At 38.3% G+C, this 144,179-nt stretch overlaps 1 protein-coding gene, 1 long non-coding RNA gene and 1 other non-coding gene across 8 annotated transcripts in view; 2 read left to right on the forward strand and 1 right to left on the reverse strand.

The window, feature by feature from the left end:
* The first annotated feature begins 19,542 nt into the window (after window positions 1-19,542).
* On the forward strand, window positions 19,543-19,705 carry LOC113613286 (U1 spliceosomal RNA). Its single transcript, XR_003430160.1, has one exon. It is a non-coding gene; the product is annotated as a U1 spliceosomal RNA (small nuclear RNA).
* Window positions 19,706-26,207: 6,502 nt separating this feature from the next.
* On the forward strand, window positions 26,208-110,446 carry MOXD1 (monooxygenase DBH like 1). Its single transcript, XM_027086218.1, has 12 exons — window positions 26,208-26,571; window positions 51,054-51,200; window positions 52,833-53,000; window positions 53,130-53,213; window positions 86,834-87,013; window positions 87,655-87,757; window positions 89,226-89,392; window positions 90,490-90,681; window positions 92,230-92,289; window positions 96,130-96,272; window positions 106,399-106,567; window positions 107,101-110,446. The coding sequence occupies exons 1-12, from the start codon at window positions 26,308-26,310 to the stop codon at window positions 107,260-107,262; spliced, it is 1,839 nt and encodes a 612-aa protein (XP_026942019.1). The 5' UTR covers window positions 26,208-26,307; the 3' UTR covers window positions 107,263-110,446.
* Window positions 110,447-143,305: 32,859 nt separating this feature from the next.
* LOC113609180 (uncharacterized) overlaps window positions 143,306-144,179 on the reverse strand; it is a 278,992-nt gene continuing 278,118 nt past the window's right edge. For all 6 annotated transcript variants that reach the window (XR_003428538.1, XR_003428536.1, XR_003428537.1 and 3 more), the window contains one exon: window positions 143,306-144,062. This is a non-coding gene — a long non-coding RNA (uncharacterized LOC113609180). The remainder of the gene's footprint in view (window positions 144,063-144,179) is intronic.

Consider the following 144,179-nt stretch of genomic DNA (forward strand, 5'->3'; position numbering starts at 1 on the left):
AAATACTGAAATTAAAATGACTTTTTCTAGATTTTCTTATTTTGAAATGCTGCATAAATTGATCACAGTTAAAATTTCTTAGTAATTTCTGGTTCATCTGCTTTGTTGGTATCTTAAGCACTTAACTTAGTCTGTTGGGTAATAATTCAGCATCAATTGCATTTTACATTATTAATTTTTCTGTAATTTTCAAAATACAGACGGAGGGGAAGAGTATTATTTCAGAGAGGGATTTGATCACTCACAGCCAACAGTATCCTTTGATTTGGGGGTAGTCTAGACAATTTTCCTGAATAGTTCTAATAAGGAAAAACCTTTAATCCCAAATATATTACACACTGACAAAGTAATATGGGTTTTAGAAAAACAAAGTAGGTCTTATTTTGGTACTATGCAATGTTTGGTTTAGATTAAACATGGTTGCAGGAGACACTTAGGTGTGTAAGGATCACTGGGATTCATGGGTCAGGCCTTTTGCCGACTTGCTTTTCTAAGACTTGGTAGTACTGTGCCTCAGAGAACTAGGGTGAGGTTAGCCAGTCATTTTTGACTAAACAAAGAAGACTGCTTAAAGGTCTACTTTTTTCTAATCCTCAAAGCTATTTATGATTTGTAAAGTAGTATGATTTAACCTTTTTAAAAAAATTGTATTAAGAGAAAACGAAAAGACCAAAGTCTCCCACCTAATGATTTCAATATGACATTTGTATTTTTTTTTTTTTTCCATCTAAAAACCCCCTCAAGCTCTATGGAACAGAGCAAAGAGAAATTGACTGCTTTTTGTTGGGTGAATAATTCACTGGAAAACATTTGTCATATCAAGATCTTAGAGCAAGAATAAATATTGCCCTCACTGAGGAAACCAAAAAACCTCAGTTACGTTATCCTTCAATACTTTTAATTTAACTTTTATTTCTCTGCTTATGACTATTTCCAAATTATCTAAATTTAATGATGTTTTTTAAGTTTAATGATGTTTTTTATATAATGACAGTACTATTTGGAAGACTGTTCTTTTTTATTGAAGCATAATTATTGAGGAGAAACAGAGATACACACAGGCAAGCACATACTACAGTGGCACAATTTTATCGGTTGAATAGCATTTAAATCACTGTTTAATATGTGGTGTTTTCCTTTGGGTCATCAATTATATACCAAGTTATCTCAGACTCTTAGCTTCTTTGCCCTTGTAATTCCTTTAAAACTATCGGGGGTACTGTTGGGAAAGCCGTTAACAGGGAGAGGGGAAAATGGCCTTTCTATCAATAGCATATTTTAAGGGGATAAAGCTAAGTAGTTGTTTTCATTTAAATCATAATATTGCAACTAGAGACTCTCAAAAAGAATGAGAACACTATAATTGAATCACAGTACTTCTTAGTTTACATCAACATTCTGTCACCTATTCTGTAGGTCTCTACCTTTTAACCAGCAAAGAGATAGTTGCCTTTTATTAAGACTCTCTTCAGTGGATAGTGACTTCAGTTCCACAGCCGAAACCACCAAAGGGAGAACCCATGCTCCTTTCTCCTTATGAAAGCTATCATAATGTAAGAAAACTGTACTGAGCAGATTAAACAGGCAAGGGAGAATTTATTAAATACTATTGTAATAGGAGAAAGATTGAACTTACCTCCACTGAAACAAAAGGTAAGAGAACTTTTAAGCACTGAAGTGAGGTGGTGAAAAGTATTGTTGGGCATTATTGGGGAGGTTAGTCAATGCCATTAGGCCATCTCTGTTTGCCAATTGGTGCTTATTGAGGTTAGTTCCCTACCTTTTCGCAGAGACTAGGAGATAAAGGTGCAGTCTTTCTAGATGATTATGTTTTAATGGGATGGCTCCCAGGTCCTTGAGAAAGACATTCTTGGTATTCAAAATATAACATTGGAAGGCAAGGTTGGTTTACATCTAAAAACAATTAATGTTACATACCATATTAATTGAATAAAGCAAAAAACCGACATGATCATCTTAGTATACTCAGAAAATTCATTTGACAAAATTCAATACTCATTCATGGTAAAACTCTCAACAAACTAGGAAGAGAAAGAAACTTCTTCAACCTGCTAAAGATATCTTCAAAAAAAGCTAACACCATCTAAAATGGTAAAAGATTAAATGCTTTGCCCCTGAGATTGAGAATAAGACAAAGATGCCTATACTCATCACTTCTATTTAATATTGTACTGGTGTTTATAGCCATTGCAATCAGGAAAAAAAAATTTTTTTAAAGGCATCTGGATGGGAAATGAAGCAGTGAAACTCATTACTTTCAGATGACGTGACCGTTTAGGTAGCAAGTTAAATGGAATCTAGAAAAAAGCTACTAGAACTACTAAGTGAGCTTTGCAAAGTTGGAAAATACAAGGTCAATGTACAAAATCAATTGTATTTCTATATACTACCAGTGAACATTCTACAAATTAAGAAAATAATTTCGTTTCACATTAGCATCAAAAAGAGTAAAATGCTTAGGAATTAATTTAACAAACGGTATACAAGACTTGTACACTGAAAGCTATAAAATATTGCTGAGAGAAATTAAAGATGTCTAAATAAATGGAGATACAGTTTGTGTTGACTGGTTGAAAGCTCAGTATTGCAAAACGGCAGTTATCTCCAAATGTATCAGTCAGCTGGGTGCGATCGCAGTCAAAATACCAAGTGGAGCTTTTGTAGAAATTGACAGGCTGATCCTAAAATTTATATGAAAATGCAAAAGTCATGGAGTAGCCAAAACATTTTGAAAAAGGAAAATAACATTGGTGGATTTCTGCCTGATTTCAAAGCTTACTACAAAGGCACAGTAATCAAGACAATGTGATACTGTCTCAAGAATGGACATATAGATCAGTGGAAGAGACTTGAGAGTCCTGATATAAATTATTACATTTGTGGTCAATTAATTAATTTAAACCTCGTCAAAATTAAAAACGCTTCTGTCTTCTGCATCTGTCCCTGCAGGGTCAGGCCTTGCTAAGTCACAGCCTGAATGGGAACCAGACAACAGCTTGTGTTGAACAGACTAGTGCCAGGTGGATAGGCCTTCTTTAAGAACGAGAACACAAAATTATGAATACAAAGATAAACTGTGAATTGTGAGTATTTAGAATGAGAAAATAAATCACAAAAAATTACCATATTTTAAAAAGAAAAATAGCACAACACAATAAGTGATGTTGATGATTTATGATGACAATAATCGGCCTAACACTTTTATAACTTTTTTTCCTGCATTTTCAGGCTGCATACACTTTTATCTCTTCATATGAACATTTTTTGTAATACTTTTTCTAGAAAGACTAGAAATATAGTTCATTCTTTCCTCTATCATGATTGATGGAAATTGAGTGATCAGAAAGCTTTCTTGCAATTTCTTCATTCGTTACCGGTAATGCCACATCTGAGTTTCTTTCTCAGGCATTGGTCAAGAAAATTATAAGAAAACTCCAATATCACTGGATATGGACCCTGATAACCCCTGCCACAGCAGATGGTTCACTTTTATTAGGTCTTTGCTGCTCCCTCTTTCCAGTGGGCAGTACCTGAAATAATGGGCAGAAAATATTCCTGAATTCTCGGTCATAGTTGCCCATAAGCAGGGAGACATCTCCTTGGGCTGAAAGATAGGGTCCGGAGGCCTGATGCTATATCTGGAGCCCCAGGATGATACAGTAGTATTCCTGGTAGCCGCTAGTACCAGTGCAGTCCCAGTACCACCATCAGGTTGTAGAGGGTGACCACCAGGCTGGGCAGTACTTCCTGCTTCCTGCTCATGGCTAGGGCCACTCCTTCTCTAGTCATCCAGAGAACACAGCAAGCCTTAGAACGGGTACAGTGAGAGGCCCTAAAGATTAAGATTCATTAACAACATAGTAAATCTACCTCTGACCACAGTTGACATCTTTCTGGAGGGTGTGTTTGTACATCGCCAAACAGATCCTCAAAGCTTCTCTGTCACGGAATATTAGAAGGCAATTAGCCACATGCTTTCATTTACATAACACCCCTACCAAAGACCTTAAAATTAGTTCAGAGTTTGGGTTTAGTCGAGTGGAGATATGCCAATGGACAGACGGAGTACGGTGAGGGGGATGGTGAGTGTAGAAGTGGAGACAGATGGCAGGAAAGCACAAGAGGAGCCTTTGGGGGAAAATATCCAGTAGTAAACTGTGTGGCAGTTAGACTCAGTAACAGTGCTTGACTGGTGTACTTTACAACGTGAGGCTGCCATAGGGACAAAAGAGAAGAACAGTATAAATTGCCACCGGGGCTATTTCTCGACTGTGAGAACTTCTCTTTGAAAGAGCTGGACACGGGGAGAGGACAGTGCTTTCCAAATGGCAGAGAGAAAGCGGTCAACACTGGGTATCAGGAGGCATATTGCAGAGAGCGAAGATCTCAGACAGGAGATGGCAGAAATGGGAGCATGAAATCTGTCCCAGGTTAGCAGAAGCCAGGTTCTGATTCACACAGCTGTGGGCATCCCTTAGCTGAGGCAGCCAGCACCACTGAAACTCCATGGACCAAGAGGCAGGAAAGAAGAACTCTGGCATCTGCAGGGGAAAGTGGGCCCCGAGAAGATCACACTGGAGTCAGTACCACCCCGTGTGTCTCCTAGCGTGGCTGTGGGGCAGATGCCTTTCCTGAAGGCAAAGCATTTACTGGTAGTAAATGACCAATGAGCTAGCTCTGACTGCACATAACACACTCCTTCTGTTTCCTGGAAAATTCCAGACAGACACAAGAAGGGAAGACCTGAGGCTTTGTCGCTTGGTAAACTGAGGCTCTTAATCCATTTATCAAATGTAAGGTTAAAAACAACCATGCATGAGATACCATTGATGGCCCTCAGGAGAACATTGGGTGACATATTCTGAGTGCCTTCACACTAAGAATTCTCCAGGAAGAACCGTCTTTACCAAGAGTCACCTGATTCCCTCCAGACCAAGAAATGACCAGCAATATGGTCCTTCCTCTGCAACTGACAGTCTCTAATGAAGAGATGCTGTTCTGCTCCCCACCAGAGTCTTCTAGAATGTGTGGCAGGGATGAAGGTTGCTTCATTGGTCCTGTTGGCCAGCCAGCAGAGAGAGTCAGAATGACAGTTTATACCTTCTAAACAACACCATCGGGACTTCCCTGGTGGCGCAGTGGATAAGACTCCGCACTCCCCATGCAGGCGGCCCGGGTGTGATCCCTGTTCAGGGAACTAGATCCCACATGCTTGCTGCAACTAAGGAGCTGATGAGCTGCATCTACGGAGCCTGCCTGCTGCAACTAAGACCTGGCACAACCAAATAAATAGTTAAAAAACACCAGCAGCTAAATTTTCACTATGTTATGATTTTAAACCAATACATAAAAATAATGATCATGAAAAATCTTTACTGATTTTCATGTTTATAAAGATAATTCATGCTTATTTTTAAACGATGTAACAATATAGAAGGTAAAAAACAATATCCCCCTTCCCAATAAAAAGTGTTTAACAGTTTGGTTTACACCCTTCCAGAATGTTTTCTAAATAAAATAGTTTGAGTCCCCATCCTAGGTCGTTTGGGGAATCTAGCATTTTCTTCAGCTGTTTCAGTGATTCCTGAGGAAGATGCTAATATAGTGGTTGCGTATTCCTCTTGCTCTGGATCCTATTCTGAATTCAATTGCTTATTGCTTTGTGTTGCCTCCTGTTTACACCTGCTGACTGCTCCAGCTTTTCTCTGGTTTTCTTGGCTCCAAAACTTCAAAACAGGAATTTCTTCTGTGGACCATGCTTTCCCCAATGTGTTCAGCAGAGAAAGGGATTGCTTCCTCCTAAGTTCAGTAAAGGACCTTTCAGGAAAAGAGGTGATTGTTTCAGTGGAAAGCTTCAGTGAGTAGAATGACTCATCTTTCAGTCCTAAGACCTGCCTGATGACATCAGTACAACAGCCTATGTGCCATGATGCCCGCCTTCATTTTAAATCCCTTTGAGCTATGCTTTTTGGCTCCTGTAGAAGTATGTGCCTATGGGTACGTTTGGCCATGCTTACAGAGATTCATTTAAATCTTAGCATTGGTAGATTAGAAAACCTGTTTTAAGTGGTTTATAATTTTCAGGATATTTGTTGGTATTATTGTTCTTAAATATATTTATGTTTAAAAAGCAAGCTTATATAGGATAAATGGAATAAGCTTGACACAGAACTAATATATATTTTAGTTTCACATGTAATAACATGCTTTTTCTCTAAAGCAGAACCCCAAACATTCAATGATGTGCTTATTTATTCCTAGTAAAAACACCCTCAGAATTATATCTTTTTTTAATTTTGTAGGCTACATTATTTGATATCTAATTTGATTCAGTTGATGATGTGTAAAGAAGAGATTTCACAGGAAAAAAAATCAGTTAACTAGTCCAAGAAATAATATATCTAAATATTGAAACGCATACTTTAAACCAATAAATGACAGAGTTGAGAGACGTTTAACCTTTAAAGAAAAATAGAAATAATAAGATATTTTCTGTTTGCAGCCTTAGATTTTGTTTAAAATAATATTGCACAGTGTTGATTACTACACCATTTGGCTCCGTTTGAAGAAAGAACATGATTGTAAGAGCAACTTTTGACATTTGAAAATCAACATTGTTTACATTTGAGAAAATCACTATAGGTTGTTTTTAATAAATTTAAAGAGATTTACAAACACTCATATAAACTTTATTCTATGTTCATATTACTTCAATTATGTTTTTCATAAAGTTTAATAACTGTAAACACTCTAAATGAAGCCATATGTCCAGAGCAGGCACTGATTATAATTCTTTTATATTATACTTGAGTTCAAGACATTTCCCCAGTTACAAATGATTTAAAAGCTAACAGGGCTTCCCTGGTGGCGCAGTGGTTAACAATCTGCCTGCCAATGCAGGGGACACGGGTTCATGCCCTGGTCTGGGAAGATCCCACATGCCGCGGAGCAACTAGGCCCGTGAGCCATGGCCGCTGAGCCTGCGCGTCTGGAGCCTGTGCTCCACAACAAGAGAGGCCGCTATAGTGAGAGGCCCGCGCACCGCGATTAAGAGTGGACCCCGCTCGCCGCAACTGGAGAAAGCCCTCGCACAGCAATAAAGACCCAACACAGCCAAAAATAAATAAATAAATAAATAAATTTAAAAGCTAACAAAAGGTGAAAGAGTTGGTAGGTTCATAATTGGAAAACAAGATATGAATAGAGAAACTAATGATTGTGAATTTGTATCCAGAACATACAAAAAAAAAGAAACAAAAGAAACACGAAAAAAATTTTACCCAGTTATCTGTTGGCTTTCTGATACAGAATATGGTATTAAATCCTATACGCAACAACATACATTATGGATATAGATGTTTTACCAGTCAAAAACATTTGGAATTTAAAAAATTCCAAACAGAATGAGTTTGTTCAGTTAGGGATTGAGTTTCATGTTTGTATTTTTATCCTTCACCCTTTACTCTTCATCCCCAAAACATTTATTGAGTGAGCAGTATGTAGTCAGTTGATACATATTTATCATTTTCAGGTCGAAGATAGCAGCTGAGTGAGTATAATTAGTGAAGGAGGGTTTTCAACGGGCACTCATGTTCTAGGACTCCCAGTTTAAAAGGGGAGACAGAGCTAGGAGAAAGATTTGTTGGACGCAAATATGAGTAGGAGTAAGGGACTCTACCCCTTGGATCAGGAAATTAACCCCTTTCTCTTGTGTGTCAAAAGATACTCTAAGAGGGCTTCCCTGGTGGCGCAGTGGTTGAGAGTCCGCCTGCCGATGCAGGGGACACGGGTTCGTGCCCCGGTCCGGGAAGATCCCACATGCTGTGGAGCGGCTAGGCCTGTGAGCCATGGCCGCTGAGCCTACGCGTCCGGAGCCTGTGCTCCGCAATGGAAGAGGCCACAACAGTGAGAGGCCCGCGTACGGCAAAAAAAAAAAAAAGATACCCTAAGAAAAAAACATCTTGCGATGCCCTCAGGCTTATGCTTGGTGGAGGCAGGAGCCCAGGGACCTAAGTGTTCAGATATCTCAGTAAAAGGGTTTACGGTCCTATTGTGTCCCTGGCCTTGTCTTATGACCTTTTTCCCTTTTCAGCTGCAATAATCCATTCCTTCAATAAAGAAATATAGAAAATAAAGAAAACCAACCCAAGTTCATCTTCCTCCTTCAAGTTTAGGGATTCTCTAAAGATCAACACAGACTTTCCCTCCTCAACTTCCACTGAGACCTGGAAGTCTCTGTCTTCTCAGTGGCTGTTGACCCTACTAGCCCGCAAAACATTGCTGATTGCTCTAGTTTCTGTATAAGTCTTACATTAGGTCATCTAAAATTAATTTAGTTCATATTTCCTGGAGGACAGTAGCCTGAAAACCTACTGGAATGACATCTGCAGGCACAGGTACCCTGGGGAGCTTTCCTCCAGGAAAATTACATGCACTTAGGTTTTGTACCAACTTAGTGAAAGCTCTTCCATGTGCTGAAAAGATACACGCATGACAGCTTGATCTCCGGGCTGCAGGTAGACGGAGGAATGAAAGGTGCGCTGATCTACTCTCCCTTCCTCCCGCTTCCCTCCATGTATGTTTACATACCTGTTTCCATTTGCCCCTGTGTGCACCTGAAAAATCTCTCTAGTGAACTGAAAGCAGTTTAAACTCATTTCAGAAGGGGTGAGTTGGTTTTAATAAAACAACGTATGACTATCTCCAGGAAAGGAGAATTTTGGATATTTTATATGTAATTATGAATTATATTAACTGTTCCACTGAAAATGACAATAACAATAATAGTATCCTCATCATTAGAATATACTGTGGGCAATGGGTTCATATTTTCTTTTTATATTTTCTGTATTATGAAAAAAAACCCTGGAGAACTAAAAATTTATTCTATTTTGGTAGGCATACTGTTGATTCTAAGTGACTTGATTCTCTGTTGTATCTCTCCACCACCCTGACAGCTGAATTAATCTAAAACCAGCAAACATTTTCTAGTGCAGTTGGCTTGGTGCATTTGTCATGTGGAGATCTGACTTTAGTCAGCCAAATAGCAGTCTCATGACATATTTAAAACATCCCTATGCTCCAGGGATAGAAATAACCTTCTTCTCCATACTCTGTTCAAGTAAATATTTCCTGGTAGCATTTCTCAGGGCAATATTGCTTACGTGAAAAACCAACTGTTCCTTGCATTCTTGTTAATACAATAAATGGACATGCTTTAATTGGTGTTCTCTGGCACAACAAAAATCTGTAAGACGAAAGCAAGGAATAAGTCTAATTAGGTCACATTCTTGCTTTTGGAAATGAGCATTCTTCACTTTAATACTTACAATAAAAAAACACAACTTTTTTTAAATGAAGAATAGCCAAATATAATCTTTTTGTGGAACTTTAACATTAAAAGACCATTTTGGCTAAATATGCAAGGAGGAATAAAAATTTTTAAAGCCTTGTATTTAGTTTTCTTTTTGGAGTTTTCTAATGTTACTAGGTGTAGGAGTCTGTATTTTCAAATTTAACTTTATAAGCAACAGGGTTTACAATGCCTAAGTTTAAAAATTAGGTGAGGTGATGGAGGAGATGCTGAGCCCAAATAAATGGGTGAAGTTGTGAAATTTATACCCCTTTTCTGGTTTCAGAGACCTGAAAAGTGTTAGTTCCAATATGGAGGATTTTTTTCTATCAAAATAAGATTTAAGAAGTAAATAAGAGATCAAACTTGGGCCAAAACAAACTATTTCTAGAAAAATGGGAAACTCAGGGAATTTCACTAGCCAAAAATTTTAATGATAAAGAGCTAGAATAGTGCTATAGACGTTAAGAAGGATAGAAATGAACTGGAGGGAGAGCATGGCACACTTCACCTCCAAATATGGAGAACTGAGGCTTCATACTACTGGGAATTACGAAAGCTTTGGGGAGATAGAGTGTAATAGAGGAAGATCTTATCAAGATAATGTGACTGAAACTCAGGCTAAAATTTCATCTATTCCGTTATGAATTCTACAAATATTTCTTGGACATTAAGTGTTTGCCAGGGCATGAACTGCTCTCTTTGGGTCACAGCAGTGAGCTAGTCAGAACAAATTCCTAGCTCTTAGTAGAATATATGTTCTAGTTGGAATATAGACAGTTTTTTAAACTGAGGGCTCCCCTGGTGGCGCAGTGATTGAGAGTCCGCCTGCCGATGCAGGGGACACGGGTTCGTGCCCCTGTCCGGGAGGATCCCACATGCCGTGGAGCGGCTGAGCCCGTGAGCCATGGCCGCTGAGCCTGCGCGTCCGGAGCCTGTGCTCCGCAACGGGAGAGACCACAACAGTGAGAGGCACGCGTACCGCAAAAAAAAAAAAAAAAAAAAATCCTCTCCCTAAAAGCAACCATAAACCTGGACAAAACACCATATGGTCATTTCAATAGTTACAGAAAAAATATTTGGCAAAATTAATACCATTTATGAAAAAAATATCTCAACAAATTAGAAATAGAAGGAAACTTCCTCAACTTGACAAGGGCATCTGTGAAAAACCTATAGCTAACATTGTACTTAATGATGAAAGACTGAATGTTCCTTCCTTGTGATCAGGAACAAGGCAAGGATATCCACTCTTATTACTTCTATTCAACATTGCATTGGAGGTTCTAGCAAGAAAATGAAAGGCATCCAGTTTGAAAAGAAAGAAGTAAACTTTTATTTATTCAGGTGACATGACTCTGTATTCAGAAAACCCAAGGATTCCATTAGAACTAATAAGCATGTTCAGCAATGTTGGATACAACATCAATACATAAAAATACTACCAACAATTTGCAAATAAAATTAACACAATTTCATTCATAATTTCATTAAAAAGAATTAAATACTTAGGAATAAACTTAACGAAAGAAGAGCAGGATAGGTAGAAGAAAAAATATAAAACTTGGCTGAGGAAATTTACAAAAGATCTAAATAAATGGAAAGACATTTCATGTTTATGGATTGAAAGACTTAATATTAAGATGGCAATTCTCTCCCAATTCTCCCTAGCAGAAGATTTGCAAAAATTGATGAACCAATCCTAAAATATATATGGAAATGCAAAAGACCAGGATAGCTAGAACAATTTAGAAAAAGAAAAGAAATTTGGAGAATTTAGAATTCTTGATTTCAAAAGGTAGTATCAGCCTGCAGTAATCAAGATAATGTAGTATCCTTTACACTTATGGTGAATTGATTTTCAACAAAGGTGCCAAGGCAATTCCTTGGGGAGAAAGGCTAGGCCTTTCAATAAACAATACTAGGACAATTGAATATCTGCATGCAAGAAGAGGAATTTTAGGACTTCCCTGGTGGTCCAGTGGTAAAGAATCTGCCTTCCAGTGCAGGGGACACAGTTTAGATCCCTGGTCGGGGAAATAAGATCCCGCATGCCTCAGGGCAACTAAGCCCACGCACCACAACTACTAAGCCCGGGCGCCTCAACTAGAGAGCCTGCGTGCCGCAAACCACAGAGCCCACTCTCTCTGGAGCCCGTGCGCCACAACAACATAAAGAAAAGATCCCACATGCCTCACAGATGATCCCGCGTGCTGCAACTAAGACCCAACACAGCCAAAACACTAAAAATAAAAAAATAAAAAAAAAAGAATTTAGATCCTTATCTCACACCATATACAAAAATTAATTCAGATCGATCACAGACCTAACTGTAAAAGCTAAAATTAACTTTCGCTTTATGTGTGTTATTCGTTTAGTTTTCTATGTATGTGGCACATATCTATCTTTAAACTCTAACTTAAAGTCTAAATTTTCTCTCAAAACCTCCAACACAACAGGTACCCCATCAGTTTCAGAGTTTTGGAAGTTCTCCTGGAGTGTTCTGTTCCATGCCCATGTGGACTGATTCCTTTCTATGACAGAGTCATCACCTCTGAATCTCTCCCCATCCAACTCTTGGAGGGCTCTCCCTTTGTCTCTCCCATATCTAAGACCCTGATTCATGGCTCTTGCTTTATTTCCTCCAGAATATTTTTGAGAAAAGATGTATAGGAGATAAGTTTTTGAGATTTTGCAAATCTGGAAATTCTTTATTGGTCACCTTATCCTTAATTGGTCATTTGGCTGGGTGTAAATTTTTTGGTTGGAAATAATTTTCCTTAAGAAATTTGATGGCTTTGCTCTAATGACTTCATGCCAGTGAGCTACTGGGAAATTTGACTCAATCCAATTCTCACTTTTTTTACACAATTTTTTTCCCTTCTCAGGCAATTTTCAGATTGTTTTCATCCCATGTTTTAGTGATTTCATGATGATCTTCTTTGGTATAATTTTATTTTCATCCTGGACCCAGGGGACCCATTTCTACAGTTCTGGGAGATTTTCTTGGATTATTTGATAACTCTCCCCTCCTCTCCAGTCAAGTTACTCTGCTTTCTTTTTCTGGAACTTCTGTTATTTGGATAGAAGCTTCTTTGTTAATTTGGTGTTATTAAAAATAGCTATTTTGCATCTTATTTTCATCTCTCTTTTTTTTGCTTTGCTTTCTTGTGTGTTTTTTGTTGTTTTTTGTTTTGGTTTTTTTTTTTAACATTATTCTCTATGCCTTCTTTTGAGCTTTTCATTTACTGTATTTTATTCTCAATCTCTCAGCTTCCTTTTATTATCTGATTGTTTTCTCTTATGGCATCTTGCCAGTTTTCACAGATGCTATATTATTTCTTAGCTCTCTGAGGATATTAAAGACAAAGTTTTATTTTATTTTGTTTTCTGAGGATAGCTTCCATTTCCTCAAGTTGCATTTTTTTGATGATTTGTTTTCTGTTTTTCTCCCTCTCTGACTTTCGTTTTAGAACAGTAGAGAATTTCCTCAAATACCTTGTGATCTTTTGCAGTTCATTCATACTGAAAGTTGGGGAGTGAATGGGAAGTTCTAGGGTCTAGTGGGACATGTATACTGTGGGGTGACCTGACTCGGCAGTTTTATTGGGAAGCGCCCAACATCAACATCCACATCCTTAGGCTGAGTAGATTCTCCAGTGAATGATCTTCTGTCTGGTGAGTTTAAGTCAGCTCTCAGGGTTCTAGAAGCTAGTGGAGACAAAACTGTAATCTGACAGTCTGTACTTTATGTATTCCCCATCTTCCCTTCCAGGGCTGTTGCCCTCAGTGCTGCCTGGTCCCCTCACCTCCTTCCCCGATTCGAGTTGCTCTGTTACCCTTTCTGGAGAATAAACCTTCAGTTTGGGGCTGGAACAGATGAGGGTCATTGACGCAGGTGAGTAGAAGAGAGGGAATTTTTTTATCCAACTACTTCCTAAATTTTCAGAATCTTGCTATTTTCACTGTACTCCCCAGCCCATCACCTTCACTTGCAGAGGTATATGGAATTCACTGGCTTGGTCATTTGGAGATGCTTAGATTCAAGTCACTTTTCTCCTTTCAATAGAGAAATACACTTTCTCTATTGCCAGGTTAGGATTTAGTTTTTTCAGATTTGCTAAGTTGGTTACCATCGATCCATATGCGTTATGGTTTCCAAAAGTACGCTGTTCTTTTCTCCCCTAACATTCTCTTTTTCTGTGCGTTTAAGGCTTTGAAAAACCATGTTAGTGCATTTCAGGAGAGAGAGAGGTCGGGCAAATCAAGTGTTCAGTTAACCATCTTTACTTAAATGTGTGTTATATTATTCTTTATGTCTTTTTGTGCCAGAAAGTTTTCATAATTTAAATTAATTAGAAGAATTTTCTGCTCTGAAATAGGTACATTCAGAATAAAGCTGGTGGTTGATTATAGCTAAGGGGATTGATCCCAAGAATGACAGGCACTGTATTGTCAGCAGAACCCTAAGGAACCAGCTTTCTCTACTACACAGAGAAATTACATTTCTCCTGACCTCAAAGGAAATTGCTATCCCTTTCTTGGTAAATGTAAATAAAAAAATACTTCTGGCTTGTTTCTTGCTACATATTGTACTTTTTTTTTTTTTAGCATAGATTTGAATAGTGATTTAGTAAATTGGAAATTAAGGAACAATAAAAAAATAACCCCCAAAACTCACATTTTAAATTTCCAGAATTAATGACTGGTTCAAAACGATTTCCTAGGCCCACAGATTTGTATTTTAACTTTCCTACAAATGAATAGCTATCTCAGAACACTTTCAGGCACTAGATCTTTCCATCAGGTCAGAGGGCAACATGACGCAGCTCATAGAAAGCGAGTGCTTGTGGGGTGATGTCAAAAGCCTCAGGGAGAGTCTGCAAGTCTGAGAGGGGCTTTATTCATCCCAGTCAAACTCAAGGGTCCCAAGCAGTCACCACTCAAGAGACAAGGGAATGCAAGGTCTAATTTCAGTGTGCTCCTTGATCTTCAAGAGTAACTGCCGGTAACTCCACTTAGAGGCTCATCTGCCAGATTTGGTGAAAATTTGCACTTACGGTCAAAGCTGCTGGTTTGGTTAGTCTGCTGGACGACGTTAAACCCAGCCTGTCCTGGGAGGTTGGGTGGGGCCCCTTCGCACTAGCTCATTGCCTTTGCCTTTGATGTGATTTGCCCTGGAGCTCTTCACCTCTGTATTTATGGTTAAGAGCAGACCACTTCTCTTGGAACTGTGTTTTTGGAGTCAGCCAAGGGCAACAGGACTCTTTGCATGCTTTTAATTATAGGCTGTTTTTAATGTTTTCTTCTGCACTCCTATATTTCACTGTTAGTCAGTTTTGCTATACTTTTCTCTCTTTCCCCTCTGCTGCTCTAAAGTCATTTAATTTCAGAAGGAATCCTGCCTTATATTAATGACCAGTGGAGTGAAAACAATAACTTCTGGAATTTTTATTTACAAATGTGAATTAAATGGACAAGAAGGAATCAATTTCAGTTGCTTGAAATAGAATATATTTGTTGGGCAAGGTTGGTGCGATGGAGGAGGTAAACAAAAACTGGGTGGCTTGACTAACTTTCCATAGTTTTCTTCTAGAGAAGTTATTTCTAAGTGAAGAGCAGTTTTGTCTTTAGGCTTATTCATTTATTTTATTTAACATGTACTTAAATAAGACCTCCTAGTGCCAAGCTTTAAGGAATTTATAAGTATGAGCTCATTTAATCCTAACAATCTTATGAGATATCTTTAATTTTATCCACATTTTATAAAGGATAAAAAATGAGGCACAGAGAAGTTAACTAACGTCCTTAAGGTTGCACAGCTGGCAAGTGGCAGGGCTGAGATTTAGCTCCAGGTGGTCCTCTGCTCCAAAGTCTGTGCTCTTCTTTTTCTAAAATACTGAAACCATACCTTGTTACCTACAGGTGTGTTCTGCTTGTAGAAATTAAACAAGGAAGGAAGAAAGGAAGGGAGAGAGGGGGAGACAAAAGGTGTGGAGAAGGAGGAAGGACAGAGTGAAAAAGAATCATAAATGACAATGATTAGTCACTTTCATCACTACATCACAAGCTGGGTTTATTTAATTCAGTACCATACATTTAGAGTACATGCCATTTGAAAATGCTTCCAAGGTAATCTTCTATATGCTGCGAAGCCAAGTGTACCTGTACTTGAAAACACTGAAATAGTGCATTCCAATCTGAATCTGCTTTAAATCAAACGTTTCAATTTTCTAAGTAGACAAGGATTGTAGGGGAATAAAGAGATTATTTCATCATACTTTTCAGAGTATTCAGAAGATTCACAATAACTGGCTAGGGAGAATATGGGTATCAAAAGGAAGATTTCAATTTCTACTGTGTTCCTAAAAATTGTATTTTCAAATGTAGATTCAATAACTGAGTTTTAACTTTTGCATAAATTGATTAGATAGATATTAGAAAGATGTATGTTTCTTGGGCAAATACAGCTCTCCCACAGCATACAGATATTCTTAAGCATGTGATTATGAAATATATGATGAAATTGGAGATGTATTTTAATCGCGCGCGCGTTTGTGTGTGTGTGTGTGTGTTGCAGGGGCAGAAGTCTAGAGGGTGATGTCAGGACACAGAGGAAATAAGACTTCAGAAGTGAGCTGAAAGAGTGGGATCCAAAGAGTGATTGTGTGTCAAGCAATCTGAGGAAATATAAGACAGGAGGAGATAAAAATATTTACATTACACAGTTAATGATTCAAAATGTCATACCTAAACATTCATTTGGTTGACTGAATTTGCTTCCTAGTAAATTAATTTGATGAGTTGAAACAGCTCTGCTTTGGAGCATCACATAATGAAATGCATTGGCCTTTCACCCTCTCTCTGCTCTAGTCCTGCTCAGAATGGCACATCTCCATTTGTTTCTTTAGAGCCTGGATGCATTATTTCTTTACGGTGGTTTAAACTTTGTGTCTTGCCTCCACTAAGAGTATCTTGATGCAGTTCTCTCTTATATAAATACTCTTCCCCCCCAATTTTTGCTTTGTTTTAGTTACTCTCCATGTTCCTATAATTCTTACCACATGGAGCAAAACATTTCAACACTATTTATTCAGAATGGAGGCCCTCATTTTGTTCTTTCTTTTGTTGGAGCTCAAAATAAGAAAGTGACAATATTTCAAAAATGGTTTTATATTAAAGAAAAATGTGTGCTGTATCCAGCTCAAAAGAGGAAATCTTGTCAGGTTTTTGACTAACTTAATTTGATTCTTCTTCTAATGCTCCCTGAGTTACTTAAATCACTAAAATGCAAGCTCCATGAGGGAATGGATTATTTTTTTTTTTAAATGGGGCTTTTTCAGCAATATCTCCAGCATCTAGAAGTGTAGGCACACAATAGGTTCTCAAAAGTATAATGAATAAATGAATAAAATAACATCCTGGAATGCAATCTAAATAAAAAATTCACAAATTTCAAATTAAAAAAATATTTAAAGGAATTAATCCCAACAAACTAAGGACATATTCTTTCATAGGGTTGTGTAACCATGATGATTTCTTAGAAAGGTTTTGTTTCACAATACATGTGAAAACTTTATGTGTGCTTGTTTAGACGTTCTCATGAACACCAGCTGCTCTGATAATTTTTAATCATTGCTAAAAATCCAGAAACTTGTAAATTCTAGTGACTATTGACAAAAGGCTGAGTAAAAAAAACCAAACTTCTCCATTAGAGAATGTATGCTGTGAACATTTCTTTCTATTAAATATTTGAGTAGCATTTCTTAATTTTAAAATGTTCCTTCCGTAAAAATCACAATATTCTTTTTTTTTTTTGCGGTCCGCGGACCTCTCACTGTTGTGGCCTCTCCCGTTACAGAGCACAGGCTCCGGACGCGCAGGCTCAGCGTCCATGGCTCACGGGCCTAGCCGCTCCGCGGCATGTTAGGTTCTTTTTTTTTTTTAAATCACAATATTCTTAAACTTTCTGATTTTTCTGGTGCTCCCCAACCTAAAATTTCTCCTATAGATGGAAATCTTTCTTCTAACCAAAACTTCATAGAAGACTCTTCACAAGTCTGATGTCATATATCATATATACCTTAAATTTTGTCTTCATCTTTAACTTTCCTTTTCAGGCCGGGTCTTTAAATAAACTCAACTCCTACAATCATCTCTTTGCACCAGCTCATGTTAGCTGGGCAGAGCTGTCTTGCATCATCTAGTTAAGTTTCTGTTTTCTGTTGGAACATTCCAAGCTTCGGCTCTCCTGGTTTAGAAGCTCTGTTGTGAAATACCGCCAACTAGCCAAGTCGGGGAAATGGCTCTAACTGATGGAGAGTCACCTTAAAATGGGTGATCCAACAGAGGTGGCGATCATGTGGGCTGAAGCCATGAGACTGATGTTGGCAGGACTCTGGTATGCCCCTTGTCACCCTTGTCCTTTTTTACACATTTCTCACTCTTCTGACTCACTCAGTGGGATTCGGTCTGTTGCTTTTTCTAATCTCTCTTTTTGCATTCTTGGCCACCAAAGAAACATACAGCATTCACACCACCTTAGACAAACACTTTTCAGGTAATTCCTTCATATAAAAGGTAATTCAGAATTGACAATAAATATGCTTTAAGAAGTGGCTACCGTATAGTTTAACAGTTTGCCTAACTTTGCCCCCCTCAGATAACATGCATTTTATCACATGGTGTTTGCTGTTGTTCACAGTGAATCAAATTAAAATTAATATTCTTTACTTGGGAGTACTTATTATTTCCTTGGGGGAATATATTATTACAGGAATATCTGCAAGACTGAATTAAAACATCATTTTTAAATAGGAATGGGGACTTCCCTGGTGGTCCAGTGGTTAAGACTTTGCCTTCCAATGCAGGGGGTGCGGGTTCGATCCCTGGTCCGGGAGTTAAGATCCCACATGCCTCATGGCCAAAAAACCAAAACATAAAACAGAAGCAGTATTGTGACAAATTCAATAAAAGCTTTAAAAATGGTCCACATCAAAAAAAAAAAACTTAAAAAAAAATAAAAGAGGAAGAGGAAGGAAAAATAGAGCAGGAGATGGTCTGTCTGGATGATATTTGGCCTCTTCTCTGTAGGAGGCGGATCAAATTGATCCCACAGGTCAGGTCAAACCCCTTTCCGGGAATATTTAGGCCTCCTAAATATTCTTCACACAAAAAAACCTACCTTACAAAGGAATATTTTAAAAAATATTTTCAAATCAAAACATTGGTTATGCTAGTCAAAAAAGATTTTTAACAATATTGGAGATATAGAAATGACACTTTGATTTCTCTGGTTTATATCCCAAATCATGATTTTTTTAAAAACTCCCTTAGGTTTTTTTCCCCTGACTTAACAGTCCTGCAGTATAAGTAGCAATAATAAAACATTATTTGTCAGTTCTTCCTTAAAAAGAAAATAAATTTTCTTTTTAAAATTAGGTTTTCAAACTATTTTACACCCACTAACTGGTTAATGTTTGTATCATGGTCTAAATTACCTAAAAGCCTTCACTCCCTAATGTCACTAGGGGTCATAGAATTAACCTACAATTTGAAAAACAAAATGTGATCATGGCAATTTTCTCTATAACTTTTTGCTGCTGTGAATTCTAAACACTGATTATATACTTGAGGAAGAGAGATTACTCATTTTTTTTCTAAGTTATTCCCTACAAGACACCAACTCTCATTTTATATCACATGAAGTTTAAATTTGCAACATGTTTAGTTTTTCTCTCCTAACACCTGAAAAGTGGAGGAAAAAAATGGATTGACAATTACCATTCTGCCTAACAAGATTAACTGAGTGACTTTAAGTTGTGTCTGAGTGTACGTGTGGAGAGAGAGAGAGGAGAGAGTATAAAAGAGAAATACTATTTTAAAAAGATGACTTACTTTCTTCAATTTCATTCAAAATTTCACTTCCCCTCTTCACCCTCACCATGAATTTTTAACATTAAATTTTTATATGTTCCATTGCCATTGAACCAATCTTAGTATATAGACACTCCTCAAGGAACTCAGTAACCACATACAGTTTTAGAAACTTGTGTCAAGAAAGCTCCAAATATTTGTAGCAAATTGATTACCTGTGAGTTTTTGTTTATTTTATTTATATTCAATAAAAATACTACCAGTAGAGTTGTTTGATAAGAGATGTAAAAAAAATACATACCTGGCAGGGGAGGTACCATGATCTCGAAGGTAGTTTTCCCAGGGGGAGGTTTATCCATTGCCCTTTGGATGTGCTGACCCGTGCGATTTCCCCAAGTGTGGGAAACTTGACTGCATAATTTGTAGCATTTGGGGGACTGTGTTTATGGTTTCCACAGAAAAACAAAGAGGTGTAAAGAAGTTTCTAAGACATGTAACAGTTTATGGTTATTAATAAATATTTAATATTATAAGAAATTTCTTCCTTTACAGTTGAGAGAAGATCCTGTTGTCTTTGCTTTTATAGAAGTTGAAAAACGTTTTTCCCCCAGTTTCCTTCAAATAAGGAGAAAAAAAACACTGACTTCATAAAGTTACTCTAAAGATTAAATGTGACAATTCATGTAACATGCCTGCATCACTTTAATAAACATATTGGTATTATTGTGATGATCGTTATGATTATTATGATTTTACTTCTAAGGCTATCAATACTTGGCTCTCCCCATATCCTCATTTTAAGTTATTCTTTATTCTTTTGGTGTGTCAAGCTCACTGTTGGCATTAGTTTTACCAAATATTAACTTCCATAAACACATGGGAAGGTGAAGAGTAGAGATGAAGAGGTCGTGAATACAGGGAAATTCTCCTCAAGTGTAGGGCTCCCTAGAAATTACCCTCTGGTCATGCTCCTGTGTTCTCATTAATATTAATGGTTTTACTCCTAAGGCTTTTGTGTAATGGCCTGGGGTTTTGATAGGCTCTTTTTGGGCAAACTCTGCTGTAAGTGAGGTGATTGACCAGCAGTTATCTAGTCAATTAACAGTGACAGTCAACCTGATTATTTGTTTTATTTGTTTAATTACCTAAAGAAAAAAAAGATGCCTTTTGAAGACCAAATTGTGTTTATGTAAGGCTAAGTCGATTAATCTTTAATTTCTAAGTTAATTAATCTTTAATTTCTTTAACTTCTAATTTGGGTATTTAAATGTGGAAATTTCCAAAGAACTGAGACTAGAGCTTAGATTTAAAAATGAAAAGAAATAAAATCTTGCAGCATAGGAAATAAACACACACATTTTTCCTTTTTTATTCAAGAATTGATTAGAGAGCTTCAAAACCTAGTTTAACACTCATTCCCAGACTATGTCTTATATTTGCCAGTTTCCACATGGAAAAATAATTGCTAATTATTCCAGTTTTGCGTTTAAGGGAACCTCTTTTCATTATTTATTATGCTTAGTAATGATTGTAATTACTTTCATTATTTTTTTATTTATTATGTTTTAGGCTGCTTTGGGTCTTATTTGCAGCACGCGGGGTCTTCATTGTGGCATGCAGGATCTTTCGTCGCGGTGGCACCCAGGCTTCTCTTTAGCTGTGGCTTGCGGGCTCCAGGGCGCCTGAGCTCAGTAGTTGTGGCGCGCGGGCTTGGGATCTTAGTTCCCCTACCAGGGATGGAACCCGAGTCCCCTGCATTGGAAGGTGGATTCTTTACCACTGGACCACCAGGGAAGTCCCCCATTATGTTTTTTAATAATTACATTTTTATATTTCTAGTCTTTATGTTTTTTCATTATAGTATAGATTTCTTTAATTTTTTTCCAAAACCTCATATGGAATTTTGGAATCAAGTAGTACTGAATCGTCTCATTCATATTCAGTTTTTGAACTTGATGCTGGTTGCTCATTTCGACTAAGTATGTAAACTTTTCTTGAAATTGATGGTTATAGAAGCATAAGCCCATAGAAGCACAAGCATTTAAAATACCAAATCTACTGTATAACCAGAAGGGTAATATCTAAGGAGAATATTACTGTACTCACAATGACTTCTTTCTCCCAACATGTTCACAGAGGTTAAAATTTGGTAAACCAATACCAGTGGTGGACATGAGACATCCAGAAGAATAACTGTTAAGAGGAGGATGTGGGAAGAGCCAAACATTGTTAATTTTGTCAGGCAACCACCTTTCCTACTTGTATCTATTAAAAAATTGTAACTTTGAATAACAATTCACTTCTCTCTAGGACTTACTAGCTTCAGCTGCAAGATGAGAGTATGGACTGCAGGGTCCTTGAGGTTCCTTTCAAGGCAAGTCCTAGGACTAACTCAGCACATTTTATCACCCCTCATTTCTCCTCCCATAATCACTGACAGCTTCAGTTGCTTCACTGCCATAGAAAGTAAATTTAGAGAACATGGTTATTTTTCTTCCTCTAAAGATCACTCTGATAAAGAGCACAATTCCGGGGTCTATTGCTTTCATCGACACCCAAACAACTTTTTAAAAAGGCTTTACAATGCTATAGGCTGAGTGCTGGTATAAATCAATTTCTTCCCTACCACGGTATTGATACACATCATAGTTACTTGTAAACAGAAATTCTAACTAGTGATAAAAAATAAAACAGTATTATTTTTTTCCTCTAAGAAAATTTTACTACTTTTTCTAGTTGAAACAGTTTGATTTCAGAGCGCGGTTTATAGATAATACCGAAGTGCAGGTTTTGCACAGAGAAAGTGGTTTGCTTGTTGTTATCTTCATATGGAGGGATTTTCAAGGCCAACTGGCACATATTTTCAAAGTAACCTCAAGAACTCAGTTAAGCCCATTTCAGTTTTTTAATAATAAAAATAAATGCACTTCTTCGTCCGTGCCACCATCATCATTGGTATCATCCGTTATTAAAATAAGGAGTATAATATTGGACTAATAGCGGATCACGGCATCTGGCTCGTGTGAAAATTAACAGCCCAGCTGAAAGTTTCATGATGATGATCTGGTAGCTTTAAAAATTACTTTTTTATTTTAGTGGATATGAGGTGAGAGCTAAGGAAAGTATGTAGTCAAAAAAAAAAAAAAAAGAAGAAAGAAACCAAAGTTCTATTTTTGGCTTTTCTGCCACTGACTCACAGTATTAACTTGAACCAGTGGCCAACTTTCGTCTACTAACTAAGCCTATCCACACAAGAGGCTTAGTTAACAGATGAAATGAGAAATGCTTCAGCTTCCCTATTTGAATGCTGGAGAACTGCTGAGATCACTTATATAAATATTTTTCTTTGAGCTCCCTAGAAGACAGGAACTTTATAAATATTTAGTTTTATTGTTGCACCTTAGGTACAAGTAGACCGGAAATTATACTCCCATACTTAAGTAAGAAATAACCTATTTCAGATAATCCTGGTTCATACCAAGGACTTTGCATTGGCTTGTTAGGGTCTCTTGAGCTTTCTTTTTTTCCATCCTCCTCCGCCCTTGCAGTTGACAAACGTGGAAATATAAATAAACCTTACACAGCAGCGAGGGTTCCAAGGTAAGGAAGCCCAGCATGGATGCAGACACGCTGGCTGATGGCAAGCTGTGTATCAGAATGGGTAAGGATTCAAAATACACATCACATTTAGAATTCCTGATTGAAAAGTGTGAAAAAATGATTCATTTTTTTAAGAATGAGTAATTTGGTTGAATGTTCTGAACTCAAGAAGGACCTCACTGAATCTCTAGTTTTGTATTTTGTTTCTTTTTTAGATACATGTGTAGAGAAGAAACCTAAAAAATGTGATTGTAACCAGCAGGTTTAGAGTCACTCTGTTTATTTCAAAAGGAGTTTTACAAAAGTAATTCACCTGTTACTTTGCAAATTCTTATTCAACAGGCTCTTCCTTCAAGGTTTTAATGGCACTAGGTTCTGGAATGATGTTCTCGGAATTCATACAAGTGTTATTTTTGGATGGTGGAATTTCAGGTGATTTTTTAAGTTTACTTTCTTATTCATATTTTTTGCATTTCCTGATCATTTGCTTTAAATAAGGAGCAACTATCATTTTTACAAAAACAATAGTTAAAAAAGTAAATTTGAAACCTCTTGCCACTGATTTCATTCTCTTCTCGGCTCTATACCCTGAGTTTTTAATGGACCTGTGATTTCTTCCTGCTTTCCTTACAGATTTAAGACAAGCAGTTGTACAGTAATTAATTTCCCAGCTGGGAAACTGCGACTTGATGCAACTGAGCGGGGAGATGGTATTGATCTAGGAAACTCAGGCAGCTTATAAAGCACACTTAGATAAAATTGTCTCTTTTGTCTTCATTTACTGGGGTGATTCAAGCCAAGGCAGAATGGGTCTCTTGAGGATGAATTATGCTAATGATGTTCTGTTTGTTGACCTAATCTCAATACGATTATATTAGTTTTAATAGTTCTTAAGCACTCAGGGTGTTTTGGATGCAATGCCAGTTACAGACAAGCAAAGGGCAATAACTTCACCCTCAACATGCTGACTTTATGAAAGAATAAAGACCATTTAAGACTTTCTCTTTTGTGTATTCATGTATGGTCTCCTTTTCTATTTTTGCCTCAATACCAGGGCAGAGCAGAACATTCAATCATATCTGGGGGCCAAGCTTTCCCTTCACAGCCCATCTTTGTTAAGAGGATGCTTCCGGGAGGATCTGAAAATGCATCTATTTATTCTTCCTACAAGTATTTATTAAGCACTATTGCATGTTCAGCCATATTCTAGGCAATGTGCTAGAACAAGGAACCAGAATCTGTTCCTGACTTAAAAGGCTCCTGGAGGAAAACAAGCATATGGACAGACACTGAAATGTTAGGGGCGCCATCATGAGGTCTGGACAGAACATTCTATGGGCATGGGTACCACTGTGGAGGGGTCAGTGCAATCTGACGGACACGTGGGAAGAAGGATCAGAAAATACTTCGAAGAATGGAGGGAAGAAAAGGCAAGTGTGGCAGAGTGTGAGCAATCTGAAAAGGCACAGTGATGGGAAACAGCAGGGCTCTCTTTTGAGGATTCTAGAGGCAGCTTTTATGTGTCCGGTTGGAAGTGGGTGAGTGACATGGCAGTGATGGAAGGTAAAGCTAGAACAGTAAACAGGGGTCAGATTCCAGATGTGAATTTGGGATTTATATAACAAACCCCAGGAAGCAGATGTAACCATGTATTCCAGGCTCCTCTATGCTAGGGATAAAAGTGGGGTCACAAAACAGGAAGTTTGCCTTTGATCACTCTGCAGTAATGTAACTCCCCTGAAATGCCTGTGCCTCACATGGTATTAAGACCCACTCTTCTTGGCCTCCATGTCCACCATTTTGTTCCCCTCTCTCCACATTCCCTTTCTCTTCCTGGCCAGAGCAACAGCAGTAGCCATGCCCCTGTGCTTGTATAAATGCAGTTCTAAGGATGCGATTCTTAGTTTGCTGAAGTTGATGTCTGCCCAGGGAGCCCTGTGGTGGCTGGTAGTTCATACTCTCAATGCCTCAGTTCTTTAAAGGCTTCACAGGCTCTTTTATTTCTTGCCTTATCCCAAGGTTTCAACATTGCTCTACTCTGATGGTGGTCTGTTGTCATTGACTAAACCTGTAGACTTCAGTCCCCTCTCTGCTTGGGATGAGTCCCTTCTCAAGCAACTCCCTGAACTCCCTGGTAAACAGATCCGGTGGAAGGTTGCTTTCCAGAATTAGTCAAATATGCCCGAATCTTTGGGAGAGCACAGTTTTGATGCATGGTGGCAACTCTGGAAAAGTTATGGGAAAAGGAATGGCAAGAGAAAATAGGAGCAGGAAAAAACAGGCTGAAACGTGACTCGAAGAGAGAGAATTAATATAAGCAGCTTGTGTGGAGCCTCCAAATCCAAAGGAAATAGTACATATTTGTAGTATTCTTCTTACCCATATTTTTTTAATCTGATATCCTCTTATTTTTATATTTTGTATTATTTGTATTTTATAAGCCACCTTAGAACTCTTTTGAAACATGGCAGAATATAAATAAATGAATAAATAAAGAAGGTAATTTGCAGTTGCCACACGGAATCATTAGCATTCTGAAGACAGGAGTGATGTGGGCAAAGGTAGAGACAAAAACACTTTTTGATAAACATGACTAGGGCCAGAACTTGAAAGAGCAGGAAACGAGGATATCAAATTAAAATCTAACTCCCAAATGATGCTTCAACCCTGACCTATTTGCTGATGGCAGAGTGGTTTGGCAGAATTTTGTCCCCTCAAGACCAAACCAAATCAAACAAAAACCAGGCAGAAGGAGGCAAGCCTGAAGGTGCTGACTCCTGCCGTCAGGAACCAGATCTCCCCAGACTCAATGAAAGGGTGAGAGAGATGCGCTAGACGAGGTGAACCGTGTTGCCGGCGGGGTAGAGGCATCGCTGTGTACAATGGTTTCGGAAAATCGACAGCAGCGAATACCGAAATATTAAGCGGTTAACCCTGGACGGGACTTTCTCTTACTTGCCCTCCAGCAAACCCAGCGTTATCCCTTTGATTACTCGGGTCCTCCCCTCCTCGGTTAAGCTAAACTTACCCTCTGTCGGCAATTCCTTATTCTTTCCCCTGGGATCCCCACCCCCTGGTCCCCAAGACGTGCTCACTCTCCCCGCTCCTTTTCCCTCTGCCCCCGACCCCCTTGCCTCGGCTTCCACCTCCTTCTTTCTCCTTCCAGGACGTCCGTCGCTCAGCTCCCCACTGAATCCCACCTCGGGGACCAAAGCAGGGGCGCGGGGTGGCAGATGGATGGTCGGCAAGGGCGGGACGCAGCTGGAATCGGCGGGACCCGGGCCGACGGGCTGGCGGGCCGCCCGGGCCTGGGAGGGAGAGCGGGACGGTCCGGCCCCTCCCGGCGGGCGGGACGGGGGGCGGTGCCCAGCCGCCAGCTCTCGGCCGCCGCTCGGCGTGCGCCCACCGCGTTCCAGGCGGCGGGAACCCAGGTGCCGCCAGGCGGGACGCGCCCGAGGATGTGCCGCTGGCCGCTGCTCCTGCTGTGCGGCCTGCTGCCCGGCGCGGCGGCGGGGGGCTCGGGCCGGCCCTTCCCGCACCGCACCCTCCTCGACTCGGAGGGCAAGTACTGGCTGAGCTGGGGCCCGCGGGGCAGCCGGCTAGCCTTCCGCCTCGAGGTGCGCACCGCCGGCTACGTGGGCTTCGGCTTCTCGCCCACCGGGACCATGGCCGCGGCCGACATCGTCGTGGGCGGCGTGCTCCGCGGGCGGCCCTACCTCCAGGTAAGCGCGTCCCCTCTCGGAGCCGCCCCGCCGCGCCCCGGCCGGTCCCGACCCCGGGCCACCCGGCTTTCCCTCCGTCCGAGACTGGACGCCGTCGCGCCCCGCCGCCCCGCCGCCCCGCCGCCCCTGCCCGGCACCCGTTTGCCTTCGCCGTCCGCTCCTGTAGCCTCCGGCGCCCAGGTTTCACCGCTGAGCACGGTGACCCCAGGCAGCTTTTCGTCTCTGAGCACTTTCCTGTCCCCAGCGCCCCATTTAATACATCCCCCAGGTACACACCTGCCACGCACCCCCCCTTCATCCCTCACAGGAAAGGAGAGGGACCCCGGCTTTGGGGGCCTAACGAGACAGCTCTCAGGGTTGAAGGGACCAGAGAGCCGTAGCATTTGCTGTCTTGCTATCGAGGGTCGGGGATCTCAGAACTTCCCACATCTCGGCTATTCTGAAGCCTCCTGGCTCGCGGGCTGGGTCAGCTACCTTACCCGAGAGATGAATGAAAGGTCCCCAAGAATCGCTAGGAGTTTGCTATTCTGAGAGCCGTTTAGGAAGCCGCAAAACCTCCAAAACCTGGAGTCCCCAGGCAAAACCCCCTATTAAGTGGCAAAACTTTTCACTTACTTTAATAGCAAACAAAATCAATTTGACAGCTACAGTTTTGCTTTGAAAGAGCCCGAGTAGAGTCGTTGCCTGTTCACAGATGTTTTTATGAATAGGAATTTTTTTTTTTTTTAAATTATGAGATGACCAGAATGATTAGGTAGGTAAGTTTTCTGGACATCTTTGTTCGATCTTGACCGACATTTGGACACTTCTCCACGACGACATAACATCGTGGTAAATATAGTGTTGCTTATCAAAGTTCATCCAAAAATGCTGACCATTGCCAAAAGTCTCTTGATGCAGATGAAAACTAGTTGCTCTGGCATTGTGTTAAGGTTTTGATGATGTTAAAATCGATGTGCACGATGGATTTCAAAGAGCATTTCTCAGTAATTTTATTTCTGACTTCTAAGTTTGATTTCCACAACATTCTGCAATTGATTTTGAACGCTAATTTTGGCATTGGCCTTTTAACTCCGGCTAGAAATTAAAAAAAAATGACAGCAATAAAAACTTTAAAACCATTCTGTTGTCTATATTTTCATAAATTAGTCCTTTCCTCCCCAAAATAAGGACAACTCCAAGAAAGTAAAGTTATATGAGGATTACACTCTGTTGAAGTCACTGATGTATAAATTTTCTCCTTCTGGAGCATCTCAGACATTAAATTTGTAAACCAAGAATTTGACCCCAAACACAGGCCTCACTAGCTGAATAACTTAGCTCTCTTCTGATATGAAGTAGACAATACCTTATTTAAACACCTGTTGAGTCACATCTTTTTGTTCGTTTGTCTGTTTGGTTTTTTAGGGTGGGGAGAGTCAAATGCCCCTTAACTATCCTTGCAAGTTTTGTTGAAGGGTGCAAGTCTTACTATAGTGATATCATAAAACAGAGCATGTATACTTTAAAAGATAACTTGATATTGATTTCCCCAGAAGAGTAGCAGTTCTAGAAAGCCCATCCAATTTGATATCAAATGAAAGACTAAGAGTAGAATTGTTTCAACATGCCATAATGGGCACACCACTAACACAGGGTTTGTTAACTACAGTATTTTCACACTGCTGGTGGTTCTTCATAAAGATCACATAAGAATTAATTAAGTGCTCTTTAGATGGGTTTTGAAACATAGAACTTTTCTTAAAGTGATTACTGAACACATATCACTATGAAATAAGCCTTGGAAATGGATCCTTTCCCAATATATTTAATGAGCACGAAGTAGGACTTTCCCCTGTTTTTATTCCTAAGGAGATGAAATCTTTATTTTCGTGTATGAAGGATCACCATTTTCATAGTTGACTGACATCCTTTACTATTCCATGTTTTTAAGCATCCCATTCATTTTAGGACATATAATATAAAATAAAAATTATGCTTATCAGTTAAGGAGAAAGAAAATTTATTAAAAACTTCTTCAATAAAATGAAAGACCCCAGACACTAAAAATAAAAAGAAATGTATCAGTTCCAGCTGGATCATCCAGGCTGGGTGATTCCATTTCCCAACTCTTGAAATTGTATCTTCCCCCTAGAAACTATTGATTTGAGATTCTTCATGCAATGGTGTGATAAGGGTATCCTCAGCAACTATACCAAAAAGTAAATAGGGTTGTTAAACATTGTGTATGTGATTCCACTAGTAGACTGAATTTTGTGTAATTTTACTCCCAATAAGAACAAATTTTGGGGCTTCCCTGGTGGCGCAGTGGTTGAGAGTCCGCCTGCCGATGCAGGGGACACGGGTTCGTGCCCCGGTCCGGGAAGATCCCGCATGCTGCAGAGCGGCTGGGCCCGTGAGCCATGGCCGCTGAGCCTGCGCGTCCGGAGCCTGTGCTCCGCAACGGGAGAGGCCACAACAGTGAGAGGCCCACATACCGCAAAAAAAAAAAAAAAAACAAATTTTGCATGAAACAATACAACAAAAAGCATTGGCTTCTGGGGCACAATGTAGGATGGCATCAGAGTGTATGATAACAACCTAAGTTGACATCCTAGTCACCTCCCCTTGTGGCTATTTTCTATATATTTTATTTCATCCTTTCTTATTTAATTAAAAAAAACTTGACCTTTACATATTTTTTATTCTTTTAGTATTATGACTTTTAATAATGATGATTATTAAACTCAGTTTATTATTAAACTGGTGACCTTAAACTCCTCTTTTCAATAGAATGTTAACTCCTGGATAACTATTTAAGAATAAATCCTAACCAGCCAGGCAGAGAATTGTCGTTGAAACAGATGTCATAAACCCAAACTCATGTAGAGGTCAAGCAGCAAATGTAAGAGTGACAAGTCTTGAGTGGAACAGGCAGGATTGTAATGCAGCAGAGTAGAGGGGAGAGAAGAAACCCAAGTTTTTGCATGTGAATTACTGTTATGTAGAAATGCAAATCGAGTACTGCCAGATCTTCCGTTTGTTTTTGTTTTTTTGAGAGAAGAAACTTTTTTAAAAAATTTATTTATTTAACTTATTTATTCTTGGCTGCGGTCTTCATTGCTGCGCGTGGACTTTCTCTAGTTGCGGTGAGCGCGGGCTGCTCTTCCTTGAGGTACGCAGGCTTCTTATTGTGGTGGCTTTTCTTGTTGCGCAACCCGGGCTCTAGGTGCGCGGGCTTCAGTAGTTGTAGCATGCAGACTCAGTTGTTGTGGCTCACGGGCTCTAGAGCGCAGGCTCAGTAGTTGTGGCGCACGGGCTTAGCTGCTCCGCGGCATGTGGGATCTTCCCGGACCACGGCTTGAACCTGTGCCCCCTGCATTGGCAGGCAGATTCTTAACCCCTGCACCACCAGGGAAGTCCCAAGAGAAGAAAGATTTTTAGTCTGTGTGTGTGTATAAGTAAAACCTTCTGATTGGTAAATAGCAGCCACAATTCAAAGTTGTACAAAGCACCCTGTAGTGCGCACGTACATACACAATTTCAGTTGAGATATATCCCATGGACAGCTTCATCTGGGACCAAGAGGAAAAGAAGCTAAAGTTAATAAAGAATCAACCCAAATTATGAAAATCCAGAAAAGGCAGAGACGCAGGTCCCATTTCTCTTCAGGCCAGATTTATTCTGTGTCAAGAAACGTCCAGCGGGGACCTTGCCCCTTCTTTTGGTTGTCTGTCATTGTGTAACGAAGCACCCCGTACCACAGTGGCTTATTTTGCTCACAAAGCTGCAATCTGAGCAGGACTTGGTGGTGACAGGTCTTCTTTGCTCCACGTGGTGTCAGCTCCAAGGTGAGTGCTTGAGTCACCTGGAGGCTCTCTCACTGGTTTGTCTGACAGGCAATGGATGCTGGCTGTTGGCTGGACCTCCGCCGGTACTGTGTCGGGAACGTGGCCTCTCCATGTAGCTGCCTGGCTTCCTCCCAGCAGAGTGGCTGGGTCCCAAGAGTGAACATCTGGAGAGGCCCAGGTGGAAACTGGATGGCCCTTTATAATTTAGCCATGGAATGACGGACTGTGTCTTCTGCTGTAGTCACAGCCCCACTGGATTGAAGAGAGAATGTAGATGCCACCTCAACCTCATGCTGGGAGGTCACATGGGAGGGGAAGATATTAGTGTGGCCATCTTCGGAAAGTCCACGCAGCCACACCCATCGTCACCAACTTGCCAGTTCCCTTCCACCACCGCTTCTGAGTACCTGTCACCATGTAGTCACCCTCTCTTGACACTGCTCGGTTTGGGAGGCAAGTGCTTACTTTTTCACCTCTTTCCTTACCCCCCCCTTCACACACACACACACACACACACACACACACACACGCGCGCGCGCGCGTGCGCCTGCACCTGCGTGACTCACAAGAAGTTAGTGAATGGTTAGCCTCCCAGTCCCCATTCCTCCCACCCCTCCCCCCAGAAAAAGAGTTCTAAACCTCCACAAACCCACATTTTTCAGTGGTTGCCCATCACTAATTCAGGGCTGGACCCAATGAGACTGTCTCCGGAGGGCAGCGCGACATTTGCTTGTAGAGTCGTGGAGTGAAAAATCAGATTTTGATTTCCTTGCCTCAAGGCAGTATACTGGCTTGGACATCCTTAAAACCACACCCAGAGATGAGGTATTGTGGAAATTTGCCCTGCCCGTTTTGTAACCCTCCGACCCCGTCTGGAGATATTTCTTCAAATGTTGTATAACCAGGTACCATCAAAATGGTAAAGAAAAGAGAGAAACGCAGTTGTGAAGTAGAGCCCGTGCCAGTGTGCCCTGTTGGGTAAGTTGCTCTGGATCGGGTTACACTTGGGGACACGTTACCCCTGGGATGCTGCTGAGGTCAGTTTCAGAGACAGTGTGTTTCACAGAACAGCCAGGGCTGGGGGTGGGAAGCGGTCTTTCCTCTTGCCTCGGCTTTGGAAAGCCTCACTATTTTGTCTCAATGAATTAACTCAACTCTCACTTCCCTGATGCACTCAGATTCGTGTCCTTTCCTTGTACTTTGCCCCTTTTTGACACAGAGTGATCCCACCCCGACCCAAGCCACTTAGCAACTGTGAGTCTCCATTTGGGGGAAGTAATCCGGGTTGATGAATGCCTAGCTTGTGTGAGTTGGAGAAGAGGGCAGCATTGTCAGATGTGCCTGTTGAATTTGCACAAAAATGGATTCACTCTTCCTTTGGGGGTGTAAATCGCTGGGGAATGGAGGCTGAAACCTATGTCATCATTTGTTACAGCCTTGCTGGTTGGCCCTTGCTAGGACTGAAACTTTTCTGTGATGAGAAGGAAGTCTTCAGCAGCGGGGTAATTGCTGCAGGGCTGCTCCCTGAGGAAATGTTCGGAAATTATGCTGTGATTTGAAATCACAGAGAACAGTGAGCATTCTTTGTGGTTAACGATGTGCTCCTTTTAAGTGCACCGGGGCCAACGGCAACAAAGAAATGTTTGGAAAGCAAATTGAAAAGCTGTAAGGGAAAGGCGAAGAGAGTGTGCAACCCTGACACAGCTCAGCTGGGGCTTTGTTAAGAGATATTTATAAATCTTCAAATTATGTCCTCTCCCCCCCCACCATCAATTTCCAGATGATGAAGGGACCTCTCCAAGCTTCATGCTTTGTGCATTAGTAATAAGTACACATGCACCAATGTAAGCTGGAACAGCAACACACCAGGATACTCTTCAGCTGTGTGGTTCTCCCTGGAAGAGCAGATGATTTCATAGCGCCAGCCTGAGGAAAGGGCAGAGTAAGAGCGAAGAGAACAGTGCACCTGAATTGACCATCAAGGTTTAAGACTTCAGGCAACCAACAGCCTATTTCTGGATTCTTGGAAGGAGAGGCAAGAATCCACTTCAAAGAAAGTGAATGGTGGTTTATTAATTCATCATTTGTAATAGAGCCTTATTAAAATAAAGTTGCTGGCAAAAGGAATGAATTCATTATATATCATGTTTCTGGAAATGTTTGATCCATATGTAAAAACAAAAAACAAAAAACACCTCTGTCTATGGATGCCTCACAATGCTGCTTATTGTAACTTTTTTTTCTTTATTTTATTTTATTTTATTTTATTTTGGCAGTACGCGGGCCTCTCCCGTTGCGGAGCACAGGCTCCGGACGCGTAAGCTCAGCGGCCATGGCTCACGGGCCCAGCCGCTCCGCGGCACGTGGGATCTTCCCGGACCGGGACACGAATCCGTGTCCCCTGCATCGGCAGGCGGACTCTCAACCAATGCGCCACAGGGGAAGCCCTGCTTATTGTAACTTTTAAAAAATAATTAGTACAGAACTTTTTTTTTTGTGGTAAATATTTTTTGTTTATTGAAGTATAGTTGATTTACAATATTGTGTTAGTTTCAGGTGTAAAGGGATGCAGTTATATATACATTCTTTTTTTATATTCTTTTCCATTATGGTTTATCACAGGATATTGAATATGGTTCCCTGTGCTCTACAGTAGGACCTTGTTGTTTATCCATCCTGTCTATAATGGTTTACACCTGCTGACCCCAGCCTCCCACTCCATCCCTCCCTGCAACCCCCCCACCTTGGCAACCATAAGTCTGTTCTCTGTGTCCATGAGTCTGTTTCTGTTTTGTAGGTAAGTTCGTTTGTGTCATATTTTAGATGCCACATAAAAGTGGTATCATAAGGTATTTGTCTTTGTCTGACTTACTTTACTTTGTATGATAATCTCTGGGTTCATCCATGTTGCTGCAGATGGCATTATTTCATTCATTTTTAAGGCCGAGTAATATTCCATTGTATCTGTATATACCACATTTTCTTTATCCATTCATCTGTCAATGGATATTTAGGTTGCTTCCATGTCTTGGCTATTGTAAATGGTGCTGCTATGAACACAGGGGCGCATGTATCTTTTCAAATTATAGTTTTGTCCGGGTATATGCTCAGGAGTGGGATTGCTGGATCATATGGTAGTTCTATTTTTAGTTGTTTAAGGATCCTCCGTACTGTTCTCCATAATGGCTGCACCAACTTACATCCCCACCAACAGTGTAGGAGGGTTCCCTTTTCTCCACACCCTCTCCAGCATGTTATTTGTAGACGTTTTAACGATGGCCATTCTGACGGGTGTGAGGTGGTAGCTCATTGTAGTTTTGATTTGCATTTCTCTAGGAATTAGTGACGTTGAGCATCTTTTCACGTGCCTGTTGGCCATCTGTATGTCTTCTTTGGAGAAATGTCTATTTAGGTCTTCTGCCCATTTTTTGATTGGGATGTTTGTTTTGTTGTTGGTGGCAGTATGATTAAAAATTGAGCTGTAACCCAAGTGAACTCTTTGGGGTCCTCAAAAAAATGTTCAGATTGTACAGGGGTCCCGAGATGGAAATGCTGGCATGTCACTGGTGTCTGTCAGTCAGGCAAGGGATGCGTGATGAGCCGAGTGGCTCATCCAGTGAAAGTGCCCCACGCACAGTTCAGTTCAACCTCTTTTTCCCCTATTGTTATTTTTTTCCTTTGTGTGGGTTCCCGGGAGTGGAGTTTCCAGATTAAGAAGCAAAAAGGCTTTGGAAGCTCCCCACTCCAACTTATAATTACATATTTAAACATTTTTAAATTTTATTTTAATTTTTTTCTGGCCATGCTGCAGAGCTTATGGGATCTTAGTTCACCAATCGGGGATTGAACCCGGGCCCTCAGCAGTGAAAGCACCGAGTCCTAACCACTGGACCGCCAGGGCATTCCCTAAACATTTTTTTTTAAACTGTGGTAAATTATATGTAACATAAAATTTACTGTCTTAACCATTTTTAATCGTATCTTCCCAAACTGAAACTCTGTCCCCATTAACCACTCAGCCCCCCATCCCCCTCCCCAGCCCCAGGCAACCACGAACCCATGCTCTGTGTCTGTGGATCTGCCAGTTCTGGACGTTTCCCATCAATGGGATCACACACTCTGTGTCTGGCTTCTCTCACTGAGCATCGTGTTCTCAGGGTCCATCCATGTGGTAGCAAGGGTCAGGGCTTCACCCTTTTCGTGGCTGAGGGACGTCCCCATGTGTGGAGGGACATGGTGTGTTTCTCCATCATCTGGTGATGGACACTAAGGCTGTTTCCACCTTCTGTGCTGCTGTGCACACACACGTACAGGTTCGCTTTGGAAGTTTGTAGGTTTGTGTTGCTAAGCCCCTTCCCCTGGCTGGTCCCCACTGGCATGCTCTTCAGCAAAACTGCCTCATTGATCCCAGGTCCCGAGGATGATCCTGTTGCTGAACGAGCGGGAAGGGCTGCATGTGTTTGGGTTCCTGTAGGTTCTTTCCCTTCTGCTCCCGCTGACCACTTACTCTTCCAGGGCCACGGCGGTGAAGACTAGGTCCTCTGCGGGTGCCCCCCGCACGTCTTCCAGGATCTGCTCCACCGTGGGGGGCGCCAGGTGGGTGGGCAGCACCACGCGCTTCTTGGCCTTGGGGCCCATCCCTGGCGGCAAGACTTCAGCCACAACCGCGGCCCAGTGGCCACTAGTACAGAACTTTTAAACACAGAATATTTCTCCAGGAAACCTCGTCCCAATCTATGTCTTTTTAACTTGTTAAATTTTAAAATAGACTGGGAAAAAAAAGCTTCACATTAGGACAACATACAGCACACACATAAGCAGAGAATTCTACAAAAATAAAAATAACTTCAAATATATCACTTTTTGTTAACTGTAAAAATGGGATTATATATGGGCGCTGTGCAAATAATGTATAGACCAAATTTAATTTCCTACTGAGGTCTTTTGTCGTCATTGAATGTAGCCAAAAATTATGAGAAAATCTTTAAACAATGTTTGCTTTTACAAGTTAAATGTTGATGTTTTGGGCATTTACTTGCTGCTCGTAAGAGCTCAGAGTTCAGTTGATTCCCCTTAAATTTCCTAAACCACCAATTTTACGGTTAAGAAACTAGGCCTTAGGTACCTATTAAACGACTTGTTGGAGGCCATACAGATCAGTAGCCTGGATTCATTTCCTCTCAGTCCTGGTTTGGTGGTCTTTCTTCTCCTACAAGCAACTGGTAGCTTACATAAAAACATATTAACAGTTTTCTTCCTCAATAGTGAAAAACATGTTAATAAAATGCATTTTTAAGAAGTGATAAAATCATAGTATCTCTCTCACTACTTTTGTTGTACTATGAATGTCATAGATATACATTTCTATGATGTGATTTTTCATTCATGGAGTTCTTGGGTTGTTTTTCGGCTGTGTAGGGTCTCAGTTGCGGCATGCGGAGTCTTCGTTGAGGTGTGTGGGATCTTTCGTTGTGGTAGCGGGCTTCTCTCTAGTTGTGACGTGGGTTTTCTCTTCTCTAGTTGTGGCGCACAGGCTCCAGGGTGCGTGGGCTCTGTAGTTGGTGGCACGTGGGCTCTAGTTGAGGTGCACGGGCTTAGTTGGCCCGCAGCGTGTGGGATATTAGTTCCCTGACCAGGGATGGAACCCTTGTCCCCTGCACTGGAAGGCGGATTCTTTACCACTGGACCACCAGGGAAGTCCCTCGTGGAGTTCTTAATATATGCCATACCTTATGATAAGTCCTTAAAGTGTGTTATCTCATGTAATTCTCACAATAGCCCTATAAGGTCAATATCTTATTTCTCCCATTTTGTAGATGTATAAGCCTGAGGCTCCAGGCCACACAGCATGAGAATCATTTGGGACTTGCATATGACTGTTTTAGTAAAGTACTCACTGATAGGCAGAGAATGTTAGAATGTTCATTCGTTCACTTGACCAATATTTATGGAAGGTTTATTGAACAGTTCTAGATGCTGGGGATATAGCATTTAGTGGGAGGAAATCAGTGGTATCAGGGGGTTCACATTTTGATGGGGGATAAACAAACAAGCAACAAAAATATCAGAAAGTGGTAACTGCTGTGCAGAGAATTAAAATAGGGTGACGTGATAAGGAACAACAGTGTGGCTGCTTTAGACTGGGATGCTTAGAATCAAAACACGAAGGAAAACAAATATCCCAAGTTTAAAGGTTGTCTTTCAAGATTAACCATAGTGTTTACAATTCAAAATATCATATACTATGAAGAAGATTATCTGGCATGGGCATCAAAGGACTCAGTAGACCTTGAATATAGGAGACTGCCTACCTGGAGGAAATATAATTAACGTGTCTGAACCGCATGAGCTCTCTTTTCCATTTCTGTGGCATTGTCACACAGATGTTTAGTAAGCTCAACTAGAGTCTTTCAGGCTTTGATCTAGAGACTCGGTGATTTTATTTTATTTTATTATTTTGTTTTGCGGTACGCGGGCCTCTCACTGCCGTGGCCTCTCCCGTTGCGGAGCACAGGCTCCGGACGCGCAGACTCAGCGGCCATGGCTCACGGGCCCAGCCGCTCCGCGGCATGTGGGATCTTCCCGGACCGGGGCACGAACCCGTGTCCCCTGCATCGGCAGGCGGACTCTCAACCACTGTGCCACCAGGGAAGCCCAGACTCAGTGATTTTATAGGAGTTTCTTTCTTAATACCAGGTATGAATGTTTTTCTCTTATACTCTGTGTTCTTTCTCGTCTTCAATAATACGAGAGAGCTAAAGGACTTTGAGAAGCTAGAGCAACAAAACCACACGCGTCTGGGGAAGATTTCCATCTTTCAGGCAATTTTTAGACTAAAACTTGGAAGTCTCAGTTTCTTAGATACAACTAAATTGCTACCATTTTTCCCCCTGCAAACTTCATGCACAGAAACCCACTCATACAAGGAAGTTCTTGGTAGATGAAACCATGTAGAAGCAAGGCCTCTGGTACTTTGGACATCCAGATCCCTTTGGGCAGGGCCAAGTTGGATCTGTGCTACGGTGGACTGGAATCCAGTGGTGAGCAGGCAGAGCTAATGGAAGACTGAGAACTGGGAAAGACACTTCCTTCATCAGAAATTCCCAAATTTGCGCATTAGAATCACCAGGGCATCTTTTAAAACTTTCACCATCCAGGCAACCCCCATCCCTCCTAATCTCTGTGGGGTGGTGGACACAGGCATTAATATATTTTAAAGTTTCTTAATTGACTCTGTGAAGGCAATTCTGAAATGTGCAGACGAGTTCGGGAACTACTGACCTTATGTGGTTAGGCTCTTTGATCAGAATCGGGTGACCCCTGTGTGGTCCACCTATAGAAGCTTGGAAGGTTCCAGGCACCGGGCATGGGGACGCATAGCAGGATTCTGGACAAAGCAATTCAGAGTGACCACTTGATGTTTGAAGCAAGGGCAAACATATGCTTAGATATTTAAGATGATTTTGTAAAGTAGAAAAATAAAGTGGGTTTTTCTAGAATTGAAACACTTCTGAAATGTTCAACAGATTTGGTGATACTTCTAAGTATTTTCTCGAAAGTACATGCTGAAACGAGAGCAGCAATGGAAGAACTGTGGGTAGTGGTGTATTTTAAAACATGCTGAGCCAGAAATCTCCCTCCTCCTCATAGCCCTCTACCATTCCTACACACCTGTTGTCAGTCGGTACTAGCTGCTGTATTTCTAAGCAACAGGAATATCTGCCCACACAGAGTCTAAAATTCATAAGTTATATATGGCCACAGGGCATTAAAGGAATATTAATAAATGAAAGTCTTAACTAATTTCTCAGCCTGTTCAAGAGGCGTGTTCTGCTCTAAAATCTTTTTTTAGAATTACCAGTGACAAAATGGACTCCCTTTGTATTTGGAAAAATTCTGAAGTGTCTTTCTAGTTATGTAAATAGATCTTCTTTTCCTTCCCTCCTTCATTTTCCAAGGTTGCTAATAAGAAGTGAAATGCCCTAAAGCTATAGTTGCAGTAGGGAGAGGAGGAAAAGAAGCAGGGGTGGTGGATGATTCGTGTTTTATTAGGGTGGGGATGCAACATTTACAGGTGGATGAGTATGGCCGTGCTGCCACAGTCTTCCTGAGGGACCAGGAAAGAGTCCATGTGCCTGGCGGGTCCTCAAGAAATACCTGCTGAGCAGCTAAAAGCAGGAAGCCCTGCTCTGAATCCCAGCACTGCTCGCTACTTACTCCTTGTGTGGCCCTTGGCAAACTCCTTAACGTCTCTAAAACGACAGTTCCCTTTATGAAGAAGGGAATTATATCTAACGCATGGGGCTTTTGTGAGGATTAAATGAAATAGGCATGTAAAGCTCTTAGCAGAGTATGTGGCACATTAAAAGTACTCAATAAATACAAGGTATTATTATAATGAGTCGCTCAGTGAAATATCAGAATTGTCAGATGATTACATGGAGAGAAACGTCCCAGATTTTCAACTTGGGGAAAAATATCTACTGAAGGAGTAGATGGGGGAGAGTCATGGTAATTTTTTTTTTTTTTTTGTGGTACACGGGCCTCTCACTGTTGTGGCCTCTCCCGTTGCGGAGCACAGGCTCCGGATGCGCAGGCTCAGCGGCCATGGCTCACGGGCCCAGCCGCTCCGTGGCATGTGGGATCTTCCCGGACAGGGGCACGAACCCGTGTCCCCTGCATCGGCAGGCGGACTGTCAACCACTGCGCCACCAGGGAAGCCCGATAATAATTTTTGAGGAAATTCAAGGACAAACTTTAAGCAACTGGTTTGTGAATGCTTGGCCCTAAGCAATTGGTTTGTGACTAGAGGTCAGCATGGTTTCAATAAACACAAGTTATACTCACAAGACTGCATTTGCTTTTGCATTTGATTTGCTGAACCAACCTGTAGTTGTGGTAAGAAATCAATGGTGTGTCTGAATGATTCTAAAGTAATTGGCAGGTCTCTTAGGATGTCACAACATGTTGATAACAGACTGCCTACATTAGTCCACAGAATAAGGACTCAAAAGATAGTGATATATGGGGAGGGGGAAGGGTGAGCTGTGACAGGGCGAGAGAGAGGCATGGACATATATATATACACTAACAAACGTAAGGTAGATAGCTAGTGGGAAGCAGCTGCATGACACAGGCTCGGTGCTTTGTGACCTCCTGGAGTGGTGGGATAGGGAGGGTGGGAGGGAGGGAGACGCAAGAGGGAAGAGATATGGGAACATATGTATATGTATAACTGATTCACTTTGTTATAAAGCAGAAACTAACACACCATTGTAAAGTAATTATACCCCAATAAAGATGTTAAAAAAATTAATTTAAAAATTCAACTACAAAAAAAAAAAAAAAGACAGACCTACTAGAGATTGGACTTGAGGATATGGGGAGGGGGAAGGGTAAGCTGTGACAAATCGAGAGAGGCATGGACATATATACACTACCAAACATAAGGTAGATAGCTAGTGGGCAGCAGCCGCATAGCACAGGGAGATCAGCTCCGTTCTTTGTGACCACCTGGAGGGGTGGGATAGGGAGGGTGGGAGGGTGGGAGGGAGGGAGACGCAAGAGGGAAGACATATGGGAACATATGTATATGTATAACTGATTCACTTTGTTATAATGCAGAAACTAACACACCATTGTAAAGCAATTATACTCCAATAAAGTTGTAAAAAAAAAAAAGGATAGTGGTATATTAAAATAACGGAAGGAAACTAAAAGTTAAAAATTCACTGAGAATACAAATAAAGTTAAACGCTTGGTTTAAAGATTAGTTGTGTATGTACAAAATGTGTAAAATTGGACTTAATTGGAATTCATATGAAAAAGGTCTAAATATTAGTTCTTCTTAAGCTCAAAAGCTGTGCTTGTTGAACACAAATATGCAATATTAGCCTATAAACTCTACGTTTACATCAAGGGAAGTAATACTGACATTGTAATCTGTACTAGGCTAACCGTAACAGAAGATACCTTCTTGAATAACTTCTTTAAAGGATGTGTGGGTGAACTGGATCATTCTAAAGGAGAATTCCAAGGATGATTGAAATCTCTGGAAATTGGGGTACTTGAGTAATGGGAGACCACTGGCAATGTTTGCTTGGAAAAAGAACAATTAGAAAAGACATGATCATTGCCCGTGAAATAGTGGACAGTCTTCCTCAAGAAATATGGATTAGATGCTACCTATTAAGTTCCAGAAGGAAGAAAAAAGACCCAATTAGTATACTCTATTTTAGGTTAGTGTAAGAAATACATTTCTGACCATCAGAGGTGTTAAAATTGAATGAGTTGCCTTGTGAGACTGTAAACTCATGAGCTTTGTCACTGGAGATATTGAATACTGTGTGATCCTCTCTTAAAAACATTTTTGAGAGAAATCCTCTCGATAGGAGCTAGGATTAGGTACCCTTCAGGCTGTCTTCCAACTTGAGTGTGATGCTGAAAAGAAATTTACTCCACAATCTTGCTTTTAGGTTATTCTAGAAATTAACAGAAGGGAAGACATTAGCAACTATGAAACTGTCTATGTTGTTTTTTAACCTGCCTCAAGAAGGTCTGCTGTCTTCTGTGGATAGCTATGCATTGAATCTTTACATTAGTTGTGAGAGTATTTCATTTCTTTCCCTACTATATATTTCAGTATATTTGAATTATATTAGTGAATATATGTTAATCATATATAGTGAATATGTATTAGTTTTGAAACCGAAAAAATGAATGTCTTATGACTTGTATATACTCAAAAGAATTTGGAGGGCTTCAGGAGCCTTTATATTCAAGGCTGAATAAAAGTTGGTAAGTTTCGGAAGCTTGGTTGATGCATTTTTTTGATCTAAGAGCAGTCTACATATTCTCTGCCTCCTGACCTTCTCACCTGGATGTCTAGGTAGCATCTTAAATCTGCTTCTTCCCCAGCCTTCCCCATCTCAGTAAACGGCGCCTCTGGGTACCTCCGGTCAAAAATTAGGGGTCATCCTTGTTTCTTCTCCTTCCTTCTTCCCACATATAAAACCCACCTCTTCAGATTCTATTGACTCTTCCTCCAAACTAAATCTAAAACATGCCCACATCCCTTCAGTTTTACTACTACCACTCAAGCTTGAACCCCTGGGACCATGTGTGACTCCTGTCTTCTGATCATGGCTCTTCTTTTTTCTTCTTTTCATTCTCCACACGGTAGCCACAGTAATACACACACACACACACACACACACACACACACACACACACACATGTATATATATATTTTCATATCAGCAGAATATGTCACTTTCTGCTTCAAGCTCAAATAACTTCTATATAAGTTTAGTATTAAATCTGAACTCCCTATACTGACCCATAAGGCGTTCACAGCATCTGGGGCCTCATGTGATCTCTGTTGACCTCATTTTTCTGTTCCGGGCACTACAGTTCAGTCACCCTGGTTTTTATTTGCTTCACCAAACTGGATAAACCTCGCCTTGCCCCCTTCTAGGTCCTTTGCAATAGCTGCCCTCTCTTCCTGGACCTACTTCCTCCTCACTTTCCATGGCTGGCTCCTAGCTGTAGTTTATTTCTCAAAGTAAGTTTGTGTCTCAGTGGTGACTTTTCTGATCCCTCAACCCAAAGCCTTTCGAATCTGTGTCTAGAATCTCTGTTTTATTTTCCTATAAGCACTTATCAAAATATTTTTGGTTATATTGTTATTTAAGTTTAAAAAATTGCTTATCCTGCAACTCCACTATCAGTTTGATTATAATAAGGACTTTGTCTTATACTGTCTGTACTGTACAATCGTGTGCTCTCAGCCCTACATCAGGAATGAGGAATAGTAATGCAATGAAATATGTGTTGGAAAAAGGAGAGGAAGAAGGAAGGGAGGAAGGGACAGAGGAGGGAAGGCAGGAAGGAAGGGGCCTTCTCTTCAAAATTTATTCCTTTCATAAACTGGTCATGGAAAATTAAGAGAGGTCATCTAATTTTTTTAAAAAATTAAAGTGATGGAATACGGTGAAAGTAAAGTAACATCTTATGTCAATGGTAAGATTTGGAATTGTTTTTTCCATTGAAGCCTATTGTTAGAGATCGAGTCAAAGTTTTCATTTTACACTTTATCTGATAATTCTGTAATTATAGCAAAGTCTTAAATGACCTATATGAAAACTAAAATGAGATGATTGGCTGTGGGAGAAAATTCAGGATGTGTATTTCCAGAAGGTGGCACTTAAAGGACGGATTGCTCAGGTGGGCCCCCCATGGAACGCAAGCCAATAGGGCGCACATTTAGGCGTTCTGGCAGCATTTAACAGATGCCTTCTTAGAGCTAGAGAGTTTCAGTTTTATCTGAAGTGGTTTCTGGAAGGCAAGCCCCTTCTGTTTTGACATTCCTCTCAAATTTCCAAGATTAGCGAAGAAATAACATTAAAATCAGCTTATACTGAAATCTGAAGATTATGTTTATATAGTTTGTTTATATGGTTTTATGGTTTTTTAGGATCAAGGATTCTCTTGAACACAAAAATATCTATTATTATACTATCGGTATTATTAAACTACCATAACACTTATTATAGAAATGGATATTACAAACAGGAATGTTGGAAGTAACAAGGCTTTTGTGATTTAGAAAAAGAAAAACTACAAGCACCTGTTGAAGAAAATGATGACGGATGGTAACATTTTTCTCAAGGGTCCCTCTGCAGCTGTGCTTACATTCAGTTCCCCAAGCTGAACCGGGGTTTATTCATATCTTTTATTACACCCATAAAGAGTTTTCACTTCATCCTGTTTAACACAGCACCGGTCAAAGCTCTTTTCTGTTAACAGAGATTTTATTCAAGAGAGGAAAAAAAAGACTGACAATGAGTGAGAACCAGTTTCACATCTGTGTAATCATGTTTTTTAACGAGAGGTCATAGCAATCTTGTGGATTATCAAAGCTAGTGTTTTTGGTTTGTTATCTTAGTTTGAAGGTGGCAGTCCGTACTCTGGCTACCATGCGAAATGCTAATGCCAACTTCTGCTGATACTGTCTTTACTATTGCCACACAGCGTTTTGAAACCTCAGTAATACACTTTATCATTTATTTCAAAGCATAACATGTTCAAAAGGAAAAATATCCTGTGAGAATATGCTTCAGAAGTAATATTTTATTTATTTTGAATTTTATTTAGTTATTTATTTATTTATACAGCAGGTTCTTATTAGTTATCCATTTTATACACATCAGTGTATACATGTCAATCCCAATCTCCTGGTTCATCCCACCACCACCACCACCCCAACTTTCCCCCTGGTGTCCATCATTTGTTCTCTACATCTGTGTCTCTATTTCTGCTTTGCAAACCGGTTCATCTAGAAGTAATATTTTTATGACACAACTGCAGGTTAATTTTATTACCAGAGTCTAATTATCAACTCAGTTTTCAAAGGTAAAAGCTAATATTTTATCTTTAAAAAGTATAAACAAGGTTAATACACGATTAATATAATAATCCGCAATAAAAACAAAAAATAATACCTCAGTGACAATTCATATTGAAGCTGATATTTATGCAGATATTTGAGTTAGAATATGATTGAAATCCACATAAAGCCATTTATCTAGGGAAATGTTACTTCACATTTCACTTCATAGAACATTAAAAATGAATAAGTACAAAGAAGAATGACTTCTGCATACCAGCTTTTATATTTACACAATTAAAACATCTACATATTTTTATTCTTAAATACTTACAAAATCTCTATAGGATCATGATTCTCTGAATCCTCCTCAACCCTCTTGCCCTCATAAAGTCAATTTTTAATGATACTTAATCGGAACCTACTTTTATTTATCAGCATTTTATGTTACATTTATAAATATATTTAATACATATACAATGAGATTTTTATAATGGCTGTTATTTTTATAATGAGACCATGACAGTGAGAGTACACTGTGATCAATATTTCTATTTTTATTATTTATTTTTTATTTTTTTTGCGGTACGCGGGCCTCTCACTGTTGTGGCCTCTCCCGTTGCGGAGCACATGCTCGGGACGCGCTCAGCGGCCATGGCTCACGGGCCCAGCCGCTCCGCGGCATGTGGGATCTTCCCGGACTGGGGCACGAACCCGCGTCCCCTGCATCGGCAGGCGGACTCTCAACCACTGTGCCACCAGGGAAGCCCTCTATTTTTATTTTATAAGTCCTGGAATATCAAACACTACAGCAAGGTGGCTGAGGAATGGCCTTCACCACGGATGTACAGTGAAGCTGCAGCTGGCCCCACTTGCTAAATGGGATGTGGAGTGGGAGAGAGGGGCACCATTTTGTTCGAATTCTAAAGGTGAAAATCTGATAGTAAAACTGATCTGGAAAATTTCCTTAAATAGCCCATAAGTACTATACTGTATGGTTTTGTGAATATAAATTTCTAGGTGATGTTATCAGTATTCAAATTCTTAATTGGTCAATGTTTTGCTGTTAATTTCATTCTCCTTTTTTTTTTTCCCCTAGAAGATGATAGTAACAAAATAAGTATTCCATTTAATTATCCCCTTGTATAACATTTATCTCTTTGTCAGACTGTCAGGAAACCCTTAAACTCGCTAAATATACTTTTTTTTGGTTTGGCCAATCTGCAGGATAAATTCTCAAGATTGTTCTCTGAGTGACTCGCTTTATTTTCCTCCTTCCTTCTTCCTTTTTTCCTCCCTCCCGTCTCTCCTTCCTCCCAGGGAGAATAATTGAATGATAAGAAATTTGAGACCCAGATTTTTTTTGCCTTTTTCTCTCCTCTTGCCTCATTTAATTGTGCTTTTAAGGTTTGCCAATATGCCATTTCTTACGGTATAATATTGACACCATCAGTCCTGTGTTTGATTATAGTTCATGTATCTTCTTAATACAGGCTGAAGGAAGAAAGTAGGTGCTACTGCGGGATATTTTGCTCCCACCAAGTTAAACTGTTCCTTTACCACAAAGATGTGAATATCGGAGGATAGGTTATGGGTCCTTATCTTTTAGTTTCAAGATTATCCCTGCATTTAGATTTAGCAAAAGGAAAGGCAGGATTCTTCTTTCAAAATTGCACATATTTAATGAGGCTCTGCAATATGCAAGTCCCTCCATTAGACACTGAGGATATAAATCAACATCAGAAAACATTCTAAAATAGGGTTTCCCTTTCTCAGATATGTTTTTTAAAAAAATTTCTTTAAAATAGGTAGGGAATACCATCCTAGTGTAAAAGGATTTCAAAGAGCTGTGGCATGTATAAACTCTTTTTCTAAATGTTGATGTCAGTTTCGTAAGATTCATGTCCATTTAGGGGCTAAAAGGTCATAACAGCATTCCCAAATTTCAGTGCCAGATGTGTCTGCATCACACGTCATGCAGACCCAAACTCATTCTAGCATCTGGTTAAACACCTTCCACACCAGGTCTTAACCATATGTAAATATAATTGAGAGCAAATGGGAAAATAATCTATTTTTCCCTTTTTTTGTTCCATTTACAATGTAAACAACTTTTCTAAAGGTATAAATTTATAACTGGATTAACAGGACTTGCTGTCTATTTCTAGGCAATTACCACTGGTTGAGAAGATAATGTTGTGTGTAGAATATATTGCATGCAACACGGGAATGGAAATAGAGGAATAAAAATTCAGAGAGGGAATGATCACTTCCAGTTGGAATGCTCAAAGAAAACTTCGTAGAGGAGAGAGAATCATGAGTCTTGGAGAGAAGGAAGCATTTCAGTGGAGTTGTTTCAGTGGGTGGAGGTAGTGGAGTGGATATCTCAGTGGGGTGAAGAGAGTGGGGAGATAAAGAGGAAGAATGAACAAAAGCAAAGGGCTTGAAAAAGATAGATTATTTGAGGGGAATAATAAATAGATAATAGAGATCATGTGGTGAGATTTTTTTTTAAGTCTTTATTGAATTTGTTACAATATATCTTCTGTTTTTGGTTTTTTGGCCACAAGGCATATGGGATCTTAGCTCCCCAACCAGGGATCGAACCTGCATCCCCTGCATTGGAAGGTGAGGTCTTAACCACTGGACCACCAGGGAAGTCCCATGTGATGAGATTAATGATAGACACTCTGGAAAACCAAGTTAGGCTAAATTCTAGAGAAACTTGAATCTAAATTATAGAACTTTTCACTCCATACTGTTGAATAAAATGTAATGACACGTTGAGAGTGATTTTCAAGGAAGACCTTGACAAAAGTATGAGGTGATAGAATCTGAACTGAGTAGGAGAAGCTGAATGGAGCAGAAGTAAAAGCTGGGTTATTTTTTTAAAGGAGGAACTGATAGGAGCAGGGATTATCTGTGGAGGTGTGAGTAGTAAAGGAAGAAGTTAATAAAACTGTGGTTTTGAATTTGGATGGTTGGGAGAATGGCAGTACTAGGAAATAAAAATCCTTATAGATAAAGGGTGAATACAATTTTGGATACATTGCATGTGAAAAGACGGTAAGACTTCCAAGTGAGGGTATCCAATGGACTTTTTGGGTATGTAATCCTGAATAAAGGTGATGATGGGAAACTCCTGGAGTAGATGAGATTCCCAAAGGATGAAAGATGAAGACAGTGTAGTATAATGTCAAGGACAGAAGTTCCATGACTGTAATTAGGGAATGGGAATAACAGACAAACTGTCACAGGCGGACAACCAACGGTGGAACCTTCTGGAAGTGGGGAGTAGGGCCATCCTTGCCTTATTTCCAGGACTTACTTGTTCCCAAACTTAGTGGGGAAGAATTCAGCCTTTCATTGTTAAGTGTAATATTAGCTATAGGTTTTTATAGATTCCTTTTATAAGGTTAAGGAAGTACCTTCTGTTGCTAGTTTACTGACAGATTTTGCCATGAATAAATGTTTTAAATGGATTTTCTACATTTTTGAGATGATTGTATGATTTTTTTCCTTTTTAGACTTTAGTATAATGAATTGCATTGATGGATTTTCTAATGTTAAATCAACTCTGCATGGTCATAATATCTTTATTTCTTTTTGTTTTTTTAACATTATTGGGTTCTATTTGCTACTACGTATTTTTAAGAAAATTTGCAGTTAGGCCCATGAGAGATATTGATCTTTTTTGTAGTGTCTTTGATTTTGGTATCAGATTAATGCTGGCATCAAAAAATGAGTTAGGAAGTATTCCCTCCTCTTTTATCTTCTGGAAGTTTGTGAAGAATTGATATTACCTCTTCCTTAAATATTTGGTGAAATTCCAAGTGAAAACACTTTGACTTAGAATTTTCTTTGTAGGAAGATTTTTACCCATAGGTAGACTATAGGGCTATTCAAAGTATCTGTTTCACTAAGTTTTGCTGGTTTGTGTCCTTCAGGTATTTTGCCCATTTCTCATCTAATTTATTCAAGCTTTTTACATCAAAGTGTGTATAAAATTGTTAACCTCTTAATGTTTGTAGGATCTGTTGTAATATTTCTTGTTCATTTCAACTACATCTATTTGTTTTCTGCTGGTCCCATTTACTCTTTGTTTTATATTTCTCTTTTCCTGCCTTATTTTTTTAATTTATTTTTTTAACATCTTTATTGGGGTATAATTGCTTTACAATGGTGTGTTAGTTTCTGCTTTATAACAAAGTGAATCAGTTATACATGTACATATGTTCCCATATCTCTTCCCTCTTGCATCTCCCTCCCTCACACCCTCCCTATCCCACCCCTCCAGGCAGTCACAAAGCACCGAGCTGATATCCCTGTGCTATGCGGCTGCTTCCCACTAGCTATCTACCTTACGTTTGGTAGTGTATATATGTCCATGCCTCTCTCTCGCCCTGTCACAGCTCACCCTTACCCCTCCCCATATCCTCAAGTCCGTTCTCTAGTAGGTCTGTGTCTTTATTCCTGTCTTACCCCTAGGTTCTTCATGACATTTTTTTTTTCTTAAATTCCATATATATGTGTTAGCATACGGTATTTGTCTTTCTCTTTCTGACTTACTTCACTCTGTATGACAGACTCTAGGTCTATCCACCTCATTACAAATAGCTCAATTTCATTTCATTTTATGGCTGAGTAATATTCCATTGTATATATGTGCCACATCTTCTTTATCCATTCATCCGATGATGGGCACTTAGGTTGTCTCCATCTCTGGGCTATCGTAAATAGAGCTGCAATGACCATTTTGGTACATGACTCTTTTTGAATTATTCCTGCCGTATTTTAGATTGATTTTTTAATGATTCCATTAAGTAATATTATTTATACTAGAAAGAAGGCAAGATGTGAGCTGTCATGTATCATAACTGAAATTCTCTCATGTATCAATTTTCTGAATATTGAAGACTCAGTGGTTTACATGAGGCAGATGAGCTCAAGGGATTTTCAGTAAGTCCTGAATGAAGTTTCTCCTGCTTTGTCATAGCTATGTTATCTGAAAAGCCAGAAAAAGGTGGAATAGCTGAAAGGAATTGGTTTTGGTGAGTGGAAATAAAACAAATGGAAAATTGGCAAGCCAGCTGGATATTTTGTGGGACTAAGGTTTTGGAAACATATTTGCAAGACTGGGATAATTATTCTACTCTTTGAACTGATTACATTTTGTACTGTATTCCTTCTGTTTGCAAAAACTGTGACTACTTGAATCATGTAATGAAATGTGAGCTTGGTGTAAAGGCACAGTCAGTTTATCTAAATCCCTTGTTGCCCACAGGCATTGTTATTTCATTTACATACTGAAATCTATGTGATCAAAAGTGGGAAAACCATAGTATCATAGGAATATTTCATTTGAATTGCTTCCACAATTACAGCTGGTTCTCAGGAAAAAATGTTGGACAAACCCTGACTTCAGCAGTAGAAGAAGTAACATTTTATGTGAAAAAAACTTGATAAGATGATTTTGTAGCCAGAAAGATAGAAACTAACCCGTCCTTTTCCAGCCGTGGCCACTATGATGTAGAACAGTAAAGAAGGATAACCTAGGATCTGACTGCCTCGGTTTCAATACCGGCTTTACCACTTACCAGCTGTGTGACCCTGGGCAAGATGCTAACCTCTTTGTGCTTCATTTTATCTCATACACTTGATCTGAAGATTAAATGAGTTAATACGTGTAACATGATTAAACTATAGAATGTACACAGTAAGTTGTAGTTGTTACCAGAGTGAAAGAGGTTAGTTAGGCTCTGTGCATTACTGATAATGTGGGGTCTGAACAGTATGTAGATCTGGTACCCTGGGTATCAAATTTACACACACTTGATAGCTAATTTAAAAAGGTGCTAGGAGGGAATTCTCTGGTGGTCCAGCGGTTAGGATTCTGCGCTTCCACTGCAGGGGGCACGGGTATGATCCCTGGTTGGGGAACTAAGATCCCACATGCCGCACGGCCAAAAACAAGAAAATAGATGCTAGGAATAGAAATGCCAAATACCATCCATTTGAGTATGACAGTTATAGACAATTTAAGGTTCTTCTCTTGTACACTGTATTTTCTCTGTCAAGCATGCAATCGTTTCTTCAAATGTTAATTTTAGTGTTAGAAAAACTAATTATAATTATGTTTCAACATGTTTATTCTACATCAAGTCTTTGTGATCATCAAAAATAAAACATCCTCATGTACTGAAAAACCAGTATAATCTTCTGTTAGTGATAAAAATTAACAACGTGATTTTTATAACTCTAAACATAGAAAGCTAATGGTAAAAAGCATGGAGAATATTTTCGGGAAAAACCAAACTCTAATTGCAGAAGAGGGAAGGAGACTGGCATTGAATGAGCTCTAACCATGGTTGGCAGTTTTTCCCTCATATACTATTTCACTTATTTATCTTTCAAAATCCACAAAATAAGTACATGTCATCTCAATTTTATTAATGTTAGAACAGAAGTTCAGAATTTGACTTCAACAATTCGTCAAGACATTTCAGAGTAGAGCTGTGGGTCAGATCCTAGTCGTTTGATCTCAAAGCCCACGCCCTCTCCATTGCATCTGTCTGCCTCCCAGAAGTGGTCTTACACCACTGAACAAGCTTAGTATGAAAATTATAGCTGAACCACCAAAACAAAACGTCCCTAGCTTTTCAATATCTTATAATTCAACTAGTGTCATTTCTTTCCATATTTTCCCATTGCATTTCATTTTAATAAACATATGCCATTGAAGCTCCTACTAAAACAACCTATAATCTCAGGATGGGTCTCCTAGCTTTTAGGAGTGCAGAAGGGAAGCACCACAAGGTGTAACAGTGGAAAAGTGCTGACCCTGGCCCTGGTCCTGGTGTTGCCATGAACTAGTTATTTCATTTGGAGCAAGCCATTTCACAGTGTTGAAGTTCTTTTCATTTGCAGAATGAGGAAAAAGTACTCAGCAATTGTGAATATTCATTCATTCCATCTCTTTCAATGCTCTGTGATACTATAAATCCATTACTGCCTTTTCCTGAAGGGCCAGAAGTTCAAAATATGGACCAGTTTCCTAGGGAACTGTCCCTAGTCCCAACTATGGAGTATCCCATACTCCAGCCCCTTGGAAATTCCCAGGACTTAAAAAATGACTATAAATACAGGGTTTGTAATAAGCAAACTGAGAATTAATGTTTTAAGGTGATATATGTATACTCTTAATCTAAATTATTTTCACCCTGAATTTAGGACATCCTAATTTTTCTTTTTCATATTTTCCACAGGATTATTTTACAAACGCAAATAGAGAATTGAAAAAAGATGTTCAGCAAGATTACCACCTAGAATATGCCATGGAAAATAGTACACACACAATAATTGAATTTACCAGAGAACTGCATACATGTGACATAAATGACAAGAGTATAACGGTAAGGAGTCTATCAGTGAATGCAGGCGTGAATAGAGTGTACATTTGCAATTGGGAAACACTTTACAGAATAAAAAGAAACAAATATTTTAAAATAACCGTTAACAAAGTCACATAGTCTTTGGAATATTTTTGAATTCTCTTTTAGAAGCCACCAAAAAATCTAAGGCTATAAATTTCAATGAAGGCAATTTTTGTGTGAATCTAAAATTTTGAAGAGCTGTTTAAAGTGTGTGAGATTTTTACCTATAAAAGGTTTTAGCTTCTTTATAAAGTTTTAAAATAGATAATAGATAAAGGTTGGAAAAATTGTATTACACAAGAGAGAATTATGATACTGAATATTAGGCTGTAATTCATCTGAATTGTAACTGATTCATTTTTGTAAATTTCTAAAGTCAAGATGAATAGTAGACTTGAAAATTGCCTGTCAACATATTATACAAGATTTCTTATTGTCAGACATCATGCAAAAATTAACATCTTTGTGCATATGCAAATTAGGTATTTAGAGGATCTAAAATTCATGTGGTACTTTGAAGGTTTCCATGAATTTCTTGAATCAATTTCACTTTGTACAGACCAACAAAATTATTGTTTTTATTTGCTGAGTCAAAGCTTTAAAAATGGGAATGTAAAAATCTGAAGCAAATTTGATTAACAGTCAGCATAAAGGGTAAAAGAGGAAGAAAAAAAACACATGCAAAGACATGGGCCACTTTTTTACGTAATATACAGTGCAATTATACTTTAATTGGAGTAACAATTATAGTTGTTTGACTTAAGAAAGAATATAGCTTTTAAAATAAATAGCTTTTGTTTTATTATTTATTTTCAGAGTTCTTATTACAAAGATCTGGCAAAGTCATCTTTATCTGTGGGGGCACTGAACTGTTTATACCCCAGCAAAGCCTCCCCACTGCCCCGCTGCCCTTTGGGCAATCTCTCATTTACTAAATGGAAACCGATTTCACTTGACAGTGCTTTCCCTAGTTGGGATACCCCAGTCCCTAGGAAATTCCCAGGATTCATAAAATGACCATAGATAGATTCTAGGATAATAAACAAACCTAAAATCAGAAGTTCCTGCTGTATTTCCACTTTCTGTAAATACATACATGTGAGTGGGCTAGTGTCTGGGAAAAATCTATTGTGAAAATAAAAATCCTGACCTGGGAAGTCATTTTAATTTTCATTTTATTTATTTGTTTTCCCTAAAATGTTCCATTGCATAAAAATAGGTTGTAATTTTCCCAAACCCCTGCTGCTTAACAAGAGTATTTGCTTGGTAACTACTAGTTTGATAGTTTGGAGGTTTAGCGTGACAATGACTTACCGTTGCCGTAAGCATGAAAGCGTAACTACTGAATCAGTTGTCCTTCATTCTGTTTTGGAACACATGATCTTGCATGGGGGAGATGATTTCTTCCAAAAAGGAACTCATCTACTTGGATTGTTAATGACTTAATCAGATTTACACAGTTCATGTGAGAGACCGTATTGATAACTCCAAATGTCATTATTCTCTTTTTTGAGCTTCTATATCCTGCTTTGAATAGAGTTCTTTGAACTCAATTCAGTGGTAAGGAAAGTGCTCTCATGAGACATAATCATGCCCCTGTCTGATCACCAGGAGAGCACGGTGAGGGTGATCTGGGCCTACCACCACGAAGATGTGGGAGAAGCGGGTCCTAAGTACCACGAATCCAGTCGTGGTACCAAGAGTCTGCGGTTATTGAATCCTGAGAAAACCAATGTGTTGTCTACAGCCGTACCATACTTTGACCTGGTAAATCAGGACGTAAGTATTTTTTCAGGTTTTTATGGTTCTAGGGGTGGGTTTATTGAAAATGTTTTATTGTTTTATTGTTTTTAATAGAATGTCAAGAGAATGTGACTTTTGTCCCCCTCTCCTTTTTTTTGAAGACAGGTCCCCATCCCAAACAAAGGTACAACATATTGGTGCCAAATGTTTAAGATTCCTGTGCTCCAGGAAAAGCATCATGTAGTAAAGGTATGTGACTCGCTCACAGGCTAAACTTAGTTTGTATGAACAGAGGAGAAATTGTTGTTCTTAAAACGAAAATAATATCAAATTTATAGAAGTGATTTTCAGTTATTTAAAAGTTACCTAGAGAACAAGGAACTGGCTTATCTGACCCACACACTGTCCTAAAAGTCACTGAATTTAGTGAGAAACTCGGATTGTAGCTAGTATTTTGTGTTTTGTCTCCTAATTCTATATGTTTAAAGGTTAAAGTTTGGGGATGCATTTGTACACCTCTGGTTATTTCGTAGGCAACAATCCAACATTTGGAATGATTAGAATTGCAATTTAAAATCATATATTTATGTATCAATAAATTCTATCTGGGAAGTTCACATTCCCCAATATTGTTTGAGAATATCTGCTTCATTGAAAATACTGGATATTGTCATAAAAATAACTGTTACAGTATATTTTTGAAAATAAGAAAATTGTAGTGAATTTCTACAGAATTGTAAAACACAGAATGGGGAATAAATAAAGCCTAATTTGCCGGTGGCATCTAATTCCCTCCCACCTCCTCTAGGGAGAGGTCTCCCAAAACTTTTGCATCTAGTTAGTGACTGAACAAGTATTTTTAAAAAGTTACAAGTCCTTGGCTCTGTGCTAGGAATTGTTTGGGCAGTTCCACGGAGGCTGAATATATGTTTCATGCTTTCAAAGAACCTACAGTGAGATTGTAGGAGACGTGACCAAGACACAAGAAAGAATAAGATAGAATTAAATAGTGCACACAAAATACTGCAGACATTCAGAAGGCCAGACATTGCCGACTTTTTGTCCTCCCCCAGACTATGTAATGAAGTAGTGTGGATGTGAGAAAGGGAGAAACTTCTAGATTCTGAAATCTAGAGGGAAATACGAGGGTTCAAATAGCAAGTTGGCTCTTTAACTATGTGGTCTCAGATAAGTCACTCTGGGGTAGCGCTGCAGGCCCCATTTCCTCATCTGTAAAAGAGGGTTATTCGTCCCACTTTTCCTACCAACCTCAAACCATTCTGGCAAAGATGGAAACACTGAGCACATTCTATAGAGTGATTTAAATTTGTTAATTTCTAATGTATTTCTCCAGTGGCACAGATCTGCCTTTTGTTTACAGAATGATTCATAACTACTTAGAGAGGAAATGTTTATTGAATTAATAAGTAGTCCTAAATATTTGTAGGTTATGTTTACAATCAGAAGACTTACCAACAGTGTGACTGTGGATGAGTCAATTCACCTCCATGCAATGTTAGTTTCTATTTCTTGAGTGTGAAAGGGGAATGCAAATTCTCTTCTTACATACTTAATATAGTGCCTGAGTCCTTCCCTTAAACCAATGAAAAGTCTTTCTCAGAAAAGAGAATGGTATATTTATACATACTGTGTGTCATACATTACTATGTGTCATTTGCAGTAAATTTAACTGGAACCTGGCTTAAGGGTCAAATGTAAAACTATAGGTTAAGCAAATGTTTCACAAACCAGGTCCTTGATTCATTTTTCAGTAGATGTTAATTGATAGGATGTAAAGTCCTTAACCACTTACATGAATGCATTTTTATTCTTGTTTTTATTAATGCTAATAATTAAGTTGAATGAAATAAAAACATTTGTCTACACTTAAGGGATGGCAGTATATGTTCTGACCCTCTATGTAGGGTATTTGCTTAGTACCTCATCCAAGAAGTCTTAGCTAGCTTTCCCGTCACAAGCATATCATAGTAAAACTCAGATATGTGTGCATCTATTATCTAAGGGTGTGCTTTGAATTAAGTACTTTCGGGTTCACATTGCTGTCTTCATAGGTATCAAGAGGGATCTCAGTGACTGGAAAGGCTTTGGAGCAGTTTTTTTTGTTTTGTTTTGCTTTGGGTTTTTTTGCAGTGGTTGGAGTTCTGTAAGATGACAAAAATTCTTTACCCTGAACAAGAGGGGATTTGAGGGAGGGGCGGCAGGTTGGAGAGCAAGGCTTATACAGACTTTCGTTGTTTCCGGGCAGAGGGTTGGTAGCTAAAATTTTAAACTCTTATTACTCATGAATACCGCTTATAGACCAGATTCCTGAGCTTGTTGGTAATCCCTAAAATATTTTAAGTCATTAAGTATTATGAAACATTTAAGTCGCAAATGAACTCAAATAGGATAATATACAAAAAACAACAAACACAAAAACAAGAGAGAGCTCTATTGGGAAAATAAATTGAAAATATTTAGGTTGTATAAATTTTGAGATAGTCTTTCAAAAATGGTTTTAATTTGCAGTTTACAACAAAATTTTAATAAATATTTAAAGTAGAATTCATAGATTTCTAATTTACCTTAAGAAGTTATCTAATTTCCATTCTCTTTTCCTTAGCAGAGATGATTTCTAATAATTTAAGAAAAGTGCATCTTCTTTTCATAGAACCAAAGACTCCTGTATTTCAAAAATCCATTGGCTAAGTGCTTCTCCTTATTCCTTATTTTATATCCCACACATTGGCTGCATGAAAAAGCCTCAGTCCTTCTCTGATACAAACAAAAAGTGCTTTCTCAGAAAAAAGAACATTGCTTTTATATTGTATTATGTTGTGTGTCATTTGCAATGAGTTTTAAGAACATATTGATTACACTAGTATTATGAGAAATCAGTTGTATTCTCTGGACTCTATTTTAAAGCAAATGTTTATAATTGAAGTTTAAACATTGATAGTATTGCCTAGTATACATTTAGTAGTTGTAATAACTATAAAACTAAGCAGGTAAATAAAATATATCAGTGATTTGATCAATGAATACATTTAATAGAAATGACTAAAATTCAAAATACTAATTACAGCTTAAATTTTAATCATATAATGATAAAAATGATTTACTACTAAAGTACAAAATAATAAAGTAAATAATTTCTAAAATTATAACAAAGATAAATAATTTTATCCATAGGAAAGGTGGGATTATGATATAAATTATTGGTCGTTCCAGTTTACTTGTGACTCCAGTTTATTGATTTGTATTTTGATGCTTGCAAAAAATGTCTAAAATTATGACCTGAAAATGTTGATGTTGTCAGATGACAGATATGGAGATTGTGAAAAAGAAAATTCTTGGTAAATTATATTAAAACCACACTTCTCACATGAGATCATCTCTGTGATCCCTCTTGAGACCCACCCTCCAGCCCATCTCCTCATATTTAAGCATGACCCTATTTGAGCTTTGCCAAATATGTGATATTACCCCAAATTTAAAATTTTTAGAGAAAGTGATTCTTTCCACTCTCTTTAGTCAATATACTATCATTATCCCAACTTACAGTAATGCTTGGATGTACTCTGCTAGAAGCTGGGGCTGTCAGTTGGTTTAACACACTTTTTATTTTTCTTGAGGCGCTTTCAGCGTCAGGGGATTTTCCCCACAGATGAACTAAACTTCTAATTCATCTGTTTAAATCGGATGTGTCTTAATCAGTTTAATAAATAGTTGTTGATGGCTTATTATGTTAAAGAGGAGGAAAAAGAAAAACAGCCAGGTTGACTCACCATCCTTAGTCATCTCCCCTTAAAAGGGATGACTCCCTAATAGGGAGGCAGTAGGGCGGGTTCTAGGCTTTGTTGGGCCAGGGTTGAATTCCTTCTTTCTACTAGTCACTGAATGGCGGGAAAGTTATTAATCACGTACAACTCAGTTTTACATGGGAATGATACTTTCCTGATGGGATTGTTTAGACTAAAGATTAAATAGCAGGTTTAAAAAAAAATTTTATTAGCACTTAGTACAGTATCTAACACAGAAGAGTCTTAATAAATTCAACTACTCTTATCAGTCCATTTATTTTCAGTTTTGCTCTCTGAATGACTTTTCACTGAAAACTACTATTTTGTGTGAAGGTCCAGAAAAGGACAAACATCATGCTAGAAGGTTGACTATTGCTGAGTTTTAAGAGAAGATTACTTTCACTCGTTGTGTGATCATGGGCAAAGAATTTACTGTCCTGTACTTCGGTTTCCTCATCTGGAAAAATGGGTATAATAGTTCTCACCTAATAGGGTTGTTATGACCATTAAATGAATCAAAAGCATTTAATATCTGTAATTTAGAACAGGACCTGGCACATAGTGTTTGTTAAATAAAGTAACTAAATAAAATTATGTTGATCACTAGTGATACACAGTTGCTAATCTGTTAAACATCTTGTTAGGCTTCTGGGTTTCTGAGGGATTCCAAAACAGCCAACCCTTTCTACACAGTCAGAGTTCCAAATAAAACAGAGATTGTTGCTCATTTCATTTAGGAAGGCCACCTTGAGAACTCTCTGCTCAGGAGAAACGTGAAGTTGAGTGGAAAAAACACTCAGCATTCTCCTCTTCAGCAATCTACACAAGAAATGAAATGCTGTGCTTTATACTTGTGGACAGAACATCTTTCTTGACATGAAATTAGATGCCGCTGTTCTTTTCCATTGCTGGCATTCATAAATCTGAGTGATTTAATTTGGGGAATGTTTCCTAGGATAAGAAAATCTAAGCACAATTGACACCGAATAACCATGAAATGTCCTTGAAGCCAGAGTACTGTAGAGCCATGAAATAGTCACTCAAAAATTGATTTTCCTATGCTAGACACACGGCATGAAACTTTGACTTTATATACTAAATTAAATGAACACTGCCATCCAGTTTCCCTATTATGTTCATTCCTTCTTCTTTTTGAAATAGAAAGATGCCATCAACTGGAGAAATTTAGCATTAACACATTCTGAAACGTCAAGTGTGATAGTGGGTTTCTATTTCTGAAAATGTGTAAGACTTCAGGATTAAATTTAGTAAAACTTGGAAATTCTCAGTGTCAAGCTACATGATTTGACAACTATTAGAATGATCTGTTCTCAGTCAGTGTATCTTCCTTTTTTCCCTGAAATGATATTTCAAAATATACTTTCGTTCATGTGATCTTTTGCCCCCTGATGGAAATAGTATTTTGGTTTGTCATCACGATGCATTTTCACAGACTCCATGCTTTAGTTCTCATTCTTTCATTGTGTGTTTCACTTTACTCTGTGGCAGACTAGTAGGTGTTTGTTATTGACTGTTGACTGAACAGTTGTTTGTATGTTCTCCCATTTTCAGTCCAACTCTATAGTACTTTTTTGGGTTTCCTGATGTTTCCCTTTTATCTTTTCCTAATTCAACCATATTTCCTAAAGGCAAACTTTAGCTCTTCAGATAGATCTGTTTAGTATGTTGAAAGAAATTAGCTTTCAAAGTATGCTTCACGTACATATACTTTCCATTCCTTTTAAATACTTTGCAACACTATATGTGGTTATTAAATTCTTAATGCCAATGCATGACCACTGGCACCTGTGGATTTCATCACTGATTGACAAAACAGATGATTTTTGACCTTCTAGAAAAAAATCATGCTGTAAAAACATAAGAATCTTCTTCTTTGGGAATTTGTCATCCAAAATTTGTAAATACCAAAATACCAAAATAATTTTACCCTTATGTCCAAGTATATCTAAGACTATCTGAAATGTTGTACAGCTTTTATCTACCAGAGAAGAGACGAAATTACTTGGGCATTTACTGTGGCTAAAACTATAACTTTGAACAGAAGAGAAGTTGGTAAGAGCACAGCCCCTAGCAATAATGAGTTGACTCAAATTAGCACATTTAAAAAATTGCTGACTTAGATTGTTCAGTGCTGCCAAGTTCTTTCTAGATCCTCGTGGGTTATACTGACTTCACGGAAACATTGGAGATTGCCGAGCTACATGGGTGTTCTTAATAGCCACTTGAAAGTGGAGGTAATTGAATTCACTTTGAAAGCATGTCTTTTCATGGAAGTGATTTATTGCTAACTCTGTCTCTAATTAGCTTTCTGACCCTAGAGAAAGTGCTTAACCTCACCATGATCCTCAAATTCCTTGTCTGTAAGATAAATGGATTGGCCCAGATGATTTCAATTGGCTCTTTTTTACTTCTAAATATCTACAACTTGCTGAAAACTAAAAGTGAAATCTGTGCTGGGGTTTGGATGCCCTGTGGTGTGACTTCCTGTTACACTTCATTCTCACTATCCCTGGGCATGCCAGGGTGACAGTGCTTAGGACCCCACTGCCTCCCTTAAAGTTAAAAGCCCTCCTTCTTGAAGTTAAAAGTCTCCTTCTTTAGTCCCTTGGTCATAGGCTCTCTTAGCATACATTCTGAGGCTTAGGTTTCCATCTGTAAATGGGGATAATAATAGTACTCGTCTCAAATGGTAACTGTCATTATCAAATGAGATAATATCTGTAGAGTTCTTATATGTTTGGCATATATTAGATAGCTCAATAAGTACTAGCTATATTCCCAATTTACATTGGTTTTCAGGTACCTCTAAATCTTGGATATAATCCAAATAAAATAACTCTAAATAAACAGACAAACAACTAAATAACTCTAAATCTTGGGAATAATGTCCTTTTAAAATAAGGATAGAATCAAGAGTGCCAGGGTGAGGAAGGCTTATAGGTTGGCACAGCGCACAGGATGGACTCTAGAGACAGGTAGGGGTTGTGTTCTAACTCTGCTTTTCATTAGCTCAGTGACCCTGGGCAAACTAAACTCTCAGTGTGCATCTTCCCTTGTGAGGTAGGAAAAACAATTTCCAGTGAAGAGGAAATGGTTACAAGTGAAGACACCTGTTGCATAATCGGCTCATAATTGCTTGTTTTCTTCTCTTGATGGGGATTATAGAGATGGATGACTATAAATTCATCTAGTATTTTCTCATACTTAAAGTCAGGACCGCACTGAAACCACGGTAGGCAGTAAGTCTCTATTTTATTTTGACGAAAAGATTCCCTGGGAATTAGATTTCATAGCTTGTTTCCATTATTCTAAACCGAAGGAAATTTAAGCTAATTTCCTCCTGTTCTGGCTAAGTAAGGATAAAAACCAGCTGGTGACTAACCTCTGGGAAATATTCTTTCACATTCTTAGGTCACCCATTAGCCTTCCACTCTATGGCCTTAAGTGATCTTCAGCCGACATTAAAAGATAGTTGTTATTCTTTGTTGCTCTTCTACCACCCAACTCTGCCCCCAATCTAGTACATCTATTTTTTTTTAAGTAGTTCAAAAGGTTGGATGACAAAATTGAAAAGCATTAGCCCATCTGTTGATAATTATTGGCTATAAAAATTGGTAAATAATTAACAGCACTTCTATTGAAAGAGTACTAAGATGTTTAGTTTGGATTCTAGATGTTGATGGCACTATAGGATTGAGAAGTGTGGTAATATTAAGATACGAATGACTTTTACTCACATAAAGCTAAGTATGTAAGCAAAATACTTACCTATGTTTTTGCTACTTTAAATACATTATCTTGTTGAATTTTTCACAGCCTCCCTTGAGGTTAGTTGAATTACCACCACTTTCCAGATGAACGCAGTGAGGCATGGCAGGCATAAGTAACTTGCTTAACATTGCACAAATTCTGTGAAGCAGAGCAAAGATCTGAACACAGATCTTCATAGCAAAACTAGTGGATCTTTCTCTCTACAATACTACTAGCCCAGGACTTAGGATTTTTCTAGGTGATCTATATCAAGGAAACATAATGTGAATAAGTTACTCAGTACCCAGGCTACTTTTATGTCCTATAGCATCAGTGCATAGACAGAGGGCTACATGAGCAGATCCCACTGGAACCTTCCAGAAATATCAGTATAAAGATCCCGGGAACTGACTTAGACCTGGTTGGATGGCATTTGAGTACACAGAGGCCTACTGTTTTCACTCTTGGGGATTGGAAATGCTCACGAACGAGAGATGACACCTATAAAGTTTCATTTGTGATTTAGGAAGTCATTTAAATACAATTCGATTTAGGCTGATTAGGTGAAAGATTAGGCATATGGATACCAAAGGGCACGGAACGTTAGATCTCAGAGATGATGTTAGGGAGACAGGAACTTCAGTGGAAAGAAGGTAGCTTGCTAATCTGATTGGGCATGTCTTGTAGCATAAGGATCATTGGAAACAAGCCTGTAGCCTTCTCTATAAGCTGAGTTACAGTCCTCTTCAGAGTTAAGTGAAAATAATGGCAACGACCTATTTTATTGCCCTTCACTGGCAATGTGAGAAAAAATACTAACATCTCCATTTGGAAGTTAAATGTATGGCAAAGTGCCTAGAGAAAAGTACCCTAAAAACGAGAAGAGCCATGTTGTTGGAGAGAGGTCTTGAAGTGTTGATATCTCCGAGTGGCCTAAGACCCAGACTGAGTGTGGGTTCTAATCCTGCAGTAACCATTGGTCAGGTGATCACTCATGTGGCTGCACCACAGTGCTTCTCAAGAGATTGAATTCATGTTAAAAACACAGTCCAAAGACTATAAATCTGTATAACCAAGAGGTTGTTCTAAGTGATCTTTAACCCTTAAAATTCTATGCCTTTAGTGAAATATTGAAATTGATAAAACTGGAAGTGTATAAAATAAATCGACACATTCATACAATTTATAAAATAAACTGTAATAAAAAGTTATACTAAAAATTATAAAAGGAATGAAGATAATTTGTGTGTGTGTGTGTGTGTGTGTGTGTGTGTGTGTGTGTTCTCATGGGATATAACTCGCCAATTTTATTTTGATGTCTATTTTCAATGTAAAAAATTCTATACTTTTCAAAACAGGATGACATCCATTATTTCCTTTTTAATGCAACACTGAAATTTCTTATAGTTTTTATGAATGGAGCTTTTAGTAATTAGTAGAGAAAAGTATATATGTGGTAGAAACTTAGTTTAAATAAATCAGTTATTTACTATTCAAGTTTATAAGGCTGCACAGTTGTGTTCTTTAAAATATCAGGCCTCTCAGTGCATTTAAAATGAATGTATTTCTACATCAGAAATTCAGATTATACCTAAGAGTTTAAAAATATATCTGTTTTATGAAGAAGAATATTACATTCACATATCAAAAAAGTTATGGCTGAGTGTTGCTTCATTGAATAATTATATTTTTCTTGACTCCTAACCTAGGGTACATATTAGAACCATGTGGATAGAATCTTTAGGATGAAGTCCAGGCCCTTACGTTAGTGGTAGTTGTTGCTGTCATTTGGAAAATTTCCTTAAGCAATCTTGATATGAACTCTGTGGTTGAGAATCACTGTTTTATATGTATTAAAATTTCCCAGGAGACCATACTTAAATTATATTTTATAGCACCTAGTAAAATGCTCTTCATATTACATAGCATCGGTGCATATTTTCATAGTAATACACTGTTTTATTCAACAAATGTTGTAAAAATTGAACACGCATCAAACATCTACTATTGAAACGCACTGTTAGTTGTCTGCACATGAAGATTTAAGCAATTTATGGTTTGGAGATAGTTTATTCCTGATGCATTGCACATTTTTTGTGCAAGTGGAGAGGCGAAAACACCAGCTGTTTCCTGGAGCCACAGCTGACATTCATTATAAAATTTCAACATGAACTAATTCAGATATATGGGATACTTTCTCCTACGAAGGAAAAAAGACTTATGTTCTAGGGAAATGTACACCTTGAAGTTAACTCTATACATTAATGCTTATAATGTAACGGATCCATTTTAGAAACTGTATACGGAAGACCACCTTCCTGACTTTTGAATGCATTCCATTACCAACAAAGAGACATCTTTTCATCACTGAAATCCCACTGAATTGCTCTATGTGGAATCTTAAATATTGACTGATGGTCAGACCACGTAAATAACTGTTATTGAGTACATAAGTGCTAGAGCCTTTCAGCCTTTTAGCTTGGCGTGAGAAGTCCTGAGAATGTAGGAGAGCCACTTTGTGATATGTTTCAGAAATCAGACGTGTACTTAATACACAATATGCTTAATCAGCTAGAAATATACCTTCATACTATCCTCTAAATCGCAAAGAAGAATCAATGAGTGTCTAGTGAGTGTCCACTTCAGAAAATTCTATGTCTTTTGTCAGATACAAGGCAATATAAGACATAACCTTTCACCCCAATGATGTTCCAGTCTAGATGAGGAGAAGAGATGCACACATGCATAACAGAGAAACCCCAGAGCCGGCAAGTGAACATGGTGTCAAACTACAAAGTACGGGCAGCTGAGGCAAAAAGAAGGGAGAGAGCAGTAAAGTTTTGGGCACAGTCCCATGCTGTATGGAAAGAATCATTTGGGGGAAAGTACAACCAGATGGATCTTAGGTAAGGATCCAGGTGTGGTGAGGATGACCAGGAGGCAACCTCCCTGTCTACGTGCTTCAGCGCCAACATAACACGAGATGAAAGACAACATTTACTGAGAACACTGTACATTCTGTGAGGCATCAATCCTCATAAAAAAACTCTAGGAAAGTAGGTAGTAGTATTATCCTCATTTTAGGAAACTGAAGCCTAGAGAAGTTACATAACTTACTCATTGCTGATACTTCTCCTGTTCGTATACTTTTCCCTGAGGAAGAAATGTCTCAAAGAATCCTTGATGCTCCGGCCAACATCTGCCTGTGCTAGAGCTAACCAGAAGGGCTGGCTGAACTTTAAATTCATAGTCATGTCAGATTAGAATGCAGAATCCCTGCAGTTACTTGTTGTCAGGGTAACTGCATTTTTTGATCAGAGAATGCCTTGGGCATACTACGCCAAAGCCCCTAGTGTCCAATATTGAAAGGGACTGTAGACTGTGGCCTTCACTACCTAAATGGGGTCACTGATTTTATCTTGAATGGTACCATTGTGTAGCTTTATCCCCAGTCATGAACTTATAGTTTTACTTAACGTTAGAACTCTGGCAAGTTGCATCATACACTCTAAAATAGAAACCAAGGCTACCTCTTAATTGTACACATATGCGTATAACCATTTAGTTCTTTAAAGAAAAGCTGCAGACAGTTCCTCAGAAGAGAGTGATGGCCTTTCAGTTCTTATGGAAGGGAGAGGTCTTCCCCAGAGCTCCAGTCACTGTAGGGTGACTTGACTATTGAGTTTGTTGGACATCCACTCGCATTGTCAACATTGGTCGAGTTTTCTCAGTAGTTTACAAGTATGTAATGTGCGTGGACTTCTTTATACAAGAGGTTTGTATCACTTAGCTGTTCATTTTGTTGAATCATGGACCTAGAAGATCTCGAGATAGTTTATTTATTTATTGCCTGAGCTTTGAAGAAATATTTCTTTAAAACCACCCTCCAAAGATGAATGTTTCTCATAATTATTAAAATATTCCATAGACTTTCCAAATTTATCTTTATTAATGAAATTGGATATTTTCTCCATAATAGCCGATTTTAACTTCATGACTTCAAGGCAAATTAGTCCTTTTGAATGGAAACTGAACACAGTTTCATCACAGCAGTAAATACCATGGTCTGTTATTGAATATGCCCCTCTTACCTTTTATGATCTTGCTATCAGTATATACCCATCTGCAAAATGGAAGTAATAATTCCTGTCTTCTCAAGATTACTCTGAAAGTGCTTTAAGAATATTGAGTTTTCAAAAACAAACATTTGTTGATTGTTCTTTAGGTACCAGGCACTGTGCTTTACTTACTACTTATGTCATTTTGCAGATGAGGAAACTGAGGCTCAGAAAAATTAGATGACTTTCCGAATGTCACAGAGGATTTAATATTATAAAACATATCCCTATAGTCTAGCAGTGGGAGCTTACCCAATTTATTGAACTTATATGAACCTAAGTATCGAGGACCTTGTTTTCATGGTCACTTAGAGCTGGTTTCAAATCCTGGCTCTCCCATTTGCCACTTGTGTGACCTTGGGTAACTTAAACATCTCTGGATGTCACTTTCCTCATTGGCAAAATGGAGACAGTACCTAGTCACAGATTAATTATTTGAAAATGCTTGTAGAGCATCTGCTCTAAAGGCATATGATATACTTATATTTTACTCTGACACTCTAAACCTTCTGTTTGCTTTTGTCATCATTTATTTCATGGTTGCAGAAAATGAAGTCTCATGAAAAACAAAACTGCCTTCCTCATCCAATTAATTAATTGAAACTGTGATTCAAATTTAGGTCATAAATCCCAAATTGCTGTTATTTATCTGTGTCTTCAGTATATGAAATACAAAACAATTTTAAGGTAAAAAATATACCCAAGAGTTATATCCCTTTCTACTCGGTCATCTTTTAATAATCTCTAATGAAAGAATTTTTAGAGCTTTTGGAAAAGCTCTAAATTACTTAAATGTAACTATCCAGTAATTTAGAGCAGTTGTGAAACTCACTTTGATTTCATTGACTTTTATGAGACATTAAAAAGAGGGAAACATTGAAATATATTTATATCCAACTGGATTTCATATGGTATATTAGCTCTTTATAATTTGCCATTCACTCTTTCTACTATCTTTGCTTTTTGTTTCTATATTCACTTTTTAGATAAAGCTTGGTTCCTCTAAGAACTAGCCTGCCAAGCGTACCTTATTTGTTATGTAAGGCAAGCTCTCATTGCAAGAAGTTGTAGGATTCACAACTGAATTAGATTTACAAGTTTAGAGAACTAAGTTCTTTTTTTAAATGATAAACAGGAAATGTCAGTACTCTGAGTAATATTTTCCACTCATATAGCAAATAATTCCAATGGAGTTTTGGGTTGGTCACTTTATTTCGAAGTGTATTTGTTCCAAGTGCTAAAAGATATTTTAAAGACTACTTTATTTCTTCTTCAGCTTGAATTAATAATCATATGAAATTTGTATATGATATGATGTCCTCCTGGACTGACCTTTAACAATCTTGAAAAGAGATCACAACTGTTGAAATTTTATCCCTCATTAGTTGAAAGATTAAGGAGTTTGTTCTGTGCACTGTTTCTCAAGAGAATGCTTTCGTTTTTTCTTCTTTCTTGGGGTCTATTTTGTATAATGTTTTTGTCTACCTGTGCTGATTGGATATAAAATTTGAAAACTGCATTTAGTGAAGTGACTAGATGTTCTTATTTTTAATTTAAATGCTGGGAGTTTTTTAAAAAAGTATTTTCTAACATGTGTACATATTTCATTTTCAATGTAATGAAAACTTGTTACAACAAGAAAAATGTGAACTGTGTAAAAGAAACAATAGCGGTGTCCCCCTTCTTCCAAATTCCATTTCTCTGGGGTAACCAATGTTAACAGACTTATTTGTTAATTTCTATAACTTTATGCTCAAGGAAAAAATTACAGAATTATATAGGATTTTATTGAGTTAATATCCCTTCTTTTTTGAAACAAAAGTAGGATAACTATATATATAACTTTGAAATTTGCTTTTTCAAATTACCACCCTTAATCACTGCAGGTCAAACTATAATAATACATACACTTTAATATTTATATAATTAAGTTCCCTATTACGTATAAACCACAATTCTTGCAGCGATCCACAATTGATGTGCATTCAAAGTGATTTAAATTTTTTTTGCTGCTATGAACAGTGCTTCAGTAAATATTCTTGTAAGCGTATGCTTATGTATTAGTGATTTCATTTCTGTCGGATAGATTCATAAATGAATGAGTTTGTATATTAAATAGTTTATAGATAGATTAAATAGTTATAGATTTTAACTACTTTATAGATTAGTTTATAGATTAAATGAGTTTATAGATTCATAAACTTTAACCTTGAGTAAAGGTTATCTGCATTACAAATTTTAATTTATTCATTAGATTACTTTCTAAAGTTTACACACTAGCAATGTGCCGATATTTCCTCATTCCCTCTCAAGTACTGAATATTTCAGTCTTTTAAGTTCATTGCTTACTAATGGATGAAAACTAGTATTTATGAGTGCTTTAACTTGCTTTTTTCGGTGAGAGACTGATGCTCTTTTTATTTATATTACCTCTTTGGTGAATTTGCTGTTCAATTCCTTACCGATTCCTTTTTAAAAAATCCTTTTACTGAATTAGATATATAAAAGTGTACAAACACTAGTATATGACTCACTGGATTTTCAGAAGGTGAACTGACTCATGGAATCAGAGTCAAGATCAAGAAATCAGAACAATACCACTCCCCTGGAAGTGGCCCTTGAGATCCCTTCCAGGTACTGTTTCTCTCCAGATATAACCACTATTCTGACTTCAGTCATTGTTTATTAACTTTGCCTGTTTTGAACTTCATGCAGAGAGAATCAGATATTCAGACTCTTTTGTGTCTGCCTTCTTTTCCTCAACATGCTGTGTGAGTAGCCACGCTTTTGCGTGTAGAAAATCATGTGTTCATTTTCATCTTTGTGTGATATAGCGTTTGTCTGTACATTCCAGAGTTTTTATTTGTTTGTCTCAGTTAGCTATTGCTGTGTCCCAAACCACCCCGAAATTCAAAGGCTTTAAATAAATACACATTTATTATAGTTTACAGATCAGCTGGCAGGTGTTCTTCTGTTTATTGCTTTGCTTACTCATAGGTCTGTAACAAGCTTGGGTTGTGTAGGCGGTTCTTTAATGGTGGCTGGGCTGTCGCATGTGGTTGGGAGTCAGCTCTTTGTAGGCTGATCTAGGCGTCCTCAGCTGGGAAGTGGGCTCTCCTTTATAGTAGCATGTTCTCCAGAAGTCTAGATTGAGCTTGTTCAAAGATGGTGGCAATGTTCCAAACAAGAAGGTAGAAACTCTAAGGCCGTTTGATGTCTGCCCTTGGGATTGGCATACCATTACTCTTGCCCCAAGAATACAGTTTCAACCTAGATACAGGACAGTTTTTCAAAGTGTGCAATGGTTCTAGTTGCTCTGTATCCTTGTAAATACTTGATATTACCAGTGCTTTCCATTTTTAGCCATTCTAGAGGGAGTATAGTGGTGTTGCATGGTGTGATTTTTAACAGGTTTGCTGAGATATAATTGATGTCCAATGTCTTGAGACACTGCTCAACATCGTTACTCATTAAGGAAGTGCAAATTAAAACCACACTGGGATTAGCTATCACATATAAAGCTACTACGAATACTCTTTTACAAGTCTTCGTATGGACATATGTTTTTATTACTCTTGGATACATATCTAGTAGTGGAATAGCTGGACTACATGGTGTGTATGTTTAATTATTTAAGAAGTAGCCAAATAGCTTTTCAAGGTAGTGGTACCATTTTATATTCCCATCAGCAGTGCATTAGAATTCCAGTTACTTCACATCTTGCCAACCCTTTAATTTTAAGCTATTCATATGGATGTGTGATAGAAAACTGATAAACAACAGAAATTTATTTCTCATAGTTCTGGAGGCTAGGAAATCCAAGATCAAGGTGCCAGTAATGTGGGTTTCATTCCCAGACCTCTTCTTTTCGCTTGTAGGCAGCGGCCATCTCACTGTGTGCCCATATGACCTCTTCTTTGTGCAAGCACAGGAAGAAAGAAAGAGAGAAAGCAAACTCTCTGGTGTTTCTTCTTATAAGCCTTTAATTCCAATATGAGGGTCCTACCCCTGTGACTTTACTTAACCCTAATTACCTCCCCAAAGCCCCATCTTCAAATACCATCACATTGGAGGTTAGGAGTTCAACATATGAATTTGGGGAGGACATATTAACCCAGATTTGTGACAGAAGCAGATTTTCTCATTGGCTGCCTTTGGTAGCATTTAGATTTTTCTAGCCTACATTTCACTAGAGTTGTATCAAATTGAGGGGGCCAGGTTCTATGTCTAAATGGGGGAGGGGGAAGAGATATGTGTCAAGTTCGGTCTCCCCTCTCCTATCATTCAATTAGCCTATCCTGTCACCGTTATTCCTGGAGACTCTAGGATCATAGTATAGACATACATTCTCATAGGAGCCTCAGTTTCTGTTTTTGTTTATCACTTTGATTTCAAACATATATACATATAAATTTACCTTTGAGAAATTTCCCTTAATTTCTTACCGAGCTTATCAGTACATTTGAAGGTATGTTTAAGTTTTGAGAATCCAGATGTTTTCCAACTGAGGGGTGTTTAAAACAGCTAGCTATCCTACTGAAAGCTCAAGCTGTGATGGATACATTTCAGTTTTGCCAGATTCAGGATTGAGGAGGCTGGAATGCCATGACCACAGGCGCAGAGAACAGATCTTCCTAGTAATGTTTGAGGGTCTTGTGACATGATCCTATGCAGCATGGGTAGGAGGTTGAAAAGTGAGTTTCTCTTGAGGCAAAGCGGAACTATTGCATTCTGACTAGAGGAATGGCGTGATTTGTTGTTGAGATTTTAGAATACAGAAGATTAGAGATAGGAGTTTAGCCTCTAATCTAGGACAAGTATACGTGAGAGGAAAAGACAGCCTCCACTGGGAGAGTGGCTTGGGAAATAAGGAGAGAATACACACAAGTGTTGTTGTAGAGGTGGAAGTTGAAACACTTGATATTAGGGTTAAGACTTTAATAAAAATCCAAAGGAAGAGATGGTTCATGGGGAAGAGAAGATGACGAGTTCTTTCTTGGAACCATTATCATAATTCAATTTATCAGATCATTTTTAGGTTTCTTCTTTCAACTGCCAAGAAAGGAGATTGGCCACATTTCTGAAACTGCACATTTCTCTCGTAATATGAATACCTATGAAGGTTGTGAATAATGAAGTTTAGACTGAGTGTGGCTTTTATCTGATTGAGAAGAATATGGAATAAATCACCCATGCTTTTTATGTTTCTCTCATAAATAGATCCATTTTTTGTGTAATTACTATAACAGCAGACCTAAGAATATTTAAGCTCTGATAAAAAGTATTGATTGCAAAAGTTGTTTGAGATTTAATTTAAAGAAGATGGAGACCATGTTTAGGAAAAAGAAGATCAGACCTGTTAAGACTAATGACCCGTGAGTTATTCCTTGAGACTCTGAATGCCTGAGTTTGCCATTCAGGTCACCATTGAGTGCCTGGTGAGAAGAGAGAAATGTGCTGGATTTAGTGGGGGCAAAGAGGAAAAACAAAGTAAAAATGACAATATGCTAATTAATTCTGGGTGGTTGCTATTATAAATGATGTTATTTTCTATAGGTATAAACTTTTTAAAATCAGAAACAAGCAAATAACTTAAAAGATTAATGAGATACTTGCTTTGCTTTCCAGAAACCTACATCTAGAGGAGAAGACTTATTTATTCAAATAGCTAGAAGGCAGCAGGAGACTGAAGGGCTTTGAAAAGGTGAATTCAGTGTGATCCTGTTTACTAAGCTAAGCAAAGGCTTCGTGGAGGAGGGGTTATCCATCTAGAGTGGAGGTTCACCCACAGAAGAGCAGTGTTAACTCAGCCATAGCCCGAGTGAGACACTCTTCCTTTTGTTGTTTTCCCCTTTTCATGGAATTGCCCTATAAATGAGGACTTCTTTTTATGGAGGCCTCATGTTTAAACATGTAGAGAATAAGAAAGAAACAAAGAGGGGAGCCAGAATTATAAAAGCCATTCACTGGTATTTGTTTAATTTTCCTGAAATGTAAAGACTATACGTACGTATTTCTTTTAATCTTTAAAATTTTTTTTTATTTAAAAACTAAAAAAAAATTTTTTTGACCACATGGCATGCGGGATCTTAGTTCCCTGACCAGGGATGGAACCCGTGCCCCCTGCAGTGGAAGCACGGAGTCTCAACCACTGGACCGCCAGGGAAGTCCCCATATGTATTTCTTAATTGTAGTAATGGCTAATCACAAATTCTGTGAGATCACCTTCTTTTTTATTATTTTTATCATCCCTTTTCCAACCAGAGGGCAAAGTTCCATAAATAAAATTAAATGACTCTTTGAAACAGTACTGTAGTGTTAAAGTACAAAATTATTTCTGAGCCTTATTCCAATTCTTTTTCTAACCATAGCTCCCCCTTCAGATCCCCACTGCAGTCTGTGTGGATAAGAAAGGGAGACAAGAACTGTCCCCCAGAGAATGGAACTTAAGCTAGTCAGCCCTGGGTGCAAATTCAAGCCTGCTACTCAGCAGCTGTGTGAGTTTGTTCCATTGACTTAACTGTGCCTCAATTTCCTTGTCTATAAAATGAGGCAATAATACCTGTCTCTGGATGGTATGAAGATGAAATGAAATTAAATGTGATAGTATGTGTAATGTGCTTGGTACACATAAATACAATTGATAGCTATTACTGATGCTATAGCACCTATATATTTCCTATGGGATGCATCTTTTTACCTAACCTTAGAAGTTAAGCCCCAGGACAGTTGTGCCATGCTCATCCTTAGACCTTCAGTTCTGGGTACAGTTCCTGACAATGGTGCTTAATGAATGCTTGTTGGATGAATGACTCAAATCTAAATTCAAGTCAGTGATGGTGAATTATAAACAATGTTCAGTAAAGTATCTCTTATCCCTGAAACAAATGAACTTTGAATGTGTGGCACTGTGGATTATGTATCTAATTTCTGGGCTGAACTGAACAGTTCTGCTCTGTTACTTGTAGACACTTCATAGAAAGGGCCAAAATTCAATGAAGTGAATTATGATTTGGAAACCTGCATTTACTACCAGCTCTAAAGCGACATTATTTTGTATCTTAGAGAAAAATACTTAACATCAGTTTCTCCTACTTTCATTACAGGATAAAAACATAGACTATGCCTTAAACTTAAATTTAATTTAAATTTAAAGAGCAGTGAATTCTACACCTCTGGATAAAAGCCAACATAGAATTCTGCATGAGGCAGTATTATTCATTTGTATTGCTTACAGTTACATCTAATCTTTAAACTATGCGTGAAGGAATAAAAAATGCCATGTAATGTTTATTTCCGTACTCCTAGAGGAAAAAAAAAAGTTGGCCCATCTATTAAATTTCTCCAGGAAAAACAATCCTTAAATTATGATGAATCAATGCTAAAATAATACACTTTACTTAAATGTGCCAAAATTATTATGATAAATTATATATAAACACAGGTACTAGAAGTTTCAGGATGTGGAAACAAGTCTTGAAGAGTTAGTTTTAAAATATGCAGAATTACATCAGTTATTTTTACATGTAAGTTGTATTGGGCTAAATGAAAAACTAAATTTTTTCTTTCCCCTAATTTGGGGCTATGGCATTTTAACTTGTGGATCATCTGTTAGTAATTGAGTTCTGTCCTTTCATGGATGGAATTATTAGGCCTTTAAACCATTAAAAAAAAAACCAAAACACACACACAACAACAACAAAAACAAAAAGCAGACCAGCAACTGTAGCTTCAAAGGAGACCAAGAAGCAAAAACAATCCAGGGAGACAGAAAATGTTTGATGCAGAACCAAGGAAAGGTCTCGGTGTCTTTGCCGGGACCCTCCCAGCAGGAGCTGTGTCTGTTCAGAGGTGAAGCCAACTCAGTGACATCTGCCAGTGGGCTGGAAAGTCTTGACAACAGGTTTGGGGTAGAAAACTCTTTTATTCTAAGGGCTTAAAAATCTGGACGCTATAATTGGGTTTTCAGAGGAACAGAATGTTGTTCCATCCTGGTCAATTATTACTGTAAATAACTAATTTTAAATTAAAAAATCATGAGAGGAAACAGACTATTGTTGCATTGACTCAAGATTAGGGAAATAAACATTTTTTACATTTTTGGGGACTGTATTATATATTCAAGTGTAATAGCATAACACAAATGAGGTATATATGTAACATTCAAGGAAGTATCCTAGATAGATTATGGATAGGAAGTATGAGAACTAATATTTGATGATGTTTGTATATACCATGCACTGTTGTAGGAGTTTCTAATATCTCATGTGATTCTCACAATCACCTTATGAGGTAGGAAAAAAAGACTCAATTAATTACCTTGTACGGGGCCATTCAGCTAATAAGTGATGAACCCAGAATTCTTAAAATATATTATAAAATTAATATTTCTTCAGTGTAAACAACTCAGATACAGAAGGCCATACAATGAAAAGCAAAAAGTTCTAATTTCTGCCATTCAAGTTCTGCTTCTCATAAGCCATCATTAATGTTTTCTTGTATTTTTCTGAAATTTCCTATACATATGCAATCATACACCATTATGTCTATTTCTGTTTACATTTTAAGTCCTCTCTCTTTACATATATATTTTTTCTTGTTTTTATATTTAGACTTCAAAGGAATTAAACTATATATTTTGACACTTGCTTTTTACATTTAACTATCTCTTGGAAAATGTTTCACTTCAGTATGTACAGATCTATTTAATTCTTTTATGACTGTGTAGTAGTCCATTGTCTGAATTTAATATAATTTAATTGATAACATTAAATATTTTCAGTTTTCTGCTATTACATACTTCCTGTCTGTATTAGTTTGCTCAGGCTGCCAAAACAAAATATCAGACTAGGGTGGCTTAAACAGCAGATATTTATTTCCCACAGTTCTAGAGGCTACGAGGTCCAAGATCAAGATGCTAGCAAGGTAAGTTTCACTCTGAGGCCTCTTCTCTTGAGTTGTAGATGGCTCTTTTCTCATTGTGTCCTCCCATGGCAGAGAGACAAAGAAAGAGAAAGAGAAAGAGAGCACTCTCCTGTCTCTTCTTATAAAGACACTAATCCTATTGGATTAGGGCCCCACACTTATGACCTCATTTAACCTTAATTACCTCCATAAAGGCTCTCTCTCCAAATATAGTCACTTTGGGGATGGGGACTTCAATGGATGAAATTTTGGGGGATACAGCATTCAGTCCACTCTCCGACATTGCCTTTTAACAAACTTCTAACATGTTGCCAATCTGATAGGTGAAAGAGTACGTGTTTTCATTTCCATTTATGTAGTTATGAATGACTTTTAACAACTTTTTCTCTATTTGTAACCACTTGTATCTCTTTGCTATATACTTTTCACTCATGTAACTTTGCCTGTTTCTACTATTGTCTTTTTGTTTGTTTATCAGAGCTTTTTTGTATCAAGGGAATTGGTGCTTTGCTTGACATAAATATGAATATTTTCCTCATTATTTTGGTAATTTAATGTTTACTTATCTTTGCTCAGCTCAGTGTTGCTTCCAGTTCTTTCATCTATTAGCCTATAGTCCACTTCTCCACAGTAGGAGGTTGGGTCACTTTAGATAAAGTTGGAGTGTCCATGCATTTTTATTGCGCTGTTCTGTCTCCCCTGTCATTCTGTGATGTTGAGCTATGTTCCTATCAGATATCCCCCATTTCTGCAGTTTTTATCCTTCATAAAACATGTTGGTCCACGTGTGTCTCTGTACCCTGCATAGGATTGGCAAAAATCCAGTTATACTCATACCTTTGATATATGTATCATTACATTGAATAGCATGCACTGACTAATAGCACTGTTGGATAAGTTCTCTGAACCATTTTTCTGCAGTATGAAACAGCAAATTATATCTATTTTATATAAACAATATGTACTTTTGATTCCATGAATTGCTAGAATCTAAATGCAAGTTTACCTAAAACTTCAATTCATTGTTTAAAAACAGCTCACACAAGTAAGTTAGAAATTGCATGTCAGAGAATAACTAGCAATAACTAGTCTTGATGTTCTGTTTTCTTAATTAAAGCACAGAAATAATAAAGACTTTGAAGAAGTCTGCTCCATGTAATGAATTGTCAACAAGTGGTAAGACAATGAGTTGCTACTCCAAGTAGGGAGAAAAAAACTCATGTATGGAATTATTGCATCCAATAAGGAAAAAATGATAGATGTGCTAAGTTATACAGAACTGAGTAGAGTTTTCAACCTCTTACTATGAATTACTATGTGCTAGACACATTTTCTTTTACTTTTTTTTTTTTTAACATCTTTATTGGGGTATAATTGCTTTACAGTGGTGTGTTAGTTTCTGCTTTATAACAAAGTGAATCAGTTATACATATACATATGTTCCCATATCTCTTCCCTCTTGCGTGTCCCTCCCTCCCATCCTCCCTATCCCACCCCTCCAGGCGGTCACAAACCACTTAGCTGATCTCCCTGTGCTATGCGGCTGCTTCCCACTAGCTATCTATTTTACGTTTGTTAGTGTATATATGTCCATGCCACTCTGTCACTTTGTCACAGCTTACCCTTCCCCCTCCCCATATCCTCAAGTCCATGCTCTAGTAGGTCTGTGTCTTTATTCCCGTCTTACCCCTAGGTACTTCATGACCTTTTTTTTTTTCTTAGATTCCATCTATATGGGTTAGCATACGGTATTTGTTTTTCTCTTTCTGACTGACTTCACTCTGTGTGACAAACTCTAGGTCCATCCACCTCACTGCAAATAACTCGATTTTGTTTTTTTTATGGCTGAGTAATATTCCATTGTATATATGTGCCACATCTTCTTTATCCATGCATCTGTTGATGGACACTTAGGTTGCTTCCATGTCCTGGCTATTGTAAATAGAGCTGCAATGACCATTTTGGTACATGACTCTTTTTGAATTATGGTTTTCTCAGGGTATATGCCCAGTAGTGGGACTGCTGGGTCGTATGGTAGTTCTATTTGTAGTTTTTTAAGGAACCTCCATACTGTTCTCCATAGTGGCTGTATCAATTTACATTCCCACCAACAGTGCAAGAGTGTTCCCTTCTCTCCACACCCTCTCCAGCATTTATTGTTTCTAGACATTGGCTTCTAAACCAAGTCTTTGGCTTCAAGCTACCACAGAGTATTGCCTCCCAAAAGAAGTTCAGAGAAACAAGGCAAATGTGAGCCAAAATAATCAGAGAAGGAATCCAGGGAAAACAAAAGCTGGGCTTTCAAGAATGAGTAAGACTTTAGCAAGCAAAGTTGAGTAAGGGGAATGTATTGGATGGAGAAAACAGTGTTAATGAAATCATGGAGGTAAGAATGAACATGATGCATAAAGACAAGTGATTCTTATGGATGGAAATTCACGCATATAGGGCTCTGTAACTAACACGCAGTCAACGACAGAGCGCCCCGGATGTCAGAGAAAGAAGTGTGGACTCGATTAGCTACCAGATGGGTGGTATGGAGCCGTTGGATAGTATTCAGATTGACAATGTGGAAAGTGGTAACCTGTGAAGATGGTTTGGCTGGGATATGGAGTGTGGTCCAGAAAGCAAGCTCCTAAACAGTTAAGAAGATGAGTATGTGGCTATCGGTATAATTCAGGTAGGATGTGCAGGAGGTGTAGAGTAGGATGAATGCTGTGACTGGAAAGTAGCTTGAAGGATATTTTGAAGATGAGAAATATGAAATAAGATGAGCCACATTGCTTTGGCATATTCTAAATATTCAGTGTTCTCATGAAAAAAATCAGCTTTCAAATATGTTATAGAACCAGAGACGCAGCCATTAGCTAATATTTGGGGAACTCTTTTTTTTTTTTTTCAGAAGTCTTCATTAACAAAGCTTCTAACTTTATCCAGGTTTGGGTGCTTATCTCAGTTTGCATTGTTTGTCTAAAGAGAGGGAAGAAACAAATGAAGGGTAACTGAAGAAAATAATTGTCATTGATAATTACTGCCGGCATCAAACCCATTTTTATTTCAACTGAGCATTGCTTGCATTTATTTCAGGCAAATCTGTTAGTCTGGTGGTTTGTGATGTTTCAAGAGCTGCAGCTTCATTTTGAGTTTGGCCTTTACCATTGTGTTGTCTTCATGCTTAGGCTGTTTTCCCTCATGGTAGGGAAATGGCAGCCTCAATTCCTGATGTAACACTTTCTCTTTCACATCTTGAGGAAGGGAGAGGACAGCTCTTCTGTCAGCCACCATGGAAGAGTCCCTGTGATTTGACCAATTTAAGTTCATGTCAAGGATGGGATCACATAAATGGGTTTAGGCCACTCAGGGGAAGTAGGAATCATTAGCCCAATGGTGTAGTTAAGCAGTTCAGGATTCTGGTAGGAAAATCAGTGCTGGAAGGCAACCAAAAATGATCATTCTCTGGCCTTTGCTTCTCTACCGTTCTAGAATATGAGCCATATGACTGTCAGATTCATGTACGATGCATCTTTGTTTCCCCCCTTGGCACCTAACAAAGAGCAAACAGTAGAGTAGATATAGGTGTGGGGGGGGTTTTTTGTTTTTTTTTTGTTTTGTTTTTCAGTTGATTAGTTGAGTGCGTGAATGGAGGGCATTTAAGAGAAAAGATTTTCAGAGCAAAATGATAAGGAACATGTATATTCAAAATTATACAGCAACACACATAAGTGTCAATGTAGCTAAGTTTCTTTTGGAGAAAGGAGGGTGGTCGTAATTCAGAAAAAGATCTCTGTCAAGAAAATACGGCTCAGTCTTATGTCTACAAATTTGAAACTCAAATCCTAAATAAATTGACAAGGCACATATAAATTTGTATTTCATATGATGACATATTTTGCAATAAAACATTTGACCATGGTGATATTTTTTTGATTGAATATTTATAACATAAAGCCTTAAAATTTGATTTTGAAATACTGGCGTTTGTGAATAAATTATTTGCATAGTTTTGCTTGTTATCTATGTGGGCACAGTGTTAAAAATGTATTTAAAAACCCAGAACGCAATTTCTAATAATACATCACTTTTTGAGCACCTACAAGGTGTCTGTTGCTTTATAGGTACCAGCCATTTGATTCTCAAGTAATCTTGTGAGTAACTTTCATTATCACTGATTTTCTGATAAAGAAACTGAGATAGAGAAACAGAGCAACGAGGAAACAGAGATAGAAAGTCACGTAATTATCAATTCCTTTTTTTGTGGTGGGAATAATTAAAATCTAGTCTTTAACAAGTTTGATGCAATTACATTACGGTGTATAAATGTATCAAATCAGCATGTTGTACACCTTAAATTTACACAATGTTATATGTCAAATATATTTCAAGGAAAATAAATAAATATGAAAGTAATGGAGCCAGATTCAAACCCAAGAAAATGTGGTCCAAAAATGCTCTTCCATTATGCTACTTGCTTTAGGTTGGGTTCCCAGATTCAGTCCTTTAAGACAAGGTTTTACGTACAAGGATTGATTAAGGAAGTACCAGGAGAAAACAGTAGGGGGCAGAGTAAGGCTAGGGAAGGGGAAGAAGCCAAGCAAGTGTGTGACTGCCTTGTAGTTCCAGGTTTAATTTAATCCCATTGTTTTAGCCCGTTTGGTCTCCTCTAACAGAACACCATAGACTAGGTGGCTTCTAAACAACAGAAGTTTATTTCTCACCGTTCTGGAGGCTGGGAAGGCCAAGATCAAGGTGCTGGCAGCTTTGCTATCTGACGAGAACCTTTTCCTCAGAGATAGCTGTCTTTTCACTGTGACCTCACATGGAAGAAGGGGCAAGGGAGCTCTCTGGGGTCTCTTATAAGGGCACTAATCCCATTCATGAGGACCTGCCCTCATGACCTGATCACCTCCCAAAGGTCTCACATGTAATACCATCAGCTTGGGGGTTAGGATTTTAATATATCCATCTGGGGGGACAGGGGCACCAATACTCAGTCCATAGCACCCATGAAGAATATAAAGTGTGTTTAGAGTTGTCCTATTTAACACAAGATTACCAGACATTCATATTCTCTTACCTTTCACCTTCCCTAGAGGAATGTACATTTTCTGGTATTTCTTGCTGTTTGCAAAGTGAATCCAGAATCATGCCTCTGGTGCCTAGAAATTAGGCACCAGAACCTGGGTGATGGGTCCACAGTAAAGGCTACAGGGAACTGAAGTGATCTTGGTGGAGTAGACGCTGCCCCATCTACTACCCTGCCAGTAAAGAGGCCAGTACATCAGTGTGGTGGTTAGGAACACGGACTCCCAGTCCAGGCCGCCGGAGGTCAAACCAGGGCTCTGACACTTGGGCAAGTTTCTTAACTTATATGTGTTTTACTTTCCATTTCTATAAAATGTGTGAAAATTCTGTTACCTAAGCTCATCAGGTTGTTTTGAGGATTAATGAATGTAACATTTATGTTTATATATCTAGTCTGTATATAAACTAGAGCCTTAGAGCCTGATGGAAAGTAAGAACCAGTGTGATGGGACTTGCTCAAGGTCATGTCGCACAGCCAGTTAGTGGCACAGCAGGAAGTGAACTTGGTCTCCAAACCTCCAGGTCATTCCACTACTCCTTGCTGGCCATATAGGTGTTAATTTAAATTTTCTTAGAGTAGGTAGGTGATCTCTAGCTTATTAAATATCTCAGTTAACCAAAAATTAATATATAAATTTAGGGCCAGAAGCTATCTTAGAGTTCATGAATAGTCTATTAAAAATTCAAAAAACAGTACATACACTGAGCATGCTGTTATGAACTTTCTTAAGGGTAATTTTCTGTTTTATTTATTTAATATGCGTGAAGTGTTTGGCAAAAGTACCTCATTCATTCACATGCAGAAATTAATGACTGTAAATCATAATGTTTTACCTTTCTCAAGGGTATTTGCATGTTCACCAAGTAAAACAGCCTTACTACTAAGTGCCTACGTGGAATCTCAGAAATCAATAAGCAAGGGAGAGAGACATTTATGTGTGTTAGAGGGGGTGATTTTTTCCCCCCATATTGCCTATTAAGGGCATTTTATTGAAGTAACTTTGTTATTAACTTACCCAGATCCAGTTAAGAATAATAATTAAGATAAAAGAGTAAAACAAAAGCAAAGCATTTTTATATGGCAAGTTTCCTAAGAGAAAAAAAGATATTTTCAGATAGCACATACATAAATGCACACACATATTGATAAGTTGATGATACATAGTTGTGTGATTATTAATCAGGGCTCTTGGTTGCAAGTAACAGAAACCCAACTTGAACTAGCTTAGGAAATAGAAAGGAATGTACTGATTCATGAAATACGAGGAAAGGTTGAATAAGTAAGCCACAGAGTGGCAGAGAGGCAGCTGGTCTCAGGAACAGCCTGTTAGGTATTCAGACTGCCTTGGCTTTGGCACTTTCCTGTGTGCTGACGTTATTGTAGCTCACCACGTGCTGGCTTCTTCCACAGTCTCCACCTTCTAGAAGGCAGTGGGTTCTTCTTCATAGTTTGAAAATCCCCAGAAAGGATGGATGCATTGGGCACCCATCCCTGGACTGGTCAGTTGTGGCTGCACGGGCATGGTCATGCGTGAAGACGGTAGTTCCTAGGAGAGTTCAGGATTGCAGTACGGAGAGAATTATTTCCCAGCGATCTCCTTTCCCTCGGTGTTTCCCTTTTCTTCATTCCTTTTAGTCATCTCCATCTGATTTGGACATGATTTCCTGGGCTTTAGCTGCCAAGTCCATTCAAGCTGTGACCTCTTGATACTATATCAATAAGTCGGGTTTTGCTTTGAACCCTGAACTTTTTCAGAGTGGATTACCTGTGGGACAGTGATATCATTCTCTTGCTCAATTTGGGTGCCTCTTAAAAGTCAGATATATTGTCATTCTCAAAGAGTTCTCCCCATCAGGGATGAAGATAAAGAGGGAGAAAGGGAGAGAGGGAAGCAAATAGTCACATGACCTTATAATCGTCTATCTATACTACTAGTTCTGGCTGAAATGTTCTCATAGGCTGCATCACTTTACGAGCCAGGTGCCCTTTGGATAACCTTTGTCAGAGCTGGTTTACCTGCTATTACATGGACAGCAACTTGTGCTTCAGGTGCGTATGTAAAGAGGGATGCCAGGAACAAGAATGGGCAGGAAGAAAAGTGGTGATGGGGATTTACAAAATTTCCAGCTCATTACAGATTCCACCCATCACCTCTTTCCTTTTGTTTTAATTTTTAATTTATTAGACTGCAAGTTGGTTTTGGAGAGCTATGTTCCACTCATGTTCCAGCAAGTCACATCTTAAATGGGTAGACTTGGAAGAATAAGTATAGGAAAATTGCTCATAAGAGCTCTAATCATCTCCTGTTTTTCTCACTGAGCTCAGTATACTTAGACCAGTCAAGAAGGGCATTTTATCCCCCTCTTTTTTACCCACCAAAAATAAAAACAAAAGCAAGATAACACATATATTTAGCTATAGATAATGAATCTTATTTGTTTTTACTTTTTACACTTTTTATTTTGAAATAATATCAGACTTACAAAAAGAGTTGTAAAAATAGTAGAGTTCCCTAAATGCTAGCATCTTACATTTACTTAGTTTGATTATCATAACCAGGAAATTACCCTTGATACAATATTATTAACTAATCTACAGATCTATTCAAATAAGAGGAAACAATGTATATTTGTGATAAGTTCACATCACAAACAAATGCAGAGACAACCATGGCCTGGGTACAGGTGTAAAAATCTGAGAATTGTTAGTTTTTTATTTAAAAAAATTGAGATGGGGGGCTGTATTAGATTCCTAGAGCTTCCATAATAAATGACCACAAGCTGGGTAACTTGAAACAGCAGAAATTGATTCTCTCAGAGCTCTGGCAGCCGGAAGTCCAAAATCAAGGTGTTGACCGGGCCATGCTTTCTCAGAAGGCTCTAAGGGAGAAACCTTCCTTGGCCCTTCCAGCTTCTGCTGCTTTCTGGGGTTACTTGGCTTGTGGCAACTTGACTTCAGTCTCTGCCTCTGTCTTCACGTGGCCATCTCCGTGTGTGTGTGTGTGTGTGTGTGTGTGTGTGTGTGTGTGTGTGTGTGTGTGTGTGTGTGTGTGTGTGTGTGTGAGTCTGAATCTTCTTCTCTCTCTTCTATTAAGAACTAGTCATTGGATTTAGGACCCATCCTAAGCCAGTGGAAACTCATCTTAACTAATTACATCTGCAAAGACCCTATTTCCAAACAAGGTTACATTCTGAGGTTCCAGGTGGACATGAATTTTGGAGGAACATTGCTCAACCCAGTGTAGGGGAATTAAGCAAAAAATAGGTTTCTTTCTGCAAGTGTTAGTACTAAGGTAATTGATATTTGAAAGTTGAGAAAACATGGTTACATTCAGGCTACCTTTTTTTAAAAAATAAATATATTTATTTTATTTATTTATTTTGGCTGTGTTGGGTCTTCGTTGCTGTGCGCGGGCTCTCTCTAGTTGTGGCGAGCAGGGGCTACTCTTCGTTGTGGTGTGTGGGCTTCTCATTGCAGTGGTTTCTCTCGTTGCGGAGCACGGGGTCTAGGCACATGGGCTTCAGAAGTAGTGGCATGTGGGCTCCAGTAGTTGTGGCACGTGGGCTCAGTAGTTGTGGCTCGCAGGCTCTACAGCGCAGGCTCGGTAGTTGTGGCGCACAGGCTTTGTTTCTCCTTGGCATCAGGTTACCTTTTAAAGGTAGCACTCACTGGACTTGTTGATCGACTGCATCTCTGGGAGATGGTGAGGGAAGTGGGATGCAGCATAAGTCACTGGAGTTGAGATGGTCAGGAAGTTAGGAGGCATTGCATTTGATGACTCAGCCTCCTTAATGTTGGCTTCATGAAAAAGGGAGTAGTCACTTCATTTCCATTCAATAAGTAGTTATTAAGTAGTCTGGGTGTTGCAGGGACTTTGCTTTGACCTGACTAAAGAGGTCAAGAAAAGATGGGGTCATGAGAAACAGTATAAATATCTGGGGCTTTTCAATGTCTAGGTCATTTTACCGTCGATGTTAATTTTCATCTTTGTCTTGCCTATGCTTAGCAGCTTTTATTTCTTCTTCTTCTTCTTCTCTTTTTTACTGCTAAGTCCTCTCAAGAGTATCCCAAAGTTCCAGTTTCTTGAACTAACTGGAGGGGTTGTTTTACCTGCTAAAATCCTTCAGGTTGAAGACTTCCCTCTCTTTTTCATCTGCGTTTTTGCTCTCCGGCTGTGTTTTAGTTTGCACCCATGCTAACAGATAACCCGCGGCTGCCAGGCCGTCCTTCCCTGGCTTCTGTTGCATACGAAGGTGGGCGTACCGGCCTACCATCTGCTCTAGGTCTGTACATTCCAGCTTTGTGCAAGAACACAGTAATCAATCACACAGTTTAATATGTCATGAGGTGGGTGTCATTGCCACCCACTTCCATAGGCACTTTTAAAAAATATTTCTTTTTATTTATTTCTTCTGCTGGCATACAGCCAGCTAAAAGCAAAATTCAATTAAATGTTCATGACAGTCTCAGGAATGCCAGTTTGTTTATATTTGTGTACTTTATCTTGCCATGACCTTCTGTGACAATTTCTAACATTGTAATACTTTTCTGAATAGAGGCAACTTTTGGCATTCCCATTTTGACTGTGATAATAATGTGACACCTATGAAGTAGTAATCAAAATAGGAAATCCTTTGTAAGTGCTGCCCCTTATAGCACTGATAGACAAATAAGCCTTACAGCCTTATTTGTCTCGGAAATATTTAAATACAAAAGTATAGCACTCCGCCGTTGTTTCAAACAAGGCAGTGATGCCAAAGGAAAATTCTTTCCTGTGGACTGTTACCAAGAGCACGAGAAAGAGTAGTGTTGATGTTTGCATTCAGCCAACAAGCAGTGTGAGTCATGGACCCCTGGTGCACCTCACTCTCCTTCCTCAGATGTACTCACGGGTCTCTGCCTCAGCCTTACTTGGGAGAAAAGAAGGATATCACCAAAGGGGATAAAACTCAAGTGCTGTGACTGCTTCAGGTGTTTGTGGAACAGGTTGCGGCAGCAGAAGATAACGTGCAGCTGTCATTTGGTGATTGGTAGCCATGCACTGGCGTCACTAGGCTCTTAAGCATGACAGGAAGCTTTGTGGGAAATTCTCTCCTGTGATGGGCACCGTAAGCCAATGGCCCTGTGCCGCTCTCATCAAGGAGCTCACGTTCCCTGGAACTTGGACCCTGCACTGTCGGGTTATTCCCATCCGTGGGGATATTCTTGGTGTCTCACTTAATTATCCCCCATGGTCAACTTAAAATTCTCTATCAAGAAATTCTCCTCTTTTCAGGAGTTTGCTGACTCGTATTTTTCCTCCGTCCGTGGCCTCTTCATTCAGTAGTTACCCTTATGTGTCATCCTCAGGCACTTCTCTTTCTTTGTCTCTTTCGTCTCACAGTAGAAAAAAATTCTTTTTTTCCAAGGGCTTCACTTCTTCCAGGGCTTCCTATATTTTCTTATGATCAGTACCTAGGTTTGCCTGCAGTAAGTTTCCTTCTTGTTTTATGAGTGTATTTTTCTTAGGAAATCCTCATTTTCTAGGCTGTACTATCCATTTGTAACCTGGGGCTTGGATTGCAATTTAATTCTCCTTAAAGCCTTCACTGAGTTTTGAGGAGAGACCTTGTTATTTGCTCTCCTTAGGAGAGAGCACAGTTAAAGGTCACAGTCTGTCTCCTCTCCCTAGAGGCTAAGGGTACTTGGACTGGGTGGCAAGGAGGGCAGGAGACTCCCCAGGCATGACGCTCCCTCCCAGTCTGGCACTGCTCCCCTGATGGCAGTATGGCATGGGGATTTTCATAGTGGCTCTGAAAGCACCTCCTGGCATTGACATCTGCCTGACAGCTGTCGGCAACTTGCCTTTTGTGAAGCCCTTCATCCGCCCGCTCACTGGGAGCAACCTCCAAGGTCATTGGTGCATCTCCAACGCATCTTCCTTCAACAATGTGTTGCAGCAGAAGAGTACTGACCTTGGGGTCTGACCAGCCTAGTTTCAAATCTCCATCCACCACTTCCTAGCCATGGTACTTTGAACTTGCTGCCTAAACCTCTGAGTCTTAGTTTTCTCATCTGTAAAATGGAGACAATAACATTTACCTTGTAGATTTGTTATAAATAGTAAATGAAATATGTGAAATGGCTCAATAGTGGCTGGTAGTTAGTAGGTGCTAAATAAAAGACAGACGTTACTGTTATTGCTCCTAGAATGCATTGTTAGCTTGGCAACTTGGTGTTGGCTTCAGCACTTCCTTTGTACATACAAAGGCACTTGTTCTTAAAGAATTTTTTTTTTTAAGAAGTTTATTTGAAGCTCCTCTAAGACAGGCACCACCCAGCCTCACATACTCTGCCCCCACCCTCTCTTAGCGCCCTCTTGCTGTGCCATTATCAAGGCCTCTAGTTTATGTAGCTGCCTTGGCATCAGCCAACCCTCATTTGCCCTAAGGGCTCCTATCCAGGACCTACCTTGTAGAGCTCGGTACAACCTATAGGTTCTGCCTGAACTTAGAAGGCACATAACAAAAACCTCACATGTGCCTGAATATTTTACTACGGACATATTAGCAGTTTCCTGTCCCCCTTGGAGTACCGAGGTGCCCAAATAAGTACTCGCAAAACAGCTCAAACTAAATATGCAAACTACAATCTCGTAGAAATCCTGGGCTGTCCTTCTGTGTACTTGTTATATATTACGCAATCATGCCTGAACAATAACTGTCATTTTCAAGCAAAATAGAAAATAGTTTCTGTCTTCAGGGCACACGATCCTCTAGAGATGAGGCGAGTGCAAACACAACCACGTGCAGCGTCATTTTCTGTGAATGTGATGTTAAAAATGTACGTGTGGGTTAGGTGTGGCAGGACTCTATGCAACACAAAAGAAAAGCTGGATTTAAAAACTTGAACCTCTGACTGCCCGTTCAGATCTCTACTCACTGCCTACTGCTTCTCTCTTTGGCTGCTGAGATTTTCATATATATATATATAAACATATATATATATATAAAGAAAACTAGAAAATCAAAATGGAGAGACTTAGGAGAAAATAGCTGAAAACACTTCACCTTTATGACTGTCTAAAGCAAGGATTTTAAAATGAACTTTTTGCATTTGAGTCGTTAGGGCTAAAAGCACAAATGTGGACGAGCTCTAAGACAGCTAAACTCTTGGAAATTTAGGAACACACCAGGCCTTCTTTGGCAGATGAACAGAAGGTTCAAAGAGCCCTGTAACTAATGGCAACACCTATAGCCCAGCTAAGCTAAGTACAGGGCTCGTCCACTTCCTCTGGATATAAGGCTCTTTGGGTTGTTAGAATGTGCTTTTAGCTCATTCTGGGTTCCTGGACAATGTTCTGAAGGGACTTACAGAAGGGACAATGGAAGCAGCATAGTCACCTAAATCACGCTTTCAGGACCAACTTTACCACTCATTCTATTTTCACCAGTTTTCTTCTTCTAATTTCAGCAGTGTCACAGGAGTGCATCGCTACAGTGACTTTTTCTCTCCTAAGTTCTAATGGTAACATTCTTGTTAGAATTTGATTTTAATCACTAAAATAAAAATATCCTTTACTGAGCCCTCCTTTGTGCCTAGCACTATGGTCTGTACCATATAGATAGATGATAGATGATAGAAAGATAGATAGATAGGTGATACATGATCTATTACTGCCAGTAGGGTTGGGTAAAGATAACATTTTGAGGTGGTAGAGAGGGAGACTGAAGGCGTTTATGCCTGTGTGATTTTTTTTTTCTATGTGAAAGAGAGACAGAGACAGAGAGATGGAGAGAGAGACAGAGAGAGACAGAGAGTGCCAGGGCAAAGTAAAACCTGGAAGAGAGCAAGCAAGTTTTGAAACAGCTGCTATGCAGAATGTTAAGGGAAACAACAGTGACTTAAAAAAGCAAACAACAGATTAGTGAAGTCCTAGGATTCTCGGAGGAGTAAATGGTTATCGCATCTTTGCTGTTGCCATTGTCTTTGCCACTGCCATCACTGTCAGCACCATCATCATCATCACTGTCATCGTCTCCAGAACAAATTATGCTTCAGCCACATAACCATTACGTAGATGAGAAAACTATTCCTTTGAAAAACTAATAATCATTTATGCTCATTTCATGCTTATCGTAGGGTGTTGCAGGGTGTTTTTATTCACTGCATTCACCTGTGCTTGCTTAGGTTAAGCCCGTGATACAGAGAGGCCACGAGAGTCTGGTCCATCACATCCTGCTCTATCAGTGCAGCAGCAACTTCAGCGACAGCGTCCTGGACCACGGCCACGAGTGCTACCACCCTAACATGCCCGATGCCTTCCTCACGTGCGAGACTGTCATTTTTGCGTGGGCCATTGGTGGAGAGGTGGGCCAATGATTACTGAGATGTAACGAAGTTAATTGATCATTTTTCCCCCTACGAGTCTAACACTTACATGTAAAACTCTATATACATTTTTTTTAATGTATTTATTTATTTTTGGCTGCGTTGGGTCTTCATTGCTGTGCGTGGGCTTTCTCTGGTTGCTGCGAGCAGGGGGCTACTCTTCATTGCGGTGCACGGGCTTTCTCATTGCGGTGGCTTCTCTTGTCGTGGAGCATGGGCTCTAAGTGCCCGGGCTTCATTAGTTGTGGCACGTGGGCTCAGTAGTTGTGGCTCACGGGCTCTAGAGCACAGGCTTAGTAGTTGTGGTGCACGGGCTTAGTTGCTCCGTGGCATGTGGGATCTTCCCGGACCAGGGCTCGAACCCGTGTCCACTGCATTAGCAGGTGGATTCTTAACTACTGCGCCACCAGGGAGGCCCTATATAGTATTTTTGATATGAGGGTGGTTTATTTTTCTTTCCATAGGAAGTAATTCTTTCCTTAAGCCATTTTATTTGATCAACTATAGATTAATGGAGTTGAAAAACGTTGAAATATCGTTGAGAATGGCTGGCTTTTGGGTGGAACAGAGCTCTGAGGGACTTTCACAGGACAGTTTGTCATGGAATTTTGCTTGTTTAGGGTTTTTCCTATCCACCTCATGTTGGATTATCCCTCGGTACTCCGTTAGACCCTCATTATGTGCTCCTGGAAGTCCATTACGACAATCCAACATATAAGGAAGGTAAGTGTATTTTTTATACATTTTACCTATGATTTTAAAAGTTTTGTAACTTTTTATTTTAACAGAGTTAAACAGACTTAAAATAAAATAGCATCCAGTGGTAGAAAGAATTAACCTATACATTTGTCATCCAATTAGGATACTTTTATTAGAATGAAAAAGGGCACTATTAGTAGTTACACTGGGACAACAGTCATTAACCAGCGATGAACCAGGCAAATGGGCGCATGTGATCACTAATTTTAAAAAGCAATTTGCATATTACTTACCAGGAAGTAGAATAATAGACTTTTCCCTTTATGATGTAAATTAGTCCCAAATACATGGTGCTTACAAAATGTTTTCTTTCTAAAAGCATATATAAAAAACTATCATTCATCACACTAGAAAATATTAAGCATTTTGTTGTGTGATAGGCAAACCATAAATATACTCAAAAATATTTATGCAGTGACACTGTGTAATATGATGTTGAAATGAAGAGAGGTAAGTATTTACACCTGAATTTACTATGTAATATTCCAAAGCCAAAAAATTGAAGGATTTAATATGAAATTATCAACAGAAGTAACTTAAAGTTATTATTTTACACTGATTCGTGCAATTTTTCAGCAAATACTGAGCACCAATGATGTGCTGGGTCTGTGTTTAACAACATAATGTCCCCACCCTCATGGACATTATAGTGTAGGGGAAAAGAGAAACAATAAAATAATCACAACAATTAATACAAAATTATATATATGTTAATTGATCAAAGGTCAGTTCGGTAGTCACAGGTAGGTAAGTCACCACTGCAGAGAAGAAGCAATTAATTTTATAGTGGAACGGATTTATGAAGTGTTGGGGCTCATACTGTCCATCCTTATGATAACTTATGTCACAGAAAGAGATGTGTCTTATTCATCTTTCCTCCCCACTGTGCCTGTTGTTGTGCTGTTCACATGATAGATTCTTAATAACTGTTTGTTGATCGAATGAGTGATGAATTATTAAAAGACTGGTAATAAACTATAAAGAAAGTTAACCATTAATACTTTTCTCCATCACCAGATGGTTTCTAGACCAAGGGGTTTTCACCTCTATGTAAATGGTACTGAACTTCACCTCAAAACAATGTACAATGAAACTCCTGTTGAGTTATTCTATATTCTAATGAATGACTTTAGAATTTTCGTTCTGTCTTCATATTAGGTAATTGTGGAATATATCAGCTAGTCAACACAAATGTGTCTCCTATGGTATGCTGTGTAAGTCAAGAATGGTTGCAGACCATATGGCGACTCGTCTTTTAATACCTCTTTGTGAAGCTGAATGTTGCCATCCATTAATCTTTGCTTGTACTCCTTTCCCTTGTGAGATTATTAAGAAAAGCCAATGAACCCATTTCAACTGAATCTGGAAAACTTTTTCTTTTTTAAGAACTTAAACTCACTTTTAATTATTCTTGTTTAAACGCTCGTTCCAGGCTTATTAGATAATTCTGGATTGAGGTTATTTCACACGACAGATATAAGGAAATACGACGCTGGGGTGATTGAGGCTGGCCTCTGGGTAAGCCTCTTCCACACAATCCCTCCAGGCCTGCCTGATTTCCGGTCTGAGGGTCACTGCACCCTGGAATGCCTGGAAGAGGTATGCTATGTCTGAGTCTGTGAGCTGCTGTTTCCAGATTAATCTATGCTCTTAGAAACTATGTTTGGAAAATTCCAAGTTAGTTTATTATTAATCTTTTTCTTGTTGTCATGCTGTAAAACAATTATTTACAATTTTAGCAAGACCTTTATTGCTTTTTTAAATCTTGAAGACTACAGGTGTAGAATTCTAAAGACAGGAATAATTTTCAGGGTGTTTTCCTTCCTTTCCCCTCCTTTGATTGTTTCATAGTGGATACTTCACTTTCTCTTTTACAATTTTGACCTTTGTTTGTGTAGTCCCCTTTTCCTTTCTCAACTTTATCTTTTATCCATATTTGTTTTCTCCATGATTCATTTTCATTTTTTTCTCATTTTCTCTGATTTGTAGTTGCCTTCCCTTCTTTAACCAAAGAGCCAGAATAACTAATATAAAAATACATATTGGATAAGAGAAAACCATATATAAGTATTTCATAATGGCTGCTTCCATTTATAGTTCTTTTTCCTTGAATTAAAGTATTTCGACATGGTTAGTATTCCTTATGAATTATAGGATATTGTGGTTGTAGACAGTGTGGCAGACTGGTGGAGTGGAAAGATTGTTTTCTTCTGAGTTATTTAAGCCATTTAGACCATGAATTAAATTGCCATGACATCAACCACTAGCTGTAGGACCATGAGCATTTCATTTAATTTCACTCTCCCAGTTCAGTTTTCTCATCTGGAAAAGTGGGAATAGATTCTCCTTTTAAGAGTTTCAATGTGCAAGCTACCAACGTACTGGAATCTTTCTGCCAGGAGCTTTGACTGCTTTCTTACCTACTAAAAGAAGAAAGAAGAAAGATAATATTTAGAAGTGGTCCAGTTGGTCCTCAGCAAGCATTAGTTCCTTTTCTTTTCTCCCAGCCAGTATTGCTTCACAAAGATATCACTGCTAGGTATAAGTCAGGAAAAATCCAAATTCAAAATGTCTGGCAGCTCATGCATTCACTCAAATTGTGTAAGCGTTTCTTCTCAGTTGTCTCTACAAGTCTGTTTTAAGGTGAACTGTCTGAGCTTATTTGGGCTAATCAGGCCTCTCTGTGTCCCCTGTAGGCTTTGGAAGTTGAAAAACCAAGTGGCATCCACGTGTTTGCTGTTCTGCTCCACGCTCACCTGGCAGGCAGAGGCATCCGGCTGCGTCATTTTCGCAAAGGGGAGGAAATGAGATTACTCGCTTATGATGATGATTTTGACTTCAATTTCCAGGAGTTTCAGTACCTAAAGGAAGAACGAACAATCTTACCAGTATGATTGTTTTGTTCTTTTTCACTGAATGTCATCAAAGTCCTGAGACGTAGGTCTGCTGAGAATTAGCCAGGTTTCTACTGGTGAAATAACTCGCTCATCCATATCCTCAAAGCCACCCACGTGGCTGTCGCACAAGCCACATGGAATGTGTTTGCTCTGTTTTCCCAAACTGAAACTCGTTTTTCTTACTATTCCCAGGGGCAACTCAAGTTGTTGATTTACAAAGAAAATAAAAACTTGGGTTTTGTGCGTAAGCATCATTTTTTTTTTTTTTTTTTTTTTTACTTGACTCCCCAGTTAACAATCCTTTGGCTTGCAGTTCAGGTAACGGTAAGATCAGAAGTTTGCTTTCACCATAAGATAGTTTTTGGAAGTTTCATTTCAGTAAAAATGAATATAAGGTAATTCTTTCATTTGACAAAGATATTTGGACATAGCTAATTATTCTATTGTGTGTAATCCAGCTTGCAACAGTACTTGGGGTTCTAGTGGAAGGACACAGAAGAGGATTTTATGTTTTATAATAATGAAGAATTTAAAAAATTTTATGATGCTTCATTTTGTCAAATTTTTTGTTTAATGGCCATCAAGCTCAATAGTTATATAAATTCCTACCCTTATTCTCTTCTTAAAAGTCAGATACTTATACTAGTTACGAAGTGAGAGTAATAGCAATATCTTTTCTACATGCAGAAATTCCCTGATACACCCTGAGAGTAGGAAGATGAAATTTGAGAAACAGTGATCTCAAGATTCTTAAGGACTACCCTCCATTTTATGGTGTTGTCTTGTCTTGGGACTCTCCACCCAGTTTTATTGGGTTATCTCAGAACTCCTTGTGACACATAACTGGTGTGCCATAAGTAGGGTATAAGTATGTTGAGCTACTGATCTCTGGGCTCTCTGAATATCTAGGCAGGGAGGACAAATCTGGGGGCCATTACCCAGAGCTCACTCCCTCTGATGAATAGCCTGTCCACTCACCTGACTGGGGAGCCATAAAAAATTATTTTCATTATGTGCAGAACTGTTCAAAAGGTTGGAAAGTACGGGAAAAATAAATTACTAGTAATTTGCCTCATAAATCTGTTTTAAGAAAATGAATACCTAAGGACCTTTAAAGAAAATAATGTAAATGAGGAGATAATCACAATAACTAGTATCTGTGGCTTTTATGAAGTGTTTTATCTGCACTAAGAGCTAAATGTGTGCTCTGTCATGTAATCTCCCAACAGCTGTGCAAGATAAGTGCTATTTTTATCATTATTTTTTAGATGAACAAATTGTGCCCAGTTGAGTCATTTCCTTACCTAGGTCATGCAGCTAGAACATGGTGGAGTCTGGCTTGAACAAAGAGAGCCTTATTTGTTTCTTTGTTTGCTTATTATACGAGCAAACCTAGAATTTAATAGATCAAAGGTCTTCTTATGAATCAAAGTACTTAATGCATGCATTCATATAGCAAATTAAACTGTTGGTCTACAAATGTATTAGATAAATAGAACATGAAACGCCAATCTGAAAGCTTCTACTTTTATGTTTTAGGGAGATAATCTAATTACTGAGTGTCGCTACAACACAAAAGATAGAGCCCGGATGACTTGGGTAAGAAGAATTTTATTATTATTAAAATTTATTTGTGGAGGAGGAGGAATAAACTTTGATCTTAGAAGAGAAATAAGTGAAAAGCATTCACTTTTTTGCATTTGGAAGCAAAATTCCTGAACGTCTTGAACATGAATCATCATAAAGGTAAAATCAGAGCTGTTTTAGCATTTTATCAGATTAACTAATGATACTTTGGTAATATTTGCAGTGTAATTTAGTGACCCCTTCAGGAAAAGCTATCCTTAGTCTTTCAGTTTTTCCTCACCAAATATTATTATAAAGACCTGTGGTCACTAATGACCATGCGCGTGAGTCTGGACTTAGATGAATCGAGACTTCAAAAGGAAGAATAAATTCCATGACCTTAGTGCTTCTGACCCAAAGAGAAATCTGGTCCCAACAGATTTACTGGGGAGTTCGGCCACACATTCAAGAAATAAATCACTCATGCCTTCCTCGGTCTCTTCCAGGGAGCACAAAAAAAGGGGGAACACCTTCTACCAACTCATTTTAGGAAGTTAGCATAAGCTTAATACTGAAACTTGATATGGGCAATACGAGAAAGGTCCACAACGTGCACCAGAGGGAAGTAACTTTGACAAAGTATCGACAAACCAAATCCAGCATTATGTAAGACTGTAACGTTAGGACTGATTTGGGCTTAACTAAGGAATGTAAAATTGGTTCAAATTAGAAAATACACTAATGCCATTATACATTAAGAGATCGAAGGAAAAAGACTTATGATCACTTCAACAGGGGCAGAAAAAGCATTCATAAAATTTGTCAGTCATGGGGGGAATAAAGGACATTTAGCAAACTAGGAATAGGAGAGAATTACCTTAACCAGATAAACATTAGCTGTGAAAAATCTATAGCAAATATCAAACTAAGTGAAATGCTAGAAGTAATTCTTTAAAGTCAGGAAGAAGACAAGGATGTTTATTATCACTGGTTTTATTCAATATCGTAGTAGAAAAGAAAAAATGAGATATAAAGATCAGAAAGGAAGAAGCGAAGAAATAAAACATTATTTACAGATATTGTAATTTTCCACATCAAAACCTCCCCCAAACTGATAAATCTAAAGTTAATTGTATTTTAGTGTACGATAAATTATCTCAAGAAAATTCAATTTAAGGCTATAAATCCTATAGAAATAAAATAACATTAGATGTGTTTGATCTCTATGGAGAAAATTATTAGTCATTATGTAAGACATTAAAGATCACCTAAAGAAATTAAGAGATACTGTGTTCATGGATAGAAAAGCTCAGTGAAACAAAGATAATCTTTCTTTTTCTTTTTCTTTTTTTTTCTTTTTAAATTGGTTTATAAATTTGATATAATTCCAGTAAAGAAAGATCAGAGAGATTTTATGATTTGGGGTTTTGGTGTCTAACTAAGAAATCTTCACCTAGCCAAAGGTTTTCTCCTATTTTTTTAAAAAAAATTTCTAAAAATGTTACAGTTTTAGCTTTTACACGGAGCAAGTTGATTGTAAAATCTACATAAAAGAGCAAAGCGTTAAGAATTGGCAAGACACTACTAAAAAGAACAAGATGGGAAACAAGCTACTAGATTTGATGACTTATTTTAAAGCTATGGTGATTAATAGTGTGGTTTGCGTCCAGAGTTGGAAGAGTGTACTGGAATAGGGATCCTGGAAACAGACCTACAAACCCCCTGTATGGGAACTTGGTTTAAGATCGAACTGGCATTCAGATAAGTGGCAAAGGATGGACTTTTTCATTAAAGAATTACTGGCACAGTTGGGTATCCAGATGACAAAAATAAAATTACATCTTTATCTCCCACAATGCACAAAAAAATAATTTCTAGGTAGATTAAACATTAAAATGTGAAAAACAAAATATTAAAACCACTAGGAGAAATATATATAAATATAACTTTAGTACTTTGGGGTAAGAACTTATTAAACAGAACATAAAAAGTGCAAACTATAAATTAGAAGATTGATGAACTTGATTACCTTAACACTTTTGGTTACCCAAAAAACACTATTAAGTGAAAAGATAAGTTCTAAACTGAAAAAAAAAATTGCAATACACAAAGCATTAGTATCCAGCATATAAAATAAATTCTATAAATCCATAACATAAGACAAACATACAATAGAAAAAAAGCAGAAGTGTGTCCCTCACTGGACATTGCCATCGGTGTCAAGGAATGACCCACTTAAAGTTATACTCTCTTCAGTGGGGCAGCCAGCAGCCAATGACTGGTTGATGTGAGAATACAAAAGCCCAATTCCCTTCCTACAATTTGGTATAACTCTGAATAGCCAACCCAGCTCAGGAACAAATTAAATATATTTACTGAGGTGTCAGCTGCACTGAGGAGATCAGCTTCTCCTTTTGCCCAATCCTGCATCAAGTGCAAAGCATTCTGTTTTGCAGTTTGTAAAATCATTGCACATTAACCACTACATTAATGTATAACTATGAACAACACTACTATGTTTTTCACCTTCACTTTTGAAAGATAGATGATTTGCTGGATACAGAATTTTTGATTAATTTCTTTTTCCCTGGAGCACTTGAAAATGTGATTCCAATATCGTTTTATTACTTCCATCATTTATGATGAAATGTCAGTTGTTCACTGTATTACTGTTCCCCTATATGCAATGTATCGTTTTTCTTTGCCGCTTTCAAGATTTTCTCTTTGTCTTTTAGCAATATGACTCTGATGTGTCTAGGTATGGCTGTCTTCATAATTACCTTTGGCATTTATTGAGCTTCTTGGGTCTGTAAGTTAATGTTTTTCACTAAATTTGGGAGGATTTCCACCATTTTTTTCAAATATTTTTTCTATTCTTTTTTTCTCTTCCCTCTCATTCTGGAATTCAAATTACATACATGGAACATTTAATATTATCTTACAGATCTCTGAGGTGTTTTCACTTTCTTTAGTCTTTTTTCCTCTGTGCTTTGGGTTGGGAAATTGCTATTGATTGATCTTCAAGTTCACGGCTTCCTTCCTCTGCCATGTCAAGTTGCTCTCGAGCTCATCCTGTGAATTTTTAATTTAGTTATAGTACCTTTCAACTCTAGAATTTCTATTCGGTTCTTTTTTCTAATGTTTTCCTTTGTCTGATGTCATTCCTTATTTGTTCACTCATTTTTCACATATTTACCTTTAATTATTTGAACATCTTTCTTTAGCTCTTTAAATATATTTATGTCTGTTTTTAAGTCTTTGCTGAATCCAGCATCCATGTCCTCTCACAATTTATTTCTACTAACTTTTTGTCCTGAATACAGATCATAGTTTCCTGTTTCTTTTCATGTTTAATAACTTTTGGTTGAAAATTGGACATTGTTGTAGCAACTCCAGATGCCGTTCTTCTTTTTTAATTAGTACCTAATTTACTACTTAGATTCAAACTGTGAACTGTGCCTCCCCTGTGGTATGCAGCTGCTGATGTTTATACACATGACAGCAAGATTATGGAAAACTCAGTGCAATCAGGCAAAGATTCCATCACACTGACCGATCGGTATCTTGTTACTGAACATCCTCTGAAATGTTCACTGTGGTGAGAAGTTTACATCACATACTCTGAACTTTGAGGAGATTATTAAGTTATTTAAGAAAGGCAGCTTTTAAAGAGATGGAAATAACTTTATTAATTTTTAACTGTGCCACTATCTTTTGAAAAACCAAATTGGCCTTTAAGTGATGATTTTTCAGCTTTAAGGTTTATGACGTTTCAATACAGGAAGAAACTGCATAACATTTGCAGCTTGTGTTCTATAAGTGTCAGAGTTGGTGGAACATATACGTCTCTAAATAAAGTATCTCCATTTTCAGGGAGGATTAAGCACCAGGAATGAAATGTGTCTCTCATACCTTCTTTATTACCCACGAATTAACCTGACTCGATGTGCGAGTATCCCAGACATTATGGAGCAACTTCAGTTCATTGGTGTTAAGGAGATCTACAGGCCAGTCACGTAAGTAGTAAATGGATTTCGTGGTAGGGGTAAGGATGGGCTTTATTTTCACAGTAGATTCATCACCATGGTATGGGATTCCTTCATGTGCTGTTCTATTTGATTATTTTCAATTGGGGAGTCCAAGGGACCTTCTTGCTTGTTATGTCCAGGGTCCTTGAGACTACTCTTAGGTTCAGTAGTTTTCTAGGAAGACCTAAAGGATTCAGCTTATAGTTGTACTCATGACTAATATTTATTACAGTGAAAGAATATAAAGGAAAATGAACAAAAGGAAAAGGCACATGAGGTAAAGTCCACAGGAAACCAAATGCAAGCTTCCAAGAGACCTCTCCTAGTGGAGTCACACAGAGTGTGCTTAATTCCACCCACGTCAAATTATGACAACATATATGAAGTGTTGTCAACTGGAGAAGCTCATCAGAGACTCAGTGCTGAGAGTTTCTATTGGGGGCTGGTCACATAGGTGCCCTCTGCTTAGCAAATAGCAAAATTCCAGACTCCCAGAAGGAAAGCAAGTGTTCAACATAAACAGCATCATTCATACAGACAGTCTAGGTACAGTAAGTTACTCTTATCATTTGGAGAAAGTTTTATGTCCTATAGGAAATTGTTTGCTATTTAAGTTCCCTGATGCCAGCCAAAGGTCAGCCTTCCAAGCAGGTGTTCCTAAGGATGGCAGTCTCACGCCTTCTGTGTTAACTCTTTGTGCACAACTGCATATAATAGAAATGACTTAGGATAAAATTATAAACAAGAGAAATATTATTCCTGCTCCCTTGAGATTATGTGCAAGAGTCGGGAAGAGGTAATAAGCAAATAAACAACATAATATAAAATTTCAGATATTAAAAGATGTTACGAAAATAATCAAGACAGTGAAGGAAGTGTATAGTTGTTCTCAGTAGGGTGGTGAGAGCTTCTCTTGGGAGGTGTCTTAGTCCATTTGGACTCATTACTGCCATAGACAGGGTAGCTTATAAACAACAGAAAATGTATCTGTCACTGTTCCAGAGGCTGAGAAGTCCAAGATCAAGATTCTGGCAGATTCAGCATCTGGTGAGGACCCACTTCCTCACAGACAGCCATCTTCTCACAGTGACCTCATGTGGGAGACGGTCAAGGGAGCTTTCTCAAGCTGCTTCTATAAGGGCACTAATCCCATGTATGAGGACAGAGCCTCCCAAAGGCCCCACCTCCTAATAATGTCACCCTGGACATTAAGATTTCAGCATGTGAATTTCGGAGGGTGTCGGAACACAGATATTCAGACCATAGCAAGAGGTGATGTTTGAGCAGAGACCTCAGCGATCAGGAGCCAGTCAAAGAAAGATATGCAAGTATACTCTTCAGGGAGAAAAGCCAGTATAATGGATGTTGGGTATGAGGTTAGCATGTTCAAAGAACAGCAAGAAGCTGAGTTTGGCTGAAGCAGAGTGAAATTTGGCAGAGAGTAGGTGACGAGGTCTAAGAGCAAGTGGGACCGTATAGTGTAGAACTTTTCAGGCAACATAAGGACTTTGGGTTTTAAGTGTGAAGAGAAGCTATTATAGGGTATAGGGTATTATGAATGTTAATTTAGCTACTGCATTGAGAAGGGACTCTAGGAGGGCAAGATTGGAAAGAATCATATCTACCTGGAGACTTGTGATTGTCCAGTTGAGAGGTGAGGGTGCCTCGGACCAGGATGGTGCCAATAGTGTTTATGAGAAATGGTTCCAATCAGGTTAGCTTTTGAAGGTAGCACTCTCTGGACTTGTTGATTGACTGCATCTCTGGGAGATGGTGAGGGAAAGAGAAGAGTAAAGGGAAAGTAAGGATATGTGAATGGTGCAGGGAAACATGTTTGAAGAAGAAATGGAGAACTATTATTAATTAATTATTATTATTAATATTAAGGTTGATGTAGACTAAAAGGGTTTTATCCATCCTTAGTAGTGCCACAAAGAATTAGGGCGGCTGGTAGAAATTTTGAAGTGTAGATTTTATTTTAATATAAGGAAGTATTTTCTAATGATTAGGATTTTTCAAAATGAAAAGGACTGATGTAATTAGGCAAAAGATACACATAGAGTTTTGAGGGGGTGTATTTAAGGAGAGCTTAAATAAACTCTTAATGAGGATGTGGTAAAATGCAGATCTGAAGGAGAATATAATTATGGTCTCCTTTTTTTTTTTTTTTTGCGGTACGCGGGCCTCTCACTGCTGTGGCCTCTCCCGTTGCGGAGCACAGGCTCCGGACGCGCAGGCTCAGCGGCCATGGCTCACGGGCCCAGCCGCTCCGCGGCATGTGGGATCTTCCCAGACCGGGGCACAAACCCGTGTCCCCTGCATCGGCAGGCGGACTCTCAACCGCTGCGCCACCAGGGAAGCCCTGGTCTCCTTTTTGTTCCAAAATTTTATAGGGATTATAAATTAGGAACTAAAAACACTTTTATTTTTAAATTGAACCTGCTAGTCATAGATATGTTCTACTGAGTTCTTATCCAGACAACCCAATGACCACTAGACAATAAGTCTGTATCTACTAAAATACAAATAACAAAATGCTGGTGTAAATTAGGTTGTAGGTTATGAAGTATTTTCACATACATGAGTTCATTTAATATATTTTCACACAATTCCAATAGGTAGAGCAGTATTTGCAATCCCAGTTTAGAGGAGGAAATGGAAGCTATGAGATTAAAAATCTGTTCAACCTCATAGAGTACATACTAAATGGGGGAGCTGGGGTTTGTATTGTGGTTGCTGATACATGTGCCTTTTTGTTCACAATCAATAACTACGTTGCAAATAAGTAAATAAAATATCAATAAAAATCAAAACAGCACATAAAACATCATTCTAAAAACAATAGGATGTAGTCTTGTCTTTAAAATATTGAGATTATATTGTTTCTTACTAAGACTTAAGTAGTTTTTTTTTTCCCTTTAGAATATTTTTAACGTATTGACTAGAAACTTTTCCTAATCAAGAGAATGTTGGAGTGAATGTTGGATGAACATTCAAAACCGTGTATTTACAAGATGAATGAAATGTGTTCTGTGGTCCAGTTATTTTCTTTTGTGTTCAACTTGTGTGAAGTCTCTGAAACACTCAGCTCCTGTGTCCCAACGAGCTCTGTCAGTGTCCGCACGTTTGGTCTCCTTCAGGAAATATTGAAGTTGGGATTTTCATCACTTCTCAAGACAGGGAGGGTTGCTTCAAAGAACAAGGCCAGTTTTGAGATGGTATTGCCCACATAAAACCATTTAACTACATGGTTAAATATAGTTATTCTTCAAAAATATGAGTGAAAAAGAGCCTCTGTTATAAAATACACGTTTGGACTTTAAATCAGACTTTCAAGTCTAGTTCGTCATCACACTGACAAAAATATCATTAAAGGCCAAACCAACAAGGTTCTGGTGAAAGGATCAGAAAGAGAGAAATGGTTTGAGTGCTTTTTTTCTGTTTTGCTAATAAGAATATCGCTAATTTGGTTTTAGGACACAATACTAAACAGGAATATTATAGAACATATAACCTAGAATCTCCTATTTTTGCTTTTAATATAAGGACTATTTAGGTGTCCAGTTTTTTTTTAAACATTCTGTAGCAATTCTAGGATTAAAGGATGCATTGGCGGAAAGATAGAGACAAGTACATCCTGTCTCAGGAATTGTCTGTTTTGGGGGATGCAGTTTTTCTCTGCCTCCTACAGATCTGGCAAGGCTTAAGGAAAAACAAAAAACTCCCAAAGATCAGATAACAGAGTAGACAATGAGCTCAGATAAATTTGTATTCTCTGCCGCACCATACATCACCACTGTCTGTGTGGTTCCAGTGAGGTTTATGTGATGGAAAGTTCCTGCCTTATTTGTTCTATTTCTTAAAAAAAAAAAATCAAGAGAGGTGTTTGTGTTTTTCTTTGCAGGAAAAAAATTACTTTATGTTGATAAGGTGTAAAAGTCACACAGGCTTTATTATAGAGTTTAGGTAATGCGGAAAAAGGTTTAAAAAAGAGGACGGGGCTTCCCTGGTGGTGGTTGAGAATCCACCTGCCAGGGCAGGGGACAGGGGTTCGAGCCCTGGTCCGGGAAGATCCCACATGCTGCGGAGCAACTAAGCCCATGCACCACAACTACTGAGTCAGCACTCTAGAGCCCGCGAGCCACAACTAGTGAGCCCACATGCCACAACTACTGAAGCCCACGCGCCTAGAGCCCATGCTCCACAGCAACAGAAGCCACCGCAGTGAGAAACCCGCGCACCTCAATGAAGAGTAGCCCTCGCTCACCGCAGCTAGAGAAAGCCCACGCACAGCAAAGACCCAACGCAGCCAAAAATAAATAAATTGAAAAAAAAAAGAGGACGAAAGCAATCACCCCAAATTCTGTTAGAAATAAGCAACACTAACATTAATGGAATGTCATTACAGACATTTTTCTATGTAGGTATTGATATGAAGATGAATAGAGTAGCATTAGAAAGATTATAATTTGTGCACTGCTTTAAACAAAAATATTAAAATTTAATTTTGTTTTAATTTATCAGAAGAAAAAGAAACTAAATCAAAATTGAATAACTGTTGAACAAATAAACATTGCTATTGTTTTTAACTACAAGAGATAATATTGTATAAAGGAGCTCTCAAATGTTGAGAAAATAGATCATAAAAGATATTAACACATTTTCTTAAAAAACATGTTTCAGTTTTAGATCATAAAGATGAGGACATTCACACGTTCACATTTTCTCCCAACCTCCCTTTTGTACCTCCAAATATGTATTATTTATATTAGAATTTTTGTATTCTCAAGATTTTAAATTTTCACATTTAATTCTAAAACATAATTTCCACAATATTTAATGCAACTTTTATAGATTCAGTGATAATCCCTAATCTTTATATGATTTCTGCATTTCTGAGTTCTTTAATTTGATTCCTCAGGGTTTTGTCCTCAAGTTGCTTAATCAAGAAGGGCTTCCATGTGCCCTGAGTTCCTTTATATTTGAAAATTTCTGCATTTATATTTGGGCAGCATATAATATTTTGGGGTCTTAGGGTTTTTTCCCCCTTTGGAGATGTCTTTGGATGAATGGGCTCATTCTTCCTCTACCTGGAGAATTCATAAGTTAAATTGAACATATTTCAGTGTTGAGCATATGAATCAAATTTTCCCGAAACACAAAGTGTTCTTTCAGTACATATATTCACTTCTTTTTTTTTCATTTCAAGGGAATTTTATCTTATATCTACAGACTTTTTTCTAATCTATTTGGGATTTTTCTCAAGCTTCTTCCCATAATTTTTCAGAAGCGCTCTTCTGCTCTCTGTTTTTTCTCACTTATTTGGTACTAATTTTTTTGTCTTAAGTTTATTTCCTTTAGTCTGCTATCCCTCTTTTCATCTCATTGTGTTGTTTTATCATCTTGTATTTGAGCTCTTGTTTAATTGAATTCATGTTCTTATTAAATAAACTTACAGCGTGAAACACTTGAGGGAATTCTCTCCAGTATAATTGGTTTATATCTTCCTCTAGAGTTGATTTTTTCTGTCTCCTTATATGAAATGTGATATAATTTCCTTTCACCCTAAGTTTGCATGGTTGTTTGTCATTTCTTGCTTACGCTGAGCCAGTTCTGTTTAAAACTTCTCTTTGCTCTGGTAAAACATAGGTGAATTTTTACTACCTTCCAAGCAAATCTGAGAGAGCTTTCTTTCTCTCCACACCACAGTTTGAAGTTTGGGTGATGTGTTTTTATGTACTTCCTTTTCTGTATTTTGAGGGTAAAGCGCTGTGTGTGTGTAGAGGTGGGACTCTATATCACAATGCATGGGTTATTCCTTCCTCAGATTTTATTAAAAATCTATTAGAGGATGTTTACTAAGTGGTTAGGGCTGAATGCCTTTCCATAAGGGAATGTCCCAGGCCTTATATCATGCTGTCAAATCTGTTGCAGCTCTCAAGCTTTTGCTTCCATCAGGGAGATTCAGCTTTACTGGGTGCTTCCCAGCATTCACTGGCTCAGGGAGTGTCCAGAGGATTAGGAGTTGTGCCTCGTTAAGTCAGATTTCCTGGTTTCCTTCTGTAGCAATTTGATTGGTAAAGTATATACTGTGTCTTTTCTGTTGGTTTGTTATGTTTTTTATTTTTTTTTAAGTCAAATTGCTTGAGGTAGAACATACATACAATAAAATGCCCCTATGGTTAAGTATACTGTTCTAAAGTTTTCTCAGATGTGTACCCCTGTTTAACCACATCACAAATGAGATATAGAGCATTTTCATCACCGCCAAAACTTCTCTCACACCTCTGGAGACAATCCCCCCTCCGCACAAAGCTCCAGGAAACCAGGAAACTGCTTTGTCACTATCTATTGGCTTTGATCTTTTCTAGATTTTATGAAAATAGGATAAGATGGTATATACTATTTTGTGCCTGGCTTCTTTAACTTGCAATGTTTCTGAGATTCATCCACACTGATGAATGTATACTGAGATTCATATATATACATGAATATATACGTATGTATGTAGCAGCAGTCCTTTCCTTTTTATTGCTGAGTAGTATTCTCCAGTGTGTATATACCCAAATTCATTTATCGATTCACCAGTTGAAAGACATTTGGATTCTTTCCAGCTTGTGGCTATTATGAAGAAAGTTGCCATGAACATGATTGTGTTCATCCTTGTATGGACATATGTTTTCAATTTCTGCGTTAACACCTAGTGGTGGAATCCCTGGATTGTACACTAAGTTTATGTTTACTGCATAAGACTCTCAAAATGTTCTCCAGAAGAGCGTACCTTCTTACATTCTCACCAGATTAATAAGATCTCTTACTGCTTAACAATCTTCCCAATGTATTTTGTATTTTCCAGATTTTAAATTTTATCTATTTTAATGTGTATGCAGTGGTATCTTATTGTAGTTTTATTTTCCATTTCCCCGTGACGCATGATACAGAGCCTCTTTTCACATGGTTATTAGTCATTTATATATGTTCCTTCGTAATGGTTCAAATTCTTGTCCATTTAATTGGGTTACTTTTTAAAAAATTATTGAGTTGTAAGAGTCCTTCATAATTTTAAAGAGTTCTTTATACTTTGGATGTAGAGCTTTGTCAGGTACACGTTTGCAAATAATTTTTCCCAGTCTGGCTTGATTTTACTTTTTCAACTGTATTTTTTGAAGTCTGTTTTATCATTTTTGGTTTGTTTTGTGCTTTTGATATCCCACGTAAGAAATTGCTGCCTGCCCAAGGTTGTGAAGATTTTCTCCTGTTTTTTTTCCTAAAAACTTTATAGTTTTAGCTTTAGGTTGATGATCCATTTTGAATAATTTTTTGTGTGTTGGATATGCTGAGGTTCATTGTATTTCACACAGATATCAAGTTGTGCAAGAACCATTTGGTGAAAAAAACTACCCTTTTCTTATATAATTACTCTGGAAGGTTTGCTGAAAATCATTTCACCATATACTGACAATTTCTGGACTCTGAGTTCTGTTTCATTGTGGTACATGTTTAGCTTTACTATAATACCACACTCGATTATTATTATAGTTTTATAGTAAATCTTGAAATAAGAGTGTGTAACGTGTAAGTCTCCGAACTTGTCATTTTTTTCTTTTTCCAAAATTATTTTGGATAGTCTAAGTTTATTCCATATTTGTGTATTTTTAAATCAACTAGTCAATTAAATTAAGCTTACACAGGAAAATTACTCATCAATATTAAATCCTTCCTTTTTATCAACTATAGTGATATATAAATAATACCCTTCTATTTATATGTATATCTGGGTAGTCATTTGGACACTGCCCAGATGTGCAGAAATGTAACTGTTTTACTTTCTAGAACATTCCTAATGTTTCTAATAACTAAGTCCCAGTCCCAGTGAGAGCAGAAGAACTTGCTACCTTAGCATTACCTGTTTCTGGTTTACAGCTTAGTCTTTTAAGGAAAAATACTCAGGATAAATATTAACTTTTTCAGGATTTCTCCTCATTCTATCTTTTCCTTCTCTTTTCTCCAGTGGTAATCTGGAAGTGTGGTGTAGGACAGGCTGGAAACGTTAGGAACTTAGTTGGTGTGATGTTACAGAGTAGGAGCCTGAACAAATTTAGTAGGAAGGGAAAGGAGACAATAAAAATGAGACAAGATGCCAGGTCAGGGAGGTTGTGACGTGCTTCTCCTCACCCAGCCTGTCATGCTGGCTCCAACATAGGATTGATTGGGTCTACCCTTTCCTACATCCTTTTCCATATATTTATAGTAAGTAAATAAATGTGTTTATACCTCTTCTGTCATTTTATACTGTGAAATCTCAAACAGATACTAGTTTACTAATTTGTTTTAGCAGTAAAACTTTTTAAGATTTCATCTACATATGTAATACACTATTCACTCTTACCAGCAAGGCTGCGGAAAATTTAGGGCACTTCGTCCACCTTAGTGCTTTAGCAGAGATTCCATTGCCACCTTGTGGTGTTTTAGGTGATTACAGGCTGATGATCACACCCCCCGACTCCCACCCCGCTAACCCCCAGCATTTCCCTGGTGATGAAGTTGATTTTCCTTTTTTCAAGACAAATACCTTAGCTCTTTGAAAAGTAAATTTGATTTTTAATATTTTATTTAAAGTTATTTTATATTTAATGAAATATAAAGCTTTTAGTGTATTTAAAAGGACATTGTATGTGAATATAATGGTCCTCTTTCAAGTCAGATTTTTAGTTTATGCAAGTTTTTACATGTACAAGTTTTATTTTATACTAATTCTGGATTGTATCTCTGCAGGTCTTCACAGTGTATTTAATTTACAGTGTTATAGATCTAAGGTCATTGCTAGATATGTTTAATGTAGTATGATGGTCATTGCTGTCTATGGTACTTTAAGGTCTCTGTGCAAAATAGTACATTTAAAACTCAACAAAGATATATTGACTTTAATTAAAGGAAAAAGAAGGTTAGGAATAAAGAATATAAAGATTCTCATATATGACCTATTGTATTACTCATTGTCTTATTAGAGTACAGAGGAAATGATTTTGTTTTAAACATGAAAAATTTATCTTCGTAACTGTAAAAGATTAATAAAGGATGTTTAATTTAATTAAAAAGATAATATTCAATGTGCCTGAGTAGGTTATGTGTGTAAGAGAGAGAGTCGGTAGTGACATAATTAAATGAAGAAATTGTGGAGATCAAATATTAAAAATAGAGATTCCTCAGCTGGAGGTTAATTCATTGTTAATTACTGAAAATCACTGGAACTTCCTCTTGGGGTGTCAAGGGAGCCAAATACCTACTGGTTACCCATGATAATCTCCTGGAAGGTCCATGGAGTAGTTTATATAAATTTCTGAGCTATGCCAACACTTACACTTTTCCTTCTTTCAAGAATCAATAATATCAAACTTATATTTAATGAAAGACGCCACCTGAAGAGCACCCCCTGAAGCTGGCCATGCCATTCTGCTGTGATTTCGTCCTTCTTTGTTGGACATTTAACATATGTTTTTTAGAGCAGCAAGTAGAAGCAGAAGGTATCATCTGTAGAGTATTTGTTTCTCAGTGGAATATTAAAAACACTGGTTCCAAAAAAAAATAATAAAAATAAAAAAACTGGTTCCATTTCAAATTTTTCAAAACTTTTTGTCACTTAGGCAAGCTAAAACAGGGCAGCCAGCAGCGGTCAGGCTTTTCAACATCATGGAATTGAAATTTCCAACGTTGTTCAGTCCCTTTTGAGATTCTGTACGTTTCTTCATTACACCATTAGCATTATACTCGTCAGAACTGAATGCTTACCAGCTATATTGTTAACTAGAACCAAAACAAGTACGTGAGGAATTAGGAGGCTCTGGGGAAGCTTTCTAAGCCAAAACGATTTGTTTAAAAGTAATACCCATCTGTTACTAAACCGAGGAATTTTGTTTTTTTTTAAAAGACTCCTTATTTTATATGTATTTCTTCTAGCAGCTGCTTAAGAGTTCATCAGTGCTTTGCATTAGGTTATCTGTGTGTGTAAAAATGAACAAGTATGAAGTCTATTTTAGAATGTTGAAAAGTGATGGAAACATGTAATGCTTTTGTTCTGAATATGACTAATTATGGTTATTTATTTTAAATTCAGGACCTGGCCTTTCATTATTAAAAGCCCCAAGCAGTATAAAAACCTTTCTTTCATGGATGCAATGAATAAGTTTAAATGGACTAAAAAGGAAGGTCTTGCCTTCAATAAGATTGTCCTTAACCTGCCGGTGAACGTGAGGTGTTCCAAGACAGACAACGCAGAGTGGTCGGTAAGCCCCACTTTGTTTTAATCTTCGGGGAAATCAGATGTTACATCTTACCTGAATCCACAACAGGTACAATCAAAGGAACAGACAGATATCCGTAAACCCAGTGGTCCGGCTCTTGTCACCTTTTTTGGTTCTCTTGGTATAGTATAGATTAGCCAAATCTTGTCTTTTGATATGTCTGCGAATTTATTCAGTGATTACTTAGATTGGCCCCAAACTCCTGATTCCACTTCCTTTGAAGAAGGCAATCTATTCTAAAACTAAAGTTGGGGTGAAGAAGGAATAAAATGGGATGAGAGCTTCACAAAAAGACAGAGCGTGTTTTCTATCTCTTCTTTCCCAAGGGCGTGTCCGGCCCTCTTCGCCCCCTCGCTGGGAATCCTTAAGGTTCCGACACCCGGACGGTGCACAGCTTCAGCATCCATACCGCCACCCCTTTAAGCCCTGCAGAAGCGCAAAGGCTGAGCAAGCTTGGCCGCAGTCCTGCTCTTAAATCACACACTCAGTGGCAATGTCTGCTCTTTCCTTTGCAGATTCAAGGGATGACAGCATTACCTCCAGATATAGAAAGACCCTATAAAGAGGAGCCTTTGATGTGTGGAGCTTCTTCCACTTCTCTGCGTGGAAGTGCGTCTCTCGAGCTGCTCCTGTGCTTCATGGTTTTGGGCGGCACACTAAGCACCGCGAGCTTGTAATTACGTGCACCGCTAAGCACGTAATCCTGTTGTGCTCCGTCACCATGGTTTTCCGAGATCCGAAAGTGCAGGTTAAAGACACTTCGGGCGTGAAGGGTGAGGGCGAAGCTCTTGGAGACTTTCCTTTCACGTGTTCCCTTCCTCCCCTCCCCCTCTTCCCAGGCTGCCTGAGAGATGTGAGTCGGGTTCTCGTCTTTTCCTCAGAAACATCTGATCAAATGTATCGACCCCCAAATAGAGCAAAGCTGGCCTGACTTAATATAACCTCTTAAAAACTATGGATAAAGTCAAGTGGAAGTAAAAGAATTCTTTATCTCCTTCTGTATTTCATTTTATTGAAATACTCCTTGTTATTTTACTTTTTAAAATTGTTGATTCGGTTTCTATATTCCTTTTTTTTTTTTTTTTTTTAATGTTTTCATCTTAAAGGTGTAAAAGGAAGTACTCTCCCTTCCAGTTGTCTTCCTCTTTATTGCTCTCTGGTGTGACTTCCCAGATGTAACGGTGGTCCTTCCTACCTTTCCGCGTTACCTGGTTCTGTCCTTTTCTGTGCATTACCCACGGACCTCAATGCTTTCTGATGGTGCCCATTCTGAGTCTGAGTCCCAAACTACCCTGAATCCATCTCAAAGTACTTTTTTTCCCCCTTTCCCTGCTCAGCACTGGCCAGGTGAGTTTTTTCCTTGAGCTCTGTCACTATCTAAAAAGAAAGAGGTTATGGGGAACATAGAAATGGTACATAACTGATTGTAGGCTGAGGAGAAAATGTAATTGGCTGCAAACTCTGTGCTGTGAGGGGTGTTTTGTGGGGCTCCAGGGCAAAGGCCAGATAGTGTGAACCAGCTGAGGAGGGTGTGAGGTCCCTCCCTGACCATGGTGGGTGTCACACGTGTTGCATACTGGCTCAATCTGAGTCACAGTTGCTCTTGTAGATGTATTTTTATATTAGATAATAAACTAACTTTCCATCGTAAAATTGTCACCAACTGAAAATCTTGTCACCTTTTTTGGTTCTCTTGGTATAGTATAGATTAGCCAAATCTTGTTTTGTGTCTTTTGCTCATTTCTTAAACTAAGTCTGTTTGGATCATATTAATAAACTAAATAAAATTAAATTTTTGTGTGGTATCTTGCATACTCCTTGAGACAATCAAGTGGTTCAATACCGCTTGATTTGCCAGTCCAATCAATTAAGAATGTTGCAATTTCCATTCCATTTTTAAGCCATCTCTCCCTAGCAAACAATGTCTTCAACACAAACTGTATTGTCTTTTAAATAAATATTATGTTTCGGAGTTTTTCCTTCTTGATTCTCAGAATTTGTCCATCTAATGAAATACTTGTAATGTTTTTGAGGAATATTTTATTGTTAACTTTAATTCTTTTTATTTCATAAGTGTTATATCAGATTCTATGATTTTCCTTCTAAATATTTATGTAAGAAATATGATCATCTCAAACACTCCCTATTTGAAATCTCATGTTTATTTTTACTTCAGAATTTCTGAATCTGAGATATCAAAGTAAAATGATTTCCTTTGGAAATTGTGTGATATTATATTTGTTTTCATTGTTCTTAGTAAGGAAGGTGCACATACTGGCTAGAAAAGGATACACAGCTTTTGGAAACTCAAATCTTTGGAGCCAGGGGAATCTATTTTTCTACTTAATGTTGCTAAGAATAAAGCTGACATTCTTCTGGTAGGAATTCTCATGAATATATATAATTTTGAGGCATTGACTCTTTCTTTGAAATTGGGATAGGTTATCTGTTGAATATTTGGTAGGATTCTGATTATATTCTAAGTTAGTTTGCTCTTTAGTTGAGCAGACCTTCCTGAACAGCCCAGGCTTTTTACTGCTGCCCTGGATCAGGTCACAGTACCTGTTTCCTAGGCTGTCAGGGAGGAGTGCCTGAGACTCAAGGGAGGACAGAGTCTCCATGTACAATGGTCCCTGGTTTGAGCCTCCGTGTGATAAAACCAAAATTCATCAAGGCCGTGTGAGGTTGAAAGTATCTTGGGTGATCATTTCCTCTGGAGTAGTCTCAGGCAGGGTCAAGGGTGAAAAGAGTGATTCGAGTGATGCAGTCAACAGAGGCAGATGACTTAAGAGCTCTGGACTTTATCTTAACGGCTACGGAGGCCAACGATGAATAGCAAATAGCAGGACATTTGGAAGCAGGATATAACTGCACTGTACAATTTGCTCAACTAAACTCTTATTGTTGGACGTACAGGCCATTTCCAGTTTTTCAGTATGATAAACATTGCTGTGATTAACGTTCTTATAATTAAAACTCTCATTTCTATAAGTATTGCCTTATAAGTTACTAGAAGTGGAATTACATATTAATAATTGCATATTTTTGAGAATTTTGATGACTACTGCCAGATGCCTTCAACTTGTTGTTCAAATTATTCTCAAATGGTTCAAAGAAGAATCCTATCTATCTATCTATCTGTCGCTCTATCATCTATCTATCTATCATCTGTCCACAGAGAGAGAATAATAATTCAATATAGTAAAATGATACCAATTGAGGACTGTGGGTGAAAGATATAGGAGTTTTTTAATACTATTCTTGCAACTTTTTTAAATTTGAAATTATTTCAGAATAAAAAGTTACAAATGCAATAATGAAAGATCCGCCTATAGTAAAGTGATCCAGGCAGGTGACCTTCCCTAGACAGTGGCGAAGAGAGAAGTTGGAACGTGATTATGCCTCAGATACCCATGGGTAAGTGCAGGGATGACTGGCAATTTGCCAGTTCTGACTAAGGGTGGAATATATTCCCAGTTTAGAGGTCCAGAACAAAGGGCTTGAAAAATTTAGGGATTTGGAAAGGATCCCAGAACAAAAAAGGAAGAGGTTTTGGAGCTGGAAATCATTAAAAACATGTATCATTTATTTCATGTTTTTTCCCCTGATTATAAATCTAATGTGTAGTAATGCCTATTCACTTGAAGAAAATTTAGAAAATATGGTAACTTAAAAAATAGACAAAACCCAAATCTGTTAATCCTATTACCTAGAGACTACCAGCTCTAACTTTTTGGTTCATATGCTTCTAGTATATGTCTGTGAAAGTATATATTTATGTGAATCCATATTTAATATTAGATAACACTAGCTTCTGAAACAAATTCCAAAATATCAATGGCTTAACGTAATAAAGTTTATTCATATTCATTTACTAGTTTGATGTGTGTGGTTCATTTGCTAATTGGCTTTCCTTTTTTTTTTTAACGTCTTTATGGGAGTATAATTGCTTTACAATGGCTTGTTAGTTTCTGCTTTATAAGAAAATGAATCAGCTATACATATACATATATCCCCATATCTCCTCCCTCTTGCGTCTCCCTCCCTCCCACCCTCCCTATCCCACTCCTCTAGGTGATCACAAAGCACTGAGCAGATCTCCCTGGGCTTTCTTTTTTGTGGTGATTCAGAGACCCAAGATCCTATGGTTCCATCATTCCTAGAGCCTAGGGGTCCTATGCGTTCAGCCAGCTAACAGAGAAAGACCTGAACTAGAGTGACATAAATGACCACTTTCACTTTGCTGATTAAAATTAGTCACGTGGCTTCACTGGAATGTGAAAGGGGCTGGGAACGTAATGTCTGTTTGGATAGCTGCCTCCTAATGATAGCATTACAGAAGAGAAGCTCTGATGCAATAGATATTTTTAGCAAAATTGACTTCCATCTAATCCAGTAAATTCCAAGAGTTTTGAGTTTTAGAGACAATTATCAGACCAGTATAGTGTTGTCAACTATATATATATTTGTCAAGTAGGTCACTAAACAGGATAATTAGTATTTATTTAACAAGTTTTTTGAAAGCCTACTTGGAACCAGGCTCTTACTAGAATGTTGAGCTTATGATTGTGAGTAAAAACAGATATTGTCTCTGCCATGATGGAGATTATAGCCGCATGGTAAAGCTCACAGCTGAGCCAAATATAATCTCCTATCTTTATTTATTTATTTTTTAAATGGAAGGATTCAGAATAAGTGTCAGTCCTTCAAACTGAATAAATTTAGCTTTATGAAATGCTTATTCACCATCCTGAACCATCCCTTTTCCATAGATTATTTGGACCACAAACATAGTTTATATAGTTTTATCTATTTTGGTCATCTTAGCCTTACAAGATCTTGATTGACAGTTGTATCCAAATCCAGCATAGTCAAACTGGTAGTTTATGAGAAGAAAATGGTCAATTGAATAGACTTATGGCAGCATCCCCTACCCCCCCTGGCGAGAGGTGTGTTCCATGGAAAATATGAATAGCGGTGGAAAATTGATACAAAGTTAAAGAGGGTTACTGTTGCACTTTTCAGAGTTTCAAATATATGAATGTACATTTGAAAGTCCAAGCTATATAGAATGAAACATTTCCCGAACTCATTGACCACTCTACCACGTTGTAGTGGAGCAACGTTCCCTAAGGAACAAACTTTGGGGCACACACTTTTCCCCACAGAGCATGTCCAGGTTTATGGAACAATTTTTCTGAAGATTGCAACGTGTTCATGGCTAGCTGCAAAGCATAGCCCAGAAGACACGGCCTTCCACGTGTGTTCATTGGTCTATTCCTTATTTGCTGTTCTTTTTTGCTAACAAACACTATTTTTTATTAATCTAGAGTTAGTACAATTTACGGAGAACAAAGAAAAGGGAATTTACTTTTTTTAATTAAAAAAATACACTAAAATGAATTACATGGCATGAATAAGGTATCTGAGAAGTGTTGACAAGACTATATTTTTGGAAAGTTTCAGACCTATAGACACAGACTAATGGTGTGGAATTGATGTAATGAAAAACAATTAAAATTGGGAATAACCATCTACAAATGTAGAATGCAATCCTGAACTGAACCAATTTCTCCCTTAATATTTTTAAATAAGCCCATTAAATCTTGACAACCAAAATAATTCCATATATTTATACAATGCTTTGGAATTTGCAAAGTGCTTTCACATTTCTCAGTGTTTAAAACTGCTTTTACAAGTGAGTATTTGTATTCAGAAAAGCTAAGCAGACAGCGCGTTGTACTGCAGTAATCATAGCAGACCTAAGTTTCAATCACTTTACAAACTACACGTGTATAAATTAGATCCAAATTACTTGGATTTACTCAGCTTCTGTTTCCCATTGGTAAAGTAGGGATAATAATTTCTAACCTAATAAAATTGCTTGTGGATTCAATGTGATAATGAAGGTATAGCACCTGGCACAATGAGTTGTCAATATTAGTTTTTGTCCTCGCTTTGCAAGATCTCACATTTCAGGTGCACAGTATCTGATAACAAATGCAGATTTTCTCTCCTACCTTACAGACATAATCAACTGAAATTTGACTTTAACCAAACCACTTTTGCTGAGTGAATGATATGTAATCAAATGAACATTAGTCTGAGTGAATTTGGCAATCACGCCCTCAAAAAAAAAAATCTTTAATGACTGTCTACTTGTTATGTTTTATGTTTCGAAAGAGGTAAAATACTGTTTTGCTCTTTTATTTCCTCTTGAAAATAATCTGTTCTCATTGAAACTAATGATATTTCAGAGTTCAAATGAACTGTTTCTTGTCTTTTATGTGATTAGTTTTTATGTGAATAGCTTTAAAGTTCTCTATTTTTTATTGCTTCATGAGACTTTTTCTTCCACATTTGATTACAGTAACTTCACCTCACCTTGAGAAATTATTTTATAAGTTGTATTCTCTTATTAAGATATTTCTGGAAAAATGGACTCTTCTAAATAATCCTACTAAATATAATGATACTCTGTTAACCAAAAATAAGGAAAGATGGGGGAAATAAAAGAGTGGGGTGAGAGAGAGATCCATAGTAAACAAGGAACGTGTTTCTATTCGCCACTAGAGGGCGCTTTGTGTATCGCTCGTCAATCCTGTCAGCTCTGGAGCAGGATTTAAACATGCTGGATTCGTCCAGCTGCTCTGAGGCTTCACATGTTGGACTCTTCCTACTTCCTTCCATATTACCTTTATTCTTGCTAATTCTAAATTCAGTTACCTAAAGTTTAAGCTTTCTTTCTGAGGGTTTAGCTCGAAGGTCAATCTTAAGTTTCTTAACCTTTTACTGTGATGATTCTAAGCCTCTTTCTAAAATTTCCAAATTGTCATTTTACTGTAGCTTGTGTTTTATACTTTCACCTTCGATTTTGGGATTATTTAGATCTTCAACTTTCTGTTATCTTATCTCTCACTGTTTTCTTTTCGTTTTTTAAATTTAATTCCCGGTTTCAATTCTGATCTAACCATCTTAATCATTTCTTCCCAATCTCTTTATTATTAAGTCCATTAGTTCTCCATCAAAAAAAAAAAAATATATATATATATAGACTTCTTTAATAATAGCTTGATGCCCTTAAGTGGGATTGTGAGCAGTAGCGAGAACACACTCTATAAACAAGGAAAAGTGGAGGAAATTTTGCCCCAAACTCTCTGCATCTACATCACTGGCTCCCTGTACAGGGTTTCCCAGGGCAGATGAGGCTGTCTTCAGTGCTTGAAGTCATTGGTTAATCTTTCTAGAGTCATAAACCCTATTGCTCAGATGACACACTGGATTTGCAAGGATAGTGTTACTTTTTACAGACCATTTAGTGCTCGAATGAAATACTCTGTTCTTTACAACTCCATAGTCTCCAAATTATAAAAGCACAGGATTTGGAGTAAACTATGACACTTTCATTCCCCTAGCCAGGAGCCGTATATGGGCAGTGCACTTGGAGAAATGAGCAAATATGGTAACTAGGCCTACTCTTGGGGTTGCCTGTTTTCTTCTGTCACTTTTTGTGATTGTTAATGAGCTGGAGAAATTTTTTTTTTCTTTATTAAAATCGTCCATTTTTACAATTAACAAAGATTTCCTGCAGTCTGTCCTTTGCATAATTCAGATGTGGTTGTACATATGAGCTCTGCAGGAAGTCCGTGTGCAGCCTTTAAACAATTTTAACTTTTCATCCATCATTTACCCTTCAGCCAGACATGCTGCTACAGACTTGAAATACACTGGTGAACAAGAAAGCTCAAGTTCAAATCTCAGGAGAAAAAGATTGTAGGTACGGCTTTAAACAGATCTTTTCTTTTTAACTTTTCTTTACATAGCTAATACAGCATCAATTCTGATAGCCATGGGACATAGGTTTTTTTTTACATATAGTTCACAGCTTTACTTATCGTAATGTTTGACCTATATATTGCTTACAATTAAGTGTTGTATTTACCGTCAATGTTAGTGATATTTTTAGGACTGTTAGCTTATTTTCTGTATTATTTACAGATGAGTTTATTTAACAGTTAAGAGGGTTTCCTTTAAGTAAGATATGCCTGCATCTCTAATATGAATATTACTTTTCATGTGATGTGGATTCATTCAGCTTTAATTTATAAATTATACTTGTGAGCACTCTGCTTACAAGAGTAAGAAGGGTAGGAGGAGTGAGCAGAGAGCTCTCAGAGGAGGAGAGCTCGGGTTGTGTTCTGTGGCTCATATTCCACATCTACAGAAAAACACTTTTGCTTGGAACTGTTACAGAATGCTTAGTCTCCGGGTCATAGCAGCTTTTAGTACTTATTCTGATGTGATGACTTGACATTAAATCTTTGCCTTACTTCATTACAATGAACATAAGATTGATTTAAAGTTGACCCAAGTACAATGAAGAAGCTAGAATAAGATATTAAATTTTCTAAAATCCTCTTTAAATCATCGTTTTAAAATTCATGTCCGTTAGACTGTCTAATGGGATTTAACTGAAAATTTTTCATTTTCCTTTGTAACCCCGATACAGTTTAGCACAGTGAACTGCCTATAGTAATTTCATTATAAGTATTAGTTAAAGAATTCTGAAATATGTAGTTTTAGAATATCTCCAATTATGCTTTTAAAGTTTTTTAAAAGTAGGTTGGGCTTCCCTGGTGGCTCACTGGTTGAGAATCTGCCTGCCAATGCAGCGGACACGGGTTCGAGCACTGGACTGGGAAGATCTCACAGGCCGCGGAGCAACTAGGCCCGTGAGCCACAACTGCTGAGCCTGCGCATCTGGAGCCTGTGCTCCGCAACAAGAGAGGCCACGACAGTGAGGGGCCCGTGCACCGTGATGAAGAATGGCCCCCACTCCCCACAACTAGAGAAAGTCCTCGCACAGAAACGAAGACCCAACACAACGATAAATAAATAAATAAATAAATAAAATTGAAAGAAAAAAGTAGGTTGCTAATTTCCAGTAGGCTAAATATGTTTAATATTTAAAACTTAAAAATTTTTGAATTTTTTTGTACCAGAAGTGACATAAAGCACGTAATGTCAGACTAAGTAAATCAAACTTTTTCATATAAAGTTCTTTTATGGGATATCTTACTGTTGGTAGAAAAACACAGTAACCAGAACTATGAGACTAGCTTAAGGTCATGTCTGGTACGCAAGGCTTGCTTTGTAAATAGGCAAAAGGATAACCATCATGTGATCTAGCTTTATGAATTCAGATACTTAGAGGATGAATAGAAAAACTCTGCCTAGCAGGCTACTGCCTAAAATTTCAAAAATAGAACGTTATTGTTTGGTCATTGGAAAGCTAATACATTAAATATTATTCCTTCCTAAGAAAGAAGAACTTTTTTTTTTTTTTTGCGGTCCGCGGGCCTCTCACTGTTGTGGCCTCTCCCTTTGCGGAGCACAGGCTCCGGACGCGCAGGCTCAGCGGCCATGGCTCATGGGCCCAGCCGCTCCGCGGCATGTGGGATCTTCCCAGACCGGGGCACGAACCCATGTCCCCTGCATCGGCAGGCGGACTCTCAACCATTGCGCCACCAGGGAAGCCCAGAAAGAAGGAACTTAATGGAATGTGGTGGAGGTAAGAAGGCTGGAGGAGATGAAGTGGGTCGAGTATTCAGATGAAAGAATGAACAAGACTACCTGCAAAAAAAATAATGGCCGCTAAACAGAATCTAAGACAACCTTCTGTCCAATTTCTGTAGTTAGCACTATATGTGTGCCTAAGCCACACAACCAGGGTTTGTCAAAGTAATTTGCATTTAATGCATTCTCTCCTGTCATCCGTAAAAGCAGCAAGATATTTACTTCAGTATAAAATAGGAGCCTGTGGTTTAACATGAGGAAAAGTCTAAGGCAAAGTTTAAAATGGGTCCCCATACACAACAGCTACATTTTCTTTCAGTCTTCTGTGAGTAGAAATGGCCTTAATTAATCAAGAAAAAACGTTATGGGGTGAAATGTCAAAGGATAACAGTGTTCCTTCTCCCCTTTTTGTGGTAGGTGTGACCTTCCCAAAGAATAGAAGGAATAACACATCGTTGAAGTCCCCATTTGGTTTTAAAGGACATGGGTGCCACTGTGGGGACAGATGCCCAGGCAGCTACAGAAATATTCTCGATCCTGGAGGGTCCAGCAGTCCGCTCTTGCAGACAGAACAATAGTCTGAGGTTTGAGCAGACACTGTGGTCCCGCAGATTTCTCATCTTTCTTCTTCCTTTCCTCCGTGTTCTCTCCCCACCCTCCCTTCCACCTTCCATTTCTCCCCTCCTGTCTTCATTCTGTCTTGCAAACTCTCAGCTAGACGGCACACATTTACTGAGCACCAAACTTGGCCGGGTTATCAACAAGACAAATTTCCTGATTTTGTGGAATTGACAGCCTCAAGGGAAAGCAGTACCATGAACAACCATCACGCAAATACCACTGTTCAGATATTAGAATGGCTGAAGTCAAAAACACAGAAAAAAATGCTGATGAGGATCTGAAACAAAAATATATAAACTTACACATTGCTGGTGGGAATGTAAAGTGGTACAGCCACTTTGATCAAAGGTTGCAGTTTCTTATAAAGAAAAGCATTCATTTAGCCTACAACTCATTCATGGAGCCATCACATTCCTGGGTGTTTACACTAGAGAAAGGAAACCTCATGTTCACATAAAGCCCTACATGAATGTTTGTAGAAGCTTTATTTATAATAACTAAAAGCTGGAAACAAACCAAATGTTCTTAAATGGGCGAATGGAAAAATAAACTGGGTACATGCAACTTATGAATTACCACTCCAGCAGTAAAAAGGAGTGAACTATTGATACAAGGACTTGGATACTTCTCAATGTCATATGCCAAGTGAAAAAGAAAATCTCAAAAGATTACATAATGTATGATTCCATTTATAAAATATTATCAAAATGACACAATTATAGCGATGGAGGACAGACCAGTGGTTGCCGGAAATTAGGGCTGGGTGTAGGATTTGACTGTAAAGGGGTAAAACGAGGAAGTTTCTTTGTGGTGATGGAATAGTTCTGTCCCTTAATTGTGATAGTTACACAAATACGTACCGGTAATAAGATTTCATAGAACTATGCACCCCTCTCCTTAAAAAAAAAAAAGTACACGCAAATACTGGTGAAATGTAAACATTGTCTATAGTTGAGTTAATTGTATTGTAACAATATTGATTTACCACTTTTGACAATATACTATGATTATATAAGATGTCATCATTGGGGGATTTATTGTTCCTTATATATTTTTCTATGTCCTCTGGCCTGTGAATTCCATGAAGACAAGAATTATAACTTTGTTGTCTCACTTGTTCCTAACATACTACCAGGTACGGAGAAAATGCTCAATAAACATTTGTTGCATAAATGCATTCTATCATAAATTATCAGATGAAAAGTCAGGTTGCTTCTGAGATCAATCTCATCTAACGTCTCTGCTGTATTTAACACAGTGGTCTCCTTCTGTCTTCTTCATATTTCCGCCCCTTGGCTGTGCATTACAATTCTCTCTTTGTTCTTTCCTGGACTTTTATCTTTTCTTAAATCCTACACAGTCCTTGAATCGAGGAGGGAAATGCCATAACTATGGTGACGAAGTGGGTAATTTAAATAAGGATTTTACTTGATGATCGTAAGAAAATGTGGAATGAAGAGGTCTGTGTCCAAATCGGAGAACACAAAACTCAACTGAAGGTTTTGATTTTTTTTTTTAATTAAAAAAGTGTTGAGCAGACCTTACAAAATGCATTTATGTGATCTAGCACCTTCCTGCTCTTTAGGGTTCTGTCTTCCCTGGTGTTCATGAGTATTATGATAATTCCTGGCCTCAAACATATTGGACTAGACATAGCAACAGAAATATATGTACACAATTATATTATACAATTATAATTATATATAATATCTACATATTATCTATATGATAATTATATATAATATATATTATGGTATATGTAATTATATATTTCTAATTTCAAATCTCAAATTTATTATACCCCAGATAGAACTCCTCTTGCCCCAAAACGTCTATGTTCTTATCTATTTCCTTTTTTGTGAACTGGCTACACAGTCCTCTCATTCACCTGAACTGGAATTTGAACTCATCATCAATTTCACCCATTTCTTCAATCCTCACGGTCTGTCTGTCCCTATGTCTTGTAGACCCTTGAATGCTGTCTGCCATTCTCACTGTTAGGAGTTTAACCCAAGTCCTTTTTATCTCTCATTTGATCTTTTTGCCATAGCCTCCTTGTCAGTGATTCCAAAACCTGGATGTGTGTCAGAATCACCTGCGGAATTTTGTAAAAATAAAGATCCCTAGTCCCGGTCGCCACGTCATACCTACTGAAGCATAATCTCAGGGATGGGCCTAGAACATTCACAGTTGGTTCATTAAAGCAATGCAGTGACTTAAAAATGCTCATCAATATTCTTACTGTTATATCATCAGTCTATACTTCTTACTGAAACCATTGGCAGCCATGCTGCTCTCTTTATTCCTCTTCCTAAAAAGCAGGCAGCACCCTAATGCGACAAAGAGAAACCATAGTCCCAGGTGCTGCTGTAGAGCCCAGAAGTGCCTCAGGCTTGAGGACTTTAATAATGGACCCTGCAAGTCAAAAGGCACAATGAAGGCAGACATTCCAGCTAGAAAATTATCCAGCTAAACTCAGAAGAATTGAAAACCTAATTGTAACACTAAATAATGAAATCATTTTCCTCAAAAAATAATTTATCTTTTTCATGGATGAATTGCTATTGTTTAAACAAAGTATTTCTGTTGGTTTTGGTGAGAGGGTTTTAACCTTGTACTGGAAGCTAAGGGCCATGTGAAACCCAGCATTACCTGAATTAAATGAGGCTGTGCTCAGGGGCTGGAGAAAATCCCTCAAGTAGAGTGAAAATATCTCTTCATTTCATTGTTGTAACATTTAATCATCTTTGACAGAAACCCATCCTTGAAAAATAGAAAATTTTCATAAGTAGATGAAAAAAAAATCTAAAGTTTCTTAATTAAGCTTCTACTTACAAGAAATATTCTTTCTTCAAAATGACAGCACTGATTGCCAACCCAGAGTTTTGAAAAAGAAACTGACTGGCTCAGGGCTGGCAGCACAGCTGTGATGGGGGAAGAGGCGCCCTCTTGTAGCATGAATAAAAATGACCAGAAGCGCTGAAAAACCAACAGTTCTCATTCCACTTGTTTTCTTGCCTTTGGAACTATTGAGCTAATAATGACTTCTCTCTTTTATCTCCATTCAAATACAATAGACACATGCAAGTGTTTCTTTTGCAACAGCTGAAACCTTCTCCGGTAACCTAGGACAGAGTGCTGTTTCGAATTTTAGCTTCTTTTAGATTGAATTAGAAGGACACTGCCCTCTTGTGGTAGATATGTCACTTTGCAAAGAGAGTGATAAATTTCTCCTGACGGACTCCCAACGTAAGAATTTAAATATTGCCAAAAGGGCGGGTGGGCACTTGAGGAAATGCATAGATACCTTGAATGCAATCCTAATAGAATTTCACATTTCCTATTAGCATTACATAAGAAGAACAAGAAAGTTCATCTTAATACAGCCTGTTAAAAAACATTTGTTATAAAGTATTGGTTTTGAACTCAATGTTTCCTTCCCTTGTATTCTCTCATCTGGTGTTCATTAAAAATAGTGACATGGCTAAGTGTTTCTAGCTACTTCAAATAGAAACAAACAATAAAACTTCCCCAAATTTATTGTCAATATTTATTTGTGAGAAATGCTACTAAATTAAAATTTTCTATCTCAAGAACCTGAATGTTTAGCAGGGGTCTGGCATTAAAAACATACTGGTTTCATTGAATTTTGTTTAATGAATAAATGGAAAGCCTCACATTATATTACCTGTCTGCTAGAATTCAGATATCATCTTTCTCATGAAAGAGATGGGTTGGGCAAAGAAAGCTGTGTAAATTAACTTTTATATTTTAAATGCACTTGAAAGGAGTTTATTGTGTTAAACATGTATTTAGTGCCTGCTACATGTCAGAATTGTACTGCATACAAATCGTATATAGAGAAAAGTATAGCGAGTATAGAGAGTATAGAGAGAAAAGAAAAAGTCCTTACTTTTTAAGGAGTGCACTGACCAATGAAGCAAATAACTACCCACTATGTTTTACTTTTTAAAAAATGAATGTTTGTTTTTAAACAAATCACAGATTTGTTTAAAAATAAACTATATATTAATTTAGTTTCTCCCCCCCAAAAGTTTACTTTTATGGCTGATTTTTCTATTTCTTAAACTTCCGAAATAGAGTGAAAATAAAATTTTAATATGAAACTGTTTGCACAAGATGGCCATCCTATGAGGCCTGTATAAGTCAAGGTTCTCCAGAGTAACAGAACAAATAAGATATATATAGATATTTATAAGAGGAAATTTATTATAGGAAATGGCTCACAGGGTTATGGGAGTGGAGAGGACTGTCTGCAGGCTAGAGAAGCCAGAAAGCTGCTGGTGTAATTCAGTCTGAGTCTGAAGGCCTGAGAATTGGAGGTTGGTGTAAGTCCCTATCTGAATCCAAGGCCCAAGAACCAGAAACATCGATGACCCAAGGACAGAAGAAGATGGAGGTCTTAGCTGAGAGAGAGGTAGAGATAGAGATAGAGAGAGAGAGAGAGAGAGAGAGAGAGAGAGGAACAGAGAGAGACAGACATAAAGAGAGGCAGAGACATAGACAGAGATCAAGTTCATCCTTCCTTTGCCTTTTTGTTCTATTCAGGCCCTCAGTGGATTGGATGACCTGCAGCATTGGTGAAGAAAACTTGCTTTACTCAGCTCACCGATTCAAATGCTAATCTCCTCCCTACACACCCTCACGGACACGCCCAGAAATACAAAATGTTTTACCAGCTGTCTGGATATCCCTTAGCCCAGTCACGTTGACACATAAGATGAACAAGGCCCATTCTTGCCTTTTGAATAGTTATAGAACACAGAAACTTGAGATCACAAGACACTCAGATAGAAGAGTTTCCCTTTTCCATATAATTACCTTAGCACAAACCCTTCAGAACAAAGTAGGGGCCACTGACTCTACCCTAGGTGTAACCATTCTGCAGCTTTCTGGAAGCTGCAGAGGGCCTGGAAATTAGCAGACTAGTTCTGGGAAGATAGGATTCTGCGGAATAAAATGCTTATCAGATTTTTTTTCTCTCAACTTGGGGACTCTGCGACTGAACTTAAGGCATATCCAACATAATAATACTTTAATTCAGGAAGAATAAAGTACACCAAGAGTTATGTTTGCTCTTTTCCACAGGAGAGGTGATGCCTGTTCACTTTGGAACACAAAACTAGAAAAGGTATTTTCTCCTTGGTTTTGACTTGCAGTGTTCTAAAAAGATGCTACTTTGAAAAATTCTTCCACACTGGTCTGGTCTAATGCCTGACATTCCATTATTCCTTTCACACAGAGAATCACAGACACTTTCCTATATGCTTAGCACATTCTAAGCACTTAGAAAAGAGTAGAGTGAGGGGAGAGAATTTACAATTTGCTTTTCAGGATCTATAGTCTGATCAAAAAAAGAAAAGTCTCAATATAAGAAAAAATGGGGGGCTTCCCTGGTGGCGCAGTGGTTGAGAGTCTGCCTGCCGATTCAGGGGACACGGGTTCGTGTCCCGGTCCAGGAAGATCCCACATGCTGCGGAGCGGCTAGGTCTGTGAGCCATGGCTGCTGAGCCTGCGCGTCCGGAGCCTGTGCTCCGCAACGGGAGAGGCCACAACAGCGAGAGGCCTGAGTACCGCAAAAAAAACAAAAGAAACAATGGAGACCAGCAGAAAATGAAAATCAGTGTCACAGGAAGGTACAGGCAGGGGGAAGGATCAGAGTTATAGTCAGTACTTTCCCAGTGCCACCGTCTTCATGCACATTTTCTCACGTAATCCTCAAAAGTCAACACATAAAAGTGTTATAGAAAGGGGGACCAAGAGAGTGGGCTCTTGTCTAAAACTTGGAGATGAAATGTCTGAGGAGACACACATACTGACAAAGCAAAAGACTTTATTGGGAAGGGGTGCCCATGGCGGAGAGCAGCAAAGTAAGGGAACCCAGGAGAGCTGCTCTGCCTCGTGGCTTGCAGTCTCAGGTTTTATGGTGATGAGGTTAGTTTCTGGGTTGTCTCTGGCCAGTCATCCTGCTTGGCCCATATTTGGTCTGACTTAGGGTCCTTCCCAGTGGCACATGCATCTCTCAGACAAGATGGATTCCAGTGCGAAGGGTTCTGGGAGGTTGGTAGGACATATTATGGGCTGGTGTCTCCTCTCTCCTTTTGGCCCCTCCTGAAATCTCCTGATTAGTTTTCGGCAGCACCATGTTCCTTCTCAGGACCTCCTGCTGTGAGACAACTCAGGCAAGTCGTTATCATCATGCCCGGCAAAGGCAGGCAGTTTCGGTGAATGGTTCCCTAACAAAAATATTTCATGCCAAAGGTCATACACTGGCTCTGTAGAGAACCTGGGGTACAAATAACAAAGATAAAAATAATACAATTTTTATAACAAGAAGATATAGTTGTGTTTTTTTAAATACATTTATTTATTCTATTTTATTTATTTTTGGCTGCGTTGGGTCTTTGTTGCTGAGCCCAGGCCTTCTCTAGTTGTGGCGAGCGGGGCTACTCTTCATTGTGGTGCACGGGCTTCTCATTGCGGTGGCTTCTCTTGTTGCAGAGCACGGGCTCTAGGCATGCAAGCTTCAGTAGTTGGGGCACACGGGCTCAGTAGTTGTGGCTCGCGGGCTTAGTTGCTCCGCAGCATGTGGGATTTTCCCCGACCAGGGCTCGAACCCGTGTCCCCTGCATTGGCAGGCGGATTCTTAACCACTGCACCACCAGGGAAGCCGAAGATATAGTTTTTTGAGGTTCAGTTATATATCGTTTATTATACTAGATAACAGGTCTGTGAAGTAGGCACAATCATTCTTATTTTGCAGGTGAGAAAACTGAAGTTTAGGGAGATTAAGTAATTCCCCTTTATTACCCCCAAAAGAATAAAAAATGGCTCACTGAGGATTTAGAGTCAGTTCCAGCTGAGTCAGAGGCTCATGCTCCTGGCACTCTGCTGGGATGCTCTCACATCTGGGCTCTGAAGCTCATAATTTTGCCACTACTGTGCCCTCTTCAACATTTCTCCTTCTGCAGCATGAGCCATCCATGCCAAGAAGATTTCAGTGAATATTACTGTAGCCTGAAAGGTTCTTTGGGTCCAGAGGTTCTTGTTGAAAACCACACATCTCTAAAGGGTTCAGTTCTTTAGCCTGTGTTTTCTACTTGTCACCAGAAAGAAGATCCATGTGGTCAAGTAAGTTTGGGAAACACTTGGTTCAACAACATATACAAGTTGTTTTGTTTTTTTTTAACTTGAGGAATTCTCAGTATCATTAAATAGTTGTAGTAATAGTAATAATTTTAATATTCCCTGTTAACATATATTGAGCACATATGATTTGTCAAGTATTTTGCTAAATGTTTAATATATGGCCCCTGATTTCATGCTAACAAAATAATAGGAAGAAGAGACTATTACTGACCCCATTTTATGGAAGCAGAGCAGTTAAGAAACTTATCCAGGCTCCTCTGTGGAAGAACTGACTCTGAAATTTACAAATCTCCCTTGACCTTGGGTAAGTTTCAGTTCATACCATTTCCCAGGCATATTTGAACTTGGAGCATGTTTTGGTGTGGCCAATCAGAAGACTGCTTTCTTTAGGAGATGCATTGGTAAATACCCCTGTAATAATAAAAACTAATACAGAGAGGCACCATGTACCAAGCCGGGACTCAAGGCTTTGAAGAGATTGTTTAATTCATCCTTGCCTGTTAGTAAGGTCACGTTTTTAGGATGTAAAAGCCAAGCCGCAGAGCAGGTAAGAGACCTGCATACGGTTGGGAGCCAAGGAGTTCATGCTCTCCAGGCCGTGCTCATCACCCAGCACCATACTCCTCCCTGGCCCCTCACCCCACGAGCAGCCATTCTTCTGGGCTCTGTCCCAACTTCCTGCTTTCTGGGAAGCAGAATCTTGATTTGAAGGTTCCAGACAGACACTAGAGACCTGGAGAGAAAGGGCCCTGGAACAGAGGTCTATCTTGTTAGCAGGAAGGCAGGACTGTAGGTCTGTGAGGGACACAGAAGAGAAGCTAGTCATGGCGAGGTGAGGGCACCAAGCAGGCTGGAGCGGAGGGTGGGAAGAAACGTCAGGCCGAAGTGAGAGCTAGAGGGGGTGGGGTGAGCAATCCAACAAGTGTTTGTGTTGGGTTCTGGAGTCAGCCTGGGATAGGTAGGGGAAGCCCTCAGCTGTCTCCCTTGGCCTGGACCACCTCCGTGAGGCTATAATAGGAAACAGCAAATCTGACTCCATATTAGATCTGTTGCTTTGACTTCAGCCTTTGTTTTCTATTGCCTTTGCTGCAAGTGAATCCCTGAAGAAAGTTTGCCTGTAGCTTAAAACATACGTAATAATCCATCTCCGGGAACCCTGCCCACCATGCCTGAATGTTAAGCTAAAATGCCTTTGTTTAGCTCACAGGAAACATCCTGACCAGGTCCACCTGCGAAGAACTGCAGGAAAGAAGAATTTTAACACATTCCCTCTGGAGTCTGGCCAGAACCAGGAAATAGCTGCAGCAACTTATGGCCTTTTTTACTTTACCTCCTTACTTCCGTCTTTCTGTATCATAAAGGAAAGTAGTATCCAAACCCAGGCAAGATGGTTCTTTAGGACATTAGTCCACCATCTTCTAGGTCTGCTGGCTTTCTGAATAAAGTTGCCATTCCTTGCCTCCACACCTTGTCTCTCCATTGATTGGCCTATTGTGGGGTAAGGGCTTAGACTCAGTAACAAGGAGACTAGGTGACATTCACTTGGAGGGCTTGGGGGCTGGCACAAGCATGGCTGTTCTCACAGGGAGCAGGCTCCCTGCCTCAGCTGCATGAGGCCATGTTGTGTGTGATGCCTCTGACTTGGTCTTAGAGGAGCAGGCCCCCTCACCCTTCACCCCCAGATGGTTTATTAGAAAGAATGGCACCTTTGTCCCAAAGAGACAATACTAAAGGGGTGGCCCAATAGATAACACATGTGACCATCAGGAGCTTTTATTTCATGAGGTTTCCTTGGACTCAGGCTTCAAACGCCAGGTAGGGCCTGTGGAGGAAAAATCCACAAACAGAATCCAGCAGCTCATGCCTGGAATTCATATAGTCAGAAATTGTGTTCACTGAAATTTCCACTATTTGGTCATTACTGGAGAGTTCCAAGTTTAAGACCAACAATGATAAATCCTCCAAAATGCCAAAGGTAACTTGCTCCAGAAATAGCAAGGAAAACAGTGCTGAAGAGGAGAAGGGAGTGATGCTGATTGTGTGGCATCCTCTGAGCCAGGACTTGAGGAACTTCTGGGTAATTTTAGCACATTTCTTAGTTGGAAACACCGTGTGTCAGGGGCACCTCTCCAGTTCACGCTGGAACGCGTTGCAGAGATGAGGGGAGCCCTGCTCTAGTTTAATCTGGCTGATCAAGGAAAGGAACGGAATGTGCTCCTTCCACAGCTGCAGGACCCTCCTGTCGTGGCACTTGCTGCTCCAGGAGAAGGTCTTGTCTAGCATTATTAATATTCTGGAAAGTTCTCTGACTCGTAACATTGGAGAGGTCAGAAACCCTTTTCTATCCATTACAGTACTGTAGAAAAGCTGTAGGTAATCATAATATGACCATATTTCTCAAATTGGCCATGAGGAATGCCCAGAGTGATCGTAAGAGATAAGAAACCACAATGACAGGCCGACCTTGGAGACATCATGGGTTTGGTTCCAGATCACCGCAATAAAGCAGATATCACAGTAAAGTGAGTCACATCAATTCTTTTGTGGTTTATTTATATTTTTTGCTTTTTATTTTATTTGAAAATTTTAATTTTATGTTAGAGTATAGCTGATTAGCAATGTTGGGTTAGTTTCAGGTGTAGAGCAAAGTGATTCAGTTATACATATACAAGTATTTATTCTTTTTAAAATTCTTTTCCCATTTAGGTTATTACAGAATATTAAGCAGAGTTCCCTAAGCTATAGAGTAGGTCTTTATTGGTTACATATTTAAATATAGTAGGAGTCGCACCAAATTTTTGGCTTCCCAATGTATATAAAAGCTCTGCTGACACTATACTGTAGTCTGTTAAGTGTGTGATAGTATTATGTCTAACAAAATGATGCATACACTTTAATTAAAAAATAATGCTGTTGGGAAATCTCTTGCATTCCTATACACTAATGATGAAAAATCTGAAAGACAAATTAAAGAAAGACTCTCATTTACCACTGCAACAAAAAGAATAAAATACCTAGGAATAAACGTACCTAAGGAGACAAAAGACTCCTTATGCAGAAAACTATAAGACACTGATGAAAGAAATTAAAGATGATACAAACAAATCCCAGAGATATACCATGTTCTGGGATTGGAAGAATCAACATTGTGAAAATGACTATACTACCCAAAGCAATCTACAGATTCAATGCAATCCCTATCAAACTACCAATGGCATTTTTCACAGAACTAGAACAAAAAGTTGCACAATTTGTATGGAAACATAAAAGACCCTGAATAGCCAAAGCAATCTTGAGAAAGAAAAATGGAGCCGGAGGAATCAGGCTCCCAGAATTCAGACTATACTACAAAGTTACAGTAATCAAGACAGTATGGTACTGGCACAAAAACAGAAATATAGATCAATGGAACAGTATAGAAAGCCCAGAGATAAACCCACGCACATATGGTCACCTTATTTTTGATAAAGGAGGCAAGAATATACAGTGGAGAAAAGACAGCCTCTTCATTAAGTGGTGCTGGGTAAACTGGACAGCTACATGTAAAAGAATGAAATTAGAACACTCCCTAACACCATACAGAAAAATAAACTCAAAATGGATTAAAGACCTAAATGTAAGGCCAGACACTATAAAACTCTTAGAGGAAAACATAGGCAGAACACTCTATGACATAAATCACAGCAAGATCCTTTTTGACCCACCTCCTAGAGAAATAGAAATAAAAACAAAAATAAACAAATGGGACCTAATGAAACTGAAATCTTTTGCACAGCAAAGGAAACCGTAAACATGATGAAAAGACAACCTTCAGGATGGGAGAAAATATTTGTAAATGAAGCAACTGGCAAAGGATTAATCTCCAAAATTTATAAGCAGCTCATGCAGGTCAATATAAATAAAACAAACAACCCAATCCAAAAATGGGCAGAAGACCTAAACAGACATTTCTCCAAAGAAGATATACAGATTGCCAACAAACACCTAAAACGATCCTCAATGTCACTAATCATTAGAGAAATGCAAATCAAAACTACAATGAGGTATCACCTCACACTTGTCAGAATGGCCATCATCAAAACATCTACAAACAACAAATGCTGGAGAGGGTGTGGAGAAAAGGGAACCCTCTTGCACTGTTGGTGGGAATGTAAATTGATACAGTCACTATGGAGAACAGTATGGAGGTTCCTTAAAATACTAAAAATAGAATTATCATATGACCCAGCAATCCCACTACTGGGCATATACCCTGAGAAAACCATAATTCAAAAAGAGTCATGTACCACAATGTTCATTGCAGCACTATTTACAATAGCCAGGACATGGAAGCAACCTAAGTGTCCATCTACAGATGAATGGATAAAGAAGATGTGGCACATATATACAATGGAATATTACTCATCCATAAAAAGAAATGAAATTGAGTTATTTGTAGTGAGGTGGATGGACCTAGAGTCTGTCATACAGAATGAAGTAAGTCAGAAAGAGGAAAACAAATACCGTGTGCTAACACATATATATGGAATCTAGAAAAAAAAATGGTTCTGAAGAACCTAGGCACAGGACAGGAATAAAGACGCAGACCTACTAGAGAATGGACTTGAGGACATGGGGAGGGGGAAGGGTAAGCTGGGACGAAGTGAGAGAGTGGCATGGACATATATACACTACCAAATGTTAAATAGATAGTGGGAAGCAGCCGCATAGCCCAGGGAGATCAGCTTGGTGCTTTGTGACCACCTAGAGGGGTGGGATATGGAGGGTGGAAGGGAGATGTAAGAGGGAGAGGATATGGGGATATATGTATATGTATAGCTGATTCACTTCGTTATAAAGCAGAAACTAACACACCATTGTAAAGCAGTTATACTCCAATAAAGATATTAAAAATAAATTAATTAATTAAAAAAAAAGAAAATAGAGTATAGACATATGCCATTTGTCATCTAGCAACATCAGGTAATGGGGTCATAAAGATCACAAGCATATATTGCCATGTGATTCTCAGTCTCTTTTATGTGGGATATATGATATTGTATTTCAGTAATACAGCGCCACTGAATTCAACATCAACATTCAAAAATATAAATTGATGTGGAAACCCATCCTGCTTAGCTTAATGTACTTAGACTTTAAGTATTCAAAATCTTCTGTGCGTGTACAAACTGTGAAAAAATTAATTTTATTAGATTTCAATACTTTAATCTTGGGTTTATTATTCCCTCTTTGATTTTCTGAAGTATTCAGATCTGCTCACAGTGTGGAAATATAAATATATGAGCTTGTACATACACATGAGTCATAATAAAGAGCTTGTCTCATCTCAATGGAAATAAATAAATAAATAAATAATGCTGTTGGGAAAATGGTGCTGAATAGCTTTGCTGTGTTGCCACAAACCTTCAATTTGTAAAAAATGCAGTATCTGTGAAGTGGAATAAAACAAAATATGCTGGTATAAGGCATTAAGAAGGAATTTAGAGAATCGAACTGACCTCCTCCAGCTCTATAACCAGTCCAGGGGCTAGGTTTCCTTAGCTGTCTGAGCTCTGTATTTGGCAGGGTTGAGTCTCATCTGTACTCTGCAGGAGAAAGTAGCTTCCTTAATTAATGATGTCTCCTACCAGTGGAGTGATGTCAACTGTATTGTAGGACAAACTTAGTTTTATACCAGCTTGTTGAAAAGAAGCCTCTCCCTCTGCTTAGGTAGGCTTTGAGCTCATAGGAATGCATTCTTAAAGCTCAAAAGACGCATTCACAGAAAATTTCTAAGAAGAAATAAGAACAGCGGAGGACAAAGGTGAAGAGATTTTGAAATGTATTCCCATATGATATCTGAAAAAGAAAAGACAAAGCTAATAAAGTTTCTTAGCAGGGGATATAATACGAATTTTTTTCACAAGCATTTACATCTTCACATTTTATTCACAGCTAGATATACAGTGTATTTCAGATATACACTAGATATACAGTGTATTTACAGGTATTATAGTTTACAAATTTGTTCAAAATGGAAAAATAGTTTTAATCAACAGTATTGTGCCTACAATATTAGATTCACTTCTGAACATCACGTAAACTTCTTCAGCTAGGCAGTTACTTATCATCAGCTGTTGACAAAATCTTATATCCAAAGTCGAATTATTCTAATATAACATTGCTTCTTAAATGTTAGCAGTAGCAGAAGCAGCTTACCTTCATTTCTGATTGACCTCCTTAAACTAGAAATTTATCTTTTAGGAAAAAATGACCTATATCCAAAGTTCTGACTGATACAGTATGATTTTTGAAAGCTGATGTACCAGATTTTTTTTTAACCTTAAAAGAATGTATTCTAGAAAACAAAGCAACTTCCTTTCCTCACCTCCTCCTTCTGTTTCAAAAGCAAACAACAGAGAAACAAAGAAATAAACAAAACACATTTCCTGCACGCACTTGTGTCTTCATTAGAAGAATAACAGGAACTGACGATTCCCATTAACTATTCAATGGCAAACTATGTATAAGCTTGTGAGCCAGAACTTTAACAAATGTCAAAGGAGTAATATTATTCTACAAACAATATTTTCTACCTGTTTTTAGAGGTCTGGAAAGGTATGAGCCTACCATCCCACTCTACAAGTTATTTTAAAAAGAGGGCCAGGTAAGAGCTTCAGGTAGGCAGCTGGACCCTACACTGGGAAAGAAAGAGGAGGGTTGAGGAAGGAAGTAGGGCTGGTAGCTACTGATGAGCTGTGTTTATCCACACTGAGCTAGCAAATAGGAACTAGGCAATACCTCCTGACTCTGGGGAATTGCCAGGTGCACGTGGATAAAGGGAGAACTCAGGGACACAGGAAGGAGAAAGGCCAATATTTGTTCTCAGTATCTGGCTGCTAAAACAATTGACGCAGATCACACTGGCTAAGAAGAGGCCAGTAGGCTGAGCTGAGGGGAGGGGAATTGTCTCAAGACATGGAGGGAGTTTTCACATCCTGTTAGACTTGTGTTATTTTTTGCAGTAAAGCTATGGAAAATACTGGAAGGTTTGGGCAGGCAGTTTGAAAACAAAAGTTGTGATCCTTGTAACTGTATGCTTGCCTCTTCGCCAGCCAGTGTGTGCAGAAGAGAAATGGCCCAGCTGAAGATCATTTCCTCTTGCTCCGATGCTCGTTTGCAATGATTGATTCTTAAAGGTCACAGGATGGCTTGCCAGCACATTTTTGTACAAGGAGTCCAGCTTTCTGTTTTGACGTTAGTCAGATACACATGTGGCACCTGAGGAACAAAGAGGAGACGGGAAAGAATCAGATTTTCTTTTGGCTCAGTCACTGTCAACTTGGAATCTCTTACATGTCTGAGAGCCTTATTTGGCCTAGACACCCCCAACCTGGCAAAAAATTCTTTTGTAATATTTTTGTACTACAGTTTTAAGGGTTCACTCTTTGTCTTTTTTTTTCCCACCCTTTTAAACGTTTCCTTTTTCTTTCTTCCCTTTCCTTCTTCCTTTCTCAAACTTTTCTAGACCCTTATTATATATGTCAGGTACTGTGCTGCTGGGGATGTATACAGGTATATAAAACAGTCTTGGCATCAACAGGGTTTACAGTCTAGTGAAAGATTTGAAAACAATTAGTAGCAATACAACCTTCTAAATACTACAAGGGACTCATGTACAAAGTGACATGTGTCCTAGACAATGACCTGCCAAACATTAGAGGTCCACACTAATTGGTACTTTAATACAATTAAAGTACCAATACAATACAATACAATTTTGATCTCTCTCTCTCTTTTTAAGCTAATTTATCTATCTGATCAATAAGTGGGTTTTCTTTGTTTTGTTTTCTTTGTTTTTTTTTGTTTTTGCGGTACGCGGACCTCTCACTGTTATGGCCTCTCCCGTTGCGGAGCACAGGCTCCAGACACGCAGGCTCAGCGTGGCTCACGGGCCCAGTCGCTCCGCAGCATGTGGGATCTTCCCGGACCGGGGCACGAACCCGTGTGCCCTGCGTCGGCAGGCGGACTCTCAACCACTGCGCCACCAGGGAAGCCCAATAAGTGGTTTTTGAAGATTTTTATTTTTTACCTTTTCTCTCTTTTTAAAAAGTTCACTTGTAGAAGATTGCCACGATGTGTTGAATGGTTATTATGTGCCAGCCAGGCATAGTGCTAGGATTTCAGGGTTACACAGATGACTAGAAAGGGCCCCTGACTTAAAATAGTTCATGGTATTATGGATGAGACAGATTTTCAAAGCAATACCATATAATTCAGGCAGGTAAGTTCTAGAAGTTATGGATGAGGTACTATGAGAACACAGAGCAAGAAAAGGTTACTTTTCAGAGAAAACTCTAATTCAAAAAGATACATGCACTCCAATGTTCACAGCAGCACTATTTACAGTAGCCAGGACATAGAAGCAACCTAAGTGTCCAGCAACAGAGGAATGGATAAAGAAGATGTGGCACCTATATACAAAGGAATATTACTCAGCCATAAAAAGGAAAGAATAATGCCATTTGCAGCAACATGGATGGACTTAGAGATCTATCATACTAAGTGAAGTAAGTCAGCCAGAGAAAGACAAGTATCATATGATATCTCTTATATGTGGAATCTAAAACATGATACCAAAGAACTTATTTACAAAACAGAAATAGACTCACAAACGTAGAAACAAACTTGTGGTTACCAAAGGGGAAAGGGGGTGAGGGAGGGATAAATTAGGAGTTTGGGACTAAAATATAAACACTGCTATATATAAAACAGATAAGCAACAAGGACCTACTATATAGCACAGGGAACCATACTCAATATCTTGTAATAACCTATAATGGAAAAGAACCTAAGAAAGAATATATATAACTGAATCACTTTGCTGTACACCTGAAACTAAACACAACATTGTAAATGAACTATATTTCAATGAACATTGATAAAAAAAAGAGAAACAGTTAATTTTCTCTGATGGACTTCCCAGGAGATGGGTGGGTCAGGTGAAGTCACAAAGAGAGGATGACGTTTGAGCTAATGCTTGAAAATGATTGCGTTCACCAGACTGGTGGCACTTTGTTTAGCTCAGATTGTACCCAAGTTTATGTACGACACAGTGACTTTTTTACCGCTGTGGAATGCATGTAACTCAAAATTAATTATTGCCCATCCCTGTTCTTAAGTCTTCTGGTTGCCTTTACTACTGTAGTCATGGTACTCAGATCCATCCCTTTCATAAGGCCTCCCCTACCACACTCTACTCCTTTATTTTTTGGCCCAACACCTTATAGTATCTTTCAAGTTAACCCTCCATGATCCACTCACCTCTGAGCCTCCTCTTACCTCCAAAGGACTCACTGATACACAGCAATCAACAAAGATCCACCTAACCACATCATCATACAGTGGAGGCTTTAAAACGTTCCCCCACTCCCCCGCCCATGGCCCTGCAACAGCTTCTGTACGTGGAAGGGAACAGAATAGAAATTTATTTTTTCACTATTAATTATCCAAACAACTACTCTACCCCCTAGAAAGTAGAAATCACCACAGTTTTCATTTTTAATCATTTTCATTCCTATGAATTATACTTGACACCCGACCTCATGCTTTTCTAGGTATTTTTATACTAGTATCACCTGTTCTTGCTTATTTGTTACTCATTATAGCACATACCACGTTATATCACATCTCTATAATATATCATTATATCACATCCCTACAATAAGACATAAATGCAATTACTGCGTACCCTGCCTGATCATCACATGCTAGTCAGATATGATTATACGGCCAAGCTCCCAATTTTCTTAAACGGAAAAACTAAAAAGGCAGTGGAGCCTTTTGGGCTAAAATGTTGTAGACTATCAAGACCAGTCTTGACTGTCAGAATCAGTGACAATAAGGTAAGTCAGCTAACAGTAGGGGACATAAGTGGTTTGAAGGTACTGAAGTCTAAGTTTAATAGATTATCGTTGGTCAAGTTAGTTACAACAAATTCTGCTGTTGCCTTTGTTCTTTAGAGAGGCTGAACTGAAGAGACCCAATTGTTTTTCATTTCTAAGAAGAAGCAGGCCAAGTACATTTTTAGGGCGTCTGCATTTTCTGAACTTCTCCTGAATTTTTCTCGTTGAATGGAGAAAATATTGCTTTCTGAGAAAAGGTATGTTCTTGGAACAACTGCCGAAAGCTAAAAATAGTGGGAATTGAACATAAGAATGCCTGGAGGGAAGAAAGCCAAACTGTAGATTTTGGTTACTATATTTGACTTAAAACATCCACTTCAAAAGGAAGAAAACAAAATTCTCATAAGTTTTATTAAAATTCCAACTGATATTATTTGAAAAGCAGCTATCTTATATGATTGAGATTTATTTCCCTTAAAATAACACATTTCGTTTCATTTATTTTTCTGAGAACTCAGTATTAATTCAATTGGCATAGCATACTAGACATTATTGGTGGGATAACTAAATTTAATTTTGTACAGGTAATCATAAAAGAAAAATCAGAATGTTCTATTTCAAAGTATAGGTTAACTTTCTCCACAATTTTTAAGAATGCCAGGTTTCCTTTCAGTTTATAGATGTCATTCTTTTCATAAAGCACATAAAACTTCAAATGAAAAATTAAGACTTGCCTACTGAAAATGACTAATGATTTATCTGAATCCAGTGCCTTGCCCCTTTGGAACTTACTATTTGGGTATTAAAGAGAGAATAATAACACTTTTATGTATCTGCTGGGAGACAACATCTGTGAAACCATACATTTATTGATGAACCCAGAGCAAGCTTTTGTTTTTAGTCTTTTATCTAAGCCCATATACTTTAATTTTGACAGTAAGTGACACTGTGACAACATTCTAGCTCCGAATTAATTTTCAGGCTAATCCAGCAGATGCCATTAATCTTTGAACAGTAGCAATAACATTGGCAGTTCTTCTACCTTTCCTCGTTGATAGCTTCTGAGCTCAACGATGCATTTTCTTTGCTATGGAAACAAATAGCATGAGGGTCCAAGGAAATGAAGCATGATAATTGTCCCAGGAGTTCAAAATTTATTGCATGTTGCTTTGTTGATGGACCTTTTATCTATGTCATTGACTGAGACAACTCAGTGAAGTCCTCGTTCATGCTCTTAATCCTTTCCTACCCAGCACCCACTCAATCATTTGGGCTGTTTTATTTTTTGAAAACATACCATTTCAATTTTGGAAGAGACATCAAAGTTGCTGCTAAATATAATATTAGGTAAGACTATTACACTGGGAAAGAGCCATGTGAGAAATTCTTGGTGTAGCAGGGATTGATAACGTACTCAAAACGCTGGGCCTCAGGTAGAGTAAAAAGTCCATTTGTAAAGTATCCAATAAACTAGCTTGGGGGTTGTGGGTATTTAAAGTATGGCTTCATACACAGAATAAATGCTTTTGGGCAATCTCTAAATAATGTGGATATAAATATTGTCAAAGGCCTAATGAATTTTCTTGAGCAATCTCAATTTCAGTGGTAGAGTTGTACATTGAAACACACCATACTCCTCATTTATTAAAATAACTCTTGTGATCGTAAATCAGGTGCAGTGTCTATTATCTAAGGAGATAAAAAAATATCTGATTCTCATTACATTCCTGTGAGAGAGGCAGATGACATACACCATTACCCTATTTTAACTAAAAGATTAATGTTGCCATTAATTCATTGAATACACATTAATTGAGCACCTAACAGGTGTCAGAGAAATTCCAGATGTTGGAGATATGCATTTACAGCCCCTGTTTTGAGAAGAGCTAAAAATCTGTGCAGAGTCTAGTGTGGAAATTATAACATGATAAACCAGAGTTAGATAGAGCCAGCAAAAATGTTTGTTTTGATCTGTATAGATTTAAAAAATTCTATTGATATAGCTAAAATAGATACTTTTCTCTCCAAATCTTGATTTTTAGGCTTTTATTTAAAACCTAACATTGGGCTGCTGCTTAGGGGAGGCATCTGTTCTTTAGTTCCTACCACTTCCTGGCAAATACACGAGGCCACTTCCTTCATTTGTATGTAGTAGTAACGCAAGGAATTGAATGTGAGAATCTGTAACTCTTGACAGTTCAAAGTGAGAAGTTATAGGGAGTATAGTAAGCAGAATTTCAGGATGGCCTTCACAACCCTCACCCCCTGATACTGTTCCTGTGATTATGTCTTGCTGTATGACAAAGGGGAGATTGTCCAGATAGGGCTAGTCTAATCACATAAGCCCTTGAAAAACAGTTTTCTCTGCCTGGGAGCAGAGGAGAAAGTCAGAAAGATTTAAAGAATGAGAAGCACTCAAGTCAACCATGAGAAGGACTAGATGACTGGTCACTGCTGGTTGATGATGGAATGGCAGAGCTGAGACTGCCTCTAGAAGCTGCAAGTGACTCCCAGCTATCAGCCAGCAAGAGAATGATGCTCTATCCTGCAGCTGTAAGCAACGAAATTCAGTCAACAACTTGAATGAGTTTGGACGGCAATTCTTCACCCAGAACCTCCAAAAAGAGCCGGCCCAGCGAGTACCTTGATTTCAACCTTGCGAGACCCTGAGCTGAGAATTCAGATGAGCTCACTGGGACTTTTGACCTACAGAACAGTGGAATAATAGATGGGTTTTGTTATAAGCCAATAAGTTTGTGGTCAAGTGTTGTAACAGTAATGGGAAAACCAATCCAGGTGAGGAAATAGCTAAAGTCAACTTGGGTGACTGGAAACATACGACCGTCTTTAAGTGAGATAGTGAACATAAGAGACGGAATCAGATAAAAAAAAAAAAAAAAGCATGGTTGATTTTAGTTTTGGAATCAGATCCTTGAATGGGCCATGCAGTTTTATTCACTCATTCTTTTATTTATTCAGAAGTATTTACGGTGCGTATACTAGGCATTAGGCTTGGTTTTGGAGATATGGCTAAAATTGACCTGCATCCAAGTTCTGGCACATACTAAGCACTCAATATCATATTGAATTGAGTTGAATTGCATTAAATGCCTTTGAGAAGACTGAGTTTGGTGGCTTAAAATTCTTAAGTTATATAGTGAATAAATGTCTGTATCTTCACAGCCCCTACCCCCCACTCCCACCATGCTGCTTTTATCACTTCTTATTATCCTTGTTGTATATTTTTTACCTTGTTTATTCCTGAACACAGAAACACCAGAGTTTAATTTTTTACCGTCAATTTAGGCATTATATTGTATGTATGTTTGAATATTGCCAACAGAATTCTTAAAATTTGCCATTGAATCAGTGGACTGGACAGACTGGGTTCTCTCATCTGCAGATTGCTCCTCCACCTGAAGTACACAGCAGATCGGAGGCCACGGATTCTGTCCCCTAACTTGCCATCATGATGCATCCACCGAGGGGCATCAAGCTGGTCAGGAGACGATCCCCTGCTACAATTTGTTTTGTTTTGTGTTATTTTCATTGCAAAAATCTTCAACAACTGTAAAGTTACAGGCTCTTTGTAAGACTTTCCTTGGGGTTCTATTTCAGATTTACTATAAATTTAGTCTTGTTGTGGTGAAAGATGCCAGATCTCTTGAGCTTTGCTTGAATCATGAATTTCACTAACCATTATTTACATCAAAACTAATAACGAGGGGCTTCCCTGGTGGCGCAGTGTTTGAGAGTCCGCCTGCTGATGCAGGGGACACGGGTTCGTGCCCCGGTCCGGGAAGATCCCACATGCCGCAGAGCGGCTGGGACCATGAGCCGTGGCCGCTGAGCCTGAGCGTCCGGAGCCTGTGCTCCGCAACGGGAGAGGCCACAGCAGTGAGAGGCCCGCGTACCGCAAAAAAAAAAAAAACCCAAAAAACAACAAAAAAAACTAATAAAGAGTATCCAATCAAAATCTTGGAAAAAAGGCACAGTCATTTGTTCCTGCCTTCCTGATCTTATCTTACTCCAGCTGGTCTTAAATCGTTTGGTACCAATATTTTTATCAGACTGTTTTGATCCGAATGGAATTTTTTAGAAAGGAGAAAAGGAAATTTTAGTTCCTAAAATTTGACTTAATCCAATTAGAGCAAGAAATAGAAAGAGACAAAAGAGATTTTAAAATATATGCATAAACAATCTCACTGTAAAATATAATTATTAAGTAGCTTTAAAAGTACTGAGAATTAGCAGTGTTTTAAAAATTAATATAGAATGCTTATAAGTAATAATAATAAGGTATGAAGATTTTATACATTAATAGGCTTCTGTAATCATGTTGAATAATATATGAAGAAGTATATAAATATAGATATCTTAAAGCCATTTACAAACAAAGGTTTATTGAAAGAAAAACTAATACTCTTTTGCAACATCTTCACAACAGCCTTCTTCCCATTCGCCTCTTCAGAAAAGACTTCTCAATTAACTGTGCAAAACATTAATCTTCCCCAACCCCATGTCCTATATTCTAGACTCTATCATATTATTCCATTTTACCTTCTCCATAAATTAGCAATAATGGAAAAGGTTACATTTATGCTTCTGTTGTAGTGTTTCCCGTCAGTGTTCTCCAACTCCCAAATAGAATATGAACTCCTTGAAGAAGTTCTTCCTTTCCACATTTATATCACCAATATCTAATACTTAGTAGATACTGATAATTATTTGTGCACGGATTAACTTGCTTTTCAAATATGGTAAATAATTTTGCCATAAACTTATAAAAAGATGTTAAAATTAGAAATAGATACAAGCACTAAGATACAGTTCTTTAATCTCTTTGTTTTGATGTAGTAGAAAAAGCAGTAGGTTTAGAATGTGTATAACTGGCTTTGTTATGGTGAAAGATGTATTCCATCCATCCAAGAAACATGTATTGAGAGCTAGTCATGTGCGGACACTCTTCCCTTTCTTTCATTTACTCATTTAATTTACAATCTGGTTGAACATTTTTTATTTTCTGTAAAATAATGACAATGATCCCCATCTACTTCTCCCATGAAGTCTATGTGAGAGTGCTTTGAAAACTGTTGAGTTACCCTACAATAGTAAGATATTATTATTATGACTAACATATTATCGCTAGAAATGAACATATTCATATAAATGAGGGCCAGAAATTCATGGACTTGTATTCAAATCTTTCTACAGCTCTCATATATGCTCAGACAAATGGAGGGTAAAGATAAATTTCTACACAATTTTTTCATGAAAGAACAAATCATATACCATGTGATGGATAACAATACATTTGTTCATTCATTTTAAAATTCATTTATTTGACAAACAATTATTGTACCAATACTACATGCAAAACACTATGCTAGGGACCTGATGTGAAATGAACTCTTTAAAGAAGGCAATTTAAGGATAAGCCAGTGTTATTTCAAATCTTTAAAAGATCAGTTGATCAAATGATTTCAAATATTTTCATATTCCTAATCATTTAAATAAAGTCTGGATTAATGTCTTGTTCCCACTTTCAACCCAGGATTCTAGCATCATGTAATGCTGATGGTAGGTAACATTTTTAGAATACCGCACCTGTACTGCTGTACTTGCATTATACCATTTAATACTCGCAACAAATCCAAAGGATAAATGTTCTATTTCATATGTTGGCAACAATGCATCTGAGGTCACATACTTAGCCACTATTTTGTACTACTTATGCTTTGTTCTCTGAATGCCTAGATACCCCATTTCATATACCAATTAGTGGCTCAGTAATGTGATATGTCAGTGGTAATTGCTCTCCTGACTGAGCCCAGGTCCTAACTTGTGTGTGTAGATCACAGAAACATACAGTAACTAGAATTCTGTAAACATAGGCAACTTTCCATCTTGTCTTTCCCAGATACCACATTTTGGCAGCATAAAAAAGTGGATCCATTAAGTGTGGAGAATATAATAATACCTCCGAAAAGCTGGGGAATGTTTCAAAGCTTGTCAAGCCAAATCCTGCAGCAAACGCTTCTTTGACTTCACACGACTGAGGATGTCCCAGCATGTCTGCCTCTAATGTGTTCAACAAAAGTACCATTGAGCACAGTACCTTCTATGCTGGGGAAGCATGCTGGATTCCAGACAGCCATGGGTCTTCCTCCTCGCTTACTCCTCAAGTGCAGATGCAAAAGTCATTTGAAAAATACTAAGAGTGTCCTAGTTTTAATGAGAGAACCATTACAAGAAGGAAATTCTCCTTAGCTCAATATGATAAAAATCAGATGTGATGTTTTCCTATTTACAGAAGGAGAACTTTCATCGAAATCCTTGCCTGAGAGAGATTAGAACAGACAACGGTTACACAGAAGTTTGGCTTTGCTGGAACTGAGATATGCAAGAGGGATGTTACCCATCAGCTGCCTCATTTGAAGCCTGAACCAGAGGTTCCTTGTGCAAACTGGAGGACCATGTCTGCAGCTGCTACACGTCCAAGAGTAAAACAGCTTCAGAATTCACCTAATTAACGTTTAGTGTAACAATCTGCTGAAATCTGTTTCTGTGATTGGCAAGAAGTCCAAAAGTAGCCCTTGTTTCTTTTTTTTAATTGAAGTATAGTTGATTTACAGTATTGTGTTAGTTTCGGATATACAGCAAAGTGATTCGGTTGTATATATATATATTATTTTCTATTATAGGTTAGTATACAATATTGAATATTATTCCCTGTATTATACAGTAAATCCTTGTTGCTTGTCCATTTTATGTACAGTAGTGTGTATCCGTTAATCCTATACCCCTAATTTATCCTCCCCCTTTCCCTTTTGGTCACCATAAGTTTGTTTTCTATGTCTGTGAGTCTGTTTCTGTTTTGTAAATAGATTCATTTGTATTATTTTTTTAGATTCCACATATAAGTGATATCATACAATATTTGTCTTTATCTGACTTACTTCACTTAGTAGGATAATCTCTAGGTCCATCCTGTTGCTGCAAATGGCAATATTTCATTCTTTTTATGGCTGAGTAATATTCCATTGCATATATATATCAAACTTTAAGAAGAAGATATAAAAGGCCTTGTCTCTTTATTCATGGAGTTATCCAAAACTGTGGGCAAGGCGGTTCAATGTACATCCAATTATGATTAGATCTTCCCCTTCTTCTACATAGAATTCTGTATATTGCATGCAGAACAATGCATCCAGATAAGTCTAGATTTAGGGGGGGACCACTGCTGTCACTGTCCTGTTTAGCTTCACTGGCATTACTTCAACATGGCCCGAATCTCCTTCTCTGTTGTAGGAAGGTCCAACGAGCTGGAGATCAGAGATTCTTGGCTCTTGTCCCACACGGCTACCAGTAAGCCATGTATGACCTTGGTTATGTCTCTTTATTTCTCCAGCCAATGAATGAGAGTTTGGAAATTTCTTTCTAAATCTAAAACCCTCTTTTTTGTTACTTTCTTTTAAGTCGACATTTCTTTTCATCCGTGGACACCTCCATGACTTTAGCTATTTGTTCACATCCCTTCTATCCTGAACAATCCAAACACTCTAATGAGGCTTCTTCAAATTCAACCGTTCTCTTGTACGGAAGCTTTAGTCTTTAAGTAGGACACACCATATATTTTCCAAGTTACTGAACTTTGGGAACAAAGGAGGGTCTGAGAGATATCAATAATTTGTAGAGATTTTATTGGAAGGGAGGGGAATAATAGCAGTCTATGTTTGTTGTAGACGATTTGAGGAGGGCTTTGCTTGGGAAAGCAGAAGTGCAGCCAATTATCTCGTGCTTCTCAGTGACATCTGAGAATGAAGTTCTGAAACCCTAAACAGAGCTCACCAAGACCAGAATATGATTCTGTCCCTACATCCTTCCTGACATTAAAATTTTATTTATTATTTTTATTTCATATATTTCATATTACTATTGCTTCATTGTTTCAGTGGTAGTTCTGCTTTTTTCAACTGAAAAAAAGAAGCTTACATCGTAGAAGTTCATTGTTAATCAGTAGCACAAAACTAAGAATACACAAATAAGAATGGTAATAAAGGATCCTTAACAACAACTTATGCTACTAGAGTACAAAATAGTATATGTCACACTATTTAATAATATGAAACCAATTTCTAGTTATCTTAAATGTTTTTTTCTTTTTTAAAGCTTATTTAATTAGGAAAGGAAGAGCTAAGTGAAACCTTTGGGAATACTTCTGAATAAAAGAAACAAAAACACACCCTTTTAAAACGTTTTTAGGTGTTGCCAGAAGGTGGTGTAAAAAGTCCAGTCTAGCCTGGTTGTCTTGCAGCAAGGAGAGGCTAAGGGAGGTTAAAGGGGGAAAGAGTCCCCCTCAGAAGAGGTAAAGCAGGGCAGTGGAGCAGCTGGAACTGGGGGTGCTGGTGTTGGAGTGGGCGGGGAAAAGTGGTGGTAAGTTTATTTGCAAATCAGGAAACTTGGGTCCTGCCTGTAGTACTTTCTCCCGAGGCCGAGTTCCCCCCTCTCCTCAGGACAGTCATGCTTCTCTTCAGGTCACCTCCTAACTAACATGAATCTCTCTTTTTCTTTCTAAACCTCCCTCAAAGATGATTTTTGTCTTTAGAAGTGACCACACATAATATATACCCTATGGAGAGCAACTTTTCTTCTTTAGTCATAACACATTTTTGAGTGGAGTCCATGAATCTTTTCATAGACTGTGAACTGCCCGGTACTGTAACCTATAACCAATGATCCAAAGAGACTAGTTACCACTGATCAGGTGTCATGCCTTTAATCCACATTCCTCCCATTTCACTTGAGGGAACTGGGAGAGTATGTGAAAGGGTAGTTATATCAGAGAGATGTTCCACAGGCTTCAACTTGACGTTGTTGGAAGAGCATCCAGGTGTTTCAACATGTTCCATCTGGGCTGTCCACTCACATTGGCAGAGCAGGGCAACCCCGGAGGAAGTCAACCTGGAGGATCCCCTGTGGGGTATTGGTTTTCCTTTTCCCAGCAAAAGGTCTGGGCATGAGAGGAAAGTCCTGTTGCTATTACTGAATCGCATTCTTTGAGGTGGTTGGTTTTTCTACTGATGTGCATAGCTGAGATTAGCAGCCCAAAAAAGCACTTGGAAAATTTTATTTTTCTGGTAAACATTACTCACCCTCAAGGCAAGTGTTCCTCTGTGGGAATATTATTAATTGGGGATATTCCTCAAGAAGTAATTGATATATGACTGTTGAGTGAAAGAGCTGCCTGATATATAAATATATGTCTATTGTCAGTTCAAAACTAGTATTTGATCGGTCTTGGGTGCTTTAGGTCCTGGTGATCAATACAGTGGTTCTTGCTGTCTTCTGAGCTTTTTTCCATAACTGCAATGGCAGGTACAGCAAGATAAGCACCAAAAGAAAAGCAGATCAAAGTTCCCCTGGTATTTTAAAGACAGGGTCTGTTACATTTGGAAAATGTCTTTGCAGGAAGTAGAATTAAAGATGGATCATGTATATGGAGCACCTGTAGTGATTCAATGAAACACCAAGTATCTACAGGTCCGGTTTGCCATAACAATGTTAACAAAAGCCAACATTCACTGAATGCTTACTATGTACCGAGCATGGCGCTATGGATGCCACATATTTATTCTTCACGATAGCCCCTTAGTTAGGCACTTTCATTACCTTTATTTTATAAGAAGACAATCGTGGCACAGAAAAGTTAAACAACCTGCCTAAAGTCACACAGCTGATAAGTGGTTGAGGAAGGATATGCAAGCTGCCAGGCCAGGTTACAGAGCCCAGTCTCTTACCCACCACATGGTACAAGCTCTGTTTTGAACTCTACAGATGAACATAATAGTACAGGAATGAGAGAAATGAGCTCACTGCTTTAGTACCTGGTCTGTTAAGGAACCCATCGGCTTGGCAACCTTATATATTTGGAGTATAATTGCAAACCAGGAATAAAAAAAATACAGCAGCTGCGAGCTGCTAAAAACACACTCAATCAAGGCGCTAAGGCACGGTTACCGTATCCTTGGGTGGCCATAGCTGGCCTCACTTCAACTGTATTTACTATCATCACACATACATCACAATTATTACCATATCACACAACTTATTAATGGTTACTATAGATGTAAATTGTTTCCAAATCCAAGGCAATTCAGATCTGCAGTCGTTGACTTCTATATTCACAGAAGAGAGTGAGTCCAGAGGAAATGATGAGAAAAGAGCTAAATGGAAAAAAAAAATGTTTATAAGTTTAGTGCAAGGGTCCAAATCCTTATCAATTTTAATAAACCCCAGAACCATCATATCCTTGCAACAGAGCTCATTAAGAAATGTCCATG

Source organism: Aethalodelphis obliquidens, unplaced genomic scaffold, assembly GCF_003676395.1.
Source record: "Aethalodelphis obliquidens isolate GAN/ISIS:26980383/991018 unplaced genomic scaffold, ASM367639v1 scaffold3, whole genome shotgun sequence".
NCBI classification, from domain to species: Eukaryota; Metazoa; Chordata; class Mammalia; order Artiodactyla; family Delphinidae; genus Aethalodelphis; species Aethalodelphis obliquidens.

Excerpts from the sequence above, each read along its gene's own strand:
- MOXD1 (XM_027086218.1), top strand. The coding sequence starts at position 26,308 with ATGTGCCGCTGGCCGCTGCTCCTGCTGTGCGGCCTGCTGCCCGGCGCG. Across the intron at positions 51,201-52,832 it reads TAAATGACAAGAGTATAACG|GAGAGCACGGTGAGGGTGAT; the intron begins GTAAGGAGTCTA and ends TCTGATCACCAG. Across the intron at positions 106,568-107,100 it reads CAGACAACGCAGAGTGGTCG|ATTCAAGGGATGACAGCATT; the intron begins GTAAGCCCCACT and ends TTTCCTTTGCAG.